The 116,165-nt window shown below is 60.7% G+C and overlaps 4 protein-coding genes and 3 long non-coding RNA genes across 18 annotated transcripts; 3 read left to right on the top strand and 4 right to left on the bottom strand.

The window, feature by feature from the left end:
• The first annotated feature begins 41,352 nt into the window (after positions 1-41,352).
• Positions 41,353-56,693, top strand: LOC111774273 (uncharacterized). 2 transcript variants are annotated; one of them, XR_002809186.2, is made up of 4 exons: positions 41,353-41,553; positions 49,041-49,601; positions 50,241-50,373; positions 51,915-53,498. It is a non-coding gene; the product is annotated as an uncharacterized lncRNA (long non-coding RNA). The 2 variants fall into 2 exon arrangements; XR_011440922.1 differs by lacking the exon at positions 51,915-53,498 and adding an exon at positions 56,152-56,693 and having other exon boundaries at positions 41,379-41,553.
• LOC111774272 (uncharacterized) lies at positions 45,553-48,620 on the bottom strand. The gene is made up of 2 exons (XR_002809185.2): positions 48,428-48,620; positions 45,553-47,611 (listed from the first exon to the last, which is right to left on the bottom strand). It is a non-coding gene; the product is annotated as an uncharacterized lncRNA (long non-coding RNA).
• A 902-nt stretch (positions 56,694-57,595) lies between the features above and the next one.
• On the top strand, positions 57,596-72,757 carry ADGRE5 (adhesion G protein-coupled receptor E5). Of its 3 annotated transcripts, XM_023645212.2 has the most exons (20): positions 57,596-57,885; positions 60,608-60,655; positions 60,776-60,925; positions 62,252-62,407; positions 65,662-65,793; positions 66,358-66,504; positions 66,962-67,108; positions 67,194-67,240; positions 67,410-67,487; positions 68,418-68,595; positions 68,680-68,787; positions 68,936-69,159; positions 69,720-69,899; positions 70,674-70,865; positions 71,060-71,286; positions 71,381-71,447; positions 71,549-71,640; positions 71,715-71,883; positions 71,963-72,061; positions 72,151-72,757. In XM_023645212.2, exons 1-20 carry the CDS (start codon positions 57,846-57,848, stop codon positions 72,178-72,180), a joined length of 2,511 nt encoding a protein of 836 aa, XP_023500980.1. In that variant the 5' UTR covers positions 57,596-57,845; the 3' UTR covers positions 72,181-72,757. The 3 variants fall into 3 exon arrangements, with proteins under 3 accessions (XP_023500980.1, XP_023500986.1, XP_023500985.1); XM_023645217.2 differs by lacking the exon at positions 66,358-66,504 and having other exon boundaries at positions 57,727-57,885; XM_023645218.2 differs by lacking the exons at positions 65,662-65,793; positions 66,358-66,504 and having other exon boundaries at positions 57,640-57,885.
• Positions 72,758-72,856: 99 nt separating this feature from the next.
• Positions 72,857-89,399, bottom strand: DDX39A (DExD-box helicase 39A). 6 transcript variants are annotated; one of them, XM_023645222.2, is made up of 12 exons: positions 88,882-89,399; positions 80,169-81,840; positions 76,658-76,869; positions 76,402-76,529; positions 75,547-75,639; positions 75,027-75,210; positions 74,281-74,399; positions 73,801-73,932; positions 73,595-73,704; positions 73,359-73,503; positions 73,089-73,236; positions 72,857-73,003 (listed from the first exon to the last, which is right to left on the bottom strand). In XM_023645222.2, the coding sequence occupies exons 3-12, from the start codon at positions 76,863-76,865 to the stop codon at positions 72,987-72,989; spliced, it is 1,284 nt and encodes a 427-aa protein (XP_023500990.1). In that variant the 5' UTR covers positions 76,866-76,869; positions 80,169-81,840; positions 88,882-89,399; the 3' UTR covers positions 72,857-72,986. The 6 variants fall into 6 exon arrangements, with proteins under 6 accessions (XP_023500990.1, XP_070130072.1, XP_023500991.1 ...); XM_070273971.1 differs by lacking the exon at positions 88,882-89,399 and having other exon boundaries at positions 75,027-75,174; positions 80,169-80,389; XM_023645223.2 differs by lacking the exon at positions 88,882-89,399 and having other exon boundaries at positions 75,027-75,177; positions 80,169-80,384.
• Positions 88,030-110,955, top strand: PKN1 (protein kinase N1). 3 transcript variants are annotated; one of them, XM_023645206.2, is made up of 22 exons: positions 88,030-88,223; positions 91,912-92,215; positions 93,425-93,576; positions 94,861-94,996; positions 97,919-98,064; positions 98,598-98,811; positions 99,620-99,814; positions 102,464-102,573; positions 102,658-102,801; positions 104,498-104,573; positions 105,137-105,278; positions 105,376-105,472; positions 107,350-107,429; positions 107,503-107,578; positions 107,667-107,758; positions 108,926-109,102; positions 109,228-109,290; positions 109,382-109,458; positions 109,642-109,784; positions 110,036-110,143; positions 110,226-110,306; positions 110,679-110,955. In XM_023645206.2, exons 1-22 carry the CDS (start codon positions 88,203-88,205, stop codon positions 110,880-110,882), a joined length of 2,838 nt encoding a protein of 945 aa, XP_023500974.1. In that variant the 5' UTR covers positions 88,030-88,202; the 3' UTR covers positions 110,883-110,955. The 3 variants fall into 3 exon arrangements, with proteins under 3 accessions (XP_023500974.1, XP_023500973.1, XP_023500972.2); XM_023645205.2 differs by lacking the exon at positions 88,030-88,223 and adding an exon at positions 89,059-89,130; XM_023645204.2 differs by lacking the exon at positions 88,030-88,223 and adding an exon at positions 91,082-91,224.
• Positions 102,328-103,721, bottom strand: LOC138925131 (uncharacterized). Its single transcript, XR_011440921.1, has 2 exons — positions 103,514-103,721; positions 102,328-102,856 (listed from the first exon to the last, which is right to left on the bottom strand). It is a non-coding gene; the product is annotated as an uncharacterized lncRNA (long non-coding RNA).
• On the bottom strand, positions 110,948-114,450 carry PTGER1 (prostaglandin E receptor 1). 2 transcript variants are annotated; one of them, XM_023645209.2, is made up of 3 exons: positions 114,350-114,450; positions 112,469-113,430; positions 110,948-111,851 (listed from the first exon to the last, which is right to left on the bottom strand). In XM_023645209.2, exons 2-3 carry the CDS (start codon positions 113,408-113,410, stop codon positions 111,585-111,587), a joined length of 1,209 nt encoding a protein of 402 aa, XP_023500977.1. In that variant the 5' UTR covers positions 113,411-113,430; positions 114,350-114,450; the 3' UTR covers positions 110,948-111,584. The 2 variants fall into 2 exon arrangements, with proteins under 2 accessions (XP_023500977.1, XP_023500976.1); XM_023645208.2 differs by lacking the exon at positions 114,350-114,450 and having other exon boundaries at positions 112,469-113,610.
• Between the last annotated feature and the right edge of the window lie 1,715 nt (positions 114,451-116,165).

Raw genomic sequence — 116,165 nt, 5'->3', positions numbered from 1 at the left:
TCTCCAGGTCTCACTTTTGGGGTGTGCTGCAGTGTCCGCGTATCTCTGCACCCTGGGCCTCCGTGTCCAGGACTCGGTGCCCGCAGGGCTGTAGGGTGGAGCCTACAGCCGAGAGGCACTCAGACAAGATCCATCAGGCAGACAAGAAACAGGTGCCGCTGTGGTTCCTGTTGACAGTGGGTAGGAACGCAGGACTTGGCCAATAATGGTTGTGAGGTTTGCCTGGCACCTTCCAGACATCGTCCTGCAAACCGCCCACTGGGAGGCCGAGGGCAGGAGTGGAGGTCGTCGGCAGTTACCCTCGGTGGCTCCCGTGCGCTATCTTCTTGGCCACTGGTCTGACTCCCTCCGGCCTCCCGCTGGGTCAGCAGGCTTCAATTCCCTGCGTTAAATTCCTTCCCATCGAGACACCTGCAGTGGCCTCTGGCCTGAGCTGAACCCCAGCAATGGATTCTGGGAGGACAGGCTTCCAGGCTCCGGAGGGAGGATCTCAGCTGGCTGTGTGGATGCTCCCTTCCCGCCTCTCAGTTCCTGGCCTGCACCCGGCCTCTGCCTGTGGGAGCCGCCAGACGGACGCTCTGAGAGGCCCCCGAGGCCCCGAGTCCTACTTCAGGGCCTTCTGATAGGCTGTTACCCACTCGCCCACTGCATGTTGGGGGGCTCGCCACCCCACTCCGGACCCCTCACCCCCGGTGGGGCGTCATGCCTGCTGTTCCCCACGTATTTCTGGTCCCCTTCCTGGGCAGAGCCACACCTCCTCGCCCTCTCGTGTCTCACTGGGGCCGAACGATGAGTCCTGGCCAATGAATTCTGAGCAGAACTAACACGCGTCACTTCTGGGCCAGATGGTGCCGATGCCTCACTCCCTCTTCTAAGGACACTTGTCATGGGATGTGGAGCCACCCAGGTCACCCAGGAGGACTCAGCTCGGGATCCCCAACCTACTGACATCCGCAAAGACCCTCTTTCCAAATAGGGTCACATTCACAGGTCCCAGCTATAAGGACAGGGACATACTTCTTTTTTTTTTTTTTTTCGTATTGGCACCTGAGCTAACAACTGTGGCCAATCTTTTTTTTTTTTTTCTGTTTTATCTCCCCAAATCCCCCCTGGTACACAGTTGTATATCTTAGTTGCAGGTCCTTCTAGTTGTGAGATGTGGGACGCCGCCTCAATGTGGCCTGACGAGCGGTGCCATGTCCATGCCCAGGATCCGAACCCTGGGCCGCCTCAGCGGAGTGCATGAATTTAACCACTCAGCCACGGGGCCGGCCCTGGGACATACCTTTTTTGGGGCCACTATCCAACATACTATTATTATCCCACTTTCCAGGTGAAGAAAGCGGGGCAGAGAAAGTCCGAGCATCTTGTGCAACATCACACAGCCTGCGAGAGGGGAGGGCGGGCTGCAGCTCGGTCAGTCTGCTCCAAAGCCTGGGCTTGGAACCCGCTTCCTGTCAAAGGCAAAGCAGAACAGAACCCCACTCCCAACGGATTGTGAATTCTGGTGGAGGAGATGAAAACAAATAAACAAATAAATGGATATATGGTAGCGTCAGGGAGAGCTGTGAAGACAAACCGGGCAGGGTAACGGGCATGAGGAAAGGACTCTCTCCTTTCTTGGGACGATCAGGGAAGGCTTCCTGGAGGAGGCGGCACTGGCAGAAACCTGAATGAAGCATCAGAGCAAGCCACGTGCATATGTGGGTGGAGGGGCAACTCAGAGACAATAAAGCAACGAGTGAACCAGGAACGGGCCTTTCTCGGTCTCCTCTGTGCCCCCCGCACCAACAGCAGGGCCTGGCACCCAGAGGGCACTGGACAAATGTTTGTTGACTGAATAAATGAAAGTGTGAAGGCTTTTCCACAGGCCGAATATCATTCCTTTAGCCTTGCCCCCCAGAGAACACGATCTAGAGATGAGAGCCTTAGAGCAGCACCTGCAGCAGGACTTCCTGTGAGGGCGGGAACGGTCACCTTCCAGGCTGTGTGGCAGAGTGGCTGCCAGGCGTGGCCACACGCAGACACTGAGCTCTTGAAATGTGGCCAGCGTGACTGAGGGACTAGATGTCTAACTACGTTTCCTGCAAATGAGTTTGAACGTGAGCAGCCACGCGTGTCTAGCGGCTGCCATCCTGGGCGGTCCGGCTGGGACCAGAGGTGGCAACCTGGGACCCCGCCTCAGCCCAAACCCCGCGGGCCACCTGGTTTTGTGAATAAAGTTGTATTGGCACACAGACACCCCTCCCTTTCCGCGTCGTCCGCGCTGCTTTCACTGCGATGGCCAGGCTGTAACAGAGGATGCGCGGCCGCAAGGCTGGAAACATTTGCTCTCTGGCCCCTCACAGAAAACTCCCACCTGCGCTAGACTCACGGTGGTTCCCTGACTAACAAGCTGGCTTTCCGACCTTCAGCCCAGGCCTCCTTCCTCTGAGCCTGTTTCCTCAGCAGTAACATGGGCCAGTGGCTCCTCCCTACTGTGCGAGCTTGCTGGGCAACAGAATTGGGCGCCATGGGGGTAGTGGCTTTGAAAGGGGGCCGGCCCCTGTCGGTGCCCCTGCCGGGTTGTGGCATCAAGACCCCCAGGCGCCCCCTCGCCTTTCTCAGTGCTGCCGCTAATTTCTCGGAGGGCCATTGTCCTTTCCTTCTCCCTCCTGGCCCCCCTTCCCCTCTGTTCTCGCCTCGGTCCGGGAGCATGCTCTTCTCCTGCTCTCCTCCACCTTTTTTTTTCTTTTTTAGGAAGATAAGGCCTGAGCTAACATCCGTGCCCATCTTCCTCTACTTTATATGTGGGACGCCTACCACAGCATGGCATGCCAAGCGGTGCCATGTCCGCACCCAGGATCCGAACTGGCAAACCCTGGGCTGCCGAAGTGGAACGTGTGTACTTAACCGCTGTGCCACCTGGCCGGCCCCTCTCCTCCACTTTCCTGCCAAAGATGTGGGATGGGAGAAAGTCCTGGCAGCAATTGCAATCTCCTCTCCTCTCCTGCGGCTCCTTGATAAGACAGGGAAACTCTGATTTTCAGCAATTTGCTTCATTGGTGAGCTCCCCACGTCTGCCTTCCTCCCCCGGCACCAGCTCTGCAGAACCGCCTGGCGGAGTGGACATTTTTAACCGCTGAGTGGTCAGAGGAGGTTCGTAAGAAGTTTTGGGAGGAACCGGCCCAGCCGTGCAGGGGGCCCCTTACGGGGTGAGTGGAGGGGTCTCGGGAGGGACGCAGGCTGAGGGAACCAGCTGGGCAGGAAGGGGCACGAGATGGACCAGGTTCCCGGGACGAGAGGGCGAGCGGCCCCTCCCCGCTCCTGCTGGTGCCTCCCGCTGGCTCAGTTCAACTGGGACCAGAGGGCCGGGACCCGGGCTGTGGGCCGGAGGCCAGCTCACAGGGCACAGAGCAGGGCGGCCAAGGGCCCTGGGCTCCAAGCGCACAGAGAAGGACAGCCCAGACCCCTATGCTGTCTTCCCCACGCAGCTCACTTCTCGCCTCAGAAGCCAGTTGGGGGATAGGCTTCCTGTCTGACAACAAAAGAGACCCCAAAGGAGCCTCCCCAGCCGCCAGGAGCAAACATCTATTGAGCGCCTACTGCGCACCAGCACAGGCTAGGCGCTTTGCGTGCATTCCAGTGGGATCCAGTGGAGGAGACAGCGCTCCTCTTTGGTGGGTGCGAGGTCAGGCAAGTGTCAGGCTGCCCCAACGACAAGGCCCCAAAGGCAGGTGCCCCCCGCTCCCCGCCCCCGCTCACTGTGCGCTATTTGGAAAATGCAGCTGGGCGAGCCCAGAGGCAGTGGCATGGGGGCGCAGGCCGGCCCTGCCTCGCAGCAGCCCTCGCTGGGCGCCATCTGTGGCCACAGGGCCTGTCTCCCCAGGGCGTGGGCAGGCCGCGAGTATGTCGCAGAGGCAGCGCCTTAGTCGGTCCGGCTGCCATGACAGAACTGGAGGCTTGTGGCTCACCCACAGCGGACACTGATCACCCGCCGTTCTGGGGGCTGGAGTCCACCAGCAAGGGGCCCGCAGATCCACGTCTGGCAAGGGCTCAGTTTCTGGCTCCCAGCATCCTCACACGGTGGGAGGGTGAGGGGCCCGCTGGGTCCCTTTATAAGGGCGCTGGTCCCATTCAGGGGGGCTCTGCCCTCGTGACCTCTTCACCTCCTGGAGGCCCCGCCTCCCAACCCAGCACCCTGGGGGTCAGGCTTCGACACGTGAGCTGGGGGGACACACAGTCAGTCTACAGCTGCAGGCCCCCTAAATGTTCTGTCCCTGCATAACTGGGGCCACCTGCTTCCCAGCCTGTCATATCTGAGTCCTCACCAGCTGCCCACCTGTTGGGTGATGCCCCATATGTCAGATTCTATCACCAATTCTGCATTCGGTGCGATTTCGTTCTGGCTGCTGGAACAGAAACCCAGCATCCCCGAGGCTCCAAGGGGAGACGCCTTTATTCCACACTCAGGGACATGCTGTGTGGACCGTCCAGGGCTGGGATGGCAGCTACATCGTGGTGGGGGCCTAAGCTTCTGTTCTACCATCTCTAGGGGGGACCAAGATGAGCCCCCATCTAGTCCACCCTCTAGCCAGCGGGAGGGGAAAGGTCAGAGGGCCACTCTGCTCCTCCCCTTTGAGGGCGTAGCCCAGAAGGTGTGCAAGGCACTGCTGCTCACGTGCCATTGGCCAGAACACAGTCACGTGGCTGTAGCTTCAAGGAACACTGGGAAATGTAGTCTTTTTCCTGGGTGGCCATGCACCCAGCTTAAAAATGGAGGTGTTCTACTAATACAAAAGGTGAGGGAAAAGGGAAACGGAGAGCGGCCTCTTAGGGTGTGTGGAATTTCCACTGAGAGGGATGAAAATGTTCTGGAACTAGACGGTGGTGATGGTTGCACAACATTGGGAATGTACTGAATGCACTAAAATTTTATGTTGTGTGTATTTTATCACACTAAAAAGTAATTGCTTACAAAAAAAAAAAAAAAAGACAAGGAAACAGGATATTGGGAGAGAGTCTATGCCCCAAGCAGAAACCTGAGTGAAGAGAGAGAGCAAGACATGCAAATGCCAGGGGGAAGATTTTACCTGGTGGGAGGAAAAGCATATGCAAAGGTCCTGAGGTTAGAACTTACTTGATGTGTTTGAGAAACATCTAGGAGGCTGGAGAGAGGTGAGGGAGGGGGACTGTGGTAAAAGATGAGAGCAGAGGAATGATGTGGGCTTACTGGCTGTGTGGAGGAGCCCAGATATTTTCCTAAGAGTGATGAGAAGCCAGTGGAGGGTTTTGAGCACGAGTGACCAGGGCATTGCTGGGCAGAGGCCACAGCCAGTGCGGGGCACCTGGCCTGCTCTGAGCCCCGCACCTGAGTCTGACAGGTCTGGGAAGTGGGGTGCACAGAGGATGCTGTGAGAGCAATTCCTCCGAGGGGGCTGGGTGGCGAGCCTCAAGCTTCCTCTCAAGTGAAAGGGGCCGGGCAGGGTGCCCCTTACCTCCGGACAGGGGCGAAGACCATCAGGGGGCCTGGAGAATCTGCTGTGGGTCCCCTGGACTCTGGGGGCCTGGGGAGGGCAGGAGAAAGGGGCTGGCAATGGCTCTGGTGGGTCAGACTTCCAGGAGGGCTTCCTGGAAGAGGTGTCGGGACTCCAACAGCAAGCAGAGGACTGGCTTCCGTGGGGAGCGAGTCGGGCTGAGAGGGGAGCAGGGCCACGTTCGAGGGTCCCTGCACAGCACAGCAGGCAGGGCTCCCCTCCAAGTGCGAGCTCCGTGGGCCCTGAGAGGCGGCGTCCGCTGATGGCAGCACTGGCTCCCTGGGACCTTCTGAGCTGGTTCCTGCGGCCGCCGGCACAGACAAGACAGCGAGTCTCTCAGTCTGGAGGCCAAGCCAGAAATCTCAGTGTCTCCACAGGCCCCGGGGGTCCTTCCTTGTTCTTCCCGCTCCCGTGACTCCAGGCTCGTGGCGGGTGATGGGAGCTCTGCCCTGTCCTCGCCCGGCCCTCCCTGTGCACCTGTCCTTCCTCTTCCGTCTGTCGTAAGGACAGGCGTCACGGACTGACACCCACCCAGACGCTCCTCCAGGTTCTCAACTGAGCCTCACCCTCAAAGACTCTTTTTCCAAGTGAGGTCACAGCCACAGGCGCCAGGGGTCAGGACGAGGCGCATCTTCTGGGGCCCCCATTCCCCTCCCTCCCCGGGCACAGACCCGGGGTGGGACGAAGGCTCTGCTGAGCAGCCTCTGCTCCTGCCACTCCGTCCGACCGCCGGCGCCTCTGTGTCCTTCCTTAGAGAATCCAGTTTAAGGCAGAGCCCCGCACCCAGAAGTTTCCTGCTGGGGACGCCCCGCCCGCCGCCCACCCTGGTCCCTGCTGTGACCCTGCGCCCCCGCGGCCCGCGAACTGAGCCGACTGCCCCGGGCTCTCGCTTCCTCTTCCCCACCTTGATGTCTATCGGCTCTGGTTTTCTTCAGGAGGGTGACAGGACAGGCCGGGGAGGGAGGAGGGCAGGACGGGCCACTCGGGGCCCCAGAGCCTGGCCCTGGGGACGAGGAGGACGTTTCCATCTCACCCCATTTCAGGCTGCCCCGGCCTTCTCCTTCTGAATCCTGCCCCAGTGGCCGGCGGCCTCGGGTGACCCCGGGGGCGTCCGTGGCCTGAGAGGGCCTGAAGGTCAGGAGGTCAGGGGGCTGCGAGCTTGTCCGGTGGGGAGATGCCCCCCCCCCAGAGAGCAGGTGGTGGGCAGCAGGAAGCCAAACCACATCACTGCCGGCCGGTCCCACCCCACAGGGAAGATCTGCTCCCTGCTGGTTCACCGTCTTCACAGCGTCCTCTTGACCCCCAGGATTCTTCTAGAAGTTCTTTGCTCTGCCTCCGTCACACTGACCCCTCTCCTTCTACCCCTCCTGCCTTCCAAGGGGCCCCTGAGTCCTCATCCGTCCGGGGGCCCTGCCTGCTTGCCCTCCATTCACTGCACAAACACTTACTGAGCCCCCACTGTGTGCAGAGGCTGGGGCGGGTGAGGGCAGCGTGGACTCAGGAGGGAACAGCTTCCACAAGGAATGTCCCTGGTGGAGCTGGCATTCGGGTGGGGAGACAGCGAGGGATGAGAGGAACAAGGAGACGCCCCCTGGTATGTCCCAGGGTGGTGAGTGCAAACGGGGAAGAATCGAGCAGCGATGGGGGTGGAAACAGGGAAGGGGGTGTCAGGGAAGGCTCCCTGGGGAGGGGACATGGGGGCTGGGTGAGGTGAGGGAGGAGGGCTGCAGACATCCTGGAGGGATGACCCAGGCTGACAGGACGGCCTATGCAAAGGCCCTGAGGCAGGAAAGTGCCTGGTGAACTCTGAGACCAGAGAGGAGGCTGGGTGGCAGGCGGGGGGTGACGGGAGGGGGGACACGGAGGTGGCGCAGCAGAGCGTGCAGGGCCTGGGGTCCTCGGGCCAGCCCCTCCAGACCCCGCTCGCCCGGGGCTGCCGATCCGGCATCTTCACTCACTTCTCCGTAACCGAGTTATCCTGGCGCTGCCTCACGGCCGCCTGCAACACCAGGGATAGGAGGGCCCGGGGTCACAGCGCGGTATTAAACCATCAATTACTCGCCCGCCACCCCGCCACCTGGGACCCTCTGCCGCGGCCCTCAGTGAGCAGGCCTGCAGGTCCCCCTGCAGGGTGGGACCTCGGAGGATCACAGAGCCGCCCACCGGGTCGCAGACAGAAGGCCCAGGTTCAAATCCAGGAGCTGCCTCTTGCCAACTGGGCGAGCCGCTTGATCGCTCTGTGCCTCAGTTTCCCCAGCTGTAAAATGTGGCTAGCGTTTCCCATATCGTCAGGGTTCCTCATGGGGATGACACGAGAGAACCTGGTGGCAATACAGACCTCATAGTAGGTCCTCTCCACGACCTGCTGCTCTGACTATTGTCCTGGTCCTGGCACACGCTGGGGGGTCATTGACTGATCATAGAGGGACCTGAGACCTATGGCTTTGGGGAGGACTTAATAGGGGACAGGCCTGTGCCATCTCCCAGCTGGTGCCTTGGCCAAGTGGGAATTGGAAATTAAAAAAAAAAAAGACTCTGGCAGAACCTTAACTGGGGCACAGCCTCCCATGTTACAGGCGCTCGTGTCAGATAACAAGGCTCAGCGCTCCGCACGGCTGTTCCCTCTGCCTGGATGCCCTTCCCCGCATCGCTGTGCTTCTCCTCTGCCTGCTGCAGGGCTTTACCCGAACGCTGCCTCCTCCTTGCGGTCCAGAACTTCTCATTACTCCAAAAGGTGACCTGTACCCCCGAGGTCACTCCCCAGTCTTCCCCTTCCTGCCGGCCCCTGGCAATCAGCAATGTGCTTTCCGTCTCGAGAGAGTTACTCATTCTGGACACTTCCTATCACTGGAATCACATGCTATGTGACCTTTTGTGACTGGCCTCTTTCACCGAGCGTAATGTTTTCAGGGTTCATCCCTGTCCTAGCGCATCAGTGCCCTTTTCATGACCGAGTAATAGTCCATCATATGGATGGACCACATCTGTTTATCTGTTCATCTGTTGATGGACATTTGGATTGTTTCCACCACTTTAGTGTGGATCTTTAAACGGCAACTCTTCCTGTGGGCAGATGCAAGTTGTCATGAGGGGAACAGATGATATCATCCCTTGCTCCCGCCTCTGTCACACACTCTTGTGCAGTGAGCAACCTACACAGCTGTTCTTGGCAGCCCCACCTGTGTGAACACCTCCTGAGCTGCTCAGGAGGTGGGGCCACCACAAAGACCAAGCAGTCAGGGGATGGGCCTCCTCACCTAAACTTTCAGACTGCCACACCCCAACCTCCGGGGACCCTGCCAAGGAGGTGGGCCGCTCTGCGTGGTACTCTAAGCACCTGCCTCCTGCTGCCCGGCTATGCCTCCCCTGCCCCTCCAGACTTGGGCCATCACGGTCCCAGCCGCCCGCCCTGCCTCCCCCTGCACAGGTCTCCTCCTGCCAGGAGTCCCACACCAGCGGCTCCCCCGGGCTTCTGTCTCTACAGCACAGCGGCTATTTTTATTTTCCCTTCTTATTAAATTTCCAACTTCTGCAAACACCGCGGCCCCTGCCTCGCACCCCCTCCTTCCCTCCGAGCGGATTCGATTCACTTGCGTTTTATTAACAGATGAAAAAAAAAAAAGGACGCAGCTGCCGCCACGCTGCTGCGCCGTCTCCGCTTTCTTGGAGGTTCAGGGAGACTAGAGGGAGGGAGGCAGGCTGCAGGCTCCCCCGGGATTTGAACCCCCTCCTCCCACCCCAGGATGTCTAGACCTTTCCATCACCACCTGAAGCGGGAGGTGCGGGGAGGGGCTGGGATGTGAGGTGGGCCCCGTCCTGGGTTGGGGGGACTCTGATGCTGTCAAGCCAGTGCCCTGTCCCGAGGCGGAAGTGGAAACTGGAAAAAAAAAGAAAAGGAATCAGCCGGGAGGCCCAGCCCGAGCAGCGCTCAGAGTTGAAACCCCACCCTCTCTCCGTCCGGATGGCTTTGGGGCCACAGAAGTTTCCAGGCTCCGGACGCCATCTGCCCTGGCCGGCTCTCTCCACTTTTTCCTCCCCAAGAGGGTCTGATCCCCGTTTTCCCCAACCCCCTGCCTCCCAAAGCCCAGAGCAGGTTGCTTCTTCAGGTTCTGGGGGTGTTCTCCCCTCAAATTCCTTTTGGCAGTCGCCATGGCAACCAAGAACCCAGCTGCACGTTATTTCCTCCGGATACAGGATGGGGGGCGGGCATGGGGACGTCGACTGGGACGTTTCAGCTGGGACCTTCCTACCATCCTCCTCCCCCGTCTCCTGTTCCCCTACCTGTCCCCCACAGGGCCTGGGCCAGGCTGTCTGTCTGAGTTCCCCTCCCTGGGTCCCTCATCAGTTTAAGGAAGGTTCCTTATCTGGCCAGAGGGCCAAGTTTAAATAGTAACCTGGCTCCTGGCGGGATCTCTCTCCCCTTCTTTTTCTTTTCCCTTTTCCTCTCCCATTCCCTAATCATGGTGGGTTGGTGTGGTTGCACAGGTCGGACACTGCACAAGAGGGCACTGAGTGGGCTCACACCAGGCTGTAAGTGCCCATTTCTGCTTTGCTCAGGAGAACCCTATGGACTGACCTCTGCCCTGCTGTAGCTGGCACCGACTCTCAGTTCACTATTGGGTTCACAATTAATTCAATTAAAAAAATTCGTTTCTGGTCACACCCCAAAGCAAAGGAGGAAGGGAAGCCTTGTCAGGAGTTTGGGGGTTTGAACAGCTCAAGCCACAGATCTTTCAGGACTTGAAGACAGCTGACACGAGCAGGAGGCAATCCTAAAGGGGCCAGGCCTGGGGTCAAGGACGGCAGGCTGTCCGGGGTAGGGAACCAGAGAGGGACACAATCACTAGCCGAGGCCCCCAGATGAGCACCGAGCTGGCGCGTACCCACGGCTCCGCGGCACCGGCTCTGCGCCCCACCACGTGCGCTTGCGGCCTCCGCACGCGGCAGCTCCTCCCATGGTGCGGGGCCTATCCCCACGCCCCCCTGACCTGGGCTGGTCTCACGACCAGCTTCCATCAATTAGAGGTGGCGGAGTGCAGGCAGGCGTGAAGCCGGCCCTCAGGGCTGCTGCTGCGTCCGCTATGGGCGGGAGCCCGACCAGCCCACTGGAGCACCGGGGACCGCGGAGCCACCCAGTCCGCCCCGCCCACGCCAGCCTCGCCTACACCAGCCCGGCCTCCCCCACACCAGCCCACACCGGCCCCGCCCACACCAGCCTGGCCCCGCCCACACCAGCAGGCCCCCGCCCACACCAGCAGGCCCCGCCTACACCAGCCCGGACCCGCCCACACCCGCCCTGCCCCGCCCACACCCGCCCGGACCCGCCCACACCCGCCCCGGGTGAGCGGAGCTTGCCTCCCTGGCGCCGCTGGCCACAGGTGGTGAGCGCGCAAGGCCACGGCTGCCCGCTGGCCCGGAGACTGCGGCGCATGGTCCGGGCCACTCGTCTGAGCCGCGGACCCGGGCGTCTCTCAGGCAGCAGAGCGGCCACTAGGTACCCGACACCCGTGTGCGGGGAGCACCACTGGCCCTTCCCTACGGGAGAACTGGACCAGATCCGGGCCGGCCGTGGGTCCCATCTGCTCCTCTTCTGTGTGAGTTCTCCCCCTCCCCGGTTTCTGGATGCCGCTCTGCTTACTGCCCCGCTTCCCTTCTTCCTCCCCAGGCTCGAGCTGATCCTCCCCCTCCAAGCTTGTCCCCCTCTGGGCTTTTGCACTTGCTGTCCCCCTGCCTGGAACCCTCTTCCCCCAGATCTGCGTGTGGGTCCCCGTCGCCTCTTTGGGTCTCTGCTCAGTGTCCACTCCTCGGAGAGGCCTTGCCGGCCTCGGACAGGTGTGCCGCCCTCCAGCCCCTCACCAAGCCCTGCCTTTGATTCCTAGTCTTGCTCGCGGGGCTGATCGCTGCCTGAAATGGGCCCCTCCTCCTCCCTGTCTCCCCCACGCCCTCCCCGGGCTTCCTGGGGTCACCTCCCAAATAACCCACTTGCCCTCAAATCCTTGCCTCAGGGCTGCCTCTGGAAGAACTCAACCTAAGACAGCTAGAGAAGATTCCAGAAGATTTCAGATCTGGGGCAAGGACACCCAGTAGTGCTGGGTACCCTCTGCCGCCCCCACCAGAAGCCACCTCACGTCACTGGGCCACACTGGGGGATCCCGGCCGGCCCTGGGCTTCAGATGGGGGCGGAGGGCCCCCCACCGGCTCCCCTGCTTTGCCCAGTGCCATGGCTGTCCAAGGATGCTCAGTGCTGCTGGCAAACCAGCGCTGTTCCACCTTCCAGCGCCTCGTCCCCTTTCCACAGCCGGCTTCTCTGCCAGGCTGGGCCTCACGGTGCTGGGGACACAGCCGCCGGGTACCACGGAAACGTTTGCTGGAAGAGTTTGAATTCAGGAGATGGAGTCTAACAGGTATTTGTCATTCCGGACAAAGAAACACAGCCCCACTCCTCCTGCTGGGCCCGCAGGCCGCCAGCTCCGGCTCCTCGGAGCCCAGCCTGGCCCTCTGCCCGCACCCGGCGCTCGATGGGGCCTTTGGGGAGAAGAAAGATTGTCTATAGGTATCAACATTGCTTTCCTTTTAAAAATTTTTTTTATTTTAAACCTCCCCACAATTCAAACGTTTCTCTTATTATCTTCTGCTGAGGGAAAAAATTAATAACACAGTGCAATATAAAATACTAAATTAAAGGCATCTTGGAACCAGCAATTATTTCATAAGCTTCTCTTTTATTGCCGTGCTAATGTGCCTAATTGCTGTCTTAATGAGGACATTAATTTCTAGCTAATGTGATGTTATTATAGAAATTGCAGTCAATCTCTTAAAAAGGGGAAAGTGCGAGGAAGCTGTCCCATGAGCCAGGGGTTCTGGTCACCCTGGGGCTGAGGGGCAAGCGAGAGGGAGGTAATGGCGCCGGAGCCCAGGCTGGGGGCAGGCGGTGGTGGGCAACCTGCAGAGGCCCCGTCAGAGAACCGGCTGTTGCCAGGCCTGGGGACCTGGAGATGACACCAGATAGGGAAGAGCGGTGACGGGAATAGAAAATCTAACATCGGAGGCAGGAACCGTTGCAGCATCCTGCATCCTAATCTTGCACTAACCCTGTGAAATAGCGAGTGTCGTTACTCCCAGTTTAATGGATGGGGCAACAGAAGCACAGAGAGGTAGAGTAACTTACCCAGGGTCACACAGCTAGTAAATGGTGGAGCTGGGATTTGAACCCAGCAGTCTGGCGTCACCTCTGAGCTGTGCTGCTTCGGACCAGTGTCCCTCCACCGTCAGTGGTAAGAATCACCTTAAACGTTTATTGAGTTTATTCTGCGCCGGCATGCCGCCACAACTTCCCACATCACCTTAAGGTGGCCTCTGCTTAGGAGAAGAGCAGGAGGTCAAACCACATCTGAGCACCCCCTGTTGGATGGAGATGACAGACCGGGGCTCAAGGCTGGGGGCTGGGGCTGCACCCGTCCCACCCTCCCCACTGGAACAGGAGATCCGCCGCAGGGGGAGGGACCTCAGAGCCCGGGAGGGGGAGTGTCTTTGCTCTGAGTTGCACCTTCTGGCAGGTGGGTCCGAGCAGGCTCTGAAGGCAGCTGGTCTGGGGTAGGAGTCTAGCTTTCTCTCTTCCTCTGTGACCTTGAGTGAGCAGCTGACCCTCTCTCTGCCTCAGTTTCCCTTTTGTAGATCAGGGATGATAATGGGACGTACCTCAGAGGGCTATTCCGAGGATTAAGCAAGTTCACGTGTTACGTTAGTCAGGATGAGTGCGTCCCAGCAGCTGTAACAAGCACCCCCATGTCCCAGCGGCTTGACACACTCTGGGTGTATTTCTCGTCCACACAGCAGGCGGCTCTGCTCCAGGCATGGACTCAGTCCCCCCGCACTGTGGGGCCACCTCCTTCTAGGGCCGCTGAGCCCTCTGGGGACCCTGTCTGCCCAGCCGGCAGGCAACAGGCAGTGGGAGCGTGGGAGAGAGGCCTGAGCGCGGACGGTTAAAGACCACGTTGCCCACACTCGGCGGAAGCAGCTCGGGATGAAGATGAGGAAGGGGCGCGAGGCGGAAGCAGCGCGGGCAGCACCCGTGTGCCCCGAGGTCCAGTCCCTTCCACCGTCGTCCACACGGCCCCCTTGCCCCTCACAGCAGGCATGCCCGATGGACTCGGCTGGAAAGACCAGCAAGCCGCCTCAGTCCCGACAGTTTGTGACACTTCCGTGAATAGCAAAAAGGAGAAGGCCCCCACCCTGTGGCCCTTATCCCGCATTCAAGAAACACAGGGACGACAGTGGAACAAAAGGGGCCAGATTTGCACAGTGCAACCTTTGCACCACAGCTTGGGGACGGTGCCAAGTCGCCAGGCAGCACGGTGGACACGCCGCCTTCACAGTGTTTACTTTATTTACAAAATTGGCTTTACTTTGTTTTAAACTTAAGCCAATTTACTCACAAAGGGAACTTTCTCTCCGGGCCAGGAATGGAAACCACCATGAGTGCCCACAAATAGAAAATAAGTGCAGGGGCCAGCCCAGTGGCACAGTGGTTAAGTTCGCACGTTCTGCTTCTCGGCAGCCTGGGGTTCACCGGTTCGAATCCTGGGTGCGGACATGGCACCACTTGGCACACCATGCAGTAGGTGTCCCACAGAGAAAGTAGAGGAAGGTGGGCACGGATGTTAGCTCAGGGCCAGTCTTCCTCAGCAAAAAAAACAGAGGAGGACTGGCAGTAGTTAGCTCAGGGCTAATCTTCCTCAAAAAAAATTAAAAATAAGTGTAGGGGCTGCACCTTGGCTGAGTGGCTAAGTTCCTGCACTCCACTCGGTGGCCCAGGGTTTCGCCGGTTCGGATCCTGGGCACGGACCTGGCCCCACTCGTCAGGCCACACTGGGGTGGCGTCCCACTGCCACCACCAGAGGGACCTACAACTAGAGTATACAGCTATGTCTTAGGGCTTTAAAAACAAAATGAGTGTAAAGTAAACATAATGAAAATGAAAGTGTGTTGTCAAACCCTCCCCAGGGACAGGAAGCATCTGGGGCTCCAGAGGCCCTGAGCCGCTGTCCCCTCTCTGGGCCTCGGTTTTCTTATGCGTAAAATGGGGCGGTGGTCAGATGCAGACTAGAGAGACAGCTTGTAAAGTTGCACTGAGCGAGTTAGGGCCCCCAGAGAAACAGGATGTGTGGAGGGAGAGAGAGTAGGGAAGCGGCTGGGGCAGGGGTGGAACTGGCAAGTACACACGCTGCCTAGGAGGCCGGCCGGCTGGGGACCCGGGGAAGGAGCCCAGAGGCCGTCTGCTGGTGGGACTTCTTCCTGCTCAGGGAACGACAGGCTTTGCTCTCTTAAGCCTTCAACTGATTGATGCAGCCCACCCACATCATGGAGGGGAATCTGCTTTCCTCAGCGTCCGCTGGTCTAAACGCTACTCTCATCCAAAAACGCCTTCACAGAGACAGAGACATCCCAGAGAACTGTAACCAAACAAACAGCCGGGCCTCGTGGCCCAGCCGAGCCATCACGTCTGCTCAGCTCCAAACTCCGGCTTCTATTCTGCTGCAGCCTGGGTGGTTGGTGCTGTTTCCACAGCCCCTCGGCCCGGACAGCCCGGGGTTCCCCTGCCTGAGGCTTCTGTGCAAGCCTGTGGGGCCTGCGGGCAGGAAGAGCCAGGAGTGACACTCCCAGGAGTGGCCATCATCAGCAAGAGATGGCATTCTGGAGGATGAACGCCCCAGCTCCGTCCCCGCGGGCGCGAGGACTCCGGAGCCCTGCTCTCTGCCGCCCCCCGGGGCCCGTGGACCCAGCCCCCACAGTAGGAGTCGCTGTCTTGATGCACCTGGACCGGCTGCCTCCCATCCCTGCTGCCTCCCGTCCCTGCCTCTCTCCAGCCCCCTGCCCGGGCTCCTTACAGGCAAACTTCTGCCACTTAAGTCGCTGTCTCAGGGGCTGTTGGGGGCCCAGCCCGGACCCCGGGGCTCCCACCGTGGCCTCTCTCCCACCCCCATAGCTACAAAGTATGAGAGGGTGGGAGTGAGCAGAAAAGCCACACACGCATGTGATAAAACGGAAAGAATTGGAACCCTGTGTGTGTGTGGGGGGGGAGTTGACGTCCACTCCGCCCCACCCTTCACCGTGCTGGGACCCCGCTGAGACCTGGCCTCCCACACCAGCACCTGCGTGACTATCCTCTCTCTTCCTTCCAGCAACGGATCGGGGCAGACGGATGGTCCACACTTGTGTGTTCTCCAGTCATCATGTACCTCGGACGCCGTCCCGGACAGCACGCCAGACCCGCCTCGTGACGGCCGGGTGCCTGCAGGGCACGGGAAGACGTGCTTTGAGAGGACGAGGGGACTTGCCTGGAATGTTCTGCCTGAAAGTCACCACGCTCAGTTCCCCTCCCATCTCTTCTGGCTCCTCGGTCTGGGTCTTGGGACCCACACGGACCTAGTGTCCGCCAGGCGCACAGTGGGGCAGGCCGAGGGTCTCAGGCCTCAGCCATCAACAGGCCATGGAGAACACCGCTGAAGCCAGCCTCCAGCCTGGAGCCAGCTCTGCGGGCTGTCACACGGGCACAGGGAGTCTTTTCCGAGCCTTGCCCACCCCCTGCAGGAGTCTGGGGTGCCACGCAGCCACCCATCTCCAGGGCAAGGATCCTGGGCCTGCGGGGCGGGCCCTGATTGGTGGGGCCCCTGGGGGCTGTCCCCTGTCCCATGACTGGCTCTGGTGGTGCACCTGCGGCCTCAAGACCCACTCAGTGCCCACAGGTCAAACTCGGCGGGGGGCAGAGCAGGGCGCCACCCGTCTGCCTGATAAAGTCTTATCAGCACACAGAGGCGCTCATTTGTCTACACACGTCTGCAGCTGCTTTTGCACTGGGACAACAGAGGTGAATGGTTGCAGCAGGCTGTCCGCCCTGAAGTTGGGAATATTGCCATGTGGACCTTTCCGGAAAGAGTTTGCTGACGGCTGTGCAAGTGCGTGCTGGTAGCATCTTCATTACCGGCGCCTCCCCTGTGGGTGGTGTTCTGCTGACCCGTGGCGTGGATGGAGCCCCACTGGCCTCGGCAGCAACACGTCCCACCCGGCAGCGGTCACCTCCCTTTCCTGACTCACGTCTGTTCTCACCGTCACAGTTCCCTGGACTGGCTTCCCAGATACACTGCTTGCACTCGAATTCGTGCCTCCTGGTTGGGAGAACCCAGAACAGTTCCTTCCGCTGGAAAAGAGACACGTTGGAGGCGGCCTCTCCTTCCACCAGAGTCTGTCATTTCTGCACGTGACACCCAGAGTTTGGGAAGCTGACCCGGGACGATGAGGGGAGGCAGCTTCAGGACAAAGCCGAGACGCGGGGACGGCAGGAGACCCTGCGTTGGCGAGGCCATCGGGCCACTGAATTAACCGGCCAGGCGCTGCCTGACCTTGAACCCCCTGTTCTGTGGGACGATGACGAGGATAATGGTGTAGGTCAGCGCCAGGAGGGGTCTGCGTCTTCCTGTCTGGTCGACAGCGAGGCCTGGAGAGGGTGGGGGCGCTGTCCGGTAGCATAAACGCTGGCTGTCGCCCCCTGGTTGGCTGAGGTCGGAGGGGAGGTCTCAAGATGTGGCATCTGAGCTGCGTTAGGGGACGTGGACGTCAGCGGGTGAAGAACGGAGGGCATAGCCGTCTGGGGAGCAGGAACAGCGAGCCAGAGGCCCCGGGATGGGCAAACCTGTGGCGCATTCAGGGAATGGGCCCTGAGAGCCGCCGGGGCCAGCAGGGGCGAGCGGGCACGCGAGTTGGTTTGGACTTTATTCTAAAGGCCGCAGGCAGTCGTGGAAGGCTTTTGGTCTGATTTACATTTTAAGAGGATGGCTCTGCACCAAACTCCCACACACTGGTGGTGGGAGGGGATATGAGAAAACTGTTGCATTACATCTATAAAAGCTGAATATTCACTTCTCTGTGACAGAGCAACTCCATTCCCAGGCAAACAACCCCAGACTGGAAACGACCCAAAAGCCCATGAGAGTAGAATGGACAGATTAATTGTGGTGGAGTCAGATTGTGGAATACTACGCAGCCATGAAAAAGAGAAAACCATTGCTACTTGCAGCGACGTGGATGAGTCTCGCAAACTTAGTCCTGGAGAAAAGAAGCAAGCACAGAACACACGTTGTCTGACTTGTTATATGAAGTTCCAGAACAGGCAACACTATTCTGTGAGGATAGAAACTGGGATAATGGTTATCCCTGGGCAAGGAGTAGTGGCTGGAAGGGAAACGAGGGGTCTCTGGGAGCTGGGGATATGCTGTTCTTGACCTGGGGCTGCTCACACGGAGTGTTCACGTTATGGAAGTTCACAGAGCTGCACGCTTAGGATGCGCACGCTGTGTGGTGTGTTTGTTATGCGCAATAGGAAAGATTTGTAAAGGTCAATAAAACCAGCTCACTGCAGCACAGCACGTGGACAGCGGCACGGCCGTGCCCAACTCTGTCTGTCCTGTCGGGCCAGCCCCTGAGCTGGAACCTGAGCACACAGAGCTGAGGAAGACGCACAGAGTTGGCCCCCACAGAGTTCGCAGGCTGTGGGAGAAAAGAGACAAATAAATCTACTCAACAAAATAAGAAAGCGCCCACTAGGAGCTCCGGGAGAGTTCTTCTTTGGTAGCTTCTGAGCAGGGTTTTGCAGGATGAATAGGAGTTTTCTGTAAGAGTGGGATGGCAGACCAGGCAGGGGAAAAGTATGTGCAAAGGCCTGAGGTTATTAAAGGGTATGTCAGGTTCTTGGAACTGACTCTTGCTTGATAAGGGTGCAGAGCGTGAGTACTGGTCAAAACCAGCCCACAGGTGTGCTTTGTTTTAAGAAATACTTGCGTTGATCACCGAGATTTAAATAGTTAATAATTTTGGATAAAAATCCAGACTCTGGCATTTCAAGAAAAATCAGAAAATCTGGTGACCCTGGGCCTGCATTCCCACAAGGCAGTAATTGACCAGAGCATGATGGGAATGTGTTTTCCAGCTCTCCACAGTCCCCAACACTCCCTATTGCCTCCCAGCACTGTGGCCGAGGGTCTGCTACCTTTTACCATCTCGCTCACAGCATTTGCTGCTTTCCCTGTGTTCTGGAACCATCTAGCAGTGCTCCATCTCTGTGTAAAGAGGAGAACTGAAGATGTCCAGGAGGGCTGCTGGTGTATCGTCCTCGACTGGCTTTGCGTTTGTCTCTCCCATGTAGTGGCCTCTGTGGACGTGGAAGCTTGTCGCCCCTGATGTTGGCTCACAGTGGCTCTGCTGCTGGCTCAGAGGTGTGGGTTTTGTCCTCTAGGCCGTGGGGAACTCTTGAAACCTTTTCACTCAGTCAATCAACAGCAGTTCGCAGCCGAAGTGGTCCCCCGCTTGCCCCCAGCCTCACCCTCTCGGCAGCCCCACCACCTCCGCTCCCGGCCGAGGGCTTTCTCCGTGGGTGCAGGCCGCTCGGCCGGGAGTCCCGGGGAAGGATCCCGGGCCTAGGAGCACTGCTCGAGGTGGCGGGAGCTGCGGGACAGATGGGCCCCTGCCTCTCCATCCACGTGTCCTGCGCTGCGTCCCCTCTGTGCCCACGGTGGTGGCTCGCTCGCTCGATGACGTGCCAGTCACCGGCCGCCCTCCCTCCTGTGTCCCTGCAGCCGCCCCCCCCACACTTACTCTCACGCCCCTGAGGCTTGGGGGAGAATGTGGCAAAAAGCAAACCCCCCCAGACCAGAGCTCTCCAGGGAACGCAGGGAGGGGGCATGGCGCAGTGAGGGGCGTGGCGCAGTGAGGGGCGTGGCGCAGGGAGTGACGGGCGCAGGGAGGGGCGGGGCGCAGCGTCCTGAGCGGACAGGTGCGACCCCCGGACACACAGCCACAGGCTCACCCCCTCACGTTCACACAGCCTCGCATTCCTGCACACCCACTCTCACACTCACACACTCACATTCTCACAATTACACACACTCATAGTCACACATACACACTCACAACTGCATGAAGTCTCACACAATCACACCCTCACATACCCTCAAATTCTCAGTCGCACATTCTCACAGTTACACACTCATGTGCAGTCACACTCACACAAATTCTGACAGTTACACATCCTCACACGTCCACACCCTCGCACATCCACGCACATATTCTCACACACACTCATGCGTTCTCATGCTCACACCCTCACCCCTCAGATCCTCACAGTCACCCATTCTCAGAGCTACACACGCACATACGCTGTCACACGTACTCACACAATCAGAAATGCTCAGTTCCACCTTCTCACATGCTCTCACATCCTCATTCTCACACACACTCTCACCCTCACACTTACGGTGACCTTGCACACACACACAAACCCCCACACATCTCTGATTCTCCCACATCACACACTCACAGTCACACACATTCTCGCAGTTACACACCCTCCCCCTCACACACTCACGCACAAAGCCCCTGCCCGCTGAGCCTCTGTAATGTCACCGTCACCGGGGGCCCTGGCGCCCGCTTCCCGCCAGCCGAAGCCACCCCACTCCCTCTGCTGTGGGACCTGCGGGTTTAGAGAGGGGCCCCTCTGAGACAGACCGCAGCCCCGGCACCCACAGCCCCGGGGGAGGGCAGCTGGAGGGAGGGCCGGCTGAGCTGTCCTCCTTCACCTGTTCGCTTGTCTCGTGCATTTGCTCGGGGGCTCCCGTGGGCCCGCCCTGCTCGCCGCTGGGGCACCGGGGTGAGCAGGAGGACTGTGCCTCCCACGTGGGGCTGGAGCCCTGGAGAGACACTAAAGAAACACGTGTGTGTGTGTGTGTGTGTGTGTGCACGTGCACACACGAGCATGTGGTTGCAATGAGGGACATGACGACAAATAAAGCCAGGCTGCAGCGGGACGGCGGGAGGGCCCAATCTGTAGGCTGCGATGCCAATGAGCAGGTGGGAAGAGCTGCAGGCTGGTGGAACAGCACAGGCGAGGGCCCAGAGGCAGGGAACCGCGGGTCTGGAGCGGGGCTGGCAGCAGTGGGGCGAGGCTGAGGGACCGAGGGGCTGCCGTGGGGCCTGGAGGCCGCAGCCGGACTGGCAGGGAACTCCAGTGAGCTGGCCTCGTCCTGGGACGGTGCTGGTGGCCAGGCTTCCTGGGGCCGCTGTAGGAAGCGACCACCGCTGGGGGACTTAACACAGCAGAAACGCATCCCCTCCCGGTTCTGGGGCCCGGGGTCGGGATCAAGGCGTGGGCAGGGCTGGACCCCTCTGGGGATCCTTCCAGGCCCCTCCCGGCCTCTGGTGGCCACAAATGTCGGTCCCTCAGCTTCTGGCCGCAGGGCTCCGGTCTCGGCCTGGGTCCTTGCTGACCTCTGTGGGTCTCTCAAACTTCCTCCCTTTTCTCTCATAAAGACACCAGCCCTTGGCTTCACCGCTCAGGGCCCCTCATCCTGAGATCCTGGGCTGATGTCATCTGCAAAGACCCTATTTCCAAGTAAGGTCACATTGTGAGGTTCCTGAGCACAGGGTTTTGGGGTGCAGGGGACACTATTTGACCTGCTAAACTAGAATTTAAACAGCGGGGTCCGTCGGCCGCTCAGGCTGCATGCGCCGCTGGGGGTCTCCCTCTCTGATAGCCTCCTTGCCCTTTTCACCCAGTCTGGCCTCCCCGCCTGGGGAACCTGTCCCTCAGGCCCCACCCCTGACAGCATCAGGCCTGGTGGGATCCAGCCCCTGGCCTCTCTTCCTCCGCCCAGGATGACTTCTGAGTGGGCTACACCCACCCCACAGCCCCCCGGAGAGGACCGTAGGCATTTCAGTCCGTGTTCCACCCCAGAGACTTTGCTGGAAAACAGCTAACTGTGTCCCCCCCCAGAGCCAGGCTGCTGGGGCTTGGGTGGCCCTGGGCGAGCATGCCCTGTGCCCACAGCCAGTGGCCCGTGTGCCGACACGCGGAGATTTCTATATATGTTTAATTCCGCAGCAATACTTTGATTAGAGAGCCAACGTGTTGTGGACGACCTCGGGGACCTCATTATTTTTCTAACTCAAATAAATACGGCGTTTGGAAAGCGGGGAGGGGCGGAGGCGGGTGGAGAAAAGGAAAGACGCAGAAAACCTCATCTATAAAAAGAACTCGGCCCTTAACGAGCTTTCAAAACGTGCCAGTTGCCCCCCTCCACCGCAGGTCTGTAAACAGAAGGCTTCTGGCTTCAGCTCCGGGACCGGGTGGGGGGGGACCCCTCAGGGGAGGGGCTCACTGGGTGTCTAAGATTTGGGGGAGTTCCCAGCCACTGGGGCGCAGCTCGACTCGAGTGTTGGTCTGAGAAAGGTCTAGAATTTCCTGATCCCCTAGGCCCACTTGAGCTGGGCCCACAGAGGCATGAGGGAGAAGTGGCCTCACCCCGTTCTTGTGTGTCTGGACATTCTTCCCCAGAGCCTCCTCCCCAGGAGAGGGCAGGGTGAGCAGATGGGGAAACTGAGGCAAGGCAGAAGGAGGAGCCTGGACCACAGGATGTGTGCTTGGTGCCATCTCCAACCCGCTCCCATGCTGGGGCTTGGGTCTGCCCAGTGTCTGGGGGGGCTGCCACCAGCCTAAGGAGCCCCTTAGTGGCTGTGAGGTTGGGGTGGGTGTGGACAGAGGGAGGCCGTCACCACGGAGCCCCCAAAGGGAGGATGGTCTCCCGGTCACAGTTGGGAGCAACCATCGGAGCAGGAGCCCAGAGTCGGGGCACAGAGGCCTCCGTGCTGCTGGGGGAGAGGCGGGGGCAGCAGGACGGGGGCTGTAGTTTTCTACATGACACTTTTCTTTTTCTTCTTCGTCTCCCCAAAGCCCCCCAGTACATAGCTGTATATTCTAGTTGTAGGTCCTTCTGGTTGTGCTACATGATACTTCTTTTGTCACCCTCGGATGTAATGTTTGCCACCTGCCTCCTCCACCAGACTGGCCTCCTGTCTTGCCCCACCTGAGGGCAAGGGGTTTCAACGGTCTTGAGATGTGGGGGAGGATGAGGGAGGGGCCATCCTTGGCAGGTCAGCAGTGGGTGTTTGCCACTTCCCGCGGTGGCCATTCCCGCACCGTGGCCCATTTCAAGCTGTGAACATGACCTCTCTGAGCGCCACAAGTCTCTCCAGCAAGCAGCTGGGTCCACTTGTATCCCGCTGGCTGTCACCTCCTGGCTGGAGCTGCCTTTTCCAATTTGGACTCAGGAGAAAGGGGGAGAAGGAAGGTGAGCAGCCCCCGCCTTCTTCCATTCCAGGGCATCGCACTGGCTGTTCCCTCAGCCTGGCATGCTGTTCCCCCAGATAGTAACTGAGTCTTCCTCGCCCCTCCGAGTGGAGCCCCCGCCCTCCTGCCAGGCCTGCCTGACCCCTCCGCCCGCCTGTGGACAGAGGCGGGAGGGCTGAGCGGGGCCTGCTGGGCCTGCAGCGGTTGTGCATCTGTGGACAGGGGCGGGGTTGGCGGTCAGTGGCCCCTCCAAGTGTGATTCCTGCAGGACAGCGTCCCTGGAGCCGATGACCCCCCACCCCTGGGCTCCCAGACCCTCTGGCCATCAAGGCCAGCCAGGGGCTGCTGCAGAAGGAACAGAGAGCCCGGTGGCAGGCCCAGGCCCGGCGCTCCGGCTCTCCGACCCGCGCTCCACAGACAGGGACCAGGACTTCCTGGATCTGTGTTTGGGCAGGAGGGGGATTTCTCGTCCCTGAAAAATTCCTGAGATGCTGAGAAGTGAAGGGCACACAGATGTGATGGGGCGGGGGGCAGGAACATATGTAGACAGCTCAGCTCAACGGTGGGGCACACCCGGGACCCCAACTCATGACGTCCGACTGCCAACCCTGCAGCTGGTAGCCAGGCCCCACCCCCGGGAAGGATGGCACAGGAGGTGCATCTTTTTCTCCCTCTTTTCGCTTGAGGAAGATTGTCACTGAGCTAACGCCTGTGTCACTCTTCTTCTGTTTTATGCGGGATGCCGCCGCAGCGTGGCCCGATGAGCAGTGTGTAGGTCTGTGCCCGGATCCGAACCCACGAACCCTGGGCCACCAAAGTGGAGCTGGCGAACTTAATGACTATGCCACCGGGCCGGCTCCTCCCACCATTGTTAAGCACACAGTTCAGTGGTGTTAAATACACACATTGTTGTGCAGCCGTCCCCACCCCCACCCCCAGAACTCTTTCATCTTGTAAATCTGAAACTGGCCCCATGAAACGCTGATGCCTCCCCTACATCCATCCTCCCGTGGACACTGGCGTTGCGTCTGCGTGGTGCCTGTTGTGAGTAATGCTGCTGTGAACACAGGTGTGCAATATCTCTTCCAGACCCTGCCTTCAGTTTTGGGGGTAAACACCCAGAAGCAGGACTGCATATCCTCACACCCAGTGACCCTCCACACGCCCGCCACGCTCTGAGACTGGAAGAGCTGCATAGAGCTGAACAGAGAGGCGCCCCCGTCCTCCCAGGCTGTGGCTCCCGTGGGGAGAGGCGGACGCTGGGTCAGTTAAATAACATAGAAGACGAAAAGTTCGACGAAAGAGGAAAATAAAGTGGGGAACAGGGCTGGGGATGGCTGGGGCTGGAGGCCTGGGAGGCCTCACAGAGAAAGTGACTTTGAGCGACGAGCTGAGGAGGTGACAGGGTTACATTAGTTATTCATTGCTGTGTAACAAATTACCCCCAAATCTAGTGGCTGGAGACGGGGAGCTGGATGATCTCACGGGGCCTGGGGGTCAGGACTCTGGCGCACTCAGCCGTCCTCCAGCTCAGGGCCTCTCCTGAGGCTGCAGTCATGGCACCCACCAGGGCGACACTCATCTCGAGTCTCGACCGGGGAGGAGCCGCGTCCCAGCTCACACTTGGGCTGTTGGCAGAACGCAGTTCCCCGCTGGCTGCTGGCTGAGGGCTGCTCTCCTTTCTTTGCCATATAGACCTCTCCAGAGGATGGCTCACACCGTCCTGTGGCCACCGGCTTCATCAGAACGAGCAAGTGAGAGGACAAGAGACAGTGTGAGCAAGGAGAGTCCAGCAGGACAGAAGTCACAGTCTTATCACTTCATCTTGGAGGTGATGCCCATCACTTTTCCTGTGTCTTCTTGGTTAGAAGTGAGTGTCCAGCCCACACTCAAAGGGAGGGGCATGAAGACCCAGATGCAGGGCCCACTGGAGACCATCTTAGGTGCTGCCTACCAAAGAAACCATGCAGACATGTAGGGAAGACCATTCCAGAGGAAACAGCATGTGCAAAGGTCCTGAGGCAGGAACAAGCTTGGAGAGTGGTCAGGACAATGTGACTGAAGCAGGGACGGAGGAAGGGGGAGGAGCAGAACATGGAGGCAGAGGGGGCAGCAGCTGTCCTGAGGGCTGTGGGAAGAAATCTGGCATTTTTCCTATGAGCAGCAAGAAAACGCCAGACAATTTCAAGGCAGGACGCGATGTCACCTGATTTACATTTTGAGAAGATTCCTTTGATGCTTACAGAAGTCAGCTGGCACCTGGGATTTGCTTTAAAACAGCCCATTAAAAGAAAAAGTTAGGAGGTGAGAGATGAAAGAAGATGGACAAAGGGCTCATCACATAAGCTGGGTGCCGGCACCACTAGCCTGTCACGTGCACTCTGCTTTGCACGCGATTGCACGCAAGTGAACATTTTCTACAATGAAAAAGGAAATGTTAAAGACAAACCACATATCTGGTTTCTAAGGGGAGAAAGGACAGGGGTGGGGGCGCCTGGTAGGTGCAGGGGTTCACGAGAAAGTGACTGCTGGGGTCCAGGTGACAAGCCAGCAACGTGGCCAAAATTAGAAGCTGACAATACCAAGTGTTGGCAAGAGGTGGGCGAGCCGGGCCTCGCTGGGTGGCACGGAGCAGATCACGGCTGTTTTAATCGATGACTGTGCATCTACCACGCAGCCCAGCAGCCCTGGCCAGAGGTGTCACCCCGAAAAACGACCACACGTCCGTGCAAAGGTTGCCAGCAGCTTCGTTCGTTCCAAACGAGCCAAACACCTGCCGCCGGGGCGGGGAGCGGCGGAGTGCACGGTATGGATGCCCGCATGGACCCTGCCCCGACCACTCGGAAGCCCTGCCCAAGCCTGTGCTCCACCGGGAGGTGGCGCTGGTGCTGCTCCGGGTGCTCCCCCAGCACCGCCTCCCTGCCTTCGAGACCCGGGAGCCCAGAGGGTTCCGCACAAGGCCGAGACCCGCGCACCCGTCTTGATGGAGCCGCCTCTTCGGTGTCATTCAGGCTTGGGTTCATTCATTCACTCAACAAACATTTATCCAGTGTCTAAGACCCCCGAAGAGCAAACCCAAGACCCGCCTTCTGGAGCCAACATCCTAGACCAGGAGCGGCCAACAGAAATAGGATGAAGCTCCAAATGAGGGGTGTATGTGATTTTAACCTTTCCAGTAGCTGCGTTTTAAAAAGCAGAAAAGAAAATAGATGCCATCAATTGTCATCATATATTTTATTTAACCCAATATAGCCAAAATATTGTCCTTTCAACACAGAATCAATATAAAAAATGATTGATGCGACACTGTACATCCATCAGCACCGTGTCTCCGAAACCCGGCATGTTTTCACTCGGAGTGCAGCACAGTTCCGTCACTTCCAGGCTCCCAGCAGGCACCCGGGGCCAGTGGTGACCATGTGGGGCGTCAGTGGACGGTGGGGACAGGGGAGAGGGATGAGGGGGCACAGAGGGCACAGTGAGGCCTCTGGGGGGGTGGGCTCAGCTGGAAATACACACGGAGCGGGGCAGCCGGCCCTCAGCAGGCGACAACGCACCAGGCAGTGGGACAGGACTCAGCGCAGAAAAGAAACTGGCCCTCGAGCCACAAAGGGACGTGGAGGAAGCTGAAACGCACGCTCCTCTGTGAAAGAAGCCAAGCTGAGAAGGTGACGCACTGTAGGGTTGCAACTAGGTGACATTCTGGAAAAGGCACAACTATGGAGATGGTGTGAAGATGAGCGGGTGCAGGGGTGGGAAGGGAGAGACAAACGGGCGAGGACTCTGAGCGCGTGAAATACTCCCGGTGGTGTTATGATGGTGGACGCACGTCATTACACATTTGTGCAAACCCACAGAACGGACACCACCAAGGGGGAGCCCTCACGTCAGCTCCGGCCTCTGCGGTATCAGGACGTGTCCGTGTGGGTTTGTCTTATAACAAACATCCCAGGTGGGGATGTTGATGGTGTGGGAGGGGATTTATGGGAAATCTCTGAACCTTACTCTCAATTTTCCTGCAAACCTAAAACTGCTCTAAAAAGTGAAGTCAATTTAAAAAAAATGGCTAATGAGGTGAGCAGACAGACGGACAGACAATGATGAATAGAGCTGAGGCCAGCTGCAGGCTCCAGGAGGTGGGTCCACGCGGGTCCGCACTGGAAGGGTTTCCCCATTTCTCTGTACGTTTGACAACATCTATGCTGAAAGGTACAGCAGCCTGTGTCTGCTCCTCTAGCTGCTGCGACAAGTGACCACGAACTGGGAGACAGAGCGACAGGGCAGCACTCCGCACAGGCTGCAGCCGGGGGTCTGAAGACGAGCCGTCGCAGGGCCGGGCTCCCTCAGAGGCCCCAGGGCCGGGTCCTGCCTGCCTCTCCCAGCTTCGGGGGCTCCAGGCATCCTCGGCTCGTGGCCGTGTCACCCCAACCTCTGCCTCCGTCTCCACGTGGCCTCCTTCTCTGCTCGTATCTTCTCTTCTGCCTCTCAGAAGCGCGCTCGCCCGTGGACTGGGCCTGCCTGTATGAGCCCGGATGCTCTGATCCTGAGATCCTTCACTTCCTTCCACCTGCAAAGACCCTCGTTCCAGACACAGCCACATCCACACCTTCTGGGGGCTTAGGATGTGGACACATCCTTTGGGGACACAGTTCAACCCACAATGTGGGCCCACACGTCCCATGGATCAGCTGTGGGCCCCGGCACGTGACACACGGCTGGTGCTCAATGAAGCAAAGCCACTATTTCTGTCAGCCTGGGGCCTCTCCTGGCAGCGGGTCCACTCGCAAGCGGACTCGGGACCCAGACAACCCATCAGAGCATCGGGCACAGGGCCTGGCGCCATCGCGGGGAGAGGGCCGGTCCTGGTTGATGGCGCAGGCACTGGCATCAGAAAGACAAGGGTTCAGGAAGGCGCTTACCCACGGCGATCTATCACGTTCTGCAGAGGAATCCGGAACTTCTCCGTTTCTTGCAGATATGTCAGCAAAGAAGATTGTAGCTAGTAAATATCTGAAAATGCTTAAAGAGAAGAGGGAAGATGGCAAGGAGGAGGAGGACAGCCACAATGCTGACAGTGATGACGGTGAAGCAGGAACCTAAACCAAACGAGACGTGCTTTAAAAACCAGCCCGGGGAGAGCCTCCCGGATCAGCGCCACTGCGTGCAGCCAGCACAGCACCGGGCACCTCTGGTCTCTTCGCGTCTCAGCGACTTCAAGTATGCGGCATGGTGTCCCGGCTGAGAGCCAGCATCCAACGCACCTGCAGCATGAGAAGCCGAAAGGGAGGTGACCACACAGCAGCATCTGCCGAGGCCGCGCTGCTGGGGAGGATGGGCCGGTGGACCCGCTGCGGCCATGGGAGCCGAAGACAGCTGTGCTGTGTCCTCGGTTTACGGCTCGATTCTGAGGAGCCTCTAAGCATCCGCTGTGTAAATTCATAAATGTATATTCTGAAATTCCTGTAAACAGCCAGATCCGGTTTTAGGCAAATATGTAGTTTATGGGTAGCATTTTCCATTTGAGTTTTTGTATTTCAAGAAAATTTGACTATTTGTCCAAATATCGCCTTTTTTAACTGTAAAGAAATGTTTTCCTTTTTTTATTAAAAGCTGCATATATTTTTATAGTAAAATGCTTTATGAAACTCGTTTTAGAACCCTCTATTGTTTTAAGGCCTTGCTTATCATCTGAGACTTTTGTGATATTTAAAAATAAACATTTCTTGTGGGGCCGGCCCCGTGGCGCAGCGGTTAAGTGTGCACGTTCCACTTCAGCGGCCCAGGGTTCGCCGGTTCGGATCCCGGGGTGCAGACATGGCACCGCTTGGCAAGCCATGCTGTGGTAGGCGTCCCACATATAAAGTGGAGGAAGATGGGCTCGGATGCTAGCTCAGGGCCAGTCTTCCTTAGCAAAAAGAGGAGGATTGGCAGCAGTTAGCTCAGAGCTAATCTTCCTCAAAAACAAAAAAAAGCATTTCTAACACTTATCTCTAGAGAAGAACTTCAAGTCAAATTATCAAATATAAAAAGAAATATTACTTCTGCATAGGCATATTTTTCTTTAAAAACATTTTAAAACGTTTCGTATTTTGAAGGTCTCTCATCTCACTGTTCTTCACGCCCACGGTAATTATTTTTTCTGTCCACAAGAGAAAGCCACGAGCCCTGGGTTTTTCACAGAGGATAAATTTTTGGCTCATCTTTTCAGTGTCTTTTTTTTTACAAATTGAACTGTAATTTATATCCAGTGAAATCATCCTTTAACGTCAGCTCTGTCGGCCGTGTGGGCCGTCGACATATAGACGGTTCCATCCCCCACGCTTCCCCTCCCCTCCAGGAGCGAGTCCCGCCCCGTCCCCAGCAACCACTCATGTTTTCTGTCCCTGTTGTTTTCAAAATTTCTTTTTAAAATAAAATACTTTAAAATCACCTCTCCAAAAAAGAGAAAAGAAAGACCAGGGTTCAAACCCTGGTCGGAACACCTGAAACCCCAGTGGCCTTGGGCAGGCGCTTTGAAACTCTGAGCCTCAGCCTCCTCCTCTGAATGGGACGGGATGCCATTCGTTCACTCAGGAAATATTTACTGAGGACCTACTGTGTGCCAGGCTCTGGGTGCAAGGGGCGGGGCACAGCGGTGAGTAAGGGAGGCGAGGTCGGTCCTCAGTGGGGAGAAGAGCGCTATTTAGAGAATTAAAATGGGCTGACGGGTTGGTGCAAACAGGGCAGTAAAGAGGGCTTCCTGGAGGAGGTGACAGAAGCTGGCGTCTAAACGACAAGGAGGAGCCAGACACGTGAGGACGAGCAGGAAGGGCCTTCCAGGCAGAGGGGAAAGCCAAGGCTGGCCACAGCGGTCCTGACTCCCAGGGTCGGGCAACGGGATCACTCACTTACTCATTCATTCACTCATCTACTCAACAAACGCCTGTTCCGCACTGTGGCCCCACCACGGACACAGCCGGGAATGAAGAGCAGACGCCGAAAGGTAGAAAGATCAGCACAACTCCTGGCCCGCGGGAAGCGCTCAGTGAACGTCAGCAGTGATTGATGGGACGGAAATTCGGGATCTCTCCCAGTCCCTCCTTCGCAGCCGGCTGCCCTGAGGGAGGTGCCAGTGACCCACTTTCCACAGTGAAAATGGCTTCCTTGTTTTTATTCTGGTCGTAAGATGACACACAGTGGGGAAGAAAATGGAGGCATGTGCAAAGAGAGAAATACCTGAATTCTCACCTCCTGGAGGGAAATATGGTTCACACTTGGGGCATCTCTCTGGACGTTTCTCTGTGTGTGCAGGCATGCACACGCACACGGGCATGCACATGTACACTGGCATGCACACGCACACAGGCATGCATATGCACATGTACACAGGCATGCACACACAGGCATGCACACAGGCATGCACACATACACAGGCATGCATATGCACACTTACACAGGCATGCACATACACACAGGCATGCACACACACAGGCATGTACATGGGCATGCACACGTACACAGGCATGCACACACACAGGCATGCACATGCACACACACGGGCATGCACACGTACACAGGCATGCACATGCACACACACAGGCATGCACACGGGCACAGGTATGCACACGCACACAGGCATGCACATGGGCACAGGCATGCACACACACACAGGCATGCACATGGGCACAGGCACGCACATGCACACAGGCATGCACACGAGCTGACAAATGCCTACATATGCACGTGTGCTTGCACTCATGCATGCACAACACACATTTGAGCGCACGGAAGCATGCAAACATGCATGTGTTCACACCCATGGATACACGCACACGTGCATGCAAACACATGTGCAAGCACACGCCTGGACACAGAACCGGGACGAGGGTGAGGGGAGTGAGGATGCGACTTAAAATCAAGGTGGGATCCTGCCTTTGTTTCAAAATTCAAGGCTTTGTTCATCTGGGTTGGTCCATTATTTGATTTTTTAAATATTGCATTAAACTATTTATCTTGACAGGGCCGGCCCCGTGGCCGAGTGGTTGACTTTGCGTGCTCTGTTTCGGTGGCCCAGGGTTTCTCAGGTTCGGATCCCGGGTGCGGACATGGCACCACTCGTCAGGCCATGCTGAGGCACCGTCCCACATCCCACAACTAGAAGGACCCACAGCTAAAAATATGCAACTATGTCCCAGGGTCTTTGGGGAGAATGAAAAGAAAAAAGATTGGCAACAGATGTTTGCCCAGGGCCAATCTGAAGAAAAAAAAAATCATCTTGACGACTGTTCTTTTGACACTCCCTTAAACTTTGCTGCCAAGGCGACTGCCTCACCGACCTCCCCATCCTCCCAGCCCTGGCACGCACACACACACACACGCATGCGCACACACACTTGCACACACGAGTTCACACGTACACAGTGAAGCCTACTAATGGGGCGAAGTCCGACCCGCGGGTTGAAGCCATCACTCCCCCCGTCCCCACCCCACCCTTTCCTGAGCGGCCACCCAGACACCACCTTTCCTGGGTGGTGGTTTCTTTCGACCAGAGCCTTGAAGAGAAAAACACTGTACTTGGGAAAACAACTGCCTTTCCAAATGGAACAAAAGAGAAGAGAAAACCAGAGAGCCCGCACAGAGAAAAGGGAAATGTCCCTCATGACGCTCGCGTTTACGTGCAGAACCGGGTAGACGCCACTGCAAAGCGGGAAATTAATTCTCGGATTCACGATCAAAAGGCTGGGACGCACGGCTGTCTGCGGTGCTGGAAATCTGTTTCCCTTTCGTCTTTCAATCAGCGTATCTCGCAGGTCACACGATGCGGCCGAATGCGGGTTTGGTCATTTTCATTCCCTCTGGCCCTGCCCGTGGTTTCCCAGCCCTCCTTCCAGGTTGCAGCAGGAGCACCACCACAGCGCCCGTCGTGTGCTGTCGAGAGGCTCATGGAGCGTGTCACGTGCATTAGTTCCCGGAGCCCTTGTGACCCGCCCACTGCCCAGGGGAGAATACGGGGGCTCCATGACCTCAGGTCACGTGCCTGAGGCGTCAGAGCTCAGGTGGCGCGGCCGGGATTTGAGCCACGGCTGTCTGGCTCTGGGCTCTTAACCACACCACATTACTCGCAGTAGATTTTTGCATGTTCCTGGAGACGGACTTGTTGGGTCAGAGGTTCACGCACTTAAATATTTAATATTTCACGCACTTAAATGTTTAATACAGTTATCTAGACCGCCCTCCAGGAAGGTTGCATCAGTTTAGACTCTCAGGACAGTGCACGGATGTGTGTCCCCAAAACTTCACACACACTGGTAAGCTTGACAAGTAAATGCGATTCTTATCTGATGAATGGTCAGACTGAGCATCTTTGCAGAGATTTGTTGACTTTTTATCATTCCTTTGTGAGCCCCTTATTCATGCCCTGTGCCAATTTCACACTTGGGATGTTTGTCTTTTTCTTATTGATTTATAAGTGCTCTTTGTATATTAAGGCTCCTAATGCTTTGTCTGCCATACATGTGGCAAACAATCTAATCCCTGTTGATCTGGGACCACTTTGAAAGGCCAGGTAGGTCTGCTTTTATGGCCCACCCAGCCCCAATGAATGCTTTTGTTCTAACCAGTCCCCATGGCAGCAGCATTTTATTAGTGGTGCTCCCAGAGGCAGAAGTGGAGACCCTGGGTCTTATAAGCCCCAGTCTTATCCACACCGACACTGGAAGAACCTCTCCCTCTGCATAGCAAGAAAGCTCAGGTGCAGGGTCAGCAGCTGGCTGTGCGGCTGGTCCAGCAGCCCGGAGACGCCTCATCTCTGCCTCCTCTGGGCTCACCTGCGTTCCTGAATCCGGCCACGCCCACCTCCCGCCAAGCCACACCCATTCTGCCCTAAAGCCACGCCCTTCCCCTGTCAGCCACGCCCACCTCCCCTAGGAGAGCCGAAGATGCACAGAGAGGAACGGAGTGCCCCTCAAGAACGGGCTGGGGAACTGAGAGGGGGAGGCGGGCAGGAGGGGCCCCTGGCCTGGAAGGCTGGCCACCCCCCGGTGCCCGCAGCACCCACCTCGTTAAGGAAAGGAGGCCCCTGGCTGCTTTCTTTAACACATCCCTCTCGGGCCCGCGGTTTCTCTGTCCTCGCTTTCACCATCTGTAAAATGGGGATCCTTTTAAGGCTCCCATGATTTAGGATCTAGAAAGTGGCTGGAACGGCGCCTGGCACACAGTGGGTGCTCAGTAAACAATGGCTCAGTTTCAGTTCCCCTGTTTGCTGTACTGTTACTGAGGATGAGGTATGGGACAGAAAAGCGGGGCCCCGCACCTGGAACCCGCCCCGGGGGCAGTTAGGTGGGGCTCTGCACCGCATCTTTACGCGGTGCCACCGGGAGGACCCTCTGGCGGGAAACTGAGGCCCCGACTACGCCCCTCCCCAGCTCTCCCCGCCCCAGCCCTCCTCACCCCTGCCCCAGCTCCTCGGAGACCCAGATCGGCCCCCTGGGAAAGTGGCACCGTGGGGACAGGCGCTACCCAGCACAATTACCGTTTTCATCCTCATTAAACCACATTTTCATTCTAATTAGAGTCTTACGCCTCCCAGAGAGCAGGACCCATCACTCGTCAGCGCCGTCAGCAGCCGCTGCCCCCGCCCCTCCCAGGCGCCCGGTCCGCACCAGCTCTCTGCGCACGCGCGGGCCTCTCGGACCAAGACGAGCGCGCCAAGCTCAGGGGTTCGGCGTCCCGCTGCTGTCTCCGCGTTCTTGTCGCTGCGGCACGGGCCCCTCCGAGCACGCTGCGACCTCCTCCTTCTGTTTGGGGTCCGTGTCGCTTCCCCAGAAAGTCGTCCCACGCACGTGTCTGGGCGTCCGGGCCTGGCCCAGGGCCCGCGGCTGGGGTGAGCCAAACCCCGCCCCCCGGGGGGAAACGCTGAGCTCCCCGCGGGGCGTCCCGGCGCCCCAGGCGCCCGCAGTGGAGACGCGCTCAGGAGCACACCTTAATAGGCCGCCTTCCCTTCCCTTCCTCACGTCCCCCCACTCCCCCTGCTTCCTGGGGTCACCTCCCAGATCAAGCACACCCTAGACCTCTCAGATCCTTCGGGGTTCAGGGGACCCCGAAAAGAGTCACTTCAGTGATTCGATGCGCAAGGAATGGGTTAAGAAAGTTTCTGCAGGGGCTGGCCCCGTGGCCGAGTGGTTAAGTTCGCGCGCTCCGCTGCAGGCGGCCCAGTGTTTCGTCGGTTCGAATCCTGGGTGCGGACATGGCACTGCTCGTCAGACCACGCTGAGGCAGCGTCCCACATGCCACAACTAGAGGAACCCACAACGAAGAATACACAACTATGTACCGGGGGGCTTTGGGGAGAAAAAGGAAAAAATAAAATCTTTAAAAAAAAAAAAAAGAAAGAAAGTTTCTGCAGCTGTCTCTGGAACCCAAGCACCGTTTCAAGTAGAACGCAGCATCCTTGGGCCGAGGTGAATTGCGTTTAATATACACTCTCAGAGGGCTCTGTTGGGAGCTGGGGTAAACTGCCCAGCACTCCTGGGGAGCAGCGTGGCAGTATGTGTTAAAGTGTGACGGGCACAAACCCTCCACCTTGGTTCCCTTTCTGGCGGCCGGCCTCATGGAATCATCCCTCAGGCGTGGAGGCGGAAGCCAGGACGACATGGGCAGGCCCGTCTGTGACCATGCAAAACAGGAGACAACTCCTGTCCTTCAGTAACGGATGGGGACGTTAGCTATGCAACCTGGCATCCCGGAATACTATGCAACCTGGCAAAGGGGGAGATGTCTGTAGTAGTTTCCTAGGGCTGACAAGACGAATTGCCACAAACAGGGTGGCTGAAAACAGTAGAAATTTATTCTCTCACCGTCCGGGAGGCCAGCGTCAGGCGCGGGCAGGTGTGGTTCCTCTGGGGGTCTGAGGGAGACTCGGTCCCGGGGCCGGCCCCCCGAGCTCCTCTTCTAATAAGGACACTGGTCACATTGGATTTAGGGCCACCCTGATCCAAAGTGACCTCATTGTAACCTGACTAATTCCATCTACAAAGGCCTATTTCCAAATAAGTTCGCACACACAGGCCCGGGGTGAGGACTTGAACTGTCTGTAAAGGGGGCGCAGCTCGGCCCACAGCAGTGCCCCAGGGACCCATCTTGAGTACGCGGGGCTCCCTTTTTGGGATGACTTAACCCGTCTCGACCCGTGCCACCTCCAGCCTTCGCCCGGCCACAGCTGTGTCTTTCCTCCTTTGATTTAGCCCATAGTCATCCCACACTTTTAACACATTCTGCGCCATCCTAAGCATTTTAGGGGCACTGTTTTATTTAATTTTTGCAGCAATCCCACAAAGCCCATACTGTGTTGGCCCCATTTACAGATAGGAAAGCTGATCCCCAGGAACATAGAATCCCTGTTTCCAGGTCACTCAGCTCATAAGCGGCAGAGTGGCCCCAGCAGCCTTTCGTGACAACTGCAGCTACTGGCCACCAACTTCCATGGTGACAGTGTGCACCTGCCATGAAACATACACGGTCGTTTATTTCTTCTAACAACCTTGCAAGGCAGAAACGACTCTCATGTCAGGGACGAACAAACAGGCAAGGAGAGGGTAAGCAACTTGCCTAAGGTCACACAGCAGGTGCCAGGGTGGGGATTTGAGCTGAATGTGTGATGTTTTGGGGACCACAAACTCCATCTCCCAAACGTGGTTCTGCAGCCATAGGAAGAACAGGGCCCGGGTCTCGGCCCCCTGTGGAAGGGTGCCCTCGTGGGCCCTGCCCTTGCCCACCCTGGTCCCAGACCACCACACAGCAGGGACCCAAGTCCGCCTCTAGCTGTTGCAGGGCTTGGGGATCCAGGTGCCACGGTGACTCCGAAGGGTTATTAATTATTGCTAATTAATATCTGTGTTCAGAAAGCCAGCCCGGCCCCTGGGCCTGGAGCATCCAGGAAGGAAAGTACGGGAAAGCTGGCGCCCTGCCAGGCCACATGGATCGTTCAGACTGCCCTGGGCTGGCTAGCAGGAAGGGCTCCTGGGACCAGAAGGGGAAACTGAGGCACAGATGAGGTCCAAGCAGCCCTGGAAAGCTTCAAAAGTAGTTGCCATTCGAAAGAACAAGGGGACAAGCCTTGGTGACCTGAGAGCCTAGGGCCTCACAGGAGGTCTGGGTCCCACCCCCAGGCCTCAGTTTCCCCATCTGTAAATGGGGATCAGAATTCCTTTCTTATATGTGGGAAGGGACTCGTCAAGCTTTTATGCACGTGAAACGCTTTCCACATGAAACTGCCTTTCCCTGGCTGCCAACCTGGAGGCCTCCTGCAGCCACGTGCCTCGGTTTCCCTTTCGGGAAGGAGCAGGTGGGCCCCTCCCTGCTGCAGCTGCTGCCTCTGGGCCTCGAGCCGACCTCTGGGAAGGCTCGAAAGATCGTTTCCAGTGGGGCTAATTAAAAACGCTGCCCCTAACGTGGCGATGAGACAGTTCCTGGGCCCCTGATTAAAAACAGAAGTTTCCCCCACGTTCTCGGAGACGGAGCAGAAGGGAAACACAGACGCAAACACGCGCACAGATACACACACACTGGCACAGCCAGCGCGCACAGCCGCAGGGCAGCCCCCAGCAAGGTGCAGGACCCCCAAGAAGCCGCCAGCCCACCACGCGGCCTGGCTGGGCTGGAGCCAGCGGCCAGGAGCGAGCGCCCGGCTGGGAGCAGCCCAGAGGGCAGGGCTGGTGGACAAATGCCCCTGCCCCTCTCCCTGCAGGGCGCGCTCCATGGGGGCTCCCAACGCCCCCAGGGGGACCGAGCTGGGTCTCCCCTTCCTCTCCCACCGCCCCCCACCCCCTGGCCATCGCCCATCTCAATCCCATCAGGGGCCATAGCAAAACCACCACCCACCGGGGCGCAGAAACGACAGAAATTTCCAGCCCCGGGGGAGGCTGGAAGTCGAAACATGGTGGGGTTCTGGGGAGCAAGTTCTTCTGGGTTCACAGACCTCCTCCTTCTCGCTGTGGCATCACATGCCGGAACGGGGTGCGGGGGGGTCTCTCTGGAGCCCCTTTTACCAGGGCACTAATCCTGCTCACAGGGGCTCCACCTTCATCCCCTCCCAAAGGCCCCGCCCCCCAACGACATCACCCTGGGGGTTAGGGCTCAGCGTGTGAATTTGAGGGGACACACGCACTGGCTCACTGTATCCCCCAAATAAACTATGTGCCGTCCATCTGCTTCTGGGGGAAGCCAAGCCAAGGGGCCCCAGAGAGCAGAAACGCACGTGTCCACACCGACCTGGGTGTGCACACACTAGAAGGGTATACGGTGGTGGGTTCCAAAGGGGGTGATGTTGCCCCCTGGGGACACTTGGCAATGTCTGCAGGCATTTTGGGGTGTGACAGTTGAGAAGGGGGGCTACAAGCACCTAGTGAGTGAGGCCAGGACACTGCTCCACACCCTACAGGGCACAGGACGGCCCACAGCAAAGACTGATCCAGCCCCAGTGTCAAGAGCGCTGAGGCTGAGAAGCTGGGTCCACAACTGCCCGGGACACCGGCACAGCCTGCGCCCGCCTGTCAGTCACACGCAGATGCACAAAGGGTTCACAGGCAGCCTCGGAACGCAGGATGCACGGTGCCCCACGGCCTCCTACCAGGGAGGGAGCAGCAACATTTACACCCGGGTGTTTTGCACCAGGCCGTGTAGACCACCAGAGGGGCCTGCACTCTGCTCCCAGAGCCTCTCCCGGGAAGAACTCATTCCACCCGCACAGCCATCCCGGGAGATGGTCAACTACCATTAAGCCCATTTTACAGACGCAAAACTGAGGCCCAGAGAGGGGACGCCCCCCCTCCCTCGCAGGTGTGTGTAGACACGTGTGTGGAGGCAGAGAAAGCAGGCTGGAAGGGGACCTTCCCACCAAAGCACCCCCACTACTGCAACCTTAGTGACTGAGAGTAACAACGAAGCCAGCCCCAAAATGGTTTTTCAACCGGCTGACCCTGGAGAGGACCCACCTGGGGCTCCAACCGTCTTCTGGCTCTGTGCCCCTGGGCGAGCCACGCAGCCTCCCCGAGCCTCAGCTTCCCCACCTATGAAATGGGGCTTCGTCCATTCGTTATCCCACAAGCGTGCTCGGCGGCCCTGCTGGAGCCAGCACGAGCCGGCCCCCGGGCTGTCTTGGGTGAAGGCAGGACCCGCGCACAGGAAGCGCCCCCCAACCCCGACCCTCCCCGGCAGGGGCTGCCAGACCAGCCCAGCGCGAGCAGGAGCGCCCCACCCCCGCAGACCCCCGGGAGCTGGGATCGAGACGGGGTCCCGGGGCTCGGCGTGCAAGGCCCGGGCCAGCGCGCAGGTGCCTCCAGGCGCGGCAGCGCGCGTCCCGCCTCCGCCTCCGCCTCCCGCCGCCGCAGCGCGGGGAGCGCGCGCCACCTGCCGGCCGCCGCTGGACGTGCGCGCCGCGCCCGGAAAGTGGGTCTCCGCTCCCGGTGCTCGCCTCCCAGCGCCCCGGGGCCCCAGCAGCGTCGAAATTCTCCTCCGCGATCCCAGCGCTCTTGCGGGGCGCTGTTTCCACGCTACCCTTGCCCACTTATCGATCACCAACAAACGTGTGTTGAGCACCTGCTGCATACCGGGCTCTGCTCTGTGTTCAGAGGACACAGAGGGAGCAGGCTGGGGTTGGGGGGCGGCCTCCCTGCCCTCCTGGAGCTCAGGGCCTAGAGGAAGACAGAGGGCCGGGACAACAGCCCAGAGGCCACTGCTGGTTGCATAGGTGTTCTGCAGGAGGAAGTGAGGGGAGAGATGTCACAGGCCGGGCCCGTGCGGAGGGTTCTCCAAGGACTGAAGCCTGAGAGGGACAAGGCCCAGCCATGTGCCAAGCCTGGGGCAAGGCGGCCCCGTGGAGGGTAAGTGGGTGCAAAGGCCCTGGGATGGGAAGAAGCTTGGGGTGTTGGACAACAAGAAAGGAAGTCAGGGTGGCCAGAGATGGAGGGAGAGGCAGGGCGGAATGTCAAGGCGCCTGCTGGGGACAAACTGACTCCACACTCCCGAGGGGAGAAGAAGAAACTTCCTTCGGAGCCCAGAGCCCTCCGTCACCACCCAGCTCCGTGCAGATGCCCTTCTGCCTACACCCCCGCCCGCCACGCAGACGCGGGACCAGGTGTCCCGCAGAGACAGCCTGGCCCGCGTGCACTGGCTCCCTCTGCCCGGCCTTTGCCTCTGACGAGACTGACTCCCACCACAGAGCCCAGGGGCACGGGTGGGGGCGAGGAGCAGGACCCCGTGAGTAACAGCACAGGGCAGGGACCCCGCGGTCGGCCCAGTGGCTTCTCAGGGCATGCCCGTGCTGGGCTGACGGGCAGGGGCACAGCAGAGGCTCCGTGGACCTGCCAGCCCAGGGGTCCTTGTGCGCCAGCTGCCCCTCGCCAGGCACTCCTTGGGCAACCGCACAGGGGGCCGCTCTGCTGGCAAAGCCCCCTCCTCGCCCCCTAGGCCACAGAGAAAAGCCCTCAGGGGTTGTCACCAGCCCCACAGCCCTGCCCAGCCCGAGGCTTCCTTCATGGCCCCAGGAGCAAAGTCCCCTTGTGAGGCCTGCCGGCCCTGAAGGGACAGTGCGGCAAGCACTGCTCTGCAGGTCCCTGCCTTGGGGGCCTGGGAGGGGCTGTGGGTGTCACTCAGCCCCGCAAGGGGAGCAGAGCTCTGTCCCCAGGCCGGCTGGCCTTGGCCTTGGGGACGGCCTGGCCTTGGGGAGGGGTCGGAGGCTCCTGGAGCTTCTTATGGCGGCTGCAGCGGCACAGACTGAGTTACCGCCTCTCGAAGGGCTCATCGCCCCTAATCGGTTGGGAATCGGGCAGTTCTCGGCCTTCTGAGAACCAAAATATTTTCCCTCCCAGAAGCCCCCCCATTCTGGCTCTCCCCAGTTTCCCTGCACAGAGGTGTGTGGTGAGGCGGGAGAGCCCGGAACCACCTGCTGGCCCTCAGAGACCCCACTTTCTGGGCCTGACACAGGCAAGGGCCGAATGCCAAGGACGAGGGCCCCAGCTAGAGAAAGCCAGGAAGACCTCCTGGTGGAGGTGGATGAGGGCTGGTCTGGAGGACCTCAAGTTTCCCATCTGGAGCCCAGGGGTCCCAAGATCCTGTCCTGCTTGCGGGGCAGCAGGGCCAGAAGCTGGAGTTGATGGTTCCGGACCTGGGGGGCCTGTTTGGGGCCTCAGTTTCCTCCTCTGTAAGATGGGGGCAGAGCTGCAGCAGCCCAGGCACTGGGAGGGAGCAGAGGAGGTGCGCCAGGAACGGCTACCCTGGCAGAGAGGAGACCCCGGGGGGGCACCAAGTCACAGCCCGGCGGGCGCTCACCCAGCCCCTCGGGCCGCAGTCGGCCTGGCGCCCTCCGCCTGCGCATGTAGCAATATGCGTTTGAGGCCTGCCCGCTGCCCTGCTCCGCTCCGGACCCCCGATGGGCCCTAAACACACACTGGTCCCCCTTGGGCCCTTGGCCCTTGTGGGTCCCCCGGCCTGGCTTGCCCCCCACCCCCTGCACACACCCACACGAGGTGCTGTGTCGGGGAAGCTCTAGCCCTGAAATGCCGTCTCCTCCAGGGAGCCCTCCTGGACCACTCCCTGCGGGGGAATTCTCCAGCCCCTCACGCCTTTACGCCTCTGAGAGACAGTCCTGTTTATACCCTTTCTGCATGACCCGGGGCTCAGCTTCCTCATCTGTAAAGTGGGGGTGGTGTCGGCGGTCTCCTCAGAGGCCTGGGTCCTGACTGTGGTGGCCCTGGGGGCCAGGGCGAGTTGGGACCTCCTTCTGCAGGACACAGGACTCTGAGCAGAGCTCAGGGCAGGCGGGTGACCAGACCGTCAGAAGAGGTGGAGCGGAGGCGGACCTGGGAACAGTGGCCGGGTTGTCATGCCCCCATTTTACAGATGGGGAAATGGGGGCCCAGAGAGGCACAGTCACTTCCTGGGGGCGCACAGCCCTCTAATGGGAGAGCCGGGATTCACACCCACGTTTGGCAGAATCCCACAGGCTTGGGCGGGGAGGGTGGGCCTAGGGAGGCAGCGACTTGAGACTGAAATAGTCCCGCCCAATGCTGCCTTCCTACCCTCCTCCTTCCTTCCTTCCTTTCTTTTTCTACTTTCTTTCCTTTCCTCATTCCCTCCGTCCTTCCTCCTCTCCCTCCTCCTCTTTCCTTTCCTTTTCCTTCCTTCCTTCCTTTCTCTCTCTCTCCTCCTCCTTCCCTCCATCCCTTCTGTCCTTCTACCTCTGATTTAGCCCTTACCCCATCCTGGCCTGAACCACCATGCCCACCCCTGAACACAACTGAGTCAAAACTGTGCCTGTCACCCGCCCTCCAAAGGGAAGGAAGTAAAAATCCAAACCCAAACGAGCTTGAGAACAACAACGAAAAGAATTTATTGGTTCATATAACTGAAAAGTCTAAGGTATGTTGGCTTCAGGGACGGCTGGATCCAGGGGCTCAAACCGAGTAATCTCCCCCCCTCAACTAAGCTTGCCTCTGGGGAGCTTTACTCTCAGGACGAATGGCCTCTGCCACCCCTGTTTATGTTTTATCAGCCTAGAAACTCTAGAGGACAACGAGAAAGCCACTTAGCCACTGGCTGTAGCAAAAGCCCCAGGCTCCCTCTCGTTGGGCAGACTGGGGTCATGTGCCGTTTAGAAGCCAATCGCTGTGGCCAGAACGGATGGACTGTGCCCCCTGGCTGGGCCTGGGCCACCTGACCGCTCCTGGTGGTGGGAGTGGGATCTCAGTGGACAAAATGTGGAGGAGGAGACAGTTCATTCCACAAACGTTTACTGAGCATCTACTGTGTGCCTGGCCCTGTCCTAGGTGCTGAGGACACAGAGGTGAACCAGACAGAAAGCACCCTGCTCTCAGGCAGCCGGCACTCTAGGTAAGGCATGATTACAGCGATATCAGAAGGCTGCTGAGCTATGGAGAAATGAAAGCTGGAAAAAGGATAGAGGCGGCTGGAGGGGGAGGCTTCAAGAGGAGGTGGGACCTGAGCAAAGACTTGAGGCAGGAGTGAAAATACCTGGGGAAGGGTCTTCCAGGCAGAGGGAATAGCCTGTGCAAAGGCCCTGAGGCGGGGCTGGGGCTGGTGTGTTTGGAGAACAGCGACCGGGCCTGTGTGGCTGGAGGGAGGGAGTGAGGGGCAGCGTGGGAGTGAAGCGGTGGGGGTGGGTTGTGCAGGGCCTTGTGGGCCTCAGGAGGACTTTAGACTTTAACCTGAACGAGGGGGGAGCCGGGGATTCTGCGCGGAGGAGGGACGGGACCAGCCTGACTCAGGAGCTCAGGCGAAGAACAGATGTCAGACTGACGCAGAGGGATTTCACGCACAGAGGGCTGGACTCGGCCTCCGAAGCTGGGTCCCTGCTCCCACGCCTCCCTGCGGTTTGATTTGTTGCCTTTTCCCACGACCCGCGGGCAGCACCGGTGGGGAGGGGTGGGGGACCGGCGCCCGGGTTCCCTCCCAGGAGGCGAGGGGCCCGCAGAGCCCGCAGCCCCCGCCGCTCCAGGCTCCCTGGACAGGCTGCTGGGAATGTTTGCTTTAGCCGAGGGCACAGGGAGGCACGACCCGGCTTGGTTGGCGGAAGCGGGGTCACCCAGAGGCTGGCCGGGGACACCCGGAGACAGGGGCTGCCTCCCCCGAGAAGCCACAGGGGCCGGTCTGGCCGCGCTGGCCCCTGGCTCTGTCTGGGCCTCAGAGCCCCCGTCCAGCCCTAGGAAGGGCCTGTGGTCGGCGCGCTCAGAGCTGTCGGTGGAGGGGCCATGAGGACCCTTGGGGCTGGATTTCAGCCCAAGAGGGCTGGGCCGCCTCCCGTCTGGGCAGCTCCCGCAGCTTTCTCTCCTGGGCCGCCAAGAATTACAGGCAGGAGCAGGAGCCAAGCGTTAACTGTACCAGAAACAGGAAACCCCCTCACACTTTCCTAAGAATACGACATACACGTGCAGGAAAAAAAGGACAGTTTAGACCCTGCTTCACGTCCTATACAAAAAATTCAGGTCTAGGATTATGGACCTAAATGTAAAACCTAAAACTATAAGACGCCCAGGAGAAAACACACAAGGAAATCTGTGTGACCTCAGCTTAGGCAGAGACTACCTGGACATGTCTTCAAAAGTGTGACCCTCGAAAGAAAACGTTAATACATTGGACTTCATCACAATGAAAACTCGTGCTCTTCAGAGGACGTCAAGAGAAGGGAACGCTGAGCCTCAGACCAGGGGACGCCGTGCAGGTCTGTGCTGATACAGGACTTGCACGCAGCACGGAGGAAGCGCTGTCGGGATGCAGCCACGAGACTCAACGCCCATTCACGCTCAAAACTCGGAGCGAGGCGGGAGCGGAGGGAGCCGCGGGGCTCTGCTGCGAGGTGGCTGCCAAAGCCGCCACAGCGGGTATCAAGCGGAATTGTGACATAGTGGTGATGTCCCCGAGATTAGACCAGAAAAGGAATGGCCGCTATCAGCATTTCTCTGCAACATTGCACAAGAGGAAGGAGCCAGGGTGACAAAGAAAGAAAACACAGGGGTGGCCCCGGGGCCCAGTGATTGGGTTCGTGAGCTCTGCTTCGGCGGCCCAGGGTTTCACTGGTTCCGATCCCGGGTGCGGACATGGCACCGCTCGTCAGGCCACAGTGAGGTGACATGTCACATGCCACAACTAGAAGGACCCACAACTAAAATATACAACTATGTCCTGGGGGGCTTTGGGAAGAAGAAGAAAAAGCAAAAAAAAAAAAAGAAGATTGGCAACAGATGTTAGCTCAGGTGCCCATCTTTAAAAAAAAGATAATAGGAGATTGAAAGATTGAAATGCAATAAATAAGACCTTCCTCATTTGTGAATGGCACAATTACGTACGTAGCAGATGGAATAAGATCTACCAATAAACTAATAAATCTGAGTGAATTTAGCAAGGGCCATGCGCACAAGGTCAATATATAAAAGCAAAGGCTGTTTCTATCTACCAGCAGCTAAGGAGAGAAATGAGCGGAGCAAAGGGGAGAGTGGAGGCGAGCAGGGGGCCCAGGGGGCCTGGGGTGAAGGTCTGTGACAGTGGCCACGCCAAGCGCTGGGTAAACTGATGACAGGCACCTGCCTGGGTGCACCTCACGCTGCGCACAGCACAAGTCTCGCCCGCGGGGGCACAAGCAAGGCCGAGAAGCGAGACCGGCCCAGCCTCGGCAGGGATGTGTTGGGAAAATTAAGTAGGCCTGGGGAGGGGCTGTTTTAAGTCAAGGGGTCAGGGAAGACGTTTGAGTGAAGACCTGAAGGAGGCGAGGAGGGGGCCGTGTGGAGATATACGGGGGAGAGTACCAGGCAGAAAGTAACGGTCTGTGCAAAGGCCCTGGGGCGGGAGCTGGCCAGGACAGTGAGGCGGCCAGTGGGGCTGGAGGGAACACTGAGGGGGAGAGCGGGTGCAAGTAGGCAGGGAGGGGCAGGGCAGAGGGAGCACAGCCTGGTGGGTCACCGGGAGGACTCTGACTTCTGCTTTGTGTGAGGTGGGAGCCATGGAGGGTTCCTGAGCAGAGGAAGGACCTGACTCGGACACTCAAGGGCGCCCTCTGGCTGCTGCTGGGGGAACAGGCTGTAGGGGGTGAGAGCGGGAGCTGGAAGATGAGAGTAGAGGGCACTGCGCTGGTCCCAGGGGAGGTGACGGCCTCATGCAGGAGGATGGGGCCGTGGAGGAGGTGAGGGGCTGGTGGATTCCGGTTAGATGTTGGCTGTAGTGCCCACAGGGTTGCTGACGCGGGGGACGGGGGCACAGAGACAGAGGCTCCAAGTATTTGGACCTGAGCGTCTGGGCCTCTTGGAAGGAAACTGAGGCCCAGAGAGGTGGCGCGAGGGACCCGGGGTGCAGGCTGCGCAGCGGCAGTGGCGTGGCGACGGGAGAGCTCTGGCGCCGGCCTCCCCTCCACTCTGCTCTCAGGCCTCCGGCCTCTTGCAGAGCTCGGCCGGGGAGCCGTCCCCCCGACTCCGGGCCAGACGGATCACCGCCACCCCTCCCGCCCGGCTCCGGCCCCAGACCCCCCGGGCGTCCTCCTAGGAGCCCTGACGGCCCCGCCCCGCCTCGCCCGCGGCCTCCTCCCTGCCGGCCACCGGCGGCCTGGCTCCCGAGCAGCCCTGGCAGCGCCTGTGACCAGAGCCGCAGGCCCCCGACCCTCCCTGGGCCTCCCTTGTCCTGTGGCCTGTGTGCCCCCTCCTCCTGCCTCTCCCCCTCCTTCTTCTCCTTCTCCTCCCCCTCTTCTCCTCTTCCTCCTCCTCCCCCTCCTCCCCTCCGCTTCTCCACTTCCTCCCCCTTCCCCTCCCCCTTCCCCTCCCCCCCACCCCCACCGGCTGTCTGAGTATCTCCAGCCGCCTCCTGCCTCTCCATGTCAAAGGCCACAGTGGAGTCTCCTTGACTGCTGTGCTCTTTACTGGGAACCCTCCGGACCTGCTCCTGCCCCTGGGGAGACAGGGACCGCTACCTCAAAGCTGGCGCTCTGGAGGCCTCTCTGGCCCCTGCATCCCCCGCTGGCCGGCCGTGTGGGAGGAATGGGTGTTCCGTGTTGCTGCTCCCACTTACAGGTGGGGAGGCTGGCGCTCAGAGAGGGGATGCTGCGTGCCCAGGGCTGCACCCCCAGAAAGTAGCAGAGCCAGGACGCGACCCCCGGCCGCTCTGCTCCTCTGTCCCTCGTGAGAGCCACAGACGAGGCCTGGCCTTCCGGAGCCCTCTATCCGGGAGAGAGAGACAGGAAATAGCAAATGAGCGAGAACATACCACTCGGTGACAAGGGTGAGGAAGATCTCAGAGGGCGGCTGGGGTGGGGGGCTTGGGTGGCGGTCCCCAAGACCCCCCTTGGGGTGCATGATTCACTAGGACTCACAGACCGCAGAAAAGCTGTTCTACTCGTGATTACGGTTTATCACAGGGGAAGGATACAGATTAAAGTCAGCAAAGAGCAAAAGCTCGAGGAGCGGGACCCGGCAAGGCCAGGCGCCAGCTTCCAGTGTCCGCCCTTGGAGTCAGCGGACAGCCGTGAATTCTCCACGTGGACTGTCGCCAAGCAGGGACACCCGCCTGAGCCCTGGGGCCCAGCGTTTTACGGGGAGGTGGGCGCGTAGGCGTGGCTGACCAGCGTGCGGCTGGCCCGGGCTGCAGCCCCTGCAGAGGTCCCGCTGATTCTGAACGGGGGCCCAGGCCCAGCGGAATCTCACAGGAGCCCAGGGCGTCCGTCCCGGCTGAGGTCCAGGGTGCAGATTCTCACAGGCAGGACGTCCCGGGGGCAAGCAGGTGACATCCTAGGAGTAGGGCCGGGCCTGCAGATGGGCCTTTCTTGGGAACGTGCGGGATCAGGGCCCCCTGGGCTGCTGAGCTGACTCGACCGTACAGGCCTCAGTGTTGTGCTGGGCCAGGAATGCATCTTCAAAGAGCTCGTGTTGAAGCCGAGGCCTGCAGGAGGGGTTTCCTTCCCTGACTGAGGCTTCCAGTGAGACCGCAGCCCCAGCTGACACCCGCCGGCAGCCTGTGAGAGACCCTGAAGGGGGAGCCGTGCAGATGTCTGGAGACAGAGAATTCCGGGCAGAGGGAACGGCAGGTGCAAAGGCCCTGAGGTGGGACTGAGCTTCCAAGAAGAGACGTGAGGTGGGCACAGCCAGCCCTGAGGGAAGGAGGCGGGATCAGAAGGGCATCTGGAGCCAGGTCGGAGGCCTCACAGACGGCATGGCAGACAGATAGGGGTCCGGGAGGGCACCCCTCTGGGGGTGAAGAACTGAGCAGGTCAGGGTGCCATACACTAAGAAGGCGAAAATCAGTGGACAGACACCAAGGTGGCCCCACGGTTCCTGCCTCCTGGCATTCACACCGTGTCCCTCCCTTGTCCTGGAGCGCGGGCAGCACCTTGAGACTCACTTCTAACTACAGAATAAGACACAGATGACTGGGCCACGCTTCCAAGACCGGCTTCCAAATGACCGAGGCTTCCGTCTCGCTCTCACCAGCTCCAATGACGCCAGTGGCTGCCCTGTGAGCTGCCCCGGGGGGGCCCGCTCAGCCGGGAGCTGAAGCATCTCCTCAGCCAGGGGGCTGAGTCCTGCCAACTGCTCAGGCTGACTGTGGGGTGGAGCCTCCCCTCTCGAGCCCTCGGATGACACTGCAGCCCCCAAGACACCCGGCTGGCAGCCTGTGAGGGGCCCTGGAGCAGAAGTGACCTGCCAGTGACCTGCCCCAGGTCAGGAGGGGTGTCAGGAGTCACAGAGTTTGCCACGTTAAAGAGAATCATAATGGACGTCTGCCTGGGGCTGGCTTCCCCCCAGTGCAGAGCCTGAGACAAGGGTTGAGAGCAGCTGCTTCACTAGATGAGGATTCAAGAAAGCATCTGTAGAGAAGGCAGGAAGTGAGCTGGGGATGGCTGGGCAGCAGATACTGAGCTGTGGGCGCCTGGGCTCAGCCCCTCTGGAGCCCCCAGAGTTACCCCATATGAGGGGGTGGGGCTGGCTGAGAGTGATGGAGGGCTATTCCCAGGGATCTCAGCGCCCTTGGACTGTGGCCCCGTGGCCACGGAGCCCAAGGTGCAGCGGCACGTGGGGCCACAGCAAGGGCCGAGCGCACAGGTGTGCTTCCCCTTTGCCTCAGGCCCGGGAGCGCCTCAGCGTGGCACCGAGACTGGTCTTGTCTGCGTGTAAAATGTTGCTATTTTATTCCTCGTGGGCATTTTGCATTAATTTTGATTTCTTTAAAACGCTGTGTTAGAATAACATCTATCTTGACTCCTGAGTTCTTTGGTGCCCCCTTAAACCTCGTTCTGCCAGGTGGTGGCTCCCTCCTTGTGTGCCTGCAGCCGGGGGCCCACCGTGGGAGGCCAGTACGCGGGGCACGGCTCATGGTGACTGTCGCCGGTCAGAGCCCAGGCCTGGGACAGCGGGCACGTCACCCTGCGCCTGCCACATCCGTGCATCCCAGGTGACTGCAGAGGGAGAAGGAAACAGCCACTGTCGGCACCGGCTCTCAAGCCCCCACCGGAAGCCACACATGTCACACCCTCTCCCGTTTTTCCAGCCAAAACCAGTCACACCGCCACCCGCGTGGGCAGGCACCACCTCCTCCCTCGCGCCTGACAGGAGAGAGCGTCCCGGGTGGCGACCCCAGTGGCCCCGTGGCAGCCCGGCCAGGTTGAGCGGGGGAGCTGGGTTTCTGGACCGAGGCGGGAGGGCCGGGTGGAGACGGGAAGGTCCCAGGCTTTAGGGCACAATTAGTGTTGACTCCCTGGGGGTTCCCCCCTGCCCCTGTCCCAGCTTCCTGCCACCTGACAGCCCCCCCCCGGGCTGGGCGTCCAGCCTCAGTCCTGTCCTAACGTCCTGCCTGGGATTTCTCTTGTTTTAAATGTGACGAAATATGCATAATGTAGAATTTACCGCCTTCACCATTTTTAAGCATCCAGTTATTGGCATTAAGTGCACTCACACTGTTGGGCAACCAGCCCCACCGTCCGTCTCTAGAAATGTCTCGTCTTGTCTTCCCAAACTGGAGCTCTGACCCCATAAACACTCACTTCCTTGCCGCCTGCCCCCACCCCAGCCCTGGGAACCACCGTCCACTTCCCGTCTCTGTGAACTTGACTCCAGGGACCTCCCATGAGCGGGATCCTGCAGCATCTGTCCTGTTGTGACCCGATTATTTCCCTCGGCGTAATGTCCTCCAGGTCCGTCCGCGTTGGAGCAGGTGTCAGCATTTCCCTCCTTCTCAATTTTAAGTGGTAAAAAACACGTGATCTAAAACTCACCGTCATGACCGTTTTTGGGCGTGCAGTTCGGTTAAGTGTGTTTACATTGTTGTGCAATCCACCTCCAGAATTTTTCTTCTTGCAAAACTGAAACTGTGCCCACAGAGACAGCGGCTCCCACCCCTCCCGGCCCCGGGCAGCAGCCAACGCCGCTGCGCTTTCCGTTTCTAGAGTTTGACTACCTCAGTCGCCTCATTTAAGTGGGTCACGCAGTGTTTTTGTCGTTTGGTGACTGGCTTGTTTCACCGCGCATGGTGTCGTCAGGGTCCTTCCACGTGGTGGCAGGTGTCAGAACATCCCTCCTTTTTGACACTGAGTCATAGTCCACTGTGTGGATGGACCACATTTGTCTACTCATCTGTCCATCGGCCGACACCTGAGTTGCTACCCCTTTTTGGCTGCTGCCAGGATGGTGTGTGAATATCCTTCAGGATGCGTCGCAGCTCTTTTGGGGGCAAGCCCAGCAGGGCTGCTGATCGAGTTTAATTTTACCAGGAACTGACTGCTGTCTCCATGGCGGCCACGCCCTTTGCACTCCCACCAGCAGCACACGAGCGTCCCAATTTCTCCACGTCCTCGCCAACACTCGTGATGTGGTTTTTTCTCTTCGTAGGAGCCATTCTAATAAATGTGAGATGGTGTCTCATTGTGCTCCTGATTCGAATTTCCCTGAAGATCAGGGATGTCAATCGAGTATCTTTTCACGCGCTTGTGGGCCATCGTCTGGGGATCTCACGACTCTGTTCTGAAGGAGGCTCAGGCCGTGGGCGCCAGCCTCCTTGCCCGTGGCGGGGCCACCGAGGGCCCCAGGGCTGGCTGCTCAAGCCAGGCAGGAGCTGGTGCCCGAGGCAGGTGTGGCGGCGCTGTATCCCACGTCCACAAAGGGGTCGCCACTGAGCTTCTCACTCGGCACTGAGACACACGCCAGGGGCCCAGGGAAACCCCGGTGATGCCCTCATCCCAGATACAGGCGCCAACGGGAGACGCTGTCAGAGGAGCCCTTCCTCGGAGCACCCGGGAGGACGGCGCTGGCTGCCATCGCCTGGTCCCTGGCTTTTCGAGTCCCAGCCGGCGCTGGCGGGGTGATGCCACTGTGCCCCACACTCTTCCTTCAATCAGCTTGCTTTTCCTTTTTAAAATTCATAAGCGAGGGGCCAGCCCGGTGGCGCAGTGGGTAAGTTCGCACGTTCCGGTTCTCAGGGCCCGGGATTCACCAGTTCGGATTCCGGGTGCGGACATGGCACCACTTGGCAAAAGCTATGCTGTGGGAGGTGTCCCGCGTAGAAAGTAGAGGAAGATAGGCACGGATGTTAGCTCAGAGCCCATCTTCCTCAGCAAAAAAGAGGAGGATTGGTAGTAGTTAGCTCAGGGCTAATCTTCCTCAAAAAAAAAAAAAATTCATAAGCAAATTTGTTTTGAAAGGACCCTTTGTACCACTGCCACCAAAGGAAACCAGGGCCATTTCCCAAGTGGACGGCACAGAGGAAAGCACTGCGTGGCGGTAGGGGCACGGTGGCGGCGAGTGGGTCACACAGCAGGGCGGCACATTGGCGGGGTCACATCGGCGGGATCACATTGGCGGGGTCACATTGGCGGTGGCACGGCGGCAAGGCGCTGAGGTAGGCCCCGCCCAGGACCCTGCGAGCCGCCCCACCTAGTCCAGCCATGGAGCAAAGAGACTGCTCTTGGTGTTAAAAAAGAAACAAAAAAAGACAAAAAGGAAAATAAATAAAATGGAGAGAGATCACCGGGGTATTTAAAGGTGTTAAGGACACAGCGCAATGAACTCAGACTTTCACCTTCACTCACGCAGCCATCATTGAGCGCCAGCTGTGTCCCAGGCACTGTTGAAGGCAAGGGCCACTGGAGGGGGCAGACGACGGTGAGGACGCTGCACACTGACTGCACGGGGCTCAGTGCTTTGGAAAGAAGAAACGGCACAGCAGGTGACAGGGTCCTGGGGGTGGCTGCACTCTCAGAGAGGGGTCAGAGGAGGTCTCAGTTCAAGACTTGAAGGAGGTGAGGGGGGCTGGCCCGGTGGCGCAGCAGTTAAGTGCGCACCTTGTGCTTCGGCAGCCCAGGGTTCACCAGTTCGGATCCCGGGTGCGGACATGGCACGACTTGTCAAGCCATGCTGTAGTAGGCGTCCCACATATAAAATGGAGGAAGATGGGCACGGATGTTAGCTCAGGGCCAGTCTTCCTCAGCAAAAAGAGGAGGATTGGCAGCAGTTAGCTCAGGGCTAATCTTCCAAAAGGAAATAAGAGGAGGTGAAGGGGGCAATGTGTGGTGTCTGGGGGAGGAAGGATAGTGCAGGCAGAGGGAACAGCCTGTGCAAAGGCCCTGAGGCAGGAATGTGCCTGGAGGGTTTGAGGAACACCGACCAGGCCCAGGTCGCTGCAGGAGGCTAGCAAGGCAGAGATGGGCGGTGGAGCAGGGGGGGCCCGGCAGAGAGCAGGGCCAAGGACTTGGGCTCTTTGCTCTGAGTGAGGTGGGAGGCACGGAGGGTTCTGAGCAGAGGAGGGACGCCATATGACTCGGGCTCTCACGGCGACCTCTGGCCGCTGTGGGGAAACAGACTGTGGAGGGCGAGGGTGGGAGCCAGGGTGCTGGGCGGAGGCGGCTGCACCATTCAGGCCAGCGCTGAGGGGCTGGACCTGGAGTCTCGCAGGGTCCGCACGCCCACCCCCGGGGTCCAGGAGGCTCCCCAGCACTGCCTGTATTTACGTGACCCCAAGCCATCCCTCCCTACTCTAGCCTCAGTTTCCCCACCTGCAGACCAACCTGTGGGCTTTCCTCACGCCTGATTGTGAGCAGCCAACTTCAGGCTCGGGTCTGCGGGGGGAGGTCTGCCCACTCCATGGGCTGGGGGCGGCCGTGCAGGGTCCCAGGCCCAGGCACCCCGAGATGAGAGGGCAGGCGGGAAGCCACAGGGCTGAGGTCGTCCCAGCCAGCTTCACACCTCGCGGGTGTTAGCTATTCTCCTGTCACCTCTGCTGCACACGGTCTCAATCATTCTCTCTGCGGCCTCGCCTCCAACTCCTCTCCCCCCGCTCGCCTGGCTGCAGCCTCATAAGCCCCCTTGCTCTCCACACCAGGCACACTCCAGTCTCAGGGCCTTTGCACAGGCTGTTCTCTCTGTCTGGAACGCCCTTCCCCAGATGTCCTCATGGCTCCTCCCTCAGGTCTTTCCTCAGTGAGCCCTTCCTCGCCCACCCTGTTCAATTCAGCAACCTCCCAGCTCCCCTCCTCCTTCGTTAACCTGCTTAATTTCCCCATTCCTATGTTCTCCATTCTGTTCTCTTTATCGAGTTCACAGTCTTCTCCCCGGCTGGAATATCAGGCCCACGGGCAGACGTTTTGGTTGGGCTTGTTCACACCTGCCCTCCCCAGCGCCTAGAACAGCCCCTGGCATGCAGTGTTTGTTGAGTGAATGCATGATGATCAGATCTGTAAAAGGAGGAGAGTAACCTCTGTGTCACCTTAGGGCAGTGGAAAGATGAACTGAAGGGCGACCTATGAGCCACAAAGCAAAGGCTGTGACAGGAGAGATGCCCAGGGTGGCGTGGGGGACACTGCCACGACCCGCTCAGGATTTTTTAAAATCGAGGTGAGAGTCACAATGACATAAAATCAACCATTTGAACATGAACAGTCCAGTGGCATCCAGCACATCCGCAGCGTGCGCGGCCACCACCTCCGATCGCGGTGTCGCCTGTTCCAGAGCCTGGTTCCCTTTTGTGGCCCAATCGGGCTCCACGATGCGGATGGAGCACGTTGCATGGGTCCCGTCACTGTGGGTGGACACTGTGAACTTGGGGCCCCGAGCATCCGTTGAGGCCCTGTGCTCGGCCTGCCTGGCATCTGTGCGAAGGGGACCTGCCAGCTCACAGGGTGACACTATGCTCAACTTCCTGAGCAGCCGCCTCCCACCGCTGACGGCGGGGCACCCACTCCTGCAGTGCTGGGCCGCAGTGTTCTGGCCAAAGCCCCGGTCTCCTGGAACCTGTCACTTCCACCGGCGGTGGGGGGGGCGGGGGGCCGGTCACGACCTCCAGCGCCATGGCCCGGGGGCCCAGATGGAGACACCGAGGCACAGGGCCAGGTCCACCTGGCCCATGCCCACTGGGCACGGTCAGCCCCGCCCGCCGCTCCCCAGAGCCCTTGCAGAATGGGGAAGAGGCCTAGACCTTCAAGAAAGGCGGAAATGCCCGTGTGTCCTGGGGTTCCCGCTGGGACCGTGCAGCTTCCTGGGGCCTACCCGGCACCCCCGCCCACAGCTGCCCCGCCGCGTCCCAGCCGGGCCCCTCCGGCCTCCACCAGCGCGTCTCCCGGCGCCTCCCAGTGCTGCCTCTCCCTGCAGCTCCTGGAGCCTGGAAACAGTTTCAAATTTCAAAACCAGTTTCCATGGGGCGCAGGTTCTCCTTCTCAGGCCCCCGCGAGCCGCTTTAACTGACTTTATTCCTTCCGTTTGTAACAGTCCCTAAGGCACACCCAGGAGCCGCCAAGACCTGGGGCGTGGCCCCGCTCCCTCCCCCACCTCCCCGAAATCTGTGGGGGTTTTGGCTGAGGAAGATTGGCCCTGAGCTAACATCTGTTGCCAGTCTACTTTTTTTCTTTTCTCCTCCAAGCCCCCGAGTGCATAGTTATGCATCCTAGTTGTAAGTCCTTCTAGTTCTTCTATGTGGCGCGCAGCCTCAGCTTGACAGGCGGTGTGTGGGTCCACGTCTAGGATCCGAACTGGTGAACCCTGGGCTGCCGAGGCAGGGCGTGCGAACTTAACCATGACACCGCCAGTCGGGCCCAGAATTCAGCTTCTTACTCCCTCGCTCATTTATTTATTTTTTTTTTAAGTTTTCTCACATCTATTTGTATCCTGAAACCTTATCTAGTTTCATTTTCTCTATGTCTGAGCTTTATGACACGAGGTGGCTTTTGCATGAGGCTTTGGGGACATCTTTTCTGCTCCACATTTTACTACCCTCAAGTCACCACGTCATACACTTTAAATATATTATAATTTCATTTGTCAATTACATCTCATAAAGCTGGAAAAAATTCTACTATGAAATTCATGAAGCAAATTAAGATTTTTGCACTTCACTCAATTTTTAAAAGTAAGAAAGGAGTGTGTTGCCGAGATCCACTCATCTCATCGCACATCTGTGGGGTCTTTTTCATGGCTGTGTAATATTCCAACCCCTTTGTCCAGTTGCTGCTGAGGAAGCATTAAGCTTCCGTGAAAGTCTCCTCATCGTGTTAACATGCTGCCTGAAGCTTTAAGCAGCTGGCCCCTCTGTTCCCCCCACTTCCCCAAATCTTGGGGATCACTGGGGGGGTGAAACTGGCGACACTCTGGGGTCCAGCTCCCCGAGAGAAGCTCTCTCTGCCCCAGGGCCACCCCTGCCCCGCTGTCTCCACGGCTGCTTATAAACCGGCTATTTATAGCCCCACCCCCACCCCGCCCACGTCACCTGCCCCGGCTGGTGCCACAGCAGCTCAGCGCTCATGGGAAGGGGAAGTGGTTGCTAGGAGCTGGGTTTGTTTGGGGTTCGGGGTGCCCCTGCTGTTCCATGAAGGCCTGCATTTCTTAGAAGCTGAGAACACCGGGGTGACAGCTCAACCCACTCTTGCCACCGCAGCTGGTGGTGGAGGACGGCGGTGGAGGAGCGGGCCTGGCAGCTGGGTGCACCGCCCCTCCTCGCCTCCTCGCCCCTCGCCTCTGCCGCTGCGGCTGCCTCCTCCACGTCCTCGGTGCCCCCACAAGGGATGTGCTGCCCCCAACACCCCAGCCACAGCCCCAGGAGGCGGAGAGGCCCGGGCGCCCCACCGCCGTCCCTGGGCCAAGGCCCCAGACAGCTCGCTTCTATATTTGGGAGTTTGCTGAGGATGCCAGGAGCTGGATGCACGTGGTAGCGGGCAGCGGGCGGGGGCTGAGCGGCGGCCAGGTGGCCTCGGGCCGAGCCCAGGTGTCAAGTGAGCAGGAGACGCAGCCGCTGCGGGGACCCCCCCACCCCCCGCCCCGGGCTTCCTGGCGGGGCAGCTGTCTGGGCTCACAATGGCTGAGCCGCCCTCCTGGAGCCTCATGGCGGGCTGGCCGCCCTTCCTCTGCCATTGTCTCCAGGCAGGGGCTTCCTGTCCTGCCCCTCCACCCGAGACCCCATCTGACCCCGCCTCAGGCTGCGCCCGTGCCGGTTCCGGGCGCTGATTGGTGGCACAAGAAGCCGGGGGCAGGACGTGGCGGCCCCTCACGTGCCCTCTGCCAGCCGCGCCCCTGCGGTTCCATCCTCCCCATGACCCTCACCTGCGCTGGCGAGGTTCCAGCCAGTTCACAGATGGGGAAACCGAGGCCCAGAGAGGCCACATCACCCGCCCAAGACCACGTGGTCCTGAAGGGGAAAGATCGGGTTTGCCCAGGGCCCCTGTGTGAGATGGGAGCGTTTCACGGCGCCGTGCCTCGGTCTCCCCATCTGTCAAGTGGAAATCACAGCACGTGCCTCCCACGGCTGCGGAGAAGATGAGTGAGTTGGGCCGTGTGAGGCGCCTGGAAGAGGCCAGGCATACAGTAGGTGCCCACTGAGCGCTCCCGTGCGCCAGGAGGATGTGTTACTGCTGCAGCTATAATAACAAGATAATCACGTAATATGGTAGAGAACACTGTTACTATTATTGGCTGAGCAATCCTGGCTCAGCCACGTCCCAGCGGAGGAGCCCGGGGCCGACGGCCCGCGGCCCACTGCGGGTTTCACACCTGGCGAATGGGGCCCGTGTCCTGCCACACACCGTGTGCACAGAGGTCAGGAGGCTCTCCAGGGGCTGCCAAATAGGTCAGCGGGGCGGGAGCTTTGGGGCAGAGGGAAGGAGGAGGAGCAGTGTGGACACCCCGGGGGGGCCCGGCGGGAAGCCTGAAGGGGGCTGCCTTCGGAGGGCAGTGAGGGGGGTCGGGGGGTGTTACAAATTACAGAGCCCTACTGGGCGCAGGCTCGGTGCCAGAGACACAAACAGAGCCAGTCGTGCCCCGCTGACCGTCTAGTGGGGTGGGGGGCAGACAGCAGACGGGAAGCAGGGGAGCCCGCGGTGGGGGGATGAAGGGCTGCAGGAGCCGAGAAGGCAGGGAGCAGCCGGGGGTGCCGAGGAAGGGGCTACGCTGTCAACACGGAGGGGGGTCAGGGGACGTTTGGGCAAGAACCTGAGGGAGAGGAAGCATGGAACCCTGAGGTTATCTGGAGAAAGAGAGCTTCAGGCAGAGGCCACAGCCCGTGCAAAGGCCCTGAGGTCAGACGGTGCCTGGTGTTTTCCACAAGGAAAGCTGTAGCCAAGTGACCGAGGGGGACAGCAGGATGAAATGTGGGCAGCATGGTGACAGGCAGAGTATGCAGGGCCTTGTGGGCCTCAGGAGGACTTGGGTTTTTCCTCTGAGTGGGAGCCATGGAGGGTTCTTGAGCAGAGGAGGGACGGGACCAATCCAGGCATTCCCATGTGCCCTCGGGCCACTGGGAGGGGAACAGAATGTGGGGGTCAGGAGCTAGGGCACCAAGGCCAGAGATGATGGCGTCAGCCCAGGGCGGGGGCCGATGAGGAGAAGTGGGAGGATTCTGGGTCTATTTGAAGGCAGAGCCACAGGACTTGCTGACTGGCCACATTATGGCGGTGGCGGCGGTGGGGATGTCCCTCTTCACGCCTTCCCCAAGCTGCGGCAAACATCTTGAAACCTTTTCTCCCAGGTTGTCCCGTTCCTTCCTCACCTTGTTTGGTGAGGCCCTCCCCAGACAGAAGAACTGCGTCCGGGGAGAGTAGACTGGCTCCCAGGCCCAAGGCATCCTGGGAAGGAGGAAGGAGAAGAACCCATGAGGCCGAGGGCGGCTGTGCCTCCGCCTCCCCTCCCCCAGGCTGGAACCCCCACCCCAGCTGCTCCGGGCACCAGCTCCCAGCCTGCGGGGCTGTGGGGAGAGGACCGCCAGCCTGGGGTTTCCAGCTTTCTGGGAAAAAAGTCAACATCCACTATGGATCTGGTCTGGCCCCCTCCCGTGTCCACTGTCCTCCCCCAGGTCCCCCGACCCTGGTAGGACCCCTCCCCACCCATGTCCAGGGCGGAGGGAGGGTCACAGTGGGCGGGCAGGGGTTAATTCCTGGAGCCGGCGTGCTCCTCCCACCTCTGGACGATCTGTCTCTGTCCTCAGCCATTGGTGACCTTTTTTTTCCATGACCACAATCTTCCCCCTTTGAACTATTATGTGCTAAATATATATTTTTTTTAATTTTCTACACTTGTGCAGCCTTGAATCCATTCATTTAAAAGGAAAAGTTTATATTAATGTCCTAATGGGAAAACCCTGCTCGTTGCCCCAAACAGCCTGTGAATTTCAAAAGAAAAAGTAACACAAGGAAGGTGAAACTGTGGATTTTAGCTGGATAAACCCGGGGCCACCAAATGCTAAACGCCTTAGCTCCCTGGAGAGCCTTTCTCCGGGCCCTGGGGACAGGCTGCCTGCCTGCGGATCTCCTCTTTGCCACTTGGTCGCTGTGCCTCAGTTTCCCCCTCTGTGAGACAGGAATCCCAGGTGCACCTGCATCGTGGGTGTTTTGCAGAGTAAATGAATCAAAAGAGATAAACAGATAATTCTAGGAGAATCAGGCCTGGCTCAGATTACCCGCTTTTAAAATGCAAGTTTTTTTTTTTTAATTTATTAGATGGCCCGGGAGACCGGCCATGTGACTTCTTCCAGAAGGAAACAGCTCTGCTCTCATGTGATTCTCTGTTGATTTACGATGTGTCCTGAGCTCCCGAAATACGAATTTCTCACCAGGGGAACGCTGGCCAGGAGAGCCCCGCTGAGGGGGGATGGGGGAAGGCCTGGGGACGGGAAGGGCCCCTTGGCGCTCTCTCCGCTCCTATTTGGACCCGGGCGTCTCTGTGCCTGTTTCCTCGTCTGCAAAGCTCAGAGGCTGGCAGTGGAGACGGGCATGCCGGGCAGCGGGCGCAGGGCGGTCCCCAACGTGGGAGCCGGGGTGACTTCTGACGGACGAGGCCCCTCCCCAAGCTAAACGCCCCCCCAAGAAGAGCCAAGGGGCCCAGGGCCAGACGCCCCTGCCAGCGCCACAGCTCGTCACCCGCGCGGATGGGGCCGCGCGGAGGGCGGGCAGGTTGCGCTTGGCCGCTGCGAGCGCGCCTGCACCGCCCGGGCTCTGCGCCGCTGTCGCCCTTTCCTGTTGGCTGCCAGCCGCGCCGCCAGTTCCGGGGAGGGCCCGGCCCCCTCCCCGCCCTCTATAAACGCTCGGCTCCCCACCTATAAAGGCCCGGCCCCCTGCCTCCCCCCCCCCGCCCCGCCCGCCCTCCATAAAGGCCCGGGCCGCGGGGCGCCGCCCAGCGCGGGAGCCGCACGCCTGCCCGGTCCTGGGTTCCCCCGCGCGGCCCACCATGGGAGGCGCCCGCCGCGGCGGCCTTCTCGTCCCACACGGTGAGCAGTTTGAGCCCCTCGGGGGGACCCCGGAGCCCCGGGCACCAGCCCTCGGCACGTCACCCCCTCTCGGTGGAGAGTGCGAGGCGCGGCCGGCGGCCCCGGGAGCACGGGGAAAGGGAGGGGCGGCGCCCGGGACCCCACGCCCGGCGGGAGCCCCGCTGCTCCGAGACCACCCCCCCCCCAGAGGGCCCCCTGCGCTCTTTGAGGGAGCCGCTTAGGGGCCGCTCCCTAAGAGGGGGAACTGAGGCACGGGGGAAGACGGAGGGGCAGAAAGGGACCGTTGGGCCGTCCCCGCGGGCAGTTGCTCTGAACGGAGAACCGGTCCGTCCTCAGAGCCCGCGGGCCCCTGAGGCTCCGCTCCGCGTGGACGCGCCTCCCCGGCGGTCCTAACTGTTACCGGGCGCACGTCGCCCGAGCAATCGGGCAACAAAGAGAGTGACAAAGTGGCATTCGGGGAGCTTCCAGGGGGTTCCCTGTGCCGGCCCGGGGCAGGCCTGAGCTCAGCGCCCCCCACCCCCCCGACGGGAGCGGGAGATGGAATCCGAGAGGCGCGCGGGCGGCGGGCGGGCGGCCCCCTCGGAGTCCGAGCCTCCCTTTCTGCACCTGCCGAGCGGTGAGCCCGCTTCCAGGCTCCCGGGGTGCGCGCCCCGCCTGCTGCGCGCAGCGAGCGGAGAGCAGAGAGCGCGCGGCGGCCTGCCCGGCGGTCCCAGCACGGGGGTCCCTCGGCGGTGCCCGCCGCTCCGGCCCGGCCGAGGAGCGGACCAGATGGCCGCAGCCGCCCGCCAGCAGCGCCTGCCCGCTCCTGTTTGGGCCACGGCCAGGGCCCCGGAGGAGACGGCGGCGCGGCCCGGAGCGCCCTCCCGCGCGGGTCTGCGGACCCCTGTCCCCCGGAAGCTCCCAGCCTGGGGGCGCTCGAGCCGAGCCCCTGCCCTGGGCGGCGGCGCGGGGCTCCCGTCGGGAGGGCCGCTTTGTGGTCTGCCCGGCAAAGAGGAACTGGGCAACGGGGCGCGGCGAGCGGGGAACTAGCCCAGCCCTGTGGCCGAATCGCAGGAAGAGAGGGGGGCCTCACGTGAGGGAGGGGCAGGCGCTCCGGCCTCAGTTTACCCCGGTGGGGAGGGCCTCTGGGCCCAGCGAAGTCTCTGCCCCTTACCAGCCTGCTGGATATCAGGTTTGGACACAGGGGCGAGCGGCCAGAGCCCCCTCGGGTCTGCAGCCCCACAGCCCCTCAAGCCAGCTCACAATGAGGACCCCGGAATTCCCCGGGGAGCCCCTCCAGGGGCAGCGCTGAGTCAGCCTTTCCCGGGGCCCAGGAAGTGACTCACGCGTGTCCCCCCCCCCCCCCCGGTTGGGTCACCCTGGATTCTCCGTGTCTGTGCTGTCCCCAGATGCCAGATGGGCAGGGACTGGCTGGACGTCTCCCCATGGCCTCCCCAGCCTCCACCTGCTGCCCCTCAGCCCTGCCCAGTTTCCACTGCCCCATCCGACTGTTCCTCTATCTCCCCCTCCATCTCTCTGCCATCTTGGCCTCTCTGCCCGGGTTCCCTGTTTCTCTGCCCATCTCTCTCTATCTCCGTCTTAACTTCTGCCTGTCTCTCTGTCTCTCTCTCTCATCTCTTTATTCTCTCTCTCCTTCTCTGTCTCCTTTCTCTTCTCTCTGTGTCTTTATTCCCTTTTCTCTGTTCCTTTCTGTCTCTGTCTCTTTCTCTCTCTCCATCTTTCTGTCTCCTTGTTTCTGTGTCTCATACGTTTTTTTCTTTTTGCTGAGGAAGATCAGCCCTGAGCTGACATCTGTGCCAATCTTCCTCCCCACTCTATATGTGGCTCGTCACCACAGTATGGCTGATGAGTGGTGTAGGTCTGCTCCTGGGAACCGAACCTGCAAACCTAGGCCACCAACACAGAGCATGCCAGACTTAACCACTATGCCACCAGGTGGCCCCTGTCTCTCCTCTCTCTTTCCTCTCTCTCCTTCTCTGTCCCTCTCATGAACGGCAAAAAGACCCCATCTTACAGGCCCTGGGACTTGAGGAGGCCCCCAGGACATGCCCCAGGAGGAGGGGCCACTCGCGCCACCCCAAGAGCCCACCACGTCTTCCTGTGTGTGGGGAGCCTGGGGTGAAACGTCACCGCTGGGTCCCAAGCCAGCCGTTGGGGCTGACAGACGTTGTGGGCGTGGTGTCGTGCACCTGTGTCCCCCAGGAAGGATTTGGGGCGGGAGTAGATTCACGAGGACCCAGGAGAAGCCCTGGTCCCACCCGTCGTTTGTCCATAAAGAGATGATGATGATGGCGCACACTTCCACACAGCGGGTGGTGTCTGCGTGCTTGACTCACACCCTAGTCAGAAAGTGGGTCCCGTCCTCATTTTCCAGAAGGGAAACTGAGGCACTGGGAGGCGGCTAACCTGACCAAGGTCTGGGATTTGAACCAAGGCTGCCTCGCTCCAGTCTGTTGACTGAGCTGCTGCCCGAAGGTCAGCCAGAGCCAATACCCCCACCCCCGGGCTCAGGCCCCTCCCCATCCCTCGGTTCCTGAAACCCACCCCAGGCAATGGCGCTGGAGGCTGTGGGAGCCCAGGCAGTGGCCCCTGCTGGCTCTCTCCCCAGCAATGGACAGAGCTCTGGGTGTCGGCAGCCCTGCCCTCAGACCCGTCACCCTGCAGCCTTGCCAACTCATCCCTGCTCTGGGGTCCACCCTGACCCTCCCTCTCTCTGTTCCAGTGCTGGGTGTCTTGCTGATTCTGTCGGAAGCTGGAGGCGGGCAGTGGGGTGAGTCTGCTGGGAGCAGCTGGGCCCACTTCCAGAGCCTGGGGAGGGACCCTGGACCCTGCCCCGGCCCCCAGCCCCTGGCCCAGCCCTCACCTTCTGACCATGGTCCTTGTCCCACAGCCTCTGCCTCCGCAGCCTCTGCCCCTCCAGGCTGTGCTCCCTGGTGCCCTCGGAACTCCGTATGTGTCAATGCCGCCACCTGTCGCTGCCATTCGGGATTCAGCTCCTGGTCTGGGGAGATCATCACCAGCCCTGCAGACAGTTGTGACGGTACAGTCGGGGCCTGGGGTGGTGGGGGCACGTGGGGACGGTGGGGCACAGCCCAGGGCCCTCAGGGGATGTGGTGGCTGGCTGGGGCCTCAGCCTTTGTCCTTGGGATCGTCAGCAAGAGCAGAGAAAAGAAAGGAAAAGATGTGAAGGTGGAAAATCGAAGTGGACAGGCATGGCTTCCTGCAGAGGGATGAGCCGGCCTCCAGGAGGCTGGACGTGGGCCTCGTTGGACCCTTCAGGACTGGGCGGTGGCAGAGCGTCTGCACCCCCGACTCCGGCTCTTCCCACTGTGTCCACATCTGGGATGCCAGCCCCAGGGCCGAGAAGAGTGAACTAATTGGGTGGGTCAGTGGGTTCTGGTGCCAACCCCATGGGGAGGGGTCCCCACTCCAACAAGCGACCCTCGGGACACCAGCTGGGGGTCCTGCGATTCAGCTCAGCTCTGGCACTGTCTCCGGGAGAGAGCGTCAGACCCCACAGCTTGAGGGTTTGGTCCTACAAGACTGCCCCCCAACTTCAGCAGGCGCTGTAAGTCCGCGGTGCCCAGACCCCTCCTCAGGTTCGCTCAGCTCGCTGGCCCAGCTCACAGATCTCAGAGAAGCGTGTTACTTCCTAGACGCCGGTCTGTGGGAAGAGGACAGACCTCAGGGACAGCCTGGTGGAGAGCCGCAGGGGGTGAGGTGCGGGAGGACGTGGCCCCAGGCCCTCTCCAAGTGGCCCCTCTCCCTGCACCTCCTCGTGTCCCCAGCCCAGAAGCTCCTGGACCCTGTCCTTTGGGGGGTTTTATGCAGGCTTCATGCCATAGGCACAATTGATTAAGTCTTTGGCCACCGGTGACTGATTCAACCTCAGCCCCCTCCCTTCCCACAGGGGCGCATGGAGGGTCTGAAAGTTCCAACCCTCTAGTCACACTGTGCTCCTTGGGCAACCAGCTCCCATCCTTAGGTGCTTTCCGAAGGTCACCTCGTTAACAAAACAAAAGACACGGTTATCACTCTCAACACTTAGGAAATTCCAAGGGTTGTGGGAACTGTGAGCCAGGAACTGTGTGCGAATGCCGAATATATATGAGAAAATATATTTTGGTCATCTGAATGAGCAAATCCATATTTCTTATAAATCACAATATTGCAGTGGGTTTCTTCAGGAAGTGCTTGCTCCAGCCACGGCCCAGCCTCAGCAGTGTTGCCTGAGAGGCTAATTCTTTCCAAAAAGACACTGATTAAGTATCAGGCCCCTTGCTGGGGAGTCCGGTAGGCGATGGGATCTCTGCCCTGAAGGAACTCTCACCTTTGGGAGGTGACCCTCTGCCCTGTTGTGTTCCAGACATCAACGAGTGTGGACCACCCTTGGCGGTGTCCTGTGGAAAATTCGCGGATTGCCAGAACGTGGATGGGAGCTACTACTGCACATGTAGCCCAGGATATGGGCTCGTTTCTGGGGCAGCAACGTTCAGAAACGAGAGTGAGAACACGTGTCAAGGTAAGAACCACCTCTCATCTTCCATCCCCTCGTCGTGAGATTTGGGGTCACCTGAGCCACTCCTGCAGTGTCCAGGGGCAGGGCCCGGCTTACAGGTCTGGGTGGGGACGAGGTTCCTGCGCCTGTCCCTCCAGCCCAGAGAGGCAGGCGGCACAGAGCCAAGGGCGCCCACCCCAGCTTGCGCCCGCTGGCTGTGTGGCCCCACCCAGGGTGCTCGTCCAGAAATCACTGTTAACATGCAGGATGTGATAATACTATTGTGACTTTGTGTTTTTGTAAAAAAAAAAAAAAGAGCTCCCATCTTATAGACAAAAGTGGCTTTGCCTCTTGTTAACTGTGTGACTTTGGACATGTTGGCTGGCCTCTCTGTGCCTCAGTCCACCCATCTGTAGAAGGGAGGTGACAATGTGGCCCCTCATAGAATCGCTGGGAAGGTGCATGAGGTTGCAAAGCGCTCAACAGTGGTGGCCGTTGGGTTTTAAAATCAGAATCATCGTGTCCAACGAAGGTGCCCTCTCCGGGCATCCTGGGCCGGCCCCTGGGGCGCTCAGGGGGCAGCAGCCCTGGCGGGCCCTGCCACAGTCACACTGTTGGTTCTGGCGCCCACCTCAGGCTGGGAGGAGCAGCCTCCAGGCGGCACCGCATCACTCCTGCTGAGGGGCAGGCGGGCAGGGCGGAGCCAGAAGGGGAGGCCCGGGATGGGAGTGAGGACACCGCCCTGCAGCGGGGGGTGGGGACACCACGGACTCGCAGGTCCTAGCCCCTCCCGCGTGCAGGCCCAGGGCAGCAGAGCTTCCTGGCCGGAGGGAAGGGGGACCTGCACCTTCCTGGAGCCCAGCGGCGGGGGGGCTCCATCCACCTGCTGCTGGTCCACCGGGGCCCTTTGTGGGTGGATGTTGTGCCCCATCCCTGTGGCCTGGCCAGCGGACACAGTCTTCACGTGAACTGGACAAAGGCCGCTTGTGGCCAGGTGAACACAGTGTGCTTGGGGAAGGGGGAGAGAGCTGGTGTTCGGCCCCCACTTGCCCCCTTGGCTGGATATCCTTGCAGTGAGCGACCTGCACAACTGCACATGGTGGTCGTGGATCCCACTCACTGTGCCCGGGCCGGGGGTGCTGCCCGCCCACTCTGTTGAGCCGCCAGCACAGGCAGTGGTGGTTGTGGATACTGAGGCGGCGCGTTGCTGGGTTTGAAGCAGGCCAGGGCTGAGAGAAGAGGACTCAGCCGCTGAGCAGAGACGGGGATGAACAGGAGCGAGGTGGGAGGGGCCGGCCCAGTGGCGCAGTGGTTAAGTGCGCATGTTCCACTTCTCACGGCCCAGGGTTCCCCGGTTCCGATCCCGATCCCGGGTGGGGACATGACACTGCTTGGCACACCATGCTGTGGTAGGCATCCCACATATAAAGTAGAGGAAGATGGGCACGATGTTAGCTCAGGGCCAGGCTTCCTCAGCAAAAAGAGGAGGATTGGCAGCAGTTAGCTCAGAGCTACCTAAAAAAAAGAGCGAGGTGGGAGAGGGACCCCCACAGGCCTCAGGGTGGGCGATGAGGAGAGTGAGCCTGCTAGCTTGGGCCAGGGCCTGCCGCCCTCTGTGCCGCCCTCTGTGCCGGGATCAGCCGGGCCGTCTGTGCAGCCCCCACCTCATTCCAGCCGTCGCCATACCACAGATGCATCCGCCCGGGCCCTGGCAGGCAGTGTGCTGGGGCAGGAGCCTGGGCCGGCCCTGGGCCCCTCACCCCACTTTCTCCAGGCATCAGAGGCCATCCTGGGCCCCCATCTGGTCCCCCGACCCTCTCTGAACCCCATGGCTCAGAACCCCCCACAGAGGGTCCCTTCCGCCCCTGCCTACCAGGCGTCTTATTGGCATCAAACAAGGCTGGGGCGCAGGCCGTGTGTCCTCTCTGCCGCCATCAGTTACTGCCACCCAAGACCAGCCCCAGCGGTGCCACGTGGCTCGGCCACCAGGAGCCCCTCAGACCCTCGGCCACCCCCATCTAGAAACTCAGAGGAGGCTTGAGGGCGGGCCCACCGTCCCCGGCCAACCATGCCCCTGGCCGGCAACCCCGCTGGTGACGATGCCTCCTGGCACCTGACCCGGTGGCTCAGCCTCCATCGACTTCTCTGAACAAGGCGCTGCCCGGACCCTCCCCAGTAGTTTCAGCTCATGGGCCCGTGGGCAGTGTGGATGACCGGGACCCAGGGGGAGCAGGGTCGGGGGTGGATAGCATGACATGGGAACCCCCTACACAAACTCAGAGAATCAGGTGACAGAAGAGCTCCTGTCTGGACCAAATGGCAAGAGAGGGCGTCATCATGGACCATCGTCCCAGGCTGACCCTCTCCCAAGGGGGCCAATCCAGGGAGCACCACTTGGGCCCAGAAGATGGAGGCAGAGGCCCACCGTTCTGCGTCTCTGTGGGGAGGCCGAGGGCTGAGAACACAGAAACCTCCGTCACCCCTCGCCCATCAGCACCTGCTCCCCTTCCAGCAACCCAGCCCTCGCCCACTGCTGGCCTTGATCCGACGTGAATCTCTCCACTTCTGTCAGTCCAGAGGATGTCTTCATGGGAATCAGGAAAAGGCACCTTCACAGCCCCAAGGCTGCCTGGCCGGATGTCAGTCAGCCCCACTGTCCACCCAGCCTGGCGCCCGCTGGCCAGAACGCCCTAGACTGTCCAGCACTATCTTCACTTTCCCTTCTTCTGCTGAACGCCTCCTTCTGCAGGGGCCTGGCTCATGGGTGGCTCGTGGTCCATTTCCACGGAGCTGGAGTCTCAGAGTGAGCGTGGATGGGAGAGCACTGTCCTGTCATGCTCACAGGGATTCCAAGGAGAACTCAGCCAGAAGCATCCACCCTGAGCAAAGGCCATCACTGGGTCCAGGATAGCGCTGCTCGGGGAACGCAGCATTTCCCTGCTCTCAATCCCAGGGAGGCCCACCTGGCCAATGACCACATCCTCAGAGACAGGTGGCCTTGCTGTCCCCACCCGGGCTGGGAGATGCCCAGGGAGGCTGAGGGAGTCAGAGCTGGGGACAGGGAGGACTCAGGCTGCCTCCAGCCACTTCTGGACATCAGCGCATCCAGGCCACCACATCCATCCTCAGGCCTCCACGTGAATGAGAAAAGGCGCCCACTCACCCGGGAACAGACAGTGGGGCCTTCCAGATGCTTCTCTGCCAGGAAACGTGGCTGCCTCCCAGCCCAGAGGGCTGCCCACGGCTGCAGGCCATGTCACCTCTCCTTCCCCTTGCAGATGTGGACGAATGTCAGCAGAAACCCAGAATCTGTAAAGGCCGCAGTGTCTGCATCAACACCCTGGGCAGCTACACCTGCACGTGCCCGCCCGGCTTGGAGCTCAACCCGAAGGACCCGAATCTGTGCACAGGTAGAGCCCCGGGTAGACACCGAGGCTGGATGGACTGGGAAGGAGCCGAGGCGGGTCCTGCAACCCAAGGAGGAGCCGATCCTCAGGCCCTGCGACGCTGACACCTGTGGAGCCTGCCCAGGGGACCGCCTCCCTGAAGGTCCCCGACAGAGCAGGGAGGCAGACGGGTCTCTGGGCCTGGGTCCCCCGTGGATCCCCCTGCCCCTGAGAGCACCCCTAGACCTCGCCCCTTCCTCGTCTGTCACACGGGAGCAGAGGAAGCTGTCACTTCCACTTTCCAGAAAGGGAACCTGGACCAGGGCCTGGGATGGAGCCAGCAAGAGTCCTTGGTCAAAAAGTCCAGCCCTCATGACTCAGTTTCCCTCCTGGTTTCTCTGCCTGTAAACTGGGGGCCATGGTCCCTGCAAGGCCACGTTGCAGGGAGGCCACCATATGGTGCTTTGAGGGTGAAGGTGAAGTTCACCAGGTGGTGGCGCGTGCAATAATGCTGGGGTCCTAGTGCCGGGCAGTGAGGGGCGTGCAGTGAGTGGAGGGCAGGGCCTGACCCTCTGGCTTTGTCCTCAGATGTGAACGAATGTGCCTTGGGGCACAATCCCTGCCACAACTCCACCCACTGCCTCAACGTCGTGGGCAGCTACAAGTGCCGCTGCCGCCCTGGCTGGAAGCCGGTTCCTGGGTCCCCCGAAGGCCCAGACAGCACCGTCTGTGCAGGTCCAGAGCTCGGCGGCTGCACTCCTGGGGACCCCCACCCAGAACAGCTGCTCACATACTCGATGGCTCCCAAGCAGACCCAACAGCATGAAGGCTGGGGGTGCCTGCTGGGCCAGGCACTATGCCTTTTGAGACCAAATGTGAAAAGATCTGGGGGTCCTGGGGAAGGAGCTGGGGTACCACGGGGAAGGGTCACGGGACCCCAGGCAGCAGCTGATTACTAACTGGGGTGAAGGGTCCCACTATTTCACAACCTGCACATCCGTCCGGCTCACCTGCTAGTCACCTCTGCACTCCCCATGACCTGGGGTCACCACTCGGGGTGTGCCGTCACCAAGTGGCATCACCTCCAGCGAGTGGGCCAGGGGATGCAAATATGGAGAAGGGGCGGGGCATGGAGGGGAGAGGGGCCTCATCCAGGCTGTGACCTGGCCTGACCCCATCTTCGTGTCCCCAGATGTCGACGAGTGCAGCTCCAGTCAGCATCCATGTCACAACTCCACCGCCTGTGTCAACACCGTGGGCTCATACAGGTGCCGCTGCCGCCGAGGGTGGACACCCCTGCCGGGGCTCCGGGACAACCAAAACACCACTGTGTGCGAAGGTACCTGATCTGACACGACCCCAGACTCCACCCCAACGAGCACAGACCCTCTCAGCCCTAATGAACCCCTGTCTGTCCCCTGCAGAGATGTCCTTCCCCACCTGGACTCCGCCCCCTGGAATCCAGAGCCAGGTGAGTGCCCCCAGCAGGGACCAGGAGGCAGGAATCCCGCCCCCCCCCACCCCCCCCACCCCCCCCACCCCTCCACCCCCCCCACCCCCGTCAGCCAGTTTTCCCCAAGCTCCCCACCCACCCTCGAGGCTCCCTGACTCCCTGACCCCTTCTGCTCCCCTCCCCCCAGCGTCTCTCAGGCTTCTTTGAAAGAGTCCAGGATCTGCGCAGACGCTTCACACCAGCCTCGGCCCAGGACACCGTCCAGGTAGGGGCAGGACCCAGGGGCCCAGGACAGTCCCCTGCGGTGTCTGGGGGATGCTTCCGTGTGAGTGGAGACAGCCCCAGCAGGGCCTCTGCTCAGGGAGACTCATGTCCATGTGCGCCATATACACACTGTGTCTACACCGGTTACTCAAGCGCGGACGTGCCCACACAGCCTGAAACGCGCGCGTGCACTCGAGGGGGAGAAGGGAGCAGTTAAGGATTTTCTCTCTGGAGCTGGGTCACGAGGGTTCAAATCCCCTGCCCCACCCACTGCCCCTCCCTGCCGTGTGACTTCAGGCAAGTGACCCCCGCCCATCTCCTCACTTCATAAATGAACTAAGAGAAGAGGCTCCAGAAACAGCAGCTGGCCCCCCGGGGGCGCACGGTGGAGCTGGTGCACGCTTAGCGGGTAGAAAAGTGGGAGCCCGTATGTCATTTTAAATTTCCTGGTAGCTACATTAAAAAAAAAAAGTACAAGTAAACAAGGGAAATTACTGAGAAAATGGCCTTTAACCCAATAGATCCAAAATATTACCATTTCAACACAGAATCATAAAAATGTCACTGAGATATTGCACATTCTTTTGAACTAAGTGTTTGCAATTTTGCCGCGTGTTTCACACTTCAAGCTCAGCTCCATTTGGAGCAGCCACATTTCCAGTGCCCGACGGCCACGTGGCTCGTGGCAACTGTTCTGGGCGGAGGGGCAGGAGGCCCGTCCTGAGGGACGTTGAGCGCCGTGGCTGTGACACACACACAGGACACAGGCTGCGCCCTCACTGGTCTTCTGGCTCCTGCGGGGTCTCGATGACGCCCGGGTGTGCTCCGCAGGCCCCGGGTGGTCCTCCTGTGTCCCTGGTGGGGGAGAGCTGGGTCATTCAGGCGGCCCCTGTGGTGCGATGGCCCAGCGGCTGTCACCCACCACCCCCAGGACCTCATCCAGTCAGTGGATGAGCTGCTGAAAGCCCCCGGGGACCTGGAGACCCTGGCCCTGCCTGACCGGCACCACATGGTCACCCACCTGCTCTCGGGCCTGGAAGAAGTCCTGAGGACCCTCGCCAAGGCCATGCCTGGAGCCTCCTTCACCTACCAGTCTCCTGAAGGCACAGGTGAGGCCTCGTCCTGCCCTGCCCGCCCCAGCCCTACACGCGTGTCCTGCCCCGGACCCCCAGTCACTGCCCCTCTCCCCTCAGAGCTGTCCCTGGTGATCCAGGAGCAGGGGCATGGGAACGTCACCCTGGGCCAGAGCCACGCACGGATGCTCCTGGACTGGGCTGTGGCGGCCGGGGCTGCGGGGTCGGGTAAGGCAGGGTGCGGGGGCACCCGTGGAGAGGGAGGGGGCTGGGATGTGGCCAGGGGTGAGGGTCAGACGGGCCCCCAGGAATGGCCAGCTGGATGAGGCATCTCAGGGAGGAGGGAGGGCAGACGGGCCGGTGTGTCTGTCCGCAGGCCCCGCCGTGGCAGGCATCCTCTCCAACCCCAACATGCAGAAACTGCTGGCCAACGCCTCCCTGCAGCTGGACCCGGAGAGGCAAGCCGAGCTGGAAGAGACCCACGAAAGCCCCCTCTATGGCGTCCAGTTGAGTCTCCTCTCGGCCGTCAACTCGGTCTTTCTGAGCAACACGAACACGACGAAACTCGACCCCAAGGTCACCTTCGCCTTCTCCCACCCTGTGAGTCCTGGGGCGGGGAGGGGTCAGCCCCACTGCTCACCCGGTAGCCAGGGTCACAGTGGTCCCTCTGCAGCCCACCTGCGCCCACTCTGCTCCTTCCTCAAACCTCAGGGCCTTTGCACTTGCTGTGCCCTCTGCCTGGGACACCTTTCCCTCACGTGACTCAGCCCTTTCCCTGTTTCCAGTGTGTTCAAATGTCCCCTTCTCTTTTAGGCCTCCCCGGACCTCCTGATTGAAAATTACAACCTGGAGCCACAGCTCTCCTTCCCCTCCGCTGTGTCTTTCTTTTTATATTTTTAAATAGCACCTAACACCTTCCAACACACTGTCTAGTTTACTTACTTATCAGGTCTATTATTTACCCTCTGTCTCCCCGAGCGTGTCAGCCCCCCAGGGCAGGGACGTGGGTCTGCCCTGGTCACTGCTGCGCCCCCACCTGGCACACGCAGCAGGTGCTCAGCGGGAAGCTGCAAATGAACAGCATCCTCAGCCTCAGCCCGCGCTCAGGACCCAAGGGGGGTTCCAGGCTAACCTCTCTGGTCAACCCCACCTGCCCACAGCCAGAGAAGCCCGGGACACGGCAGGAGCTGATCTGTGCCTTCTGGAAGGGAGCTGACGACGGGGGCGGGCACTGGGCCACCTCAGGGTGCCGGACGCTGGGCAGCCGGAACAACAGCACCACCTGCCAGTGCAGCCACCTCAGCAGCTTTGCCGTCCTGATGGCCCACTACGATGTGGAGGTGAGGGCCGGGGCCACCCTGAGAGGCCCACAGCAGGCAGGGCTGGCCGAGGGGCCAGGTGGTGCGGCCCGACTGGTTCTGTATGTACAACCCAGGATGCCCCCTGCTGCACAGCCCAGCCCCTTCCCTGGGACCCCCCAGACCCTGTCATGAGCCAGCAACTAAACAGTGTGGCTGGCACTGCAGGCTCTGCTCTGGCCAGTCTCCCAACTGCCCACCCTGAACTGGCTGTTAAATATTGCTAAACACTCCTGACGGAGCACAGCTTTCTGGATGTGGCCCCAGGGGGCCACAGATGCGCTGGGCCATGGGGATACCTGGAATGGGCCAGACAGAGGGGGAGAGGCTGGTGGTCCAGGCAGAAGGCCATGGGATTTGGGGAGCTCATAGGCAGGGCCATGAGGCAGGGCCGGGTGTGGGAGGGGCAGGAGACAGGGCAGAGAGGTGGGCCCCTCAGTGGTGGAGAAGAGGGATGTGGCCTGCGAGGGCTCACTGGGGACCTTATTGGAGGAGCAGTCTGGGTGCACAGTGGGGAGGCCGATCAGGAGGTGGCCAGGGAAGCATAAGAGAAGGGGGAGCCCTGCTGTGCCCAGGGGTGGGGTGACTTAGAATGAGAGACACAGCAGGCCTGCTCAGACGTCGCAGGCAGAGGAGGTGGGGGAGGTGGGCCACCTGATCAGAGCCCTGCAGGCCAGGCCCGGGAGTCTGGGCCCACAAGGAGGGCAAGAAAACCTCAGGGTGCTGACGGCGGCCCACCCACCGCCCTGCGCCTAGGACGAGTTGCTGGCCCTGATCACGACTGTGGGACTGGCGCTGTCGCTCGTCTGCCTGCTGCTGTGCATTCTCACCTTCCTGCTGGTGCGGCCCATCCAGGGCTCGCGTACTACCCTGCACCTGCACCTCTGCATCTGCCTCTTCGTGGGCTCCGCCATCTTCCTGGCGGGCATCGACAACCAAGGCGGTGAGGTGAGCACCGGCCCGTGGGGGTCCCGCTCTCACCTGAGAGCGCCGGGCCAGCCCCAGCCGACGCGGCCCCGCCCGCCCCGCCCCGCCCCGCCCCGCCCCGCCCCGCCCCGCCCCGCCCCGCCCGCCCCGCCCCGCCCCCGCCCCGCCCCCGCCCCGTGACGTGGCCCCGCCCGCTGACGTGGCCGCCCGCGCAGGTGGGGCTGCGCTGCCGCCTGGTGGCCGGGCTGCTGCACTACTGCTTCCTGGCCGCCTTCTGCTGGATGGCCCTCGAGGGCCTGGAGCTCTACTTCCTCGTGGTGCGCGTGTTCCAGGGCCAGGGGCTGCGCACGCGCTGGCTCTGCCTCCTCGGCTACGGCGTGCCGCTGCTCATCGTGGCCATCTCGGCGGCCGCCAACAAGCAGGGCTACGGCCGCCCGCGCTAGTGAGTGTGGGGGGCGGGGGGGGCGCAGGGGGGGCGCGGGGCGCGGGGGCCGGGGGCGGGCCAGGGCCCTGACAGGATCCCCTTTCTCTCCCAGCTGCTGGCTGGACCTGAGAGGCGGCTTCCTCTGGAGCTTCTTGGGCCCCGTGATCGCCATCATCCTGGTAACCGCCCCGCTCCGCCCCCGCAGCCTGAGCCCCACCAGGGCAGCTCTCCCTGCGAGCCCCGGGGACGCCCCTAATCCTGATTCTGTGCCCCCGCCCAGGGCAACGCCGTCATCTTCGTCACCACCGTCTGGAAGCTCACGCTCAAGTTTTCTGAGATCAACCCGGACGTGAAGAAGCTGAAGAAGCTCAGGTGAGCGCAGGGGCGCGGCGGGGGCTGCGGGAGGGGAGGGGCGACGGCGCACTGCCACTGCCCTGCTCCCCCAGGGTGCTGACCATCACGGCCGTCGCCCAGCTCTTCGTGCTGGGCTGCACCTGGGTCTTCGGCCTGTTCATGTTCGACCCGCGGAGCTGGATGCTGTCCTATGTCTTCTCTGTCCTCAACTGCCTGCAGGGCCTCTTCCTCTTCGTGCTGCACTGCCTGCTCAACAAGAAGGTGGGTGTGCGGCCGCGGGGGGCGGGCGGGCCGCCGAGGCCCCCCTGCTCCTCCCTGACCTGGCACCCTGGGCCCCCAGGTGAGGGAGGAGTACCGGAAGTGGGCCTGCATGGTCACCGGGAACAAGTACTCGGAGTTCACCACGTCCACGTCTGTCTCCAGCCAGAGTCAGACTCGGGTAAGGCAGAGCCTGGGCCAGGGCTGCCGGGCTGGAAGGCCGCCTCGGCCAGCTTGGTCTCAGGTCTCACCGGGCTTCTTTCCCTCCAGGCCCTCAGGTCTTCTGAGTCTGGCATATGATGGAGCATGTGACCAGGTAGTTCAAGCCAGGCCAGCAGCTCCTGCGGCCGCAGCAGCTTTTGCACATGCCGAAGACTGTCCCCTCCTCTCCCGTCATTCTGCTCAGCCTCCTGCCTCGGCCCCCATGTGCGTGACGGAGGGGGGTCAACAGTTGCTGCCTGGCACCAAGCCCCAGATGGCTCAGCCAGGGTGGAGAGTCCCACCTGCTGGGCCTGCTTCTGGCTGCCTCTCTGCTCCCCGCTGACTGACCGGGGCTCGGGGGCGGGGCGGGGCTGGCCCAGGGCCCAGACAGACAGGGCTCCCGTGCCTGCCTGGCCCTTTCCCCCGGTTGTCTTTGCTCCAGAACGAGAGGCCAGGGTGCTGGGGTTCAGCGCCCCTGTAAGCTAAGACTGAGGTCGGGGTGGGAGGAGGGCAGGGCCCCTCCCAGCCCCACTGCCCGAGGCTCACGGTACAGAGGCCCGTCTGCTCATGGTGCAGAGGGTCCTCCTTGTTTGGACGGTTGTGGATGGTGTGTAATGTTTTTCTATCTGTATAAACCTTTCTATGTTGACACTTAAAATTAAATATCACACTGATACACAGGTGGCACTGCTCGCTGGCTGGGGTCTCACTGGCTGACCCAGGGTGTCCCAGAAACATGGAGCCACCACAAAACAGACGAGACAGGGAGCCAGGCTTCCATAATACAAATTTATTCTGACACAAATCTACAGCTTTCAACGGTAAAAGAAAGGCCACTGTTGCCTAGGAGGACTAGTGGCACGAGGGGGAGCAGGGGGGACCTGGGCCGTCCGTCAGGCGCGAGGTTACCGGCTCTGCTCAACTGTAAGACACAGGGGAGGCTGGTTAGCTGGGGGAATGGGGCCCACAGCCCCCCACCAGGCCCCCGGCCGGCCCAAGTCCCTCACTGTATGTGGAGATGTCGATCTCTTCCGGAAGCTCTGCCACATTCACTTCAAACCTGTCCTGAACATCATTGAGGATTTTGGCATCATTCTCGTCAGACACAAAAGTGATGGCCAGGCCCTTGGTGCCAAAGCGCCCCGCACGGGCCACCTGCAGGGAGATGGGAGCAGGGATCAGGCCAAGACCTCGTGGGTGGACAAGCAGGGCCAGGCCCTCACGCGCCTCCACCCCGAGGGATTGTTAGGAGGGGACACCTCTGTGCAGCCACTCACCCGGTGGAGGTACGTGTCCGAGTCCTCTGGCATGTCGTAGTTGAAGACGATGTTGACTCGCTCAATGTCCATCCCTCGGCCAAACAGATTGGTGGCCACCAGGATCCGCCGCTGGAAGTCCTTGAACTGCTGATAGCGCGACAGGCTGGGTGCAGGAGAACAAGGCGGCCGTCAGACACGGGCTCCTGGGCGGGGCGCCCACGGGGCTGCCTGGGCTGCGGGGCGCGGGCACTCACCGCTCCTCCTGGGCCATGCCCCTGTGGATGGCGATGGCCGGGAAGTTCTGCTCCACCAAGAGCTGGGCCAGGGCCATGCAGCGCTGCACTGACTTCACGAAGATCACCACCTGCGGGGGGCGCAGTCAGGGCCAGAGTCCCCGCGCCCTGGGCTCCCGAGGCCCAGAGGCCCAGAACCCCAGACGGGCGACCCGAGCGTCTGTCACCTGGTTGAACTCCAGCACGTCCAGGAGGTCAAAGAGCTTGCGGTTCTTCTCGCTGTCCTTGAGCTTGACATAGTACTGCTGCAGGCCGTGCAGCGTGAGTTTAGTCTCGTCGTCCACAAACACCTCCATGGGCTGCGCGGGAAGGGGAGCGGGGGCGGGCGGGGCTCACTCCTGGGCACCCCGCCTGCCCAGGACCTTCCAGCGAGCGGCTCCTGTGCTGCGATGCTGCCCCGAGGGCCTGCCGAACCCCAGTAAGTGCTTCTCTCCCAACGGCCGGATCTAAGCTCCGGGCTGGCTCAGGTGGAGGCCGAGCTCAGCTCCCAGCTTGGCCAGACCGAGGGGAGGGAAGGAGGGCTGCGCCGGCCCCCCAGCATCCTCCTGCCGTGAGGGCAGCGGGTGTCGTGGAGCAGCCACAGCTCGGGCCCCAGCCAGCGGGCGGAAGCTGCTGCACGCGGTCGGCCACCGTCTCGCCCTACTCACGTCCTGCATGAACTTCCTGCAGACGGGCCGGATCTCCTTACTCAGGGTGGCGCTGAACATCATGCACTGCTTCTCGTGGGGCGTCAGGCGGAAGATCTCCTGCACGTCCCGCCGCATGTCTGGGGGAAAAGAGACAGGGTGGGGCGTGAGTGCCCGCCGGGCCAGGACCCCCTCCCGAGAGCAGACCCGGCCCTCCCAACCTGTGCCAGGGAGCCCTGGGCACCGTGACGAGGGCACCGGGAGCCGAGGAGGGAGGGCGGGCGAGTCCCGGCGCTTGAGGGGCTGGACTCGGCGAGCGAGCGCCAGGAGCTGCCGTCACTTACACGCTGCGGCGGAGCAGCCGAGCCAGCGCCTCGAGCCACACTTCAGGGAGGGGAGCCTGAGGCAGAGACAGCCGCTGGGTGAGGGCTGCAGCCGCCGCCGGGCACAAGCCCACCTCCCGCCGGCCAGTGGGGCTGAAGAGTAGCCCCAGGCGCGAGGCCATGGCCCTGCTAGGGCTGCCGTGTGTGTGCCCATCAAACGCTCCTGCGGGCCTGTGGGCCCACTTGGCCTGGGCTCAGAGGCAGCAGGCCGCATTCTGCCAACACTAGAACTTTCCCCAGTTCACTCACAGAAGGCCCGCGTGCTGGGTGCCCACATGACCCCACTTTGGGGAGACCTTCGGCCGGGGGGCTGTGAGGACAGGGGAGGGTGCGGCTGAGGCTGGGCGGGCCTGCGGCGGCCCTGCACCCAGGGGGGACACGCACCCAGCTGCTCCAGCATCTTGTCGCACTCGTCCAGCACGAAGTGCTTCACGTGCTTCAGGCTGAGGCTCCGGTTGCGCACGAGCGCCAGGATGCGGCCCGGTGTCCCCACCACGACGTGCGGGCAGTTCTTCTTCAACACGTCTTCATCCTTCTTGATGGAGAGACCCCCAAAGAACACAGACACCTGTGTGGGCAGACAGAAGTTGCCTTTCATGCCAACGGCCACCCTGTCCATCACCTAGTCCGTGGCCCTGCCACCGCAGGCCCCAGCAGGCCCCCAAACCCCAGGCCTGTGGGTGGGAACAGGAGAGCCCCGTGGGGCAGAGGCCGGCCTGAGAGCCCGGCCACACTCCACTGAGAAGGAGCCCCAGGGCTGAGACGCAGGCCTCCGGGGGCCATGCATGATTCATCGGGCTTTTCCGGAGCAGATACCACCACTGCCCTAGACACAGCTGCTGCAGCCAAGCCCGGAAACAGGGGCCGAGGCCAGCAAGGCTGCAGAGGGCCAGACGGGGCTCACCTTGACGCTGGGCATGTACTTGGAGAAGCGCTCATACTCCTTGCTGATCTGGAATGCCAGCTCCCGAGTGTGGCACATGACCAGGACCGTCACCTGTGGGGCGGGCAGGGGAGACACTCAAGGCAGGGCCCACACCAGTGCTTTTCCCTCAGCATACCTGGAGGTGCCTGGCCGGCCGCTCCCACCCCTAAGGCCATCCAGGGACCCCATCCGCATCTCCACCTCCTCACAGCCTGAGCTCCCTCCCTCGGCCTCCCTGGCCTCCCACAGCTCTGGGGGCCTCTGTCTCCGCACCAGGGTGCAGGCCTGGATAACAGTCCCACCCAGCCTCACCGGTGACCCACCCATGACCACGAAGGGAGGCAGCCCTTGCCTTTAGACCCAAGCCCCCAGCACCACGTGCCCAGAGCACACCTCCCACTAAATCACCCCTGCCCTGAGGAAACAGAGCCCAGCCCCCACACACGGCTGAGGGGGGCACCCCAGCCTGACAAGAGCAGAAGGCTGGTGTTCACCCCAACGATCCCCTAGGACCGTGGAGGACAACATTGGTCACATGAGCAGACAGCTGGCGCCCGTCTGCAACAATGGCAGTAAGGAAACCGCGTTGTGTGTGACACCGTCATGAACGCTGCCATCTAGAAATGTACACGACTCGGGGAACAGCCCACCTCCAGACGGTGGGCACTTCTCCGTTTTTTCTCTTGCCTTATTTTGGGGGGTTCTGTTACAACTCAGTACTGTACTTAATTTCAAAGGCCCACATAGGAGCGAGGGCATGGGCGTTTGGACGCAGAGGAGCCAGGCTCCCGCTGCCTCAGGGAGCTTGGCCTGGCGGGGCAGGCGCCCACCCACCTGTCCGTTGACGGGCTCAATCTGCTGCAGGGTGGCCAGCACGAAGACGGCCGTCTTGCCCATCCCAGACTTGGCCTGGCACAGCACGTCCATGCCCAGGATGGCTTGGGGGATACACTCGTGCTGGACTGAGGGAGAGAGCGCGTGTGAGCCTCAGCAACCGGACACTCTCTCTGTGCAGGCCCCGTGCCAGGTCCCGAGGGGACCATGGTGCGGGCGGTGAGAGGGCCTTGGCGGGAAGGCCAGGGAGGCGTACCCTCAGACGGATGCTCAAAGCCACAGTCCACTATGGCCCTCAGCAGCTCCGGCTTCAGCAGAAAGTCCCGGAAGCCAGAGCTGTGGATGGAAACGTAGGAACCCTTGACGTCTTTCTTGGGGGGAGCTGGCGTGCTCTCGGGGGGAGCCTGTGGCTCTTCGTCCTCCTCGTAGTCCAGCAGCTCATTTTCCACATCCTGTTCCGCCATGGTGCTGAGAACAGAGGAGGGAGGAAGGGCCGAGGGAGGCAACTGAGCTGAGATGCATGCAGAAGAACCCACCAGCGAGGGAGCTGAGGGAGAAGGCTGCACAGCAGCTGCGGGCGGCTGCCACCAGTCCGACGAGAGGCGCGATGCGCCAGGGTCGGGTTGGGAGCTGGCACAGAAGCACCCAGCTGAGGAAGCCGAGACCAGACATCACTCTCTGATCAACTCTCTCCCGTGCTCCCCATGTGACTCCACCTGTACTACGCCTCTGAGCCACCTCACAGCTCCCCGAACCCTGCCAGCCACACCCACACATGCACATCCCCCTACCCTCCAAGGGCCTCCCACTGTCTCCCAGTGAATCCCCAATTCCTGCCCATGGACCCCACGGCCCTCCTCATTGGCCCTGTCAACCACCCCCAGGCTTGCTTGGCTCCTCGCGGCACCCCACCCCGAGCTTTCACAGCCCAGTGCACCAGCGGGAACGCGCTGCTCCCAGATCTCTGCACAGTTGCCGCCTTCGCAGCCCTAAGGTCTCAGATCACAGGAAGGGCCTCAGACCATCTAGCCTGAGAAGCCCCCTCGGCATTGCTCCGCAAGAACCCCACCCAGCCCACACGGGCAGGACCCTGAGCTCTGGGGATGGGCTGCTGGGCTGCTGGAGAGACGAAGCTGGTGAGAGCGCAGAGGCTGCCCAGCCCTGGCTCCCCTGCTGTGTGGTCTGCACAGGGGAATAATTAGTGCTGTCGTGAACAGGCCTCCCATTGGGCCCAGGCCGACAAAAATACAGCCAAGAGGATAAATGGAATTAGCACAAAGCTCGGTCGCCTCCTGGCTTTATTTAACCCAACACACACAAGGTGCCCACTGGGTGCAAGTACCAGGACCCCAAAGGCAGGAACAGCATCTCTGGTCCTCCCTGCCGGAGCCAGTGTCCAGCCTCTAGCCTCAGGCTGCGAGTGCCAGAGTAGCCCTCCTTCCGGAGCTGGACACTCAGGGGTCTGGGCCCAGGCTCCGGCCCTCCTGTCACTCGTCCTGTGACTCCATCCAGCCCCAGGGCTTTAATCCCTGGGCAGAAGCTTCCCCAGCTGTGTTTCCCTCGGCAACCTCTCCCCGCAGCCCCAGACTCAGCTACAGCCCCAGACTCAGCTATGGCCAACTCTTCCACACCTCCCCCCGCAAGGAGGGCTCCGCACTCCACTCCTCCTGCAGGCCAGCTCTCCCAGCTCAGAACAGGCAGTCCGTTCTCGCAATGGCTCTGTCCCTTCTCTCTCACCCACCCTGTCCGGTCAGCCAACAAAGCCCACCAGGACCATCAGGCCACTTCTCACCCCTGCGCCCTCACTGCTCCCAAGCTCCCCTCCCCTGCCTTTCTTTTAAATTAGAACAGTTTTATTGAGATAGTCGCATGCCACACAACACACCACTGAAAATGTACAGGTCAGCGGCTTTTAGAGTCAGTACAAATGTGAAATCAGTACACAGGCTTAGAACTTCATCACCTCAAAAAGACTGCACCCTTTAGCTTCATCCTATGCTCCCGACGCCCTTGGCAATCACTAATCTACCTCCCTGTCTATGAATCTGCAGACTTTGGACACTTCATATAACGGAAGCACGTGAGATGTGACGTTTGTGCGTGGTTTCTGTCATTCAGCATAACGTTTCTGAGGTTCATCCATGTTGCAACACATGTCAGAACTTCATCCCTTTTCGTGGCTGAGTAATACTCTGTCGTATGGGAACACCGCAGTTAGCGTATCCACTGTCGGCTGGCGGGCAATTGGACACTGCCGCCCCTGGCCTGCATTAGGCCAAGAGCCGCCTCACTGGTCTCCCTGTTTCCCATCGCCCACCCCTCTCCATGACTCTCCACAGCAGCCAGAAGGAGCCTATGTAAGCTAAGTCAGAGAACGATTCTCCTCTGCTCAAAACCCTCCCCGAGCTCCTGCTGCACTCAGAACAAGTCCAGAGTCCCCATCACGGCCCCCCAGGCCCTGCCTCCTCTGCTCAGAGGCCATCACCCCAGCGCCCTCACACTGGCTTTGCAGCTGCACCTCAGACACGCCGCACACCTGCCCTTGCTGCCCCTGCCGCCTCGAGTAGGCACGAGTCCCCCACTCCTTTCAGGGCTTTTCCTGCTTGCTCTAACCTAAGAGCAACCTAAGGCGCCCAGAACAGCCCTGGCCGAACCAACGGAACTAGAACCAAGGCCTCCAGGTCAAGCTCAGGGCTGAGGTGGGCGCCTCTCCTGTCCTGGTTCTCGGAAGAGGCCCTCCGACACCAGCCCCGAGGAGTCAGACCGGCAAAGACAGAAGGGGTCCTTCCGCAGGCAGCAGCACAGGAGCCAGGAAGGGCCAGTGGCAGAAGCGGCCCCAGAAGCTCCCGGGGACCGGGGCGGGGTGGGCGGGCTGAAGACGAAGCTGCAGGAGCCGGTCAGGCCCAGGTCGTCACTGTGTTTGCTCAACAACGGGAGCGCTGAGCAGGGCTCCGAGTCAGGTGACTCCATCGGGACTCGACGGGAGAGATGTGCCCGGAGCAGAAGACGGAGGGGAGGAGACGAGCGGCTGGGAAAACCAGTCGCCAAACGGAAGAGGACCGACAAGAGCGGGGCGTGAAACAGGGAAGAGCAGGGAGCAGCGCCCGGGGAGCCGCGGGCAGGAGGGAGCGGGGGGCGGCGCAGACGCGGGGTCACCGTCGCTGGCTTCTGCCGGGGGGCAGACTTGGGGGCAGACGCGTTTGAGGCACTGGACCTCCCGGGAACTGACCGGACAGGACGCAAAGCTCGGAACGAGGCCGGCCTGGAGGGGAGGCGGCGGCCCGCCCTCGAGTGCCCCGGGACGGGCCGCCCCGCCGAGCTGGCCCTCCGGGAACAGCCTCTTCGCCCGGAGCCTCTGGCACCGCGAGCCCCAAACACCGCAGCAGCAGCGGCGGCAGCGCAGGGCGGCGGGGCCCTGGGCCTCGGAGAAGCCCGCCACGCCCGCGCCCTCCCCGACCAGCCCGGGGCCGCCGGGACGGCAGGATCGCCCTCGGCTCGGGCTCGGCCCGCCGCCGCAATGACAGCCCCTCCCGGAAGCGTGCCCCGCGCCCCGCGCCCCGCGCGCCAACGGCCGGCCCACCCCTTGCGCATGCGCGCGGCGCCCAACGGCTGCCGCCGCGCGACCTGCACCCCAACTGCCCCGCCCCCCGTGTCTCGCGCCCTCCTCTCCTGCTCCTCCCTTCGAACCCCGGCGTATCCCCTCGCCTGCTCGCCCGAGGGCCCCACGTCCCCGCACCCCAGCCCCGCGCCCCGGGCCCGCCGCTCACTTGGCCCCCCGTTCGCCTCCGCGGGCTGCGAGAAGAGCCGCCCGACTCCGGTTACCGGTCGCGCGCCTCGACCCGAGCTGTCGCGCTTCCTGCCCGCAGCGTCCGACTGCGGCTCCGCTCACTGGAGCGCTGGCTTTTCATTCAAGAGAGGCGGAAGCGGTGATTGGATCTTGCGGGAGCCGCCGGGAGGCTATTGGTGGAGAGAGGAAAGAGGGCGTGTCTCAGCCTTGGGTTCATCTAAAAGTAGGCGCTCGAGTGGGCTGGCTAAGGCCGGCGTCCACCCGCGCTCGGTCACGTGATGGGCGTTTTGCGCTCGGCGGGCGCCGCCATGTTTAGTACTGGCAATCGAAGCCAGGATGGTTGGCCGATGGCGAGCGCCTTGCCCTTATGAAGCGTGGCTTCCACGCCGGGCAGGAAGCGCGGGGCTTCCGCTGTGGGCGTGTCCCTGCGCCTCGCTGTCCCCGCGGGAGGCAGGGCGCGTGCGCGGGCTCCGGTGCGGCGCGGGCGGCGCTGGCGGTGGGCGAGGGGTGCCCGGGGGCGGACAGGCGGTCGGGGCAGTTCCCTCGGCTGAGAGTGGCGTCCTGGGTTAGACGCTGCTGGCGACCGCTCGGGCTCAGGCGGCAGAACCGCAACCAGGATGCTTCGGCAAGAAACTTTCTTTTAATGCTCACTTTTTCCCCGTATTAGATTATTTTCTCCCCAAGAACGTTACCGAGGTAAAGTTTATTGTAAAAGTAACAGGGCCATGAGTTTTGACGGTTGTCACCCGAGTGACCTGACGGGCGAAGACGTGGAACATTTGCGGCCCCGGAAGGTTCTGCTGGGCAGTCAGCCACAGCCCTGTCCCCGCCCACGAGGCAACCACTGTGGATTTCCATCAGTGGTTTGATCTGTTCTCGGATCGCACGTAGATAGAATCATGCAGTAGGTCGTCTCTTGTGCCTGTCCTCTTTTGCTCACAAAGTGTTCTGAGATTTGTCCATGTTGCCGCACGTATCAAGACTTCATGCTTTTTCACTGCTGAGTAGTATTCCACTCTGTGGCCGCACCGCAGCATAGCCCAGACGGGTTCTCCATTCACCCGCTAATGGACAGTTATTTGTCTTCAGCGATTGGCCATTATTTATAAAGCGTGTACGGGTATTTTTACAAACTTGAGTTCACTTCTCTAGGTTAAATACCTAGGAGGGGAATGGTGGCCGGAGGTCACGGGTGTGCTCAGCTTGAGTAGATCCCGACAGCTTTCCTAAGTGGTGGTTCCACGTTGCACTCCCACCGGCACCGTGTGGAACTTCCAGGGACTTGCAGTCCGTGCTGGCACCTGGTGTTGTCAGTCTTTTCTCAGCCATGTTTAGGTTTGGGGATTTGGGAGGGGGAGGGGAAGCAAGTAGGCCAAGCAGAATCAGCCCGCTCCAGCACTCCCTCTCCCTCAGGCCCTGACACCGCTAAACCTTCCTCCACAGTGTTGCAAGAAGGTTCTAGCCTTTGCCTTCTTTAGTGTAGGCTACCTGGGGGTCCATGTTCTAGACAACAGGTTCAGAGCTGAAGTCACCGGACGTATAACTTCAGCCAAAAAGCCCAGCGAAGAGAAACCAGTGTGTGTCCAGGCCGGAGGGGCTCAGCACGGTGTAAGCAGACACCATCCGCATCATTCACAGGGCGCCCTGGGTGCCTGGAGGGGCCGGGATGCAGGAGGCATGAAAATTCAGGCATCAACATAAATCGTATTTGAACGCACTATTTTAAATCAAAATTAATTTAAAAAATCTGTAACGAACAAAATGGCAAAACTTTAAGAAACAGTGCTGTATGGAGCTGAGCCCTATTGGCCCCTGAGGCGGAAGGAAGAGATCAGGATTGCTGATCCTGGCTTTATTTGGGTTTTTCTGCATTAATTTTGATTTTTTAATAAATATTACATTAAAACCGTGTATCTCGAGGTGTTTTGGCGCCGCCTTAAATTTTATGCCCAAGGCAAGTACTTCACTTCTCGTTACCCTAGTCCCCCACCCTGGTGCTCAGCCTGGTTCTGAGAAATCTAAATATACCCACAGATTGGATCCCCACCAGGAGCGGAGGGATGAGGCACGTGCGTTAGCATCTCCATTGCAGGGGGGCAGGCCCAGGCCATCCCTCCAGGAGGCTTGTCCACATCCTCTGAAGGTGGAAACAGAGGGCACAGCCAGGTAACTTGGGAGCCTGGAGAAAACCAGTCCCCGGGGAGAGAGGAGGCGCCCAGGGAAAGCAGGCGGGAGGCGAGCTCGGATTAACTAGATCATCTGAGACGAGGATGGAGGAGGCAGCCGAAGCCGGCTGAGTCCAGTTGAGAAGTCTGGGAAAACAGGAAAACACCCCAGCACACCCACGATCTGTGCAGCCAGGGGGCACTTCTACTGTTTAAAAATATGTCCGTGCCAGTTTTAAATCCAGAAGAGATGGGAGCCTCCTAAAGTACGTCCGCCAGCCAAGAGGAACACATGCTAACGTTTGTCATGCTGCCTTGATTCACTTCAGAATTATTTTAAGACGTAAATGATTTAAAACACACCCACCCAAATGCCTAAAAAGAAAACGACTCACGATACGAAGGACCGAGGCGGCCTCGGAACAGCCTGAGCTCTCACCCTCGGTTGGGGGGGGCGTGTAAACGGGGCGATGGCTGTGGGATTGTTGGCTGTTTGTGGTAAGGTTCCCCGGGGTTCGCAGCCTCAGCACCGCTGCCCTGCACACTGCAGGATGGTGAGCAGCAGCTCTGGCCTCCATGTGATGGTAGCACCCCCCCCACCAGTCGTGACAACCAAAAATGTCTGCAGACATTGCTCACGTCCCCCCTGGGGGAGGGGACAAAATCACCCTGCTGGCGACCCATTGGGTTAAACAGGCCTATCTGTCATGACCGAGCAGTCCTCCTCCGTGTGGCTCAAACAGTCAATGGAACACATTTTGCCCACAAGAAGGTATGCGCAAGGAACACTGTTCATGCACCATGGCTCCAAACTAGAAGCAAACCCAATGTCTGTCAACAAGTGGACGTGCAAAGAGCCTGTGGTCCACCCGCACCGCGGAACAGCAGTAGAAAGGAAAAGCAATAAACGATGGACACACAGCACACTGCGGACGGATCTCAGAAACATCATGTTTTTTGTGAAGATACTAAAAATGACTGGACTGCACACTTAAAAAAAGGGCTGGGTTTTATGGTATGTGAATTTTCTTACAATAGAAAACAAAACATGTTGAGTGCAAGAATCCAGATATAAAAGAATCATAAGGTGATTCCACGTGGTATGAAGTTCAAGAACAAGCAGAATTAGTCTGTGACGATAGAATCTGCAGGAAGAAGCTGCAAAGGGCACGAAACTGACGCGGTGGGGGTGGGCCGGGTGACGCCCACAGGGTGTATACAGATCTAAAAATTCAAGGAGCTGCAGCCCAAAAGGTCTGTGCACTTCACCACACGTAAATTGTGCCACAGTCAAAAAAAGGATTAAAAATAAAAGACATAGGGGCTGGCCCGGTGGCGTAGTGGTTAAGTGCGCATGTTCTGCTTCGATGGCCTGCGGTTCACCAGTTCGGATCCCGGGTGCGGACATGGCACCGCTTGGCAGGCCATGCTGTGGCAGGCGTCCCACATATAAAGTAGAGGAAGATGGGCATGATGTTAGCTCAGGGCCAGTCTTCCTCAAAAAAAATAAATATAAATAAATGAATAAATGACATAACACTCTATAAAGTGGAAGTCACCTGTGTTCACCTCCCCAGCTCCATTCCCCTCCACCAACACAGAAACAGCATTCTAAATAAAAATGATACCGAACAATTACTGCTCCCCTCTTCTGTGCTTTAGAAGAATTAATTCATAATAAGCTCCCAGCAACTCTATGAGGTAGGCACCACTATTATCATCCTGTTTTACAGATGAAGAAACTGAGGCACAGAGTAGCGAAGTGACTTGCCCAGGGCGTCACTGTTAGTGTGCAGTAGTGGCCGGATTGGAACACAGGTAGCCTGAGCGCCTCAGCCGGGGCAGCCTGCAGCCAGCTGCTCCATACACTCTGCCAACTTGCTACATAGTTTCACCTTCTGTTTTCAGTGGTTGATCTAAGTGTCAAACTGTATCATTTTTCTACTTGCTTTTTTTTTTTAAAGATTTTATTTTTCCTTTTTCTCCCCAAATTCCCCCAGTACATAGTTGTGTATTTTCAGCTGTGGGTCCTTCTAGTTGTGCTATGTGGGCTGCCGCCTCAGCGTGGCTTGATGAGCAGTGCCATGTCTGTGCCCAGGATCCGAACCAGTGAAACCCTAGGTCACCCTAGCAGAGCGCTGGAACTTAACCACTCGGCCAGGGGCAGCCCTCTACTTGCTTTTTTTAATCTCCCTTCTACACAATGTTTTTGAGTTTACCCTTGTCGATGCATTAAGTTCTTTTGGTGTCAGATAAATCTATTCCTGTTTCTTCCTCTGGCCCCTTATTGGGGGAGACTTGGTTTGCAAAGAGCCTTATCTTTTGAGAAATGCAATCCTCAGTCAGTTCTTCCCCTGCCAAGAATCCCTCAGTGGCTCCCACAGTCCTCAGAGTCAAGTCTGAGGTACAGGGAGGGGCTGGAGCCACACCGTCCCCACCACCTGCAACATCTGGAGCCGGCCCCCCACTCTAGGTTCATCAGCAGTAAAATCTCTAGCCCTGCCTGTGACGTGGGGTCTGTTCGTCCATCTGTTCATCCAGCAGCTATCTACTGAGCACCGTCTATGTGCTGGATCTGGTTCTACGAGCTGGGGACCTGGCAGTGAACAAGACAGACAGTGATCCCTGCCCTGGGGCGGCTGACATCCTCCTGGTGACTCAGGCAAGAAAGAAAATGGAGGGGGCCAGCCCCGTGGCCAAGTGGTTAAGTTTGTGTGCTCTGCTTCGGTGGCCCAGGGTTTCGCTGGTTCAGATCCTGGGTGTGGACATGGCACCCTTCATCAGGCCATGCTGAGGCGGCGTCCCACATAGCACAACCAGAGGCACTCACAACTAGAATCTACAACTACGTACTGGGGGCTTTGGGGAGAAGAAGAAGAAAAAAAAAAAAGAAGAAGATTGGCAACAGATGTCAACTCAGGTGTCAATCTTTAAAAAAAGAAAATAGAGTCAAATTTATTAAAATTTGCAAGGAAGAAAAACCAAGCTATGAGAGGGGCAGCCTGGGGAGGATGGGGTGGGGCTTGTGTGGAGATGCAGTCAAGGAAGACTTCTCTAAGAAGGTGACATTTGAGCAAAGACAGAAATAAAATGAGGAAGAGAGAATGCCACGATGAGGAGAAGTATTGCAAGCAGAGGGAACAGCCAGTGCAAAGGCCCTGAGGTGGGACTAGGGCATGAGTGAGGAGCAGTGAGAGGCTATGTGGCCGGAGTGGAGGGAGTGAGGGCAGTGCAGGCAGAGATGCGGGCAGAGGCATCAGGACATGCAGGGGTCTCCCTTGGGTACCTCTAGGCCTCTCTCCTGCTGTTCTTTCCTCCAGACACCCTTCTCCTCTTTATCTCCTTTGCAAATTCCTAAATTGTCCTTCACAGCTCAACTTCAGTGCCAGCCCTGCTGCCTCTTCTGTAGTGGGGCAGCTGCCTCCACAGGTCTGGGATAACTTTCTCCTGACGCCTCAAACCGTGTCCACTCATTCATCCCACAAAGATGGAGCGAGCATAGGCCAGACACTGGGCAATTTCCATTAAAATAAATAAATAGGGCCACGGGCCAGATATGACCGGGGCATGGAGAGTCCCTGGGAAGGCCTCTCAGAGGAGGTGACATTTAAACAGAGACGTAAATGATCAGAAGAGGCCAGCCTTGGAGAGATGTGATGGAGGGGGACTCTAGACCAAGGAATAGCCACTGCAAAGGCCCTGTGGTTGGAAGTAAGGTGAGAACACTTGAGGAACAGAGGGAAGGCCAGCATTGCTGGATGGGGATGAGGGCAGCGGAGGGGAATGCAGTGGACAGGTGGGCAGAGGCTTGACAGGGCCACCTTGTGAGGGGTGGGAAGTTTTCCTAAGAGTCCGGAACAGGCTTTCCAGCCGGCAGAGGTAGGGGTGGGCTGTGATTTAGGGTTTCCAAGGCCCCAGAGCAGCTGCAGGGAGGTGCTGGTGCGTTATCACATTTGGTCGAAATCGGACAACTAGTTCTTGGTTTCCAAGCTTCCAGCTCAGACTGTTTCCGGTGCCACCAAAGTCCCCAGCGGGCGTCGATGAACGTTCTCCGAGTAAATGAATGCTGGAAGCTGGGAGTGAGCATTTGGCAGGGCTCCCCTACTCCATCCCGGGAGGCAGCCTGGAAACTGGCAGGCGGCAGCGGGCCCTTGCCCAGACGAGGTGGCCCAGGCCCGGGCTGCCTCGGAGCCTTGCTCTGCCACATCCTCCATCTGTAAAATGGGCAGGCTGGAAGATTTGAGGAAGGTATCCTGTCCCTCAGGGCCGGGGCAGTTAACACCCTGACTCCGTAAGTGGGGTGAGGCGCTCCTCTCTGAGGCCTCTTTGAGGCCAGGGAAAAGCCTCAAAAATCAGGAGCAAAAGAAGTAGGTCAAATGCTTCCTTTAAAAAAACGTGTTAATTCAATGGATAAGTATTCGAGGTACAGCCAGAAGGCCCACATGGCTGGAGGGAGTGAGCAAGCGGGAGAGGGGGGCAGCGAGGAGAGAGGGCAGGTGAAGGGGACAGATGGTGCAGAGCCTTCCGGGCGGCGGGTAGGACTTTGGCTTTTAATCTGAGGAAGGTGGGAACCATAGAGGGATGTAGGCAGAGGAGGGACATGACCTGACTCGGGTATTCACAGGCGCCCTGGGACTGTTATGGGGAAACCAGACTATGAGATCAAGGGAGGAGCCCAAGGACCTGGGAGGAGGCGACTGCCCTGGTCCAGAGTGAGCAGTGATGGAGACTGGACCTGGCCGAGGCTGTGGAAGCGGTGGGAAGCGGGTGGATTCTGGGTGGATATAATTTCTCCTCCACCTCCTTCTCTTTCTTTATTAAAACCCCCATAGGGCCGTCCAGAGAAGGAAGAGAAAGCAAACACGGCGCGCTGGTCTCTGGGACGACACGAACGCAGAGCCGCAGGTAACCAAGATCCCGCCGCCCGCGCCGCCCCGGGACCGCGGTGGGCTCCGTCGCCGCGTTTCTCAGGGAGCGTGGGGTCGGCCACGACCCAAACTGCACGCCCCGGAGATTCCAGAGACCCTGGAGCAGCTCCTCAGAGGCCTCCACCCTCCGCCTCCGCTTGGACGCGAGTCTGCATTTATGGAGCGCCACCTGCATGCAGCAGCCGGAAGAAGAGGCTGGTCCCCATTTTACAGCGGGGAAAACTGCGGCTCAGCAGCCACCGCGACCCCAGCGGGCGGTGACCGAGCCGGGATGCGAACCCCCTTTCGTAACGACAATCGCCTGAAAGATGACAGCAGCCAACGTTTATCGAGCGCTTACTGTGTCCTCTGCACTTGGCGTGCACGATCTCATTTAACTGCATCCCCAGCCGAGGGGTAGGCGGGAAAGCCCTTCCTGTTTCCCAGACGAGGCGCTCTGGGGGTCTGCGGCTCACCCAAGGCCTGCGGCGCCGGGACTGGAACCCAGCTCCGCCCCGAGCTCGTCTCCAGGCGGCGCGCGCCCGGCCCGGGGCCCCCCGGGAGGCCCGGCGGCGCACGCGGGGCCGAGCTCTCTGCTCTTCGCGGGGCCCAGGTGGCGCCGCGCTCGGACCGGCCCCGCGGACCCAGGCGGCCGGGGCGGGGCCAGCGGGCGGACCCCCGCCCCCCGCCCGCAGCCCCGGGGGCCGCCGGGAGCCGCCCCGCCCCGCCCCGGCCGCCTGGGCCCGCGGCGCTCACGTGACCGGCCGGCGGCCGCCGGGGCGGAGGGCGCGGGCGCGGGCGCGGACGCTGCCGGCCAGGCGGGGCCGGAGCGCACAGGCCGGAGCGGGCCGCGCCAGGGCTCAGCCGCGCCCGCCCTCCCGCCGCGCGGCGCACGCGCGCTCCGCCCCTCCGCGCGGGGACCCCGGCGGGCGGCGCGAGGACATGGCCAGCGACGCCGTGCAGGTAGGCGCACCTGCGGCCGCCCGCGCGAGGCGGGCAGGGCCCGGGGCCTCCCGAGCGCCCGGCGCCCCCCGGACGGGCCCGCGCGGCAGGTGGAGGCCGCGCCGCTCCCGGGCCCCGCCCCTCCCCGGGGATGCGGGGCGCGGAGGCTGGACTTGGGGCGTCTGCGGCCGGCCGCGCGTCCCGGTGCCCGTGGTCCCCGCCGCCCGCCCCCTCCCCAGCGCTCGGTTCCCGGCTCCCGGCAGGTGCCGCTGCACCTGGGGCAGGTGCCTGGCGCGGCGCCGCTGAGGGGAGGAGGCCTCCGGCCCGGGCCCCTCCCCCGCCCCCGCCTCGGGACTGAGCTTTACGATGGTCCCGACGCTACCCAGATTGGCACCTGTTGGCGGAAGTGCCCGAGTCACCTAGTTAGGTCTGGGGACCGGGGACCCGCACGGCCACCCTCCGGGCTGCCAGGTGGAACCTTTTCCCAGGTGGGGAGTGTCCCACTGGACAGCCCGGGACTCTCTCCTGCCTGGAATCCTACCTGGGCATGGGTGACAGGGCTGGGTCACCCCGGCACGCCCACAAACATACACACAGAGGCGCAGGTGACTGGCACCAACCTGCCGCCCAGCCCGGCTCTCCCTGTGCCACCTGGTGGACATCACAGCTCTGGACTCACCGTCCCCATCTGTGACCAGCAGGGCCAGCCAACTTCCCAACTTCTTGGGTTCAGTGACTCCCGTCTGAGATATCCTGTGCCTCTGTGCCGTCATGTCGTTGCCTGTAACTGGGTTCTCGTCTCCTTCTGCACCTGCCCCCATCCCCTCTGTGTCTCCCCTGTCACCCCACGACCCCCACCCTAGTCCTGCTGATGGCCTGCCAGCCTTGCCGAGGAGCTGGGCGTATCTGGTGTTGCCGATCACATAAGGTCAGACCTTGGGGCCGCGGAGGGCCGGGGTCCCTGCGTCCACCCCCGGCCCTGGAGGGGCTGTGTAGGAATCCCCCGGCGCATGCATGCGCTTGGTGTGTACCAAACGTGACCGGGACGGAGGCTGCGATTCCTGGAGCCAGGCTGGACCCGCACCCCGGCCCCTGTCCCTTCTCTCGCTCGCTGTCCTCTCTCCTCCTGGTCATCCTTTCCTCATGGCTGCTTGGGCCCGCCACCCTGTTTCTCTGTCCCGATGTGTGCCTGTCTGTTCTGTGTCCGGCAAACGGATGTCCTGTCCAGATTCCAGAAACGCCCAAAGCATTGAAATCTCCGGACGTGGGGGTCTAGGCCCCTGGCCGCTCTGGGAAGAGGGGGATTCTGGGAGGCAGGCCCTCGGGCCCCGGGGTCTCCTGCTTCATGGTGGGAGAGGGGGAGCAGGGATCCTCCAAGGCTGGGCCAGACCCCTGATTCATGGGTTCGCTGTGCTGGCCCTCGGGTGACCCCTGCCCTCGAGGAAGGAGTGAGTCACCCGAGGGAAGAGAACCCGGGAGGCCCGGCCTTCCTCCCTGCTCTGCATATTTTCAGGCCTCCGCTATCAGAGGTGGGGCCTGAGGAGCCTGCTCCTCCTCTCGGGGCCTGGAGGTCCCCGTCTGAGCTGGCCCTGCGAATGGCTGGCTGTGCCCCTGCTCTGCCTGCTGGGGACAGGGTGGGGCTGGGCAGTGGGCGGGGCTTGTTGGAGCCGGCAGGATTTGGAGAGCCTGGATTTAAATTTCAGCGCTGGTGTCCTGGGCCCAGTGCCTTGGCTTCTCTGAGCCTCAGTTCTGCTGTCAGAAAAATGGGGCTCCGAGAGTGTTCCTGGGGAGAGGGAGGGAGACGCAGACAGCGCTCTGCAGGGGAGCTGCCGTGAGACCCTTGCAGGTGGTCGTGGTCAGCAGCCCAGGGTGTGACCTGTGTCCTTGGGTTCCGGGGTTTCTCAGCCTCTCACTGCTGGCATTTGGGGCTGAATCACTGAGGTGGGGACGTCCTGGGCACTGAGGAGGTTGAGCAGCACCCGTGAACTCAACCCAGTCGATGCCAGTAGCACCCACCTCTGGTTGTCACAGCCCAAAAGGTCTCTGACCGTTGCCAGATGCCGCCGGGGGTCGGGGGGGGCGAAACCCTCCCACTGAGAACTGCTGCTGTCACCTCCGAACCTCAGTTTCCTCACTGTGAAGTGGGGAGAACAATGGCAGCTGCTCAGGACTGCTGTGGGGGTCGGTGTGATCGCGGGGGTGCAGCTCTCGGCTGCAGGAAACCCTCTGGGGCAGCTGCCCTCGAGGTGGGCAGGGGGCTGAGGAAGACCTTCCTTATGCCGTGGTCCTCACAGGGGCAGATGACCACGTGGGGCGCGCAGCCAGCGCTCGGGTTCCGGGCGCTCCCGATTTAGACCCCGGCCCTTCCTCCTGCTGGCCGTGGGACCTCGGGGCAGGCATGTCGCTGCTCCGGGCCTCAGCCTCCTCGTCTCGCCCTGGTCCGCCTGGGCGCCGCCTGTAACAACTGCTGTTATGATCAGCCGTCCTGCCTCAGCCCCCCAGCGCCGTCTCCTTGTGATGTGGGCCTCGGGGGATGGCCGGCCCAGCCAGTCCCCTGTGGCCTGCCAGCTGTGGCCAGGAGCAGCAAGCGCTGGTCTGGGAGGAAGGCGGAGGTGGGCCGGCCGTGGCTGCGGGTGTGGGTGTGTGCACAGCAGTGTACACGGGGGAGGTGTGGGGCTGTGCACACGCCAGCCTGTGTTCCACGCACACACCTGTAGGCCTGTGAGAGTGTGCGCCCCGAGTCGCCCTGGAGCCTGTGCACGCCATGGGCACCTTGGCATCCTCTCGGGTTGGAGGGAGGCCGTTGCGGCTGCCTCTGGAGCAGCAGTTTGGCCTGGAGTGGGTGCCGAGAGGAGGGTCCCCTCAATGCCCCAGAGCCGGCGGGCGCATGGGGTGCTGGGAGCTGGCAGAAAGAGGAAGTGGCGGGTGCAGGGCCCCGGCAGGCCGAGGCTCAGGAAGAGGGCGGGCCCCGGCAGGACCCAGGATGGCGGAGGCCGGGCCCCCTGCGGACCCGGAGCTGGAGGTGGGGGCCGGGGTCCCCGTGGGGTGCGGGTGGACGAGGACCCCAAGTGGCATAGGCCGGAGGTTCTGGACCGAGGCGGGAGGTGGGGTGCTGGCCTCGGAGGTGTCTGTTTGGCAGCTGAAACTAATGGGCCTTTGGGACGCGCGGGTCGGGGAGACAGAGGAGGAAGGAGACGGGGCCCTGCTCCTTAGCATCCTGGTCGCAGAGGATGCGAGGAGGGGAGGCGGGGCCTGTCCCCGGGGCCTCCTAGTTTGGGGGTTCAGCAGAGACGAGAAGGGCCTACTCTCGGGCAGCAGAGGCCTGCTCTTGATACTTCCTTGTTTGGCAGCAGCAGGGGGAAGGGGTGGTCTGCCCCAGGGCCTCCTCATTTGGGGGTGCAGTGGAAGGGAGATAAGGCCTGTCCTTGGGGCCCCCTACTTTGGAGGGGCACAGTGGTGGGGTGCTGGGGCCTGTCCTCCATAAGGATCAGATGAAGGGAGGCAGGATGGTAGCTATGGGGTCCCCAGTCTGAGAGGACAGGGAAGGAAGAAGGCCCTGCCCCTGGGACCTTGGGGGGTCATGGACAGGGACTGGTCTACCCCCTCAGTTTGGGGTCAGAGGACGTGGAGCAGGCCCCGTGTCGGGAGTCCGGGAGAGGCCAGGCCCAGTGGGAGTCCTGGCCCACTGACCCCGCTCCATCCCCCGCAGAGCGAGCCGCACAGCTGGTCCCTGCTGGAGCAGCTGGGCCTGGCGGGCGCGGACCTGGCGGCCCCAGGGGTGCAGCAGCAGCTGGAGCTGGAGCGGGAGCGGCTGAGGCGGGAGATCCGCAGGGAGCTGAAGCTGAAGGAGGGCGCCGAGAACCTGCGGCGGGCCACCACCGACCTGGGCCGCGGCCTGGGCCCCGTGGAGCTGCTGCTGCGCGGCTGTTCGCGCCGCCTGGACCTGCTGCACCGGCAGCTGCAGGAGCTGCATGCCCACGTGGTGCTGCCCGACCCCGCAGCCGCGGCCCGTGGTGAGCCGGGGCTCCTGCTGTGGCCCCCTCAGTCCCCGGGGCTCACTGACCCCCAGGGACGCACTTGGCCATGGCAGCCTCAAGCCGCACACAGCATCAGAGCCAACACCCAGAGACAGGCGCGCACAGTCAGCCCGCACCCAGACAGCAGCACACAACTTACACAGGGCTCAGAGTGTCTGACGACCCGGACAACACCCAAGACTCTTTAGAGAATTTCCTTAGTTTGTATTTATTTAAAACAATTTACGTTGTGGTTGAAAAACACATAACATGAAATGTATCATATTTAAGTGTGCCGTGCAGCGGTGTTAAGTAGATTCACATGGTTGTGCGAGGGAGCTGCTGAACTTTTTCATCTTGCAACTAGAGACCCTTACACACATCCCGTCAGGAGCCGGAGACCCTCACGCAGTTACACCAGCATGTGGGGCACACCCAGAGATGCAGGCACACACGGCTGCCCAGCCTTACAGATGGACAGTCCCATCTACGGCCAGAGATGTATACACACCATCGGACAAGGCCCGAAGACCCAACACCCTTACACCAACACCCTTACACCACCTGGGCGTGTCAACAGGCAGAGACTGACGCTGTCCTGTCAGCCCTTGGAGACAGAGCACAGCCACACCCAGGACCTCACACGGTCACATCAGCAGCTCGGGTCCCCCACGGTCACCCCCCTCTCCAGGGATGCACACAGCCATGCCACCATCCAGAGACACGCTGTGCCAACACCCGGACACTCAGACACAGTCACACCAGCGCCTGGAGATCTGGTGCCAACAGTCGGAAACATACGCACAGGGTCACCCGGCGCCCAGGATCTCACACGGTCATCCCAACTCAGGAGTCTTGAGGAGTTACATGAACACCCAGGGAGGCACACCCTCGCTCGGGCAACCCAACACCCTGCGGGTCACGGAGGGACCCACACCCACACCCTCGGACTCCCTCATGCCAATGCCAAGCACTCGCGCACACCTGGCCGCATGCTTGCTCACTCACCTGGGTCCCGTCCCAGCCCTGAGGGGGCTTTCCCCGGAGCCCTGGGGAGTTGGACCCTCTGGGCCCTGGGCCCCAGCTCCCCCTTCCCCGGTGCGAGGGCAGACTCCAGGCCGGACAGAGGGTGGGCCCCTTGGCTGAGCAAAGCCTCCCAGGCAGACGGAGGTGAGGGCCCTGGTGACTCTGTCCTGTCTCCCGCAGATGCCCCCCAGTCTCCCGGGACGGGCGGCCCGGCCTGCTCGGCCACCAGCCTGAACCTGGTGGCCGGCCTGGAGAAGCAGCTGGCCATCGAGCTGAAGGTGAAGCAGGGGGCGGAGAATATGATCCAGACATACAGCAACGGCAGCAACAAGGTGGGCCGGCACGCACCCCATGCGCAGATCCCGGAACGGGGGTTGGGGACAGAAGGGCTGCCGGGAGCCTTGAGGCAGGACTGAGTGGGTGCTTGTGGGGCATCTGGGCAGCAGGGTGACTGGGTGATGTCAGACGTCAGACACACGCGGCAGAGCCTGTCCCCCACTCTTGGTCCGTTACCCCGGAGCCTTGAGGGCGTCTCACCGTTGGCTCTCTCTGATACACACACACACAGGTCAGCACCTCTGTGTACACTTGCCGTCTCTGGGCATCTAGAGCCACACTCGTGAGTCATATCAACACCTAGACACACAGACCGCTAGATTCACGCCCAGAGGCTAGAGTTGTCACAGACACACCCCCACCCCAGTCACACCAACACCAGGACGCGCAGGTCTGCACCGACACCTGGAGACGCTCACACGACGAGCTGGTCAGCCCCACAGCTGGGACGCTGGCTGACACGCACTTGGGGGGCCCCATGCTCGTGCACAAACATGAGCATCCCGTGGGGGGACACCAACCGCGTAGCTTGTGTTTGTCTTTCACTGAGGTGTAACATACGGGGATAAGGTGCAGAAAGCCTCAGGGTGCCGCCCGATAAAGCTGGCCTGTGACACACCACCCACGTCAAGATAGAGAGCGTCCCCGTCACCCAGAGAGCCCCCCCAGTCAGCCAGTGCCCAGGCTTCTGCACCGCAGATGAGCTTGGCCTGGTCCTGAAGCACAGTGCCTAGTGGACGGAAAAGCCACCGCCAGCTTCCGGCGTTTGTGCACACGCCGGGGCCTGGGCCACGCCCCATCAGTCTTGCACCTTGGGCTGTGCACACCAGTGTCTGGACCTCGCGTGTGCAGACTGGCCCACACACTCACCCTGTCACCCCCGGACTCACCCATGTGGCTCCAGGCTACACCCACCTTGGGGCACACTCACCTGTGTGAGCCGTTCTGGCAGCTGACGCACGCAAGGTGCCTGCTGGCACCAGGCATGGCCCGGAGCCCTACACGCAGATGAGTTCCATCAGTCCCAGCCAGTGGGCATCGGTGCTGTGAGGACTGCCATTCCTGCAGATGAGGAAGCAGGCCCAGAGAGGTCGAGGGGCTTGCCTGCAGTCACATGGCTGTTAGGCAGCAGAACCAGGATTCAAATGCCACTGGCTACATTGCCCCTCTACACCCGGGTACACATGGAGACACGCTGTCGTGCCCACACATGAACTGCAGGGTTGGTGGTCAGCCCCCAGCTGCCTGGCCTTCCCCTCACAGCCCATCTGTGCCTTCAGGACCGGAAGCTGCTGCTGACGGCCCAGCAGATGCTGCAGGACAGTAAGACAAAGATCGACATCATCCGCATGCAGCTCCGTCGGGCGCTGCAGGCGGGCCAGCTGGAGAGCCAGGTGGCCCCAGACGAGGCCCAAGGTGAGCCCCTCGCCCTGAGACAGCCCAGCCTGCATGCCACCTTCCAGGGCTCAGCTCCCAGCCCTGTGAGGGGTCCCTTTCGGCGGCAGGGGAGTTGGTGCTGTGACTCACTGTGTGACTGGAACCCATTCCTGACCCTCTCTGGGCCTCAGTTTCCCCTTTTGTTCCATTCAAGGTTTGCACTAGATCAGGTATCGGCAAACTATAGCCCGTGGGCCAAAGTCACCACTGCCTTTTTTTAAAATTTTTTTTTGAGATTTTATTTTTCCTCTTTCTCCCCAAAGCCCCCCAGTACACAGTTGTGTATTTTTAGTTGGGGGTCCTTCTAGTTGTGGGATGTGGGATGCTGCCTCAGCATGGCTTGATGAGCGATGCCATGTCCACACCCAGGATTCGAACTGGCAAAACCCTGGGGCCTCTGAAGTGGAGCGCGTGATCTTAACCACTTGGCCACGGGGCCGGCCCGGCCTTTTTTTGTAAGTGATGTTTTACTAGCACGCAGCCACGCACAGTCCTTTCCCATCGTCTGAGGCTGCTTTTGCGCTGCAGCAGCAAAGCTGGACGGTGGCAACAGGGCCTGAGTGCTCTGCCAAGCCCAGAACATTTACTCCCTGGCTCTTTATGACAGTGACGGGAGGCCCCTGGACCCGGTGGTGGCCTTGTCACGTTGGCCCCCACTGTGGAGAACTTGGGTGTCCACAGCGTGTGCGTGTCTGTGTGTGAATGCCTGGGGGTCTTACCCTGATTGTCGACCTGAATCTGTGGCAGGGTCTTGATGTATGGTGTGCTCGGGTGACTGGGTCTGTGCTGCTGGTGTGTGTCAGTGCAGATGTGACCTTGACTGGGCCCAGGAGCTGCGTGTATGCCCTGGGAGCGGGGATAGTTTGCAGGTGACCGTGAGAGAGAGGAGGGTCAGCTGTCGGTGGGTGTTAGTGTGTTCAGGCTGCTGTGACAGAACCACACACTGGGGGGCTCGTAAGCAACAGAAACTATTTACTCACGGTTCTGGAGGCTGGAAGTCCAAGATCAAGGTGCTGATGGACCCAGTGTCTGGCTCACAGACGGCGTCTTCTCACTGTGTCCTCACATGGCCGGAGGGGCGAGGGTGCTCCCTGGGGCCCCTTTATGGGGCGCTGGTCCTATTCATGAGGCCCCCCCCAATGACCTCGTCACCTCCCGGAGGCCCCACCTCCTGACGCCAGCACACTGGGGTCTAGGCTGCAACATGTGAAATTGGGGGACACACACGTTCAATCTACAGCAGTGGGGTTTGTAACTCGGATGACAACGCGTGTGTCTTTGTGGGGAGAGATGTCAGTGTGACTGTCCTGTGCTTGTACGTCTGTAACGTGAATACCCACGTGGGCTTCTCAGTGATGGTGTGTGATGGTCTGATCACATCCCTGTGCCTCTGGGTGATGTCATAACCTTGGGTGACAGTGCGACTTCGTCCCTGTAAGTGTAAAAGTCTTGGTGACTGGGTACACATGACAGAAGGCCTGGAGACATGAGTGTGACTATGTTTGTAAGACGACATGCCCATGAATATCAGGGTTCCTGTGATACTCTGTCTGTGTTGTTGGTGTCCAGGTGAGTGCCACACACCTGTGGGTGACAGTGTGACTGTGACTGAGTGCCAGGGTCTGAGGCTGGGTCGTTATACAGGACAGTGAGACTGTCCCTGGAACCTACAGCCATAGAGAAGTATGACCATGACCTTGTGCCTCTCAGTGGCAGTATGTCCTTGTGTATGTCCCTGTGTCATTGGGTGACTGGCCCGTGTCCTGTGTTGGGCCATGGCTGTGACCTTGTGACTTCACGCTGGATGTGACAGCTGGTCTGTTTCCCTGACCCATTGGGTCTCCTTCCTGTGTGACAGCGTGATGGCATTTATTTGCCTGTCCCTATGCCTTATCCATGTGGCCCTGTGACTATGTCCCTATGACTCTCTTGGGGCTGGACTTAGAACCCTGTGAGTTTTGCCACTGTGACTGTGTCCCATAAGAGTGTTTATGTCTTGTGACCATGTCCCTCCGCCCCTGTGACAATATCTCTTTGCCCAGGGGGTCACAAGTCTGTGTAATATCAGCCTCACCCTGTGACAAACTCCCTGTGTGGCAGTGTGACTACATCTTTGTGACAGTGTGTTCCTCTGCCTGTGGGTGACAGCATGCCTATGCTGGTGACAAAGTGACAATGCCCCTGTCACCCTGAGTGACAGTGTGGCGATATCTGTGCGACAGTGTCCCTGTTCGCTCAACCGCACTGTAGTTCCTTGTGTGGGTGGTCCTCACTCATTTACCCAGACCGCTACTGGAGGAAATTGGGCCGTTCCTGGCTGTTGCTCTTAGAAAGAAGGCTGCCGTGGAAACTGCACATGTGTCGAGGGCAGAGGGTCTCTGGGGTGGACCCCTACACTGGGGCCGTTGAGTCAGAGGGCGCACGTGGCTCTGATTTTCGTGGATGTGGCCACACTGTCGCCCTGCTCTCCCCTCCGTCGGCAGAGTCAGATTCCTTGGCCTTCTTTGCGAAGTGCCCCTGCGTCTATGTGACTGCATCCTGCGGCTGCCTTGCTGTCCACGGTGTCCCTGGGACCATCCTTGGGCGTGCAGTGGGACCCTCACAACGCATCTGCCACTAAACCTGCGTGAGCAGTGTGACTGTCTATACTACTGTCCCTGTGTGACAGCCTAACTATCTCCCCGGAACCGTCCCTGGGGACGATGGCATTTGGAAAAAAGAGTGACTGCCTGCTGGTGACAGTGACTGTGCCACTGTGACCCCTCCGTGGGAGAAGCGATGCGTGTTGGTGGTGGTCTGTCTGTGGCCAGTGCCTGTTCCTGCAGACCGCTGTGTGTCTGGAATGGGGTGGGTGGACCCGGGCCCAGGCTGGCCTCACTGCATCGTGTCTCACGCCCACAGGGAGTTCGGACCTGGGGGCCGTGGAGCTGCGCATTGAGGAGCTGCGGCACCACTTCCGAGTGGAGCACGCGGTGGCCGAGGGTGCCAAGAACGTGCTGCGCCTGCTCAGTGCCGCCAAGGCCCCGGACCGCAAGGCGGTCAGCGAGGTGTGGATGGGGCCGAGCTCGGCTGGAGTGGCGGGGCGGGGCCCCCAGGGTGGGGCATGGCCAGAGAGGTGGGGCGGGGTCCCAGGGCTGGGGCGTGGCCGGAGCGGCGGGGCGGGGACGGGGGGGCGTGGCCTGTGGGGGTGGGGCAAGGAGGGGCGTGGCTGGAGGGATGGGGCGTGGCCGGAGGGATTGGGCGTGGCCGGAGCGGTGGGGCGAGGCCCCAGGGGTGGGGCGAGGCCCCAGGGGTGGGGCGAGGCCCCAGGGGTGGGGCGAGGCCCCAGGGGTGGGGCGAGGCCCCAGGGGTGGGGCGGGGGCGGGGGCGGGGCGGGGGCGGGGGCGGGGCGGCGGGGTGGGGCCGGGGCTGTGGGGCGGAGCCTCGACCCCGAGGGGCAGGGGTGCAGGGTTTGAGGGCTCGGGCCTCCAGGGAGAAGGAGCCCCAGGGAGGATTTGTTCTGCCAGGGAGCCCAGGTCTGCCCTTGCGGAGGGGCGCCCGGCGCTGCCCCGTCCCAGCCCAGCCCGCCCCTCTCCCGCAGGCCCAGGAGAAGCTGACCGAGTCCAACCAGAAGCTGGGGCTGCTTCGGGAGGCCCTGGAGCGCCGGCTAGCGGAGCTGCCCGCCGACCACCCCAAGGGGCGGCTGCTGCGCGAGGAGCTCGCGGCGGCCTCGTCCGCAGCCTTCAGTGCCCGCCTGGCCGGGCCCTTCCCCGCCACGCACTACAGCACCCTGTGCAAGCCCGCGCCGCTCACAGGTGGGTCCCGGCCTCCCCACCCGGACCCCACCCCGCAGCGCTGGACTCCCGGCCCCTCTGAGTCCCCCAGCCCCGAGACCCCCGACCCGGACCTCCACTCACCCCAACCCTGGCCTCCCACCCGACTTTCCCTCCCTTTTCCATTCACCTCAACCCTCTTAGCCCTGGACCTCATTGCCCCAGGCCAGACAGCCCCATGCCCGCTGGACTCCCCGGCCCTCCTTGACTTCTGATTCTGGACTCCTGCTGTCATCCCCCCATCCTCACTTTCCCCACTGCTCCCCCACTGGTCCTCGTTTTTTCTCAAGCCATAATCCCCCAGCCAAGCCCCTCACTCTCAGAACCCTCAGCCCTGAAACTCTGACCCTGTCCCCCAAGTCCCCCGGCCCCACCCTCCTTACCTCTCAGCCACTACCTCACCAGACCAGGCTACCCTAGGCCCCTGTCCCCGCCTCAGACCTCACATCAGCCCTTGGAATCCTACCCCGATCCCCCAGTCCTGCTCTGCTCTCCCTTGCCTCGACTTCTGGCCTCTACCCTGAACTTCTCTTCTGTCCCAAGACCCCAGCATCCAGAGCCCCTCCCCAGTCTGGCCTGCCCCAGCCTCGCCCCTTCCTCCTCGTCTGGTATTTCTCACATCCGGGCACAGCCATCCCTGCATTAGACATCAGACCCCCCCACCCCCCCACTGCTTGTCCCTCCCCAACTTCCACTTGCATGCTGGCTGCTTCTGGACGAGCCCACTTCACCTGCGGCCCCTTCCCCTCAGCCAGCCTCAGAGGCCCCCCTGAGCCTGCCCCTCCCTCAGGGACCCTGGAGGTGCGCGTGGTGGGCTGCAGGGACCTTCCAGAGACCATCCCTTGGAACCCCTCATCCTCGGTGGGGGGACCTGGGACCCCCGACAGCCGCACCCCCTTCCTGAGCCGTCCAGCCAGGGGCCTTTACAGCCGAAGTGGAAGCCTCAGTGGCCGGAGCAGCCTCAAAATGGACACCGAGAGCACCAGTGAGTGGGCGTCCAGGGCCTTGAAGGGCGAGGGGGGTCCTGGGATGCCCACACTGGTATCACTTTAAAAAACTAGCATATCACACCCATTAGGATGGCTACTATAAGGAGAAAAAAACAGAAATAACAGTGTTGATGAGGATGTGGAGAAATTGGAACCCTCGTACACTGCTGGTGGGAGTGCAAAAGGGTGCAGCCACTGTGGAAAGAGTATGTCAGTTCCTTATAAAATTAAACACAGAATTACTATGTGATCAGCAGTCCCACTGCTGGGTGTGCACCCGAAAGAGCTGAAGGCAGGGTCTTGAACAGACATTGGCACACCGTGTTCACAGCAGCCTTACTCACAATTGCCGAAAGGTACAAGCAACCATCGTGTGTACTGGTGGATGAATAGATAAACACAGTGTGGTCCATCCGTGCAATGAAATATTATTCAGTCTTGAGAAGGAAGGACATTCTGACACAGGCTACAGCGTGGATGAACCTTGAGGACATTATGCCAAGTGAAATAAGCCAGTCACAAAAAGACAAACATGATTCCACTCATACGAGGTGGCTAGAGTAGTCAAATTCATGTAGATAGAAAGCATGGCGGGGGCCGGGGCTGGGGGGGCGGGGGGAGTTAGTGTTTAAGCGGGACAGAGTTTCTGTTTGGGAAGATGAAAAGAGTTCTGGAGATGGATGGTGCTGATGGTTGCAGAATAATGAGAATGTGCTTATTGCCACTTAAAAATGTTACGATGATAAATTTTATGTGAATTTTACCACAATGAAAAAAAACCTTTTTTGTACGTATGTACAAAAAAGTATGTATAAAAGAAGAATAACAGAGCAGCGGCCAGCCCCATAGCCGAGTCATTAGGTTCATGCGCTCCACTTTGGCGGCCCAGGGTCTGCTGGTTTGGATCTCAGGCACAGACCGAACACACCGTTCGTCAAGCCGTGCTGAGGCGGCGGCCCACATGGAGGAACCAGAAAGACTTACAACTAGGTTATACCACTATGCACTGGGGCTCTGGGGAGGAAAGAAAGAGGAAGATTGGCAACAGATGTTAGCTCAGGGCCAGTCTTCCTCACTAAAAAGCATACCTTAAAAAGAAAGAAAAAAAACAATAATGATAGAGCAGATAGCCATGTTACTGTCACCCAGGTCAACAAATAGAAGTCTCTGGAAGACCCCTCCTCAGTTCAAGCTCCTTCCTCTGTCTTAGGGGTAGCTACTCTCCTGATTTTTGTGGTTATCACTTCACTGATTTTCTTTGTAGTTTTAGCCCCCATGTGTGCATCTCAAAATGATGTAGGTAAATTTTGCTGGCATTTGAACTTTGTACACATGTCACACAGAGCAGATTTCCTGCTCATGGCTTCCTTTGTTCACCATCGTTGGGAGACTTATCCACATTATCACATGAGACTGTAGTGCATTCATTCATCTTTACTCCTATTTAATAGTCCACTGTCTTAGACTGAGCCATATCAAATTGCTGTCTTTTATTTTATTTATTTATTTTTTTAGGAAGATTAGCCCTGAGCTAACATCCACTGCCAATCCTCCTTTTTTTTTTTAACTTTTTATTAAGATTATGATAGTTTACAACCTTGTAAAATTTCAGTTGTACATTATTGTCTGTCAGTCGTGTTGTAGGTGCACCCCTTCACCCTTTGTGCCCTCCCCCCACTCCCCCTTTCCCCTGGTAGCCACCAATCAGTTCTCTTTGTCTACGTGTTTAACTTCCACCTATGAGTGGAGTCATACAGAGTTCGTCTTTATCTGGCTTAATTCACTTAACATAATACCCTCAAGGTCCATCCATGTTGTTGTGAATGGGACGATTTTATCCTTTTTTATGGCTGAGTAGTATTCCATTGTGTATATATACCATATCTTCTTTCATCTAATCATCAGTTGATGGGCACTTAGGTTGCTTCCACGTCTTGGCTATTGTAAATAATGCTGCCATGAACATAGGGGTGCATGGGACTTTTGGAATTGCCGATTTCAAGTTCTTTGCCAATCCTCCTCTTTTTGCTGAGGAAGGCTGGCCCTGAGCTAACATCCGTGCCCATCTTCCTCTACTTTATATGTGGGACGCCTACCACAGTGTGGCTTGCCAAGCGGTGCCTTGTCTGCACCCGGGATCTGAACCAGCAAACCCCAGGCTGCCAAAGCAGAAAGTGCGCACTTAACCGCTGTGCCACCAGGCCGGCCCCCTGTCTTTCTTTTTTTTTTTTATGTAAAAAATAGTTGAATATCAGCATTTTCTTTGTTCAGCTAATAAGTCCATGTTACAGTCATATATGAATTCTCCTGTTAATGGAGAGTGAGGTGTTTCTACTCTGAGGCCGTTATATATGCATTGTATCTGTGCATCTCCTGATGGGTACCTGCATGCACTTTTTTCCAGGGTGAATACTTAGGAGCATATTGCTGGAACTTGCATATAGAGGGAATGGATCCCTACCTCACAGCATACACAAAAGTCAACTGGAAGTCGATTAAAGGCCTTGAGTGGAAGGCAGAACCTTAAAGCTTTGTTGAGATAGCATAGCAGAACGTTCTGGGGGAAGGGGAGATTTCTTCAGTAAGGTACAGGGGCTTACCCACCCCCCCAGCATGTCCTGATGCCCAGCCCCACCCCATTCCAGGCGAGGTCAGCACCGTGCTGAAGCTGGATAACACGGTGGTGGGCCAGACGTCCTGGAAGCCGTGTGGCCCCAGCGCCTGGGACCAGAGCTTCACCCTGGAGCTGGAGAGGGTGAGCTGTGTTGGGGGGTGCCAGGGCTTGGAGGGGTTCTGCACCTCAGGCACCCCAAGTGATGGCCTTCTTCCTCCTCCTGAGGCACGGGAGCTGGAGCTGGCTGTGCTCTGGCGGGATCAGCGGGGCCTGTGTGCCCTCAAATTCCTGAAGCTGGAGGATTTCTTGGACAACGAGAGGCATGAGGTGCAGCTGGACATGGAGCCCCAGGGCTGCCTGGTGGCCGAGGTACTGCCTGCCCTGACCCTCAGAACAGGCTTCCTGCACCCCTGCTCCCAGTTTGCTAGAAGGGGAAGAGGTGTTTTCAGTCAGTCTCCAGAATTTGATAGGAAAGTACATATAATTAGCCACATTCATGGCCTGACAACCTGGGACTGGTTTTGTTCTGAGGCAAGATAGTTAAAAAAAAAAAAAAAGAAGACATAACATTTTGTCAAGCCAGAAGAATAAAAGCAAACCTGGTGGCGTGTCCTGGAGATTGCTGCCAGAGGCACAGCTGTGTGGAGAGGGCCCTCCCGCAGTAGTGTTGGGGTCCACTGCGGGGCACCCGCCCTCGGCACCACAGACCACAGGGCCTGGCCGGTCTTGGCCGCAGGGCCAGCTGTGCACTGCAGGGCGTGGGGCAGCAGTCCTGGCCTCCACCCACAGGAAGCCAGTAGCACCCCCCAATTTGTGACAATTCAAAAGGCCTCCAGACATTGCCACTGTCCCCTGGTGAGAGCCCGTGTCTGAATGGCACCCCCTTCTGGCCCCCTGCCGTGTGAGGGAGCTCGGTCCTCCATGCTTTGCTGGCATTGACTGGTCACTCGGTGCAACAACCCCGTGCAGGAGGCTGTCGTTAGTCACACTGGACACAGGAGGAAGCTGGGCTCCGAGAGGGAGTGTCACTGGCCCCTCATTTGCCAAGCATCCCTAACAATTCTTTAAATTTGCCCCTTACATGCCCATGTGCCTGTTCTGTGTGTGCATCTGTCTCCTCAGGCGGGAGTTCTTCCGTCTCCTGCTGGAGGAGCTGGGGCGCTGGGTCCATCGCGGGCCCAGAGGTTGGTCCTCAGCCAGTGCGATGGCAGTGGTGCTGGGCGCTGGCCGGCCCTTGCCTCGCCGCCCAGGTTTTCTCTACCGCTCTCTTCTGTTCTTGGGCCTCTCCCAAGGCAGTGTCCAGTGGAACTTTCTGCAGTTCTGTTGTTGATGAGCCTACAATAGTTGAGTTCTATCACAGACAGACATGTTCTGTATCCACCCCTCCAGGATAGTAGCCACTTGAAGCATGGCCAGTGTGACCAGGGAACGGAAATCTTAATTTTACTTAAGTTTTACTAACTTTAAATAGCCACATGTGGCTATTGCTGACCATATCGAACGCAAGGTCGCAGTTGTGTGATTTTAGCACCTTCTAGAAGATGTGCTGGTGCTGGGAGAATCCAGCTAGACCGGTGCTGTCTCCCATGGATGGGCCCCAGTGTGACCTGGTGGGCTCGTTGAATATAGGCTGCTGGGCGCCACCACCAGCGTTTCTGATCCAGTGGGTCCAGGTGGGGGTCCGAGAATCTGCGTTTCCAGCAAGTCCCCAGGTGATGTTGACGCTGCTGGGCTGGGACCACGCGGGGGGCATCAGGACGCTGGACCACGTGGCTGGATGTTTGCTGGAGTTGTGTGTCCATCTTGTTGGGTCAGACCCCTCCCCGCCCTAGAGAGGGGCCTGGTGGCCTGCTGCTTGCCCTCCCACGACGGCCCTTCAGGAGGTGGCCCTGCTGGGCGGCGGAAGGGCGTTACCATCCCTCAGTGCGCTGCATGTGCGCCGCGGTTAGACGCGATGCCCGTGATCGGAACCCCAACACATACGGGTGTGCACCCCTATGCCCCCAGGGCCTCCCACCAAGCTGCCTGGAGGTGGCGAGGGTCCTCACCGGTGGCCCCTCTGCAGGTCACCTTCCGCAACCCCGTCATCGAGCGGATACCGCGGCTCCAACGGCAGAAGAAGATCTTCTCCAAGCAGCAGGGTGAGCAGCTGCCCGGGGCGGGAGGGGCGGGGTCTTGTGGAGGGGCGGGACTGGGCAGGAGGGGCCACGCCTGGGTGGGAGGGGCGGGGTCTTATGGAGGGGCGGGAGTGGGGCGGGGCCTGGGTGGGATGGGCGGGGTCTTGTGGAAGGGCGGGACTGAGGTGGCAGGGCCAGGGTGGGAGGGGAGGGGCGGGCCTGAGTGGGAGGGGCGGGGCCTGGGCAGGAGGGGAGGAGTCTTGCGGAGGGGCAGGCCTGAGTAGGAGGGGCGGGGTCTTGCCGAGGGGTGGGAGGGGAGGGGTGGGCCTGGGCGGGAGGGGAGGAGCCTCGTGGAGGGGCGGGGCCTGGGGGAGGGGCGGGGTCTTGCGGAGGGGAGAGACGGGTGGGAGGGGAGGGGTGGGCCTGGGTGGGAGGGGAGGGGCCTCGCGGAGGGGCGGGGCCTGGGCGGGAGGGGCGGGGTCTTGCGGAGGGGTGGGACTGGGGTGGCAGGGCCAGGGTGGGAGGAGAGGGGTCTCATGGAGGGGCGGGCCCGGGCAAGCTGGGCGGTGACCCTGAGCTGTCCCCAGGGAAGGCGTTCCAGCGCGCCAGGCAGATGAACATTGATGTCGCCACCTGGGTGCGGCTGCTGCGCCGGCTCATCCCCAGCGCCACCGCTACAAGCACCTTCAGCCCCGGGGCTTCTCCGGGGCCCGAGGCCCGGTCCACGGGGTAAGCAGGGAGGGTCCCGGGGTCTCTGTCGCCCCCGGTTGCATCCCGGGGTGGTGGGCCCCAGGCCCCAGAGACACTGCCACCCCTTGTGCTGCAGCGACATCTCCCTGGAGAAGCTGAACCTCGCGGCTGACGCATTGGACAGCTCGCCCCAGAAGAGCCTTGCAGGCCCTGCTTCCAGCCCGTCGAGTCTGGTAAGCCTCCCCCACTTTCCCCTCAGCCTGGCCTGGGCAGCATGAGGGGGCCTCCTTCTCCACTCAAGGCCCAGAGACCTCCGGGAACTTCCCTGGTCACACACCACTTTTCTGCCAGGGTCAGGGCCCACTTCTCTATCTTGGATAAAATCGTGGGCTCAAGAGCCAAGCCTCCTGGGTCCCCATTCCTGTTCTGCCACCTCCTAGCTGTGTGATCTACAGCATGCAGCTTCGCCTCTCTCTGCTCAGGGCACTGCCCTGTAAAATGAGCATGTTTAAAATTCATGTCAAGGATAGAAGTCAAGAGAGTGGTGTTCTCTGGGTGGGGCGTTGCTGGTTAGAGGGGACACGAGGGAGCCTGCAGGGAGAGGGGCGTGTCCTGCATCTGGATCCAGGTCAGAGACCAGCAGCCTTCTCCGTGAAGGCTGTAGAGTCCGTGTGGGCCGGGAGGTCCCAGTGACAACTCGGCAGCGCCGTGGCAGAGGATGGCTGCCCGCTGGACAGGCCCGCGTCTGGAGAAGGCTTGCTGAGGGACGCTGACATGCCAGGGTCACGTTGCCTCCAGGGATCATGAAATATCTTCTCCTTGTGACCTTTGCCCACCCCTTTAAAAACGTGAAAGGTTTTCATGGCTCGCTGACCGTGTCAGACATGACGTTCACGGACCCTGGTCGAGGCGGTGGCACCGGCGAGCTGGCGCCGGTGCCCCTCACAGAGTCCGTTTCATGCCTCATTTGTAAAAACAAGGATAATGATATACGCTTCACGGCATGAGAGGAAATGAAATAGCTCAGTAAATTAGATGAATTTAGCCAAAAAAATCCGAAAGTTTAATAACACCAAATGCTGGGGGGGTGCAGGGAAAAGGCCGTCGGTGGGAAGCGTGCAAAGTGCTGTGTCTCCTTGAGAGGGCGTCGCTCCTGAGTTGCAGTGGACGTGGTCTTGACCCCACGCCTCCACTCCTGGACGCCAGTGGTGGATGATCACTTTAGCCACATAGTGTGGGCGAGAGCAGAACCAACTGCAGGGTCAGCCTAGAGACCACTGCTAAATCAGTGGCAGGATGGAGTAGTATGCAGAGGTGAAAAAGGAGCCTGGGCTCCAGGTGCCGGCCTTGAATGATTTCCAAGACAGCTTGTCCAGTGGGAGATGCAAGACTGGAATGTCGTCAATGGTGGGTGCAAGAAAAGCGGAGCCCGGGCCGGCGCTTTTGCTTGTGTGGGTGTAGAATCTATCTAGAAAGGCCCCCAGGACACCGTTAATGGTGCCAGCACTGGGGGCACTGGGGCAGGAGCAGACAGTGTTTCCCATCGTGCACCTGTCTGCACTGAGTGAATTTTTAGAACTGTGTCTGTAGTGGAGGATGATGGACCAGTAGGTCATTTTCTTTTCCGTTTAAAATGTTTTGATTCTTTTCAAGCTTGTACCCGCGTGTGGGGTAAAGAGTTAAGAAGCTCTGAGGGCTAATGGCAGTCAAGGCAATAAGTGGATAAATGATAAAATATATCAGCAGCATGAGACGTGCTGAGGAGAGAATGAAGCAGAGGAGGGGTAGGAGTTCTGGGGGTTCTGTTAGTTCTCAGCTGACCAGCTGTGAAGGTGACGGTGAGTAAAGCACTGAAGGGGGTGACAGAGGAGCCAGGCAGGTGTCTGGAAAAGAGCCTTCCTGGTGAAGAGACGAGCTGTGCAAAGCTCCTGGGGTGGAAACATGCCTGGTGTGTTCAGGGCACAGTGAAGGGAACAGAGTGGCTGCAGGGGAGTGAGCGAGTGAGGTCTGTGGGAGGGCAGGTGAGGTCGGAGGTAGATAGCGGCCTCAGTGGCCCTCGTGGTTCAGGGTGCCTCTGACTTCCCTCGCTCTCACCTCCTCTCTCCACCAGAGTTCCCCAGTCCGGGAAACGACCACCGCTCCCCAGCTCCCTTCAGAGACCCAGGGGACCCCAGGCCCCGCCTTGTGCAGGTGACACCCTCCCCCGTCCCCACCCCTGAGCCCCGTCCGCTGTCCCTGTCCCCACAGTGTCCTCTCTCCACAGTCCCCTGAGGAAGGCGCCCCTGACCCTTGAGGATTTCAAGTTCCTGGCGGTGCTGGGCCGGGGTCACTTTGGGAAGGTGAGGTGGGGGAGGCCGTGGGGGTTGGGGACCCGGATCCCGGCCCCTTGCTGGCCACCGAAGCCACTGCTGCCCACCCTGGTTCCAGGTGCTGCTCTCTGAGTTCCGGCCCAGCGGGGAGCTGTTCGCCATCAAGGCTTTGAAGAAAGGGGACATCGTGGCCCGAGATGAGGTGGAGAGGTGGGACCCCGCTCGGGCCCTCTGGGAACCTCTGTCTTCTCCTCTGAGGAACGGGAGACAGAGCAGCCACCGCCTTGGAGCTGCCGTGAGGGTGACTCACAGAGTCCCCGCACAGGGGAAGCCGGTGCTGACGAGAGGGACAACAGCCCTTGGAAAGCACCACTGTGTGCCACAGTCAGGGACTCGTCCGTCCCCACAACAGCTCTGCGAGGCACACCGGGACTGTCCCTGTCCTGCCAGTGGTTGAGCACAGCAAGGTTGAGCAAGGTGCTCAAGGTCACACAGCCAGCAAGCAGCAGCTCCGAGATTCAGACTTAAGGACTTGAGTCTGTAGCCTGTGTGATTCGCTGTGGGGCCAGGGCCCTGGGTTCAAACCCTGCCTCTGCCACAGATGAGCTCAGACATCTTGGGGAGGGCACTTTGCCCTTATGAACCTTGGCCTCCCTGTCTACAAAAGGGGAGGAATAAGGCCTTTCTTGCAGGGTCATTGGGTGGATTAAATGAGAGGATGCATCTAGACCATGCTACACAGTGCGTGGCCACATGTAAATGCCCGGTAGAGGCCTGAGATGGTCCACAATCCTCCTGACATGCTTTTCTTAATCAGGAATCCAACTTAGACAGGCTTAAGCAAATAGAGGAATTTATTGTTCTGGATCAGAAAAGTCCGGGAGTGCCGCCTTCAGGTGTGGCTGTATCCAGGTGCTCAGATGCTGTCTCTCAGTTCTGTTTTCCTCTGTATGGACTTTGCTTGCAAGCCCCTCCTGGGGGCAGAGATTTGCTCCAGCCCAGCCGTTTAAGGCTCATCCACCAGCTTTAGCCCTTCTGCCTTAATAATTCCAGCTGAACTCTGGAGACGGAGCCCCATTGGCTTGGCTTCTCCTTTTCTGAGCCAATTCCTGGCCAGGCAGATGGAGTGCTCCAACTGACCCTCCCCTGGCAGTTCCCCAGAGGGACGTTGGGGGACTGTTAGTAGGACAACGGGTGGATTCTAGATGCCTGTTTAGCAGATGAGGCTGCTGAGGTTCAGAGATATTAAGCAGTTTGCCCAAGGTTGCACCGCCATGTGAGGTCCTCAACAAATACCTGGTGACGGAGGACTCTGGGCAGTGTGGGGCAGGGGTGGGGGACTACTGTGGTCTCTGACCCCTGCCTCACCCTGCCCAGCCTGATGTGTGAGAAGCGGATCCTGGCCGCGGTGACGGAGGCAGGACATCCCTTCCTGGTGAACCTGTTTGGCTGTTTCCAGACCCCAGAGCATGTGTGCTTTGTGATGGAGTACTCGGCTGGCGGGGACCTGATGCTGCACATCCACAGCGACGTGTTCTCCGAGCCCCGGGCCATGTGAGCGCCCTCCCCACGCCTCCCCCCGGCTCCTGGAGTCTTGGGGCCTGGGGGCTGTGGAGAATGGGGAGGCCGGGTTGATGCGGTCCCCCGTCGCGGTCCCTCACACCCGCCTCTCTCTGCAGCTTTTATTCGGCCTGTGTGGTGCTGGGGCTGCAGTTTCTCCATGAACACAAGATCGTCTACAGGTGCAGGCGCGCGCTGCCCACCGGGGGCCCTCAGGCTGCAGAGGGGCCCTGACCCCCACTCACCCCTCTTTACTCCCCCACCCCCTCACAGGGACCTGAAGTTGGACAATTTGCTGCTGGACACCGAGGGCTATGTCAAGATTGCAGACTTTGGCCTCTGCAAGGAGGGTGAGGGGTGGGGCGGGGCCTGAGGGGATGGCTTCTGGGGACTAGAAGGGGCTGGAATGGCGTCCCCAACCCTACCAGGTTACCGCCAGCCTGGACCCTGGGACAGGGCTCTGGACCACCCATGCTGGGCTGGCCCAGAGCTGGAACCCCCGCCCCATGTCCTCCTGGGCCTTGCTTCCCCAGGGATGGGCTATGGCGACCGCACCAGCACGTTCTGCGGGACCCCAGAGTTCCTGGCCCCTGAGGTGCTGACGGACACGTCATACACACGGGCGGTGGACTGGTGGGGACTGGGCGTGCTACTTTACGAGATGCTGGTCGGTGAGGTGAGGCCCCAGGCTGCCCCACCCTGCCTGTCCTTGGGGTCATGCTGGAACCTGTGTGCGCCCAGCGGTGGGATCAGAATCCGCCTCCACCGCGTGCTGTGGGATCGGGGCGGTGGCTTCCTCCCTGGCCTGTTTCAGCATCTGTAAAATGGGGTACTTCCCCTCCCATGGGAGCCATGTGAGCGGAGTGCTTGGGCTGGGCCGGGCTGGGCGTGGAGGGGCCTGATTTCCCTGGCTCTCCCTGTCCCCAGTCCCCATTCCCAGGGGACGACGAGGAGGAGGTGTTTGACAGCATCGTCAACGACGAGGTCCGCTACCCCCGCTTCCTGTCGGCCGAGGCCATCGGCATCATGCGCAGGGTGAGGACCCCCCAGCTTGGAGTGGGCGTGGGGAGGGGCTCTGGGGCCGGAGGGGAAGACTGACGCAGTGCTCCCTCCGCAGCTGCTGCGGAGAAACCCAGAGCGAAGGTTGGGGTCCAGCGAGAGGGACGCCGAGGATGTGAGAAAACAGCCCTTCTTCAGGGTGAGGCCACTCTCAAGGACCCGGTCACCACCCCCGGTCTAGGGCTCCCTCCAACGTCGGCCCCACCCCCTTCTCTCCCTTCCTTCGCCCCTCTGACTCTCCCACACACACATCTGCCCCAGGCTGGCCTGCTGGGGAGCACTGCCCTCTGCCTGAGCCCAGCCTCCCCGACTGACCAGCAGCCCCCTTCCCTGCCTGTTGTGAGCCTTCCTGAGCCCCCAGGCCCCCCGCTTTCCCTCTGCCTTGTGACTCCATGTCCCGACCCCTGCAGCTCCGGGGCTGGACCGGGTGCAGGGACACCGCCCCCCCCCCTCCCCCCGCTGCAGTCTGGCTCCCGCCTCCCCTGCTGACCTGTCCCCGCCCGCCCTGCAGACTCTGGGCTGGGACGCCCTGCTGGCCCGGCGCCTGCCGCCGCCCTTCGTGCCCACCCTGTCGGGCCGCACCGACGTCAGCAACTTCGACGAGGAGTTCACGGGCGAGGCCCCGGCGCTGAGCCCGCCCCGCGACGCGCGGCCCCTCTCGGCCGCGGAGCAGGCGGCCTTCCGGGACTTCGACTTCGTGGCTGGGGGCTGCTAGCCCTCTCCCCACCCCCGCCTCCCGAGCTGTTAGTAGTTTTTTAAACGGCCTTGGGGTTTGCCCCATCCATGCATCTCGGCTCTTATTGTACGCAGTAATGGGGGGCACGGGGCGGGGGCCGGTGATGGCGGGGGTGGGGGGTGTGCCCAGAGGCAGAGGCTTGCTGGGGCGGATCGGATGGGTGGCTGGGTGCAAGGGGAGTGGTAGGGAGCTGCCCGGGGTTATGGTGGGGGTCAGCTGAGGCGGATCAGGGGACCGGGGGCTCGGGACTGTGACGGTGGGCCGCGATGGGATGGGGTCCGAGACCGCGTTGAGGGATGTGGGGTCTCGAGGCTGCGATGGGATGTAATTTGGGGCAGGGCCTTGCGGCCGTGTTGGGGGAGCTCGGAGGCATCGTGCGCGAGAGGTTGCTGGCGTCGGTTCCCGCGACGCCAGGAGCAGGATCGTCCCCCAAAGCCCCTCGCTCCACTCGGGCAGAGCCCCCGCCCCCGGGCTGCGGCCGCGGCGCTGCGCGCATGCTCCCGCCGCTCCGGCTTCGCGCCCGGCGTCTCCGCGCCCCCGAGCGGCCACAGCGCGCTGCAGCCCCGACGGCACGCAGCGCCCGGGCTGGGCCGCAAAGTGGCTTTGCTCCCCGAAGGCTCCGCGCTGCACCCCGGGCGCGGCCCGGGGTGGTCTGGCTTAGCCGCTGGGCCTCGGGGCACGCTAGAAGTGGCTGAGACTACCGTGTCGGGAGCTGCGCAGCGAGCTGGCCTCCCAGGCACTCCGGGTTGGACCCAGCCCCGCGGGGCCGCCCTTGGCGCCAGCCCTCAGGGGCAGGAGGCGAAGCAGCTGGCGCAGCACGGCCTGGCGCAGCAGGATGTACACCCAGGGGTCTAGGATCTGGTTCCACGAGGCGAGGCGCACGGCCAAAAACAGGGGCCGCTGCAGGGAGCTGGCGCCCCAGCCCCCAACAGCCAGCACCACCAGCACCTGCGAGAGAAGCCGGTGTGAGCCGGTGGGGGGTGGGAGGACGGTGTCAGAGAAGGCGACCGGCGAGAGGGGGGTCTGGGGTGGGAGGGAGCGCGGCTGGAGGGAAAGGGGCTGGGGTGGGGGGCGCCACAGGGGCCGTAAATGGGAGTCTGCGTGGGGAGGAGCCATGTATAGAAAGAGGCGAGTAAGCTGGCCCTTAGAGGGCGTGGCAGAAGCAAAGGCCTTCAGCAGGTGTGGGCTCGGCAAGAAAGGAGGGAAAGTCTCAGGTATCCCGAAGCTCAGGGGACTGAGGGGAGAAGAGAAACGGGGAAGGTGGTAGTGGACGGGGACGACGGGATGAAGCTTCGGGTACCAGAGGGGTGGGGCTGGAGAGGAGGCTCCCATGGGTCGGTGAGCTACGAAGACCCCGGGGAGGAGTAAGATAAGGAGACGTGGAGGACGAGTGGGACTTCACAGGGAGCGAGCAAAGGGCAGGCGCTTTGACAGCGGGGCCTCGAGGGGGCGGGCCCTGGCCTGGGAAGGGAGGAGGACGCAGGTGTCTTAGGACGCAAAGGGGTGGGAAGGGCCACGGAAGGAGCGGGAAAAAGTACTGCCGGAGAGGCATGAGCGCCCCTCACCAGCAGCGGGCTCCAGCAGATACACGACACCACCATGATGCCCACGAGCTGGCCCACCATCTCCACGTCGTGGGCGCGGGCCCTGCGCGCTGAGCCACGGCCTGGGGAGCCGCCGGAGGCCGAAGCGACGGACGAGGCAGACGAGGCGGAGGCCGAGCGGGGTCCGCGCGCCCCCCAGGGACGGCGGCCGTCTGAGCCGGAGGCCGGGGGGCGCCGTCGAGAGCGGCGGCGCCAGCGGGCGCGGAGCAGGGCCAGGCCGCTGAGCGTGTTGCACACGAGCGCGGAGAGCAGCGCGGCCAGGCCGAGGCCGGCGAAGAGGCCGGCGAGCAGCGCCTGGCGCCAGCCGCCCGCCGGGCCCAGGCCGATGAAGCACCACGTGCCCGGGTACTGCAGCTCGTAGCGGCCCACGCGCGCCAGCGGCAGCAGCGCCACGGCCAGGGCCAGGGCCGCCAGCCCCGCCAGCGCCAGGCGCGCGCGCGCCGCCGAGACGCGCGCCGCGTGCAGCAGCGGCCGCGTGACGCCCACGCAGCGCTCCACGGCCATGCCGCAGCCCAGCAGCAGCGGGCACAGGCCAAAGAAGACCATGCAGCCGCCCAGGAAGTGGCAGGCGCCGCCCGCCGGCGCGCGGCCCGCCGTGTACAGACGCAGCACCAGCGCGCCCGGGATCACGTGGCCCGCCAGGTCGGTGGCCATCAGGCTGGCGACGAACAGCAGGAAGGTGGCGGCCGAGCGGCGGCGCCGCAGGCGGCCCGAGGCCTGCGCCAGCAGCGCCAGCGCCAGCACATTGGACACGGCGCCCAGCGTCATGGAGAAGATGGGCAGCGCCGGCGACGCGCCCGCCAAGCCCGCCGGCTGCCCGGCCGACGCGTTGGGGGCCGCGGGCGTCGCACACGTGGTGGCCTCTCCCGCCAGGCTCAGGTTGAGGGGCCCGCACCGGCTCATGTCGGGTGCCGGGGCTGGGGCTGCGGAGAGGGGGGCAGGACAGGTGAGGCTGGCCGGGCCCAGCGCCATTTGACCCCATGGCGTTCCTCGGCGGACCCTCTGCCATAGCAACTCCAGATGACCCTGGCTGCCCCATTCCTGATCCCTCCTCCTCCTCTGCCTCACTCTGCCCTCACTGCCCGCCTCTCTGTCCACCAGGCTCCCCGGCTCCAGCCCTCCGTGTCTCTGTCCGCACCTCTGGGCCTCCCAGACCCACCTCTGACACCCACCTCCCGTGTTTACACCACAGCAAATCCTTGGCCCCTGGCCCCATCTGATGCCCACTGACCCATTTCTGATCCGAGGTTCCCACCTGACCCCACTGCCCCACCTCTGCCCATCACTGTGTCACTTTACTCCAATCCCATCCTTGATGTTCACAGCCCCACCTCTGCCACCATGGGCACATCTCTCCCCACTGCACTCTCTGCCCATGGCCACATCTCTGTCTCCACAGCTCCGTCCCTGTCCCTGTCGATGCATCTCTGTCTCCATGGTCCCATTCTGTTCCCACGACCATATCTCTGTTCCTATGGTCCCATTCCTGTCCCCACACTCCCATCTCTGCGCTCCCTTGCTGTCTCTCACCCGGCCGTTACCCCTGGTCTCAGCTGCCTCATCCTGGACACCCACAGTTCCACTGCGGCCAGCTCCATATCCCTGCCCCAAGGCTCAAGGCCGACCCAGGAACACCCAGCCTTGGTACACTGGTGGTGAGGGCTAAGAAGGCAGAGCTGCCTGCTGGTTCAGATGGGAAGGGAGGATGGACAGACAGTAAGACCCGCAGGGACAGACAGAAGGGGCTGAGAGTCAGAGAACACAGGACAGACTGCGGTAGCCATGGCCCCATCCTTCTGTGCCCTCCCTCCCCACTGGAGACCCTCGCCCCAGCCTTCTTACCCAGCACTGCCTGGGACCCGGGGTCCCCATCGCCTGCCGCTGGACCCCTGCTTCCCGCTGCGCCCACACCCGCTGCGCCCGAGCTCTCCAGCGGGCCGCTCCCTCCCGCCCTCCCGCCCTCCCTCCTGGGGCGGCTCCTCGGCTCCCGGCTCCCAGCCTCCTCCGCCCGCCCGCTGCTCAGGCTCAGGCCTCCAGGGGCCCGCTCCACCCAGTGTGTGCCTGCAGGGGACCTGAGGTGGCAGACCCCCTCTCTGTACTCCTGGCAATGGGCGGGGGCCACCTGGGCTTCAGCGCCCCCACCAGGGAGGGGGCTCCGGGGAGTTGGCCTGGCCCCCTGGACTCCCTCCCCTTGGCTGGCTGGAGCAGCCCCCTTCCCCCCAGGCGCAGGCCTCTCGCCTGCCTCATTAATAAAGCGGATAAAATCTAAACACTGGAAAATGTGAGCGTTGCCTGGGGCGGGCTGGGCGGCTGCAAGGGGTGCCGCTGCCCCTACACGGGCGGGTGGCGAAGTTGGGGGCCTAGCCCTGCGGGGGGCGGGGGGCAGCAGCACCCCCCCTGCCCTGCCAGAGCCTTGGTGGATGGTGGATGTCAGGTGGGTGGTGGCGGCAGTGCCGCGGGTGGACCAGCCCGGGTCCCTGGCCAGGAGATCCACCCACTATTTACACAGGGGCTTAAAGCCCAGGCTGGGCGGGCGGCACACCCCGGAGGGGAGGGGAAGGGACGGGAGGAGGCTAAGGGGCCAGGGAGCCAGGAGGCCCGGGGCCAGGAGCCTCTCCTCCATCCTGCTTGAGGATGTGGGGAGCAACATGTGGGACACACATGTCCCGTGCCACAGAGACGGGTAGCTGCACCTCTTGCCCTGAGAAGTAGGGTCACACCCCAGAGTCTCACACCTGAAGACATACAATTCTATTCCTTGACACTCTGAAACCAGCTACCATCACAGCCTGTCCCCAGCACAGTGGCAGCCATGTCCCTTGGAGCCTTGGGGTCAGCCGTCATCACACCTCTGAACTCGCTGAGACAGTGTCACCCCCGACACCAGATGCGCCCATAGTTACCAACTCTAACACCGGCCGCTTCTCTCAATGCCCTAAAATGCAGCCCCCAAGAAAGCCACTGTCACAGCCCTCAGTGCTGGGAGACACATCCGGCGGCACCCTGGGAGATACGCAGTCCTCACCACAAGACAGCCGCAGCCCACTCCATGTCACCCGAGACACCCCTTATGGTACAGGACAAGCTAAATAGGTACCCACCAGACACCTGAGAGGCAGGAGTGGCACTCCTGGGACCCACTGGTCACCCACTGCCCTAGGACCAGGAGCACCCAGAGCCTGGGACGCCCCAAGACGCACTCGCATGGCCACACTCCAGAACACTCTGGAACACAAAGACAATCACTACACCCTGTTCCCGCAACACAGACACAAGTTACAGCCCTCCACACGGCCACAACCCACCAACTGACAGACAGTCCTTCCCTCTCAACACCCAGACTCACAGCCACACCCCTCCACAAGCCCTGCTGGCCGGCAGCAGACACACAGGCCCCCCACAGGTGACCCCAGGGCGCCTGGCCCCGCCCCACCCCGAGAACACACCGCAGGCTGCGCGCGCACCCCCGCCCAGCCGCCCTCCCCGCCTGGTGGAAATGGGGAGCGGGCTGGGCTCTGTCTCAGCTCTCGGCTCGCCCCGAACATTCCTGCAGGGACCTCTGGCCTGGCTTCCCTTGCTTCAATCCTCGCTCTTCCCTCCAGGTCTGGCCAGGGTCCTGCCCCCTCCTGGATCCCCTCCTCAATCTTCAAGGATGAAG

This window comes from Equus caballus, chromosome 7 (assembly GCF_041296265.1).
Source record: "Equus caballus isolate H_3958 breed thoroughbred chromosome 7, TB-T2T, whole genome shotgun sequence".
Classification (NCBI taxonomy): Eukaryota; Metazoa; Chordata; class Mammalia; order Perissodactyla; family Equidae; genus Equus; species Equus caballus.
The sequence above is the reverse complement of the archived record's forward strand: the minus strand, read 5'-3'. Positions and strand labels throughout refer to the sequence as shown.

Excerpts from the sequence above, each read along its gene's own strand:
- ADGRE5 (XM_023645212.2), top strand. The coding sequence starts at position 57,846 with ATGGGAGGCGCCCGCCGCGGCGGCCTTCTCGTCCCACACG. Across the intron at positions 69,900-70,673 it reads TGGCCCACTACGATGTGGAG|GACGAGTTGCTGGCCCTGAT; the intron begins GTGAGGGCCGGG and ends CCCTGCGCCTAG. Across the intron at positions 70,866-71,059 it reads TCGACAACCAAGGCGGTGAG|GTGGGGCTGCGCTGCCGCCT; the intron begins GTGAGCACCGGC and ends CCGCCCGCGCAG.
- DDX39A (XM_023645222.2), bottom strand. The coding sequence starts at position 76,865 with ATGGCGGAACAGGATGTGGAAAATGAGCTGCTGGACTACGAGGAGGAC. Across the intron at positions 75,640-76,401 it reads TTGAGCCCGTCAACGGACAG|GTGACGGTCCTGGTCATGTG; the intron begins GTGGGTGGGCGC and ends CCCGCCCCACAG. Across the intron at positions 75,211-75,546 it reads AGTACATGCCCAGCGTCAAG|GTGTCTGTGTTCTTTGGGGG; the intron begins GTGAGCCCCGTC and ends CTGCCCACACAG.
- PKN1 (XM_023645204.2), top strand. The coding sequence starts at position 91,090 with ATGGGGTGCTGGGAGCTGGCAGAAAGAGGAAGTGGCGGGTGCAGGGCC. Across the intron at positions 102,574-102,657 it reads TCACCCTGGAGCTGGAGAGG|GCACGGGAGCTGGAGCTGGC; the intron begins GTGAGCTGTGTT and ends CCTCCTCCTGAG. Across the intron at positions 109,291-109,381 it reads GAACACAAGATCGTCTACAG|GGACCTGAAGTTGGACAATT; the intron begins GTGCAGGCGCGC and ends ACCCCCTCACAG.
- PTGER1 (XM_023645208.2), bottom strand. The coding sequence starts at position 113,479 with ATGGCGCTGGGCCCGGCCAGCCTCACCTGTCCTGCCCCCCTCTCCGCA. Across the intron at positions 111,852-112,468 it reads TCTGCTGGAGCCCGCTGCTG|GTGCTGGTGGTGCTGGCTGT; the intron begins GTGAGGGGCGCT and ends CTTCTCTCGCAG.